Here is a 111,453-nt window from a genome sequence, read left to right as displayed (position 1 = left end):
CCATCTTATTTCTTGGAAAGTAGCCTATGTACTCAACATGCAGCTACATGTGCCTTGCCACATGAAACCTTACTGCAAGTAACTAAACAATAGCAAGATCATTTCTCTGCTGGAGAGATTTCCCCCTCGTCTTCTTTCATGAAAGAATAGGTCAAAAGGTTACTTTCTGCCACACACAAAATAGACCAGCTAAAATACTGTATTTCTGATTCAGTGATCTGTTTTATTGCCTCACTATTTTTTCTTTGCTAAACAAATATTTATTGCTCTTTAAATTAGTCATATTTAAATATACAAGTAAACTTGCCAAAAGGAATTTATGGAATTTAGGTCTCTGAAAAAAAAAAAGACTGTTACCAATTTTCAGGCTTCAGCTCCTACTTGATATTTCAAAACATTAACATCTGGTAACATAGAATATAATTTGTATGATGAATACCTAGTTGTTTTTTTGCAATCCCAAACTTTCCTGTAATTTTTTATTGATGTTTTGAAGGTGACTTTCTGCTCTTAAAATTCTTCTTGAATCCATCAGAAGTGCAGGAAGGCTGGAAATGCCATACTATGGAATAGAAAGAGAAGAACAAGGCATAGTTTAAAAATTTGTAAAATACTAACTCTATGTTAGAAATCCTTAGTGTTAGGGCCTGATTTATTATTCAGTTTCTGAAGAGCACGACTACATTCACCTTGCCTTGCCTTTAGCCCTTCCCACTGCAAGTCAAACTGATATAGCACTACAATCCTCCTTTGCATATGCTCTTTTTACCACTTTAATGCTCTGTCATTTCTGTTAGGTGCTCCTAGGCCTCTGTTCCTCTTCTCCTTGATGGTCATTTCTTCCTTGTTTTCTGCCTTTTGTTCTCTTATTTTCATTCTTTGTAGCTTTACTTACGTCTATTTCCTCTGTTCCTTTGAGGATAATCTGATCTAGATTTAAAGACCTGTAAAGGTTTTTGGAGAGCCAGTTTGGTGTACTAGTTAAGGCACCAAGCTAGAAACCAGGAGACCGTGAGTTCTAGTCCTGATTTAGGCACAAAGCCAGCTGGGTGATTTTGGACCATTCATTTTCTCTTAGTCCAAGGCAGAAGGCAGTACAAACCACTTCCAAAAACATTGCCAAGAAAACTGGATGAACTTGTCCAGGCAGTTGCCGCAAGTCAAGGCTGACTTGAAGGCATGCACACACATACACGTTTCCATTTTCCTTGCCCCTGTAGTTGGCAGACCACAGTCCTGACAGTTAAGATATATGGACTTAAGATTAATGTCCATGTGATTTTTGTGGTGAAGGCTCATATCCTGACCAAATTCTTATTGAGTTTATGGGCCATCTCTGACATGTCATTCTTTCCCATCTCTGCATGTCTGGAAGGATAGGCCTTATCAAAATATGCAAGACTATATTTCATTCAGAGTGTATTATATTCAAGGGAATATAAGTATCATCCTGCACAGAACTTAACATCTTACCATGAGGTTTATTGTTAATAAATATACTTTTAATAAAAATTGTTTGCCTTGTTTATACTTGGATATATCAGCATTCCACATATCTGTATAACTCACCTGATTTACCTAAGCTGGGGTTTTTGGCCAAGTTAAGTGGCTGTTAATAATGTTTAAATTAATTCCTCAGCCACCATTTTTAAGGAACCTAAACTAACTTAAGATTTTGCACTTAATTTGAGATTTATACATCAGAAATAATAAGTTACTGCACCATCTATGAAAACATTATTTTATTCAAATGAAATGACCTGAAGAATTTTCAATTTATTTAGAAGACCAATAAAACTTAAAAGCTAAATGCAAAAATCATCAAAATGCCATTTGCTTTTTCACATCAAATTTGGCTATACCAATTGCCATACATTCCCATAAGGATATTGTCAGCCATGTTATTATATGCAACAAATGATTATATGAAAATAAATGTTGCTCTGAGAATCATTCTGCATGGATCTTATAAAGCAGCATATACATTTCAATACTGAATACTGAAATGTGCACCCATTTACATTCAAAGAGGCCATTTTTCAGATACAGGTAGTCCTTGGGTTGTGACAGCAATTGGGACCTGGATTGCCATTGCTCAGCAATGCAGTTGTAAAGGGTGACGTCACTTGACCATGTGGCTTAGTGACGGCAATTCCAGCAGTCCTGGTTGATGTTGTAACCCCAAGACGCATGGGTCGTTAAGCGGGAAGAGATGGGAGTCCCAGGTAAGGAGCACAGGAGTGTGTGCAGGTGCTGTGGAGGGTTGCTGCTGATGGGTGCTAGGGAGCATGGGTGGGTTGGTGGGGGCTGGTGGACAAGTTGGAGAGGCAACGGGATGTGCTGTGAGTGCGCACACATTATGGATTGCAGGCAAACGGGGCTACAGAGTACAAGATCCCTTCTCTTCAGGAGAAAAAGCATCAGGAGTGACTTATTGGGGCAACTTGCGACATTCCCTGCCCCATTGACTTTGCTTGTGGGAAGCCAGCAGGAAAGGTCACAAATGGCAACCATGTGACACGGCTTGCTGCAACATTGTAAGCACAAGCTGGGCACTTGAGGGGATGCTGTGATGGCCAGAACTTTGAGGACCAGTCATAAGCCCATTTTTTCATTGCCGCTGTAACTTTGAATGGTCTCTGAACGAATGGATGTAAGATGAGGACTACCTGTACTTGAAAAGATACGTGAAGATGGGGCTATGTTATATGCATGATGCCAGGGATGGAGAAACATGGCACTTGCCTATTATCTTTCTTCGCTCAAATAAGTTTCTATGTTGTCGTACATCCAAAATACCTGGAAAAACAATACTGCATCTCCTAGGAACTGAGCAATTATGTGTACTGGTCTATCTCAAATATGCACAGATTAGCATTTGAAGGATAAGAAATGGTAGCTACAGCTGTGATTCTTCCAAGCATTTCTGGAACAAAATCACAATCTAAAATGTAACTTTTTAAAAAATCACAATAACCCAATTAGAGAGCAATTAACAGCTACAGAGTGTAAAGCCATTAAATAGGTACTTACTACTAGTTTTTCTTGTGAGTTTTCCTTCTCATCATTCATTTGCTGAAGACTCTTTAAATCTTTGATAAACTGAACTGCGTTCCTGAGACAGGATATTTTTTCTTTTAGTTTACTGTATTCTTTCTTTAGCTTCTTCAGTTCTGGCTCATTTCTAGCAAAAATAAATGTCTGAGCATCAAATTTTGGTAAGCTTTCCTTTAATTTCATGTGAGATACCACATGCTGGCAGTGCAATTTCAGGGAGTTGGGGGAAATTATTCTTATGTTCATGTTGATTTTTGAAAAGCAGAAAGAAAATAAAATACTGCTTAAGATCCACCATTTTGTTCCCATTTTTATGCACAGACTCAAGTCTGCTGGGGGCTTGCAAGCAGTGTCTGGATCACCTACTTCTGTATGAAACTAGTCTCTTCAGTTTCATCTTTCATCCCGTCAAAAATACCAGGTAGCACAAGTGTTGGCAGCACAAACTTGCTTATTTCTATATGCATTTAGGAAGGTTATTATGATTATCATTCAAGTGATAACCTATGTCAGTGTTTCTCAACCTTGGCAACTTCAGGATGTGTGGAGTTCAACTCCCAGAATTCCCCAACCAGCATGCTGGCTGGGGAATTCTGGGAGTTGAAGTCCACACATCTTGAAGTTGCCAAGGTTGAGAAACACTGATCTAAATGGTCACAAGGGGAGAAGGGATCAATCTGATAGATTCTAAAGTCAATATGCAAAATGCTGCACAGACCTAAAAGGAATGTCTGAGGTCCACAGATGCCAACCAGTTACCTATTTCAAAAAGCAGCTTAATAAAGCAAACACATATTTTCTTACATGAATATTGTCAGTGTTTTCATACTTGCAAAATGGAAATAAATCTAGAAATAATACTGCAATAGAAAGGAATGAATTTTGCCAGAGAGAAGCTGATTATACTGTTGGAAACCTATCTAGAGGAAGCATCCGGAATTTAGTTAATGCTCCTCTTTTCGTTTTGAAGAAATCTTTACCATGTTCATAAATTTGCAGCTACAGCTCTCAGATGCATATCTGGAACGTGATTTAATGCAGCACAGTTGCTACAGGACATCTGAGATAAGTATCAAAGTCAGTTGGAGCTTTATGTCTACATTTTGATCAAAACTGAAATACTTGCTAGGGTAGGGAAAGATAAGCATATCACTGGATTGGCATAAAACAGGATTTTAAGATTCAGTGATAACTGAATCTAAAACTTAATTGCAAGGTTACCAAGAACATACCTAAGTAGTTCGTCTTTAATTTCTATCAAACGTCGTCTTTTCTTATTTGTCTTTCTGACCATCTGTAATGCCAGAAAATAAATGTTAAGTACGAAAATCCTTAAATCCTTAATAGTTATAGCTTTTAATACTGCATATCATCATTGCCATTGCCACTTTAAAATATAGACAGATTATTATAACATTTAAGATTTTAAGTTAAAATCTTATGAAGAAGCAAGACTATTTGGAACTTAATTTCTTCAATACTCTCTCTTGGTCTTAATCAACTGCAGGTTGCCTTAGCACTGAATATTTCACAGAACTATAATTTAACTGCTATGTAATAAGAGATAAAGAGATTATTCAAAATATGTATATCCTGTCTTTCTCATTAAGAACAATGAAATACAACCTACACTTACATAATTCTAAATAAAATAAAAATGCACTATGTTATGCTTAACAGAGAATACAAAGTCGAAGTCAAAAGGAACAACAGTAAAATCCATCAGCTTTGTTCCCTAAAATCACTAACAGTGGAAGTCATTCCTCAAAATGTTCACACTGAACCTGAGAAAGACTACTAGTAAGTACTAAGTGATTTTCCATAGGCAGGGTATTTCAAAACCTAAGTGTGACCACTGGGTGGGAAAAATCCCTTTTTGGAGTCAACATAATTTTAGAACATGTAAATATACACATATAGAGCTGAGGAACGTAGTATGCGTGGAACCTTCAAATTGTGTTTGTCAAGTTCATTGTCCCATATAAAGGAGAGAACATATTCTATTCTAGTAGTAAAGGTAAAGGTTTCCCCTGCACAGTCGTGTCCAACTCTAGGGGGCGGTGCTCATCTGTTTCTTAGCTGAAGAGCCAGCGCTGTCTGAAGATGCTTCTGTGGTCGTGTGGCTGGCACGACAGGCACGGAACGCTGTTACCATCCCACCGAAGCGGTACCTATTTATCTACTTGCATTTGCATGTTTTCCAATTGCTAGGTTGGCAAGAACTGGGGTGAGTGCAGGAGCTCACTCCATCTCGTGGCACTCGGGTCTCGAACTGCCGAACTTGCAACCTTCCGATCGACAAGCCTGGCATCTTAACCACTGAGCCATTGCGCCCTATCCTATCCTATCCTATCCTATCCTATCCTAGTGGAATAGTGCCTAATTTGAAGTGACAGAATTTTATATAGGTATTTCCTATTTCTTTAAATATTGTCCACTAAAAGGTAGTTTTTTAGACAGCCCCTTCAAAGAACAGGACTGCTAACAGATAATTAAACTGATTCTCAAAAATAAAACAAAATGCAAACAAAACACCTGGAGGGTGGCAAAAAGAATTATATTAAGAAATTGGAAAAGTTGTATTATTCCAGATTTCAAGGAATGGTTGTTGTAAATGTATAATTTATATGTTTTAGAAAAGGCAGTATTCTCTCCTAATCAAAGGATGCAGCAATATGCGTTACTATGGAAAAGATTCTGTGATATCTCTTGTATTGCTCATATTATAACAGTGAATTCATTGTTAAACCAGTGACTGTTGATAAATAAAAAAAAATAAAAATACTTATATTTTATACTTAAGATTAAAGATTGTTTTGTTAAAAAAATAAAGAGTATAGTTTTTTTTTAAAAGCAAACAAAAAACCATCAACCTTCCAATTTCAAATACTTTTACCCATAAAATAACAAATATTGCACTTGGATACTTAAATTGCAGGATGAACGTCCTAATCCAATATTTATATGGACTATAGGACTCGGAGAAAATCCATACAGTTTAAAAGAAGATACACAGGCCAGTTTACCTTTATTTGCTTCAATTTTATATTTTTCAGTTTCTCAGCATCTGCAGTCTAATTAAAACATTCACACATTAATGATATGGCATAACTTCTTGATAAATAATACATTACAATAAATGAGATTATGAGATTGAGATTAGTAAAATTCATTTTTTCTAATAATCAGAAGCTTATTTAATTCCAAGAAAACTGCCAGCATTTTAAATGTTTTTGGCTTTCCACATATCTAATTTTATCCTTTTTTAGTTTCTATCTAAATTGGAATAAAAGTGATAGGACCTGGCTGGATGTAATGCAAGGAATAGAAGTCAGTATGGATAATTCAAAGAGAATTGTTACATATAATAAAAAGAAAATGCTGCAACCGAATTTTTTCATTGCCTAGTTTTTCTCCTTCGTGGATGCTTTTTCAAATTTCTGGATTTTTAATCAAGTGTTAGATTAATTTCCAATATATTTATTCTCCAGTGCTTGCTATAGAGCAGGGTTTCTCAGCCAGGGTTCCATGGAACCCTAGGGTTCTGTGAGAGGTCACTAGGGGTTCCCTGGGAGATCACAATTTATTTAAAACATTATTTCAAATTCGGGCGACTTCACATTAAAGAGGTAAGTTTCATTCTTTATTTTTATTTTAAGAACACTGTTAATGCATATATAAGGCCTACACATGAAACAAATATAATAATTTTGTAACTTGTGGCCTCTATTTGAGCCTGAATGTGCAAGGGTTCCCTGAGGCCTGAAAAATATTTCAAGGGTTCCTCCAGGGTCAAAAGATTGAGAAAGGCTGCTATACAGATTTGTCTAAGCCTTGCTTCCAAATTACAACACATTTATTTTCAATTTATTAACTATTCTACCATACACATGAGTTTTGCAACAGTATTACAGCATTGGTTCCAGTCACCAATGCCCTGCTGTATAATATTCCATGGCCACCCAGATATATTTAATTAGCATTCCTTTTCCACTAAGCAGTAAATAGGTTATTTTGGTAGTTCCTCTTTAATTCTCCCCTGCAACATTTCCAAAATGCAGAATTTCCCTCAATCAATACCTGTACGTACAGTGTTGGTGAGTTGATCTTTGAAACCGGTATGAAATTTATCAATAACTTTTCTATATTTCTCCAGCTTCACTTCTTGTCTGAAACAATACATACACTTCATGATAAAACAAATCTATGCTTAAACAAACATATTAAACAAATTTGTACATTAAAAGGTGCAATTTCTAGCCACTGAATTTTATCCTACTAATGGTCAATAGTTAGACAGCAATGCCAAGTACCTAAAATTTTCCTATTAAAAAATGTTACCATAAGTTCCAATGCTGAAGATTTCAATTATCATTCTTAGGTTTGCACTTCTGCTGCTAGTCAGCATGATTCCTACAATAATTCTGATATTACGTAACTCCTGCTGCCTTCTGGGATTTTTTTTTTTTCCCAATTTCCCAACTTGCATGGAGCATTGATATCCTCTGGAGGTCTCCTGTTTAAGTAGTAACGAGGCTCAAACCTACTTAAACCTGAAAAAAGCCACTTGCTGCCTCCTGCTGAGCATCCAGATGATGATGATAAAATAATAATATCTTAAATAGATATTTACAATTTGCTATGGCACATAATTTTTCAGAAAAAAGGCAACTATTCAAAACAATGTAATACTTATGCTTTGCAGTATCTCTAAACAGCACAATTGCATTGATTCCAATTTATAAAAGTGAAAAAGCAGATTGAATTACATGTTACGTTTAATATCACAGCAGAGTTTTCAGAGTTTGCAAGATGATACTGTCAAGGTAATGCATGCTATATGCCAGCAAATTTGGAAAACATAAGAATGGCCATCAGATTGGAAAAAATCAACTTATATCCCCATACCAAAAAAGGGAAACACTAAAGAATGTTCAAACTATCGAACAGTGGCACTCATTTCACATGCCAGTAAGGTAATGCTCAAGATCCTGCAAGGTAGACTTCAGCAATTCATGGAACGAGAATTGCCAGATGTACAAGCTGGCTTTAGAAAAGGCAGAGGAACTAGGGACCAAATTGCCAATATCCGCTGGATAATGGAAAAAGCCAGGGAGTTTCAGAAAAACATCTATTTCTGTTTTATTGACTATTCTAAAGCCTTTGACTGTGTGGACCATAACACATTGTGGCAAGTTCTCAATGGTATGGGGCTACCAAGTCATCTTGTCTGCCTCCTGAAGAATCTGTATAACGACCAAGTAGCAACAGTAAGAACAGACCACGGAACAACGGACTGGTTTAAGATTGGGAAAGGAGTACGGCAGGGTTGTATACTCTCACCCTACCTATTCAACTTGTATGCAAAACACATCATGCAATGTGCTGGGCTTGAGAAATCCAAGGCTGGAGTTAAAATTGCTGGAAGAGACATTAACAATCTCAGATATGCAGATGATACCACTTTGATGGCTGAAAGTGAAGAGGAACTGAGGAGCCTTATGATGAAGGTGAAAGAAGAAAGTGCAAAAGCTGGCTTGCAGCTAAACCTCAAAAAAAACCCCAAGATTATGGCAACCAGCTTGATTGATAACTGGCAAATAGAGGGAGAAAATGTAGAAGCAGTGAAAGACTTTGTATTTCTAGGTGCGAAGATTACTGCAGATGCTGACTGCAGTCAGGAAATCAGAAGACGCTTAATCCTTGGGAGAAGAGCAATGACAAATCTCGATAAAATAGTTAAGAGCAGAGACGTCACACTGACAACAAAGGTCCGCATAGTTAAAGCAATGGTGCTCCCAGTAGTAACATATGGCTGGGCCATAAGGAAGGCTGAGAGAAGGAAGATAGATGCTTTTGAACTGTGGTGTTGGAGGAAAATTCTGAGAGTGCCTTGGACTGCCAGAAGATCAAACCAGTCCATCCTCCAGGAAATAAAGCCAGACTGCTCACTTGAAGGAATGATATTAAAGGCAAAACTGAAATACTTTGGCCACATCATGAGAAGACAGGACACCCTGGAGAAGATGCTGATGCTAGGGAGAGTGGAAGGCAAAAGGAAGGGGGGCCAACCAAGGGCAAGATGGATAGATGATATTCTAGAGGTATCGGACTCGTCCCTGGGGGAGCTGGGGGTGTTGACGACCGACAGGAAGCTCTGGCGTGGGCTGGTCCATGAAGTCACGAAGAGTCAGAAGCGACTGAATGAATAAACAACAACAAGAGTTTTCAGTGAAAATGAAATTCTCAGTCATAAGAAAAGATGCTTACTTGTATTCTGCTGTTATCTTCTCAAGCTCATTCAAAACAACTTTTTGTTTGGTAAGACGTCTGGTACCTTTTTTTGGCCTTTTTGAAACTTTTTTTGAAACTAAATGAAGCAGACAACAGGGTATTAATAGATTTTGTTATTATGGATCCAAATCTATCCATGCTTCCCAAAGATGTACAATTTAAATTGGGGCATATGAAATGCTAAGACCTACTGTTTCACTCAGTTACTATAAAAATCAAGATTAGCAGGACTCCTGATACTACATAGAATTGAAAAATCATAGTCTAGAGCTCTGGAGAGAGATAAAACAACTTACCTGGACAATCTGTCTCCCTTTCTGGTAAAACATTCTTATTTACATGGGACTGAGCCTTTTTCTTGGGTATCTATTATGACAAAGTTGAAGAATATATTGTAGGAAATTATGTTATCTCATTTGGCAGGATCAGCCTGTATCAGACTTAGGCAAACTACACACTTTGTCTAGATATACACTGTTTAAAATTCTAGTTAATTCTCATAACACCTATAGGAAATACAAGGAATACAGAGTCAGAGGACATTTATATGCTTTCTTGCAACAACACCCCATTAACTTTGAATAGATACTCTACAGCAAAAACCACAGCAAAACTAATTTGAAAAAAAAATATTCCTGCAACTAGTGGCCTCTTTTGAATAACAATGCAGTTTTTTAATAATCAGCTTGAGGTATGTGCTGATTGCTTCATTTTCATAATGAAGACTCTTAGAACTGATATATATGGAGCACAGAAAAGATTATTTTTTTTTACAAACTATATTTAAAGATTTAGTGATCAATAAAACATTAGAACAAATCACCTAAGGCCTCCCCCAGAAAGTACAATAGTAAAACAGAAACAGTACCAACAATAATTTATGTGTACATATTCATACATTTGTAATGTTGAGTAATACAAAATTTTAAACATCCATATTGAATATTTCTATCTAAGAAGTTATTTGCATAAAGGTAATTATTAGGAATTATTATGCTGAAATTAATAACATTGATAAACAGATATGCATACAATAATTTTAATTAAAGGATTCTTCAAGAATCTTTGCTGTTTTGTTAATTATTTTTACCCAATGTAATTTCCCACACCAGTTACCTGCTAGCATAGACTTATTATTTTCCCAGGACATATAAAATGATGCACCAGATTTTTGAGCATACAAAAGATTTACAAGTATGGCATTCACTAGTCTGGGATGAGTATGTTTAAGAGAAACAGTGCCAACATAAGAAATTATAAGAATCTCACATGGCATTAAACCACATATCAAGTAGGAACAGTAAGATCATTGGTTGTGAACTCTGCTGGCCTGAAATTTTAACTAGAAAACAGTTAAATTGGTTTTGCTTGCAGTTTTGAGTCATGGAATTTTAACTATTACCAATTATAGTAATAACTGAAATAAGTGTAAACTATTATGTTTTAAACATCTGTCTATAATAGATTGTATTTTACCACCAATAAATTGGAAAAGGTATTATCTAAATCTTTTACATACCTTGTCCTTTACTGAAGATTCCTCTTCTGAATCTTCAATTCTCACTATTGTTTTCAAGGTGTGGTGACTTTTCCTAGAAAATGTAAAAATACTAGAATATATTTTATCATGGAATTTTAAACCCTGAAATGGAAACTTGTTAGTGTCTTCTTTTTTGCAGTATTATATTGTCTAAACAATTTCACTGATGGCCCAAAGAGATCCATATGCTATTGCCAGATAAATATTTACAATAAGAAAAACAAGGAGTAAGCAATATTGTTAGTAGTGCTAAAGAATGGTAATTCAGTGGTATGTATGTCATACTATAAAAAGAATATATGGTCACAAATGTGCATTCGTCAGGGATTTAGTTAGTCCCTTGTCTATTTGTATGACATACCGTAGCTTCAGTGAGTTAAAATGGAGTTGTATTAGTGGCTAATAGCTAGCTTAAGTTAGCATGGCTTGTATATAGTAAGGCACACTAATAAATTCATGTGTACATATAAAATCAGTCTAGAGAAAATATTAAACAGAAAAAAATGTCTTCAAACTTATTTCTGGAATACCGTTTTTTTGTATTTTTCTTTGGGGGCTCTGAGTCAGATAAACTGCTGGTAGACTCATCTAGTGTTGAATAGTGATCGTTCCCATTCCCAGCCCCTTCCACTTCCTCATAAGCAGACACCGCAGTGCTATGTAAAGGGTGATCTAGGGGGGAAAAAAACTAGTTAACAATTAAGAAGACCCAACATTTCCCACAACAGAAGATCTCAAAACAACAGTTCCTGTGTGAAATGGATGAAGCAATGCCACTCAGAAGGAAGATATTAGGATGGATGAAAAAAACACCAACATGCAACAAGCCTTGTATAAAAATGTTTGGTAACTATAGTTCTCTGAAGCAATCACACAGAACAAGTTACCATGCAAGGTTGATATCCCACCTTGATTATTCTGGAGTTCAGACCTAGTTTGGCCAGCTAGACATTGAGCGAGTAGGTATGCTGGTTGGGTGAAAGTGAGAGTAGAATTTTTAGCCCTCGGTGTAAGGGCTAAACTTTTTTAGCCCTGGCATAGTTGGCAGGATTTAAGAATAGGCATTAGGACAAATTAAGGGAAGAAAATGTTTATGATGAGGGATGTGCAAGTCCCTGCAAATGTTGGACACTGTCCCAAAAAGTCTGTGCTTCTGGAATAGAGCAGACTTTATTTATTTATTTATTTTCTGCCCCGCCTTTATTATTTTTATAAGTAACTCAAGGCAGCAAACATACCTAATACTCCTTCCTCCTCCTATTTTCCCCACAACAACAACCCTGTGAGGTGAGTTGGGCTGAGAGAGAGTAACTGGCCCAAGGTCACCCAGTTGGCTTTCATGCCTAAGGCGGGACTAAAACTCACAGTCTCCAGGTTTCTAGCCCAGCACCTTAACCACTAGACCTCAGTAAAAGGTACTGCTAATATGAACATCTTACAGTGGGTGAAGGTGACACATGCTATGCCTGTCTCTAACTGGGAAAACAGGGACTGTGGTGGTGCAGAAGGGAGGCAGTGGCTTCAGGAAACTGCTACTCAGTCTGGCATTTACCCTCAAGGATTCCAGAGACAAGACCAGTGTTTCTCAACCTTGGCAACTTTAAGATGTATGGACTTCAATTCCCAGAATTTCCTAGCCAGCCAAGGTTGAGAAACACTAGACTAGACATTAAGCTGTTTACAGCCAACAATGCTGACCTGTTTGATGAGGGGAGCTCCTCCAGCCTTGTGAAGAGCACTACTTGAACAGCTGGGACCTACTCAAAGGTCTCCAGTGTAAGAGATGCCTTTGTTGCTAGAGCAACTGGAAGATGTACAAAGCAATGACTAACAAATAGCAATCCGTGTGGCCAGTGTTTCCACTTCCAAATAAGCAAAATCTGAAAGGTTTCATTATAGAGTTTGCAATTTGCCAATGTTAATTTTTAATATCACATTCAGGTATATTATTTAAACTTCCTGTTATAAAACAGCAATTTCTTTTATTATTCAGTTGCTGATTAACGCTAAACTAGTTCATATGCTGTAGCTATCTTGGTAGGATTCTATAATATATTTGATCATTCTGTATATATACAATTAAACAAGTACATTTATAAACATGTACTAAACATTGTAATATGTATGTATGTATGTATGTAACTTCCTTATTAGAAATGTAAGACAATCACATTTTCATTCTGTATTCCACCAATCCACACACATCTCAGAACAGTTACTATCTACAAATTGCAGCTTGGAATAATATCTTATTAAATATTTATTTATTACAAGTATTTTTATTTACTAGGTCAGCATGACTCCTGGCCACTTAGAGGAAATACAAAACCCAACATCAGTCAGCAAAAACAATAATTCAGAATGCAGGTGGCTACCCAGTCTGCCAATCAGAAACAGACAATCCTAATAACTATATATGAACATCTTAAAAAAATAAAATACAATAACTAACCAAACAAGTCATCAGTTTCCTCTGTTTGCCCAGTTCCAGGAATTTTCAATATACTTGAGACATCTGGCTCCTCAGGTGAAAGCAATTTACTGTGAGGGTCCAGCTTGGCTTGATGTCCCTGCAAGGAAAGTAGTTATATAAAATTTATTGAGATTTATTACAATTTAAAAAATAGAAATACTGGATTAGCATAGAAATGTTAATAAAGCATAACTACATGTCTAAGCTCTTCAGAAAGCCAGTAAAGAGAAAATTAAATATTTATGGGGGTATTACAAATATGTAATAAGTGCAAATTAAATTAAAAAAAGAAAAAGTTAGCAGGGGCCATATGTAGTACTACCATCTAGAGCTGTGCACATAGCACTTGTTAATATTTTAGAGCAGATAATAGATATATGTTCCTGAAATCATGGAGTTTCTCTCTGCAGCTGCTGCATAATCCCAGGAAAACATGTGATTCCATTAACGTTCACATTCCAAAGCATCTTTTGGAGATTGAGTGCAAAGCACTGAGCAGCCCTACTCCAAACTACATCACAAAAATTGATGGCCTGATGTTCTGCAGTTAGAAAGTCAGTTACCTTTATAGCAAAAGTAAAATGGCTCAAGAATTAAATAAACTTTATAGAATTCCTACACCTGTATCAACCCAAGGTTCTGCATTAAAAATAACTTAACAGAACCTGTGAACGCCTATTCACATTTAAAAAAAACAACACCACTTACTTTCTTTTTGAAATCTGTTTTTGCTTTTCTCTTTGGCATCTTCTCACTAGAGAAACAAACAAAAGAGGAAAATGACCTTAAGTAGATACACCCCTCTATTATTTCTTTACATTCATGAATCCTCCAACCAGATGACTGTAAAATCTTTATTCCAACCTTACACCTTCCCAAATTAACTTGGCTATGTCCCAAGCAAACTCTCATTTAAGCCTGGCCAAGAAAGTCTGGTGATGCTTTGAAGTAGATGTGTTCAGACCATCCCTGGAACAAGTCAATCTAAGAGTCTGAATTCAGCTGTAATTCTACTGATGGGTGCATGCCATTCTTCAGGGGGCCAGATTCTTACCGACACCACCCATCACCTTTAATGGGGAACAGGGGGAGGGGTGTGCACCCCAAGGCACCAGCTTTCTACCTGTGCATAGGTGCATGCTGAAGCTGGTTGCAAATACCCAGGTTATTTCACCCCAGCTTCAAAGGGGGTGTGTGTCAGTTAACAAAGAAGGGATTTTCGTTTGAATTGACCCACTCTCTCCCCTCAGCAGGGGAAGGAAGGTACAGGAAAGCACCACCCCAGAAGCCTGAACCAGATTTCTTCCCTACCACCTGGAAGAGACCCAGGAGAGGCAGCCAAAAAGCAGGCATGGCCCCTCGCCTCCGTCCCTCAAGTACCACTGCCTCCTACTGTCCGGCAGAGAGACTCCCAAAGAGTACTTTTACTGATGATCCTTGAGCAGCTCTGAGCCCCTAACCCCGAAATGCAACGAGCCGCAATCGGGAGGCTCCACAAGCGCCCCTCCCCCAGCGCCACCTGTCGCACGCGCACTCCTTCCAAAAGTTCCGAAGCGCCCCGTCTCGTGAGGGTAGGAGGGGGAGTAAACGTGGGGGATTAAAAAAAGGCGTGGAAGGTCCTCTGATTCCAAGCTGCTTCCTTCCGCGCCAAAATTCAAAGCGCCCTGCAAGCACATCCCATTGAGTACTCGAAAGAGGGGAGACAGGAAGAATGGAGCTCAGCGACACCAAACCCGTTCGCTATGCTACCTGTAGCTTACCTTTCTTCTATTCTACATAAAATTCGACGCTTCGCAGAGAGGAACGAAAGAATGTAAACAGTGGACTCTTTTCCTGAAGGGATACCCCCCTATTCTCTTTAGAAGGTGGTTTAGTCCGCCGTCTGTGAGATAAGAGTTTTCGAAGAGTAACCCTATTACCACGCATAGCCGCAAGGATAAAGGAAGAGCGCCATCTAAAGACAAGAGGATAAACAATGCGGATATCGCGAAGAAATGGTGCTGCAATTCTGCATGTTTTTATCTGCGATCTGATACACTGAAGTTGCTACGTGGCCTTTGCAGACTTGTTTTTCAAGGAGGGGCATGGAGGAGAACAGTCAAAATCTCTGGTTCTTCCGCGTAAGCATTTTTTTCTTTGCATTGCAAACAATTAACAGATAGATCACGGTTTTGCTTAACTATTTAATTAAAAAATGTATCTCCTGATGGTGCCTCATTTCAAATTTTAGACAACCTCTGCAATGAATAAACACTAAAACATCTGAATTCTTCTAATATTCCTTATTTTTGTTGTATTATTAGTTAAGAAAAGCAGAACTTCTGTTGTTATCCAAAGTAAAATCACTTGCAATCCTAATTTCTCTTTTCCATCATGCAATTATCTTTACAAGTGTATAGAACCTCAAGTTTGAAAAATCCAACTGTTCTTTTTTCACTAGATTCATGCATCCTGCTAGATCATAATGTATGATTTGTTTGGTTATGGTTTAGTGTTTTGTGTGAATCTACCCATTTATTTTTATCTATCATCTATCTATCCATTCAATCAATCGTGTCCAATTCTCAGAGGCTACTTGGACAGATCCCTGCAGTTTTCTTGGAAAGGTTTTTCAAAAGTGGTTTGCCATTGCCTGCTTCCTAGGGCTGAGAGAAAGGGACTGGCCCAAGGTCAACCAGCTGCTTTGTGTCTAAGGTGGGACTAGAACTCAGAGTCTCCGGGTTTCTCGACTGATGCCTTAACCACTATACCAAACTGGGTCTCAATTTTTATTTATAAAACGTGGTTTATAGACAAATAATATGTGAACCCAGCCATCTTGGCTTATTCAACAACTCTTAAAGTAAACCATGGCTTGATTGAGATTTGATGGTATACATTCTGGACCTGATCAAACAGAAGTTTTTCAAGTACCTTACCCTGAAGTATGGTACATAAAACACAAAAAGGCCAATTGTAACAATTCAGTATAGGAAGTTTTTTGCAGGACATTGTCACCAACCTCTTCGCACCTGTAGAGGTATTTCCTATCAAGCGTATTGCATTTCTGGTTGCAATCAATTGTTTTGTCTGTAGTAGATACATACTGAACAAGTATTGTAGAGAAGACATACAAAGAATAGGTACACACCATTCCCAAACAACTGTCTACATTTTCAGGCTGCCTTAATTGTAAATGTGCCCAATTTAAAAATTGATCAGAAGGCCATAAGACTTCTCCAGCATTTGTGATCAGTTCAGTACAGATACAAAATTAAGAGATTTAAAATACACAAAATACGTAGCCTGAATGTCAGTGGTCAGTTGAGGGGTGTACTTGATCAGTACAGAAAGCTGTAAGAAGAAAGTCCTGTACTACTTAAGTATTCTCAACCTTGGCACCTTTCAGATGTGTGGACTCTAACTCCCAGAATTCCCTAGCCAGGGTTGGAGTCCACACATCTGAAAGCTGTCAAGACTGAGAAACACTTTAAGAAAAGGACTCTTAGTTCTGTATCCTTATTAATGAAAGACTGTATGATCCAGAAATATTTCCATTAATATTAATGGGAGAGAAGTGGCATCTCTGTTTCCTGCAATCCCCTTGACTGTACTACCTTTTTAGTGAATTCAGTGCTCTGAATCAGTCTGGAGTGTTGTGAATGCATGCATATGTAAAAATGCTTCACAAAGAAGGCAATTTAAAGAACCTCTCTTGGCTCAAACAGCCTTTAATTAATGAAGTGACAGTGCGCATGCACACACACATATTTACAACAGTATCTGCTGTTCTGCAGCCTGCATTTCCTTTCTGTAGAATTTGGCATACTGCATGTTATCTTTGAGTTCATGTCTCTATTAGAGTAACTGTTTAGCTTTTATTAGACAGAAAATATCCCCTGCCCCAGCTGAAAATGCTGTAATCGTAAGATAACAGATTCTTTCAAGAAGTATGAGTTGTTATTACCTCAAAAGAATGAAAGCGTTCATATGGCAGAATGATTAAAACTCTCCTGTTGCAGAATTATTAAAAACCTACAGGCTTACATATACAACTTGGCTGACGTGAGATCTGAATAAGGAACAGTGCAGCTCATGATTCTAGCCACATGAAACTGGATATTTTATCTTGGGATTAAATTAATGTGAGGCATGGAACACTTTCAATATAAAAGAAAACACAAGGGCATGAGCCTGAAGCTACGTGCATCACATGTGCTCTTCTTACACAGTCTTTGTCTTACATACTCACATACAGCTTAGCAACAGAGATAGGGAGCCATCGTCCTAACCACAACTTCCAACAGCTCTAGCCAGTATGACCCAAAAGTTCAATGATGCCTAAAATGATTTCCATTTTACAGGATTTCCAAATCAGAACAGACTTTTGCTAATATGAATAGAATTTATTGTAGATTATGTCACTCAGTGATTTATACTGTTTTGATCATGGTTATTGATATTCACACTTTGCTTAGAGCTTAATAGCAATTAAGGTCTTTTAAAATGATATAATCAGTTATTCATTACTAATTAACAAATGATATATTGGGAAAGTATACTGTCATGACATTTCTAAATCCCTTGTCCGTTCATTCATTTGCATTTAATTCTTCTATTCCTTTTTCTTATTTTATTTTCTTGTTTATGTATCTTCAAAATATTTAACAAAACATTAAATAGAAAACATCTGAAGGTACCAGGTTCCCCACCTTGATTCAGTAAAAGTTATATTTACGTGGAGGCATTAGTTCCTACTTCACACTGAATGGCATTAGGGAGGGGAATGGAACTTGTACTGCAGTAGGTGTGTGTTTATGTGCAATCAATCAGCCTTGTATGAATTTAAAGTATATGACAGAACTGCTTAGAATGATTGGTATAATCAAATAAGAACAGGCCTATATGGTGGCTGTGAGCTGAGATTCACAATATTCACTAAACCATCTAAGATGTAGTTGACAGCATTGTAATGAACTTGGTAAGGGCAACTTGTACTGTAAGGGCAACAGCTCACTAAGTAGGGGGGTAATTCAGCTGCCACACAAGTTTCAACTGCCTTTGAATAAAATTTGGCAAGAGAATATTCTACCATAGGAGAAGGGGGGAATGAGACCATGGGAATATGTAGTCCAGAATGTTCCAGAGGTGTAAAGATGTTATATTCATACCCTAATTAGTATAGCACTGCTTAATGAGCTGTTGGGGTAGAGTGTCTCCTTTTGCTCTGATCTCTTTACTAAATGGAGGAGGGCTGTCTTAACAATTCCTTAAAAAAGACATTCATTCCACCATTTGAACCAAATATGTATGTATGTACATATTCATTAATGTTTAGCTGATCCTCTGCTGAATTGACTTTCCACATTATAAAGGCCTTGTTCTATTAGACTTAAGGGTTTTTGAAATAACTGAATTTTTAACATCATACATCATTTATATCAGCCAGAATTATAGATACTTCTAGAGCAAAATACTATCTAAATACTATTAAGACCTTGGAACATTACAGAACAGTTTAAAATGAGACCTCAAAAGGACTAAAGCAGCATTGCAGTGCTGTCTGTCCCTTTTGTACGTTTGTCTTTGTGATGCCCATACAAAAGAAGTAGGGCTTGTATCGTGTTAGCACAACACTGCATTTGTCATATGTCCACCACCCCCAACCTCCCCACAGATATCTTTGGGTATAACGGTTTACATTTTCTACAAGCAACATGTTTGTTCTGCCCATTGTAGAATTGCTAGCTCTAACAGCTCTTTCACTAAAGCAGTGTTTCTCAACCTTGGCCACTTGAAGATGTGTGGACTTCAACTCACAGAATTTGCCAGCCATGCTGGCTGGGGAATTCTGGGAGTTAAGTCCACACATTTTCAAGTGGCCAAGGTTGAGAAACACTGAACTGAAGAGTTGATTTCCTTCTGTTGTGGTAATAAACTATAGTTCACTGAAATATTTTTCCCCCCATGGAACTGCTTTTTTCCAAGTCCAAGTTTGCCAGTTTCTAAAAACCTATGAATAAAAGCCTTCTTCAATCTTAACCCCTTGAGATGTATTTAGAAAAAAACTCTTTTCATTCCCCCTGTCATGGGAGTGGGGTTACTGACTAGGAATACTAAGAATTGTAACCCAATAGATCTATAGTCCAGTGCCAGGACAGAGAAAGCTGGTTAAGATTAGGAAATTCTATTTTGCTAGTATGTCAGGATTATTTCTGCAAGATAAAGCTGAGTGGGAAACTATGATTTACTCAACTGATGTGCCTTCCTATTGCTTCCTGTACCAACTGGGACATGAAATAGTAATGAAGGTCCACACAAAAAGAATAGGAAACAAAAATAATCAGACAATAATTCCTATTTTTTAGGAATGAACGTACAGTGAGATTTTTAAATTGCAGTATAAAAAGATTTACTCAAATTAAATGCAGAAATATTTATTTTGGCTTCTTTGTGGGGGGGGGGTTGGGTGGAAATTTTTGTTTATAAAATATAGAAATAGCCGACACTAAGCAAATTTTTGAACTCCAATATAACAAGTGACTTAATACTTTAGGAGTACGGGTTTGGATAGTGGTGTGCAATAAGGGCACCCATGTATGAAATTATGCAACTGGGTAGTGCATTACAACCACACACTCTTTAGTGCAAACTTCATTGTGCTTGTTTACATATATTTAACACAAATTAATGACTGTTCTATGGGAAAACTCAAGCATGGGTTACTACAAGGCATTTCAATTCCATCCATACCTCAAAAAATACACAGATGCAGGTACAAGGTAGGTAGGTTCAAGCAGTCTTCCCCATTCCAATAAAATGACATCCTATATATACCACAGCCCATTCCCTGTCTCTTAGAGAAGCATATTGATTTTTGGATCCTATCAAATTCTTCAGTATTCTATGTTCAGTGAGTAAGAAGCAGAAGCTAACTTTATACAAAGACCCAGTAAATTAAGTGATCAAGATTAAGCTGTGCTGCTGAGGCAATTCAATGGTTGGCAATCTATGAGCATGACTTAGTCCCAGGACTGAAATTCCATCCACATCCATGCGTGTTTTATAACATGATGCCACTATGGCCCAACTATCTCTGGAGCTCATGAAACTGACATCTTGGGTTACATGGGAAGTTTCATCTGGAGTCCCCCAAAATTCTAAAGCTAAAATATCTGATCATTTATCTTGTAGTTCATTGCATTAATACCACAGCATTAAATAAAACTTGCAAATAACCTAGGCAGCCACAATTCTGCCCAAATTATAGATCCAACACAAATAAGGTCCAGTCTCCTATCAGTGTTTCTCTGCTGTGATGCAGTAAAAATCTCCACATACCAAATATTTTGGAAAATGATCACCAGCTGTACAATGTACTAAAAACAATAAATGTGCTAGCAACACACATATCCCTTTACATGCCTTGAGAGTCACATTTTTGGCTGAAGTCTTAAATAACTTACAAATCACATAGATAACATTTACAGTTTTAAGGCGCATTGAGGAAGTTGTATGTCACTGTAAAAAATGGTCTGCGACACAAGTGGACAGTAAGGCAGAGTTCAATTTTTCTTCAATTTTCCTATGTTGAGTACCCATTGGTGTACAAGTTAATGATTGCACTGTTTTTCTTCCACATATTCGTTGAAGTCTGTTCATAGATATGATGGTTAATAGCAAATGCCATTCTCTCTAACAGCTTTCCTCAGTTACATCTGGACATTAGCATAGAGTTCTTCTATTTGAGAGCTGAAATATTTGCGTAGCTCAGGTCTCTTTGCCTTTAAGGTTGGTGTTAGCAGGCCATTCTCAATAGAGAACATTTCAGAATGAAGGGCAATGCTTTTGATCTGGAACATTGAAAGTTAAATCAGACTTTGCAAATTTTCCACTGAGGAACAATGCTATTATGTACAGTACAATTACATTGTGAGAGAACAGAAATAGTACCTGAACCAGTTTATTCTAAGCAGTAAGCGATATACCACATTAGTAAGGATTTAATATAGGTGCTGAAAAATATACTGTTTATTGAAACCAATCACCCATTTTTACCAGAAAAAAAACTATTTCTCTCTTTCCTTTTAAAGCAAAATTCTAACCAAAAATGCAGACTGTCTTAATATGAGGTTAGGTTATTTTTTTCCCTAAAAACATAAATTTTGCTAATTTATTTGTAATTAGTCAGTTAACATTTGTAACTCCAGAGTCCAAAATGACCTTGATGTAGCAGTTTAATTGGAAGTTATAGTACATGCAGATTAACAGCAGGCAAATATCTGAGATTCTCACCTGTTCAAATGACTTCAAGCCAAACTCCTTTCCTATCTTCAACATATCTTCCAGAATGTATTTTTTGATATCCTATTGAGATTCAGAGTATAGTGTTACAGAGCAATATGACAACATTTTATTGAATTATTTGTGGACCACCAAGGTTCACTGCACTTATTTAACTTAACAGGGCTACTTAGAAGCAGCCTTTGCAAAAAATCAGGACAGATGATAGGCAATGATTATTCTTCTGTAATACTGCTAGTCAATATCTCCTAGTCCCCACCTATCAAGTCATGTGTGTCTAGATCTTGAAAGCAAGGCCAGAAGGCCCAAGAATGACCCAATTCTAGCCTGTGGGTCACTCAATAAAAGGGTAAAGGTTTCCCTTGACATTAAGTCCAGTCGTGTTTGACTCTAGGGGGCGATGCTCAGCTCCGTTTCAAAGCCAAGAGCAGGCGTTTGTCCGTAGACCCTTCCGTGGTCATGTGGCCGGCATGAGCTGCTGAACTTGCCGATCAGGTCACTCAATACCTTTAGGAATAATTCTTTCCCCAGTATTTTAGGAACACTGTGTGTTGATGAGGGAGACAGTATGCTGAGTTTTTTGTCCTGACTATGCAAATGTCCACCAGCATTGCAATTATAATGATAGCAACTCAAAATGTGTGTTTATCCATTATTTAAGTTGTTTAAGGTTTATCTGCTCTATGTGATTGACCCTTTCTCTGTTTTGTGGGTTTTACTGTTTTCACTTTCACATATTATTAGGATTTAGTTCTATTTTCTTTTCTTTTCCCTTTTAGTCCAAATCCAATTTCTTTTCAGCAGTGTTGAGCTTCAGGGTTTAGTGACTGTGATTTCAACAACAGATTTTCTGACATTTCGCCAGCAACCGTGGGTGGCATTTTCAGAGGCAAGATGGTCTGCCAATTTCTTTGCTTACTATCCTTTTTCTGTGCTTTGCATAATGTTGATTACAAAAACAGAATCACATGATAGATGGGTAGGTATGTATATAATCTTTTAACTGCTTTATATACACTAGAATTTGCATAGATAAGCAACAGTTTTAAAAACAAGCAAGCTTATGCATGCTATTAGGGTTTGTCATTAGAAATCAAATCACCTACTTTGTTTTTGCACAGTTCTTCGTAAGAGCCTCCCAGGCCTTTTTTCTTAGCCCAGATGGACAATGTGTCTGGATCAGGTACCACAATTCCTATTAGGAAAGCCTAAAGCCAAATAAGAACAAACACTTGAACGGTGTTACTGGATCAGCCACTTCACAAGTGTTTTATCGGCAAAAGCTGAAGCCAAGTTGCACTTTTTGCCACAACACAGATGACAATAGTTCTGTGTTGCATCACCCTAGCTATGGAAGACCTGCCCTTGGAGATCAGATCAATTCCTTTCTTTGGTCTGTCTTCATAGCAGACATTTATTCATGAAAAATGTTTTTATTCACTTTAGACCTTCCCAAAAACCAACCAACCTGCAAACTTTCACCATGGACAAACACCTGGGCCACAGGCTCACTCCTCATATATATATTCTCTATTTTTTCTGGTGCTATATACTCTCCTTGTGCAAGTTTGAATATGTGCTTTTTCCTGTCAATTATCTTCAGGGTACCATTCTAGAAAACAAGCAGAAAAAGAAACTTACTTCAATTCATAAAAGACTCGTACTTTGCATTATCCCAGAATCAATAACTGTGAAAGCCCAGTGAAAGATCAGTTCTGAAGAGCACTAATTTACAAGCCACGTTTACCACTAAGGAATAGTTTGTTTGAATAACACAGGTAGACTATCTCCATAAGTTATTTCAATAGCCCCCGGTAGCTGTACTTTGAGGCAAAGGTGGGAAAGCATAAAAGCCACAACAGAATCTCATATGATCTTGTGATAGAAAAAGAAATATTCAATTGTTTTAAAAGTAATTGTGTAGCATTTACCAAGGAAATTTTTACAAATGGTTACAATAAATGTCTACTAAGGTGCCTCCCACCACACCAATTTGTGCTGATCTGGGATTGGAAATGCACTCTTGTGGTCTCACAACATAGGAACTTCCAACGGTTTTTCTGCAACTGTACAGATTCCCTTCCAACTCAGCTACAGCACAAGAAAAATACACAGTGAAAAGAGGCACTCTGGTTATAGCCAGTTCTGTACGGGAGTTCTATATGGCAGCCTTTTTCTACATCCTCCTTGAACTGTAGTCAATACCTACATTACAGTCCTTGATTGTGTAGAAAGGCCCTAACAAAAATTAAGTAATGGGACAACAGCACGAAAGATTGGACGGTTACATGCTGAATTATTGTGCGCCTAGGTGTTTCAGTGAAGCCCACAGTACTAAGAAAGGACTGGACAATGATACTCAGAATTGCTAAGAATCTGTGATACCTAAGCTGCAAAACATCTCACCATTTATACTATGGAAAGAGCTGACAAGGCAGTTGGTGGTACCACGTTTTCTAAGACACTTGTACCATAGATGATCAATAGATGTGAATGTCACAGGAGTATTTAGGTTTGCAACAGAAAAGTTCTGGCACTAAAATAGTGAAGCAATCCATTAATTAAAGGAGTCCTATTCTCTCTGTTCACAAAATACACTTGATTACAGATTTGCTTACCGGTAACCACTTCCCAATATCTCCAGTATGTACCCAGCCATCTTTGTCAAGAACTTCTGCAGTTTTTTCAGGATCTTTCAGATAGCCTTGGAACACATTTGATCCTTTTACACAAATCTGAAATAGAAGTGGACTGTGCTTTAAAAAAGAAAAAAGAAAGGCCTCTACAAAACAGGTTTACCTATTAACTGTTATGTAGGAATGGAAATAATATTTGTTCACTGTATCTACTGATCCTTTCTAAGCTCATGTTATTGTTTTTATGCCATTTGCTAGTGTTTCGGTAAATAACATTGATCAAAATTATGATATCCTTAAAAAATTGTTTGAACTGGTTCCTGTAGTGTACAGAATGTATTTACTTAAAAGTTAAAGTATGCAATATGAAACAGACATTTTTTGACATTTGGGTACATACTAAATTTAAAGTTCTACATGTAAGGGCTGAAGCTGATGAAGCAGGAACCAGCAGTTCCAGGCTAGAAAGGACCATTGCATAAACATATTGCAGCTGCTCAGGGCTGATATCAGGTAAACTACTACGTATATATTAACTCAGAGGCAGGAGGAAAAATCTGAGATCACACACACAACAAAGGTTCTGTATTTGTTGCTCTGCAGCAGGCAATCAACTGTTGCATTACGGCTTAATTTTTGCCTGCAGTAAAGTTTCTAATCAAGCTGAGCTGTGTTTGAAGTCTTCTGTCAACTCAAGTCAAGAGCTGAATGGGAGCTTGAGGGTTGGGAAAGCCAAGCCTTGGAGTTTAGATAACACAACTTACCTCACCCTCTCCTTTGGCAGCAAAATAACTCATTTCTTCAACATCAACCAGCTTTATGATATTGCAAGGCATTGGGGCACCAACGTGACCTATTAGTGGAATAATAATAATAATCTGTTTGGGTTGTTTTTACCGTAATGCTGCCCAGAGTTACTGTCAGTGGGGTGGCTATAAATGTGATTAATAAACAATAAAATTATTTTTAAAAATGTTTTTTTAAAAAATTGTAATTGAGTAATATTTTTTACCATAGTTTAAAAATAGTTTATAAATGTAACTTAATTTTTAAATTTGACCATGGTCTTCCCAAGTTGTATTAATGGTTCCACTGCTGGAACACAGTCCAATTGCTATGCACAAGCAAAGTATTTTATTTTCTTAAACTATTTCTAAAGTCCATTTCTAAGAGTTATATTAGGCCAATGTACATTCTTCATGAGGTACCATGTGAACTGAATAGGACTTTGGGGATAGTTCTGCTAGCACAGCAGCATTTCACCCACAGGAACTGCTGTATTAAAATGTACTTACTGCTAGTTCCTATTAACTTTTCTCTATATGTTCTTGTTTGTATTATTTGTTTTTATTGGTTAGATTTATATCCTGCCTTTTCTCTAGAAGCCAAAGATAGCTTAAACAGAGGTTTTTCCTTCATTTTACTCTTAGGTTAGAGTGACAGTGACCGACTAGACCAAAAAAACAGACAGTAATTTTCCATGACGGAGAATGGACTAGAACGTGGATCTACACGATATTAATCCAACAGCTATTATATCACCAACACTAGTTACCAGGCTAAATAAAGCTTTCCATATACAAATTAGTTTGAAAATTAGTTTACACTGTCAATGTCTTGACTAGAATGTTGGAGTGAGATTTGGGAGACCCCAGTTCAAGTCCACACTCAGCCATGGAGCTCCCTGGAGAACTTTGGAGCAATCATTTTCTCTTAGACCAACTACCTTGGCAGATGGTTATGAGGTTAAAATGAGGGTGATCCATATATGCCAGTTTGAGCTCCTTAGAGGAAAAAGCATCATATCCATGTAAAACAAATAGTCTCCTTCAAATTGAACTTGACTTCTGGTGACTTCAAGGACACAGCCATGGTAACAACATATAGAAGTAGCTTGCTGTTGTCTTCTCCCAGGGAGCTTTTTCACTTTCCCACTTGAGCCTACAATCTTGGGATTTCCTGCTAGCCTCATATCAAAGTACTAACTAGTTCTGACCCTTCTTAGCCTTTTGAGATCAGCCAAGTTGATTAAGTGCAGGCATTAGCCATTCAAAGTAGTCCAGACAAGAAGCACAACCATGAGTACTAACTCTATCTTTCACATCCTGGTTGTCCAGTCTGCTGCTCTTCCTCCTACCTTCCAAGGTCATACCCATATACAATTACAGCAGGCAGCTATCTGGCCTATTCAAATGTAATACATAAATAATGCAGAGTTGTTTATAGTAGAAGCAGGGCTGCAACTACGGTCTGTGTCACCTGGGGCAAACATGGATTCCGTGCCCATTTTGGCACCCTCCCAGCACTCATTTTGGTGCCCCACCAGCGCGACGCCTGGGGCACATGCCCTGGTTGCCCCCCCCACATTTGCAGCCCTGAGTGGAAGACAAAGTTCTTAAAGTGATGGCAGCTACTCCAGCACACATCAACTATCGGAGATCCTAGCTAAGTACTAAGGGAGAATGGTATTTGCTCCATATCTCACCTAGGCAGGCTATAGTTGGCTTATATGATAACTGTAATTCCCTTGAGTGATCGCCTGACAATTAATACATATGGACTCCAGCCCCGTGCATAGCATTCTAAGGCTGGATTTTGGGAGGCAGTTTACTCTTTTTTCTTTCTTCACTGCATGAGAGAAATTGCAAAGCAGGAATTCTTGTCAACCTCAGAAAGTACTACAATTAGATTTAAGCAACCTGGTCTTCTCTATGGTCTCTCTTCATTCACTAAGACTTATTAGAAGTATGGCAAATATATTAGGAGAACAAGAAGAGAAAGCACAGTCCTGGTAAATGTATTCAATGTATACAGAGGGCAATCAAGGCTACTTCTTATCTACTCTGACATCTGGTTTCCAGGATTAGATGAGGATGTTGATGAGGATGAGGATGATGATGATGATTGTGGAAAAATGTGATTTGTACAAAGACCAGGATAAACTCTGCACCTTAGTCAATATGAGAATACCAGCAAGTTTATGAGTTATCACTGTCATCCATGAGAGCAAATGATGGGAGGTAATTGCCATTTTGATTCTTGCAATGGCCAATTTTTTGGGGCCATACAGAACAGAGTACTTCACATTCAGAGATTTAGAAAGACTTTCACTTGATTTTTTTTCTCACCACAAAAAGTACTTTGGACATCTGATGTCAGGCATGTGTGCTGGAGCAGCGAAGTTGTAATAGCTGGATTATGGATACACATAATCCATTTCTACATAAAACAATGGACATTACATTTCTACACAAAATGGTTCAACTGAGCACTGAACAACATGGTAGTGAACAAGTACTGATAAGGTCACTGTAATCATACTATCATGTAATTTACACTGGCTGTGCCTTTTATCAAGTATAGCCTCTGATGAATCAAACAAATAATTTTGGTTAGGATCTGCACTTCAGAAAGAACTTTTGAACATGTTATACTGTTGAACATGTTATACTATCCACAGATACAGATTGGAAAAATATTGACAGGTGTTGAAACCATGCACATAATAGGTTCCACACTCACATTGTAGCATTTTATAGGTTGCAGTCATGTTGTAGAAATTCATAGGTCTTTCTAGAGTCAGATGATCTTCAGAGATCAAGTAGGCAAGATCACAGATGTTCACAGGTAACAAGAGTGTAGGTAAAAAGTTGTGTGTTATCTAATACACAAACCTAAATTCTAGGTGGCATAGTTTAGCCCATATATGTTCTGACAAAGATGACAAGTGGTTTCTTCAAAACCAGATCTGTGACATGGACTGAAATTAGGTGCCTATGCAGACACTAATGGATAATGCAGGCTGAATAGCCATTCCTTTCTCAGACCACAATGTAGCTAAGTTATACCTAGTTTTCAGGTAACATAGATTAGAGTAGAAATAACTAAACCTCCCTGTTCCCTCAAATAAATAATAAACATCCATGCATAGACTAGCCTACTAGCATATGTAGAAAAAGTATTTACAGGAAATAAACTGTCTAATGATTGGAAAATTTTCCTCCCATCCCTTCCATTTCCCTCTAAAATAATGAAATGCCACAATTGTTTTAGGGCAAGTACATGTGGGCAAATAAATTAGTTCAATTTACTCATGAAACTTACATTGTGATCCTCCACCTTGGGATTCTCAATATTACTGGGCTGTATCTCCCATCACCTTCAGCTAATATGCATAGTGGTCAGTGATGATGGACCCAATACTGAGAAGCCTGCACTATCATTATGCCAAGCTGCAAGATTTAATTACTCTAGTCCAGTGTTTCTCAACCTTGTGAACTTGAAGATATGTGGACTTCAACTCCCAGAATTCCCCAGCCAGCCTCGCTAGCTGGGGAATTCTGGGAGTTGAAGTCCACACATCTTAAAGTAGACAAGGTTGAGAAACACTGCTCTAGTCAATTATAAACCTAAATTTCTCTTAACATTTCTTCTGAAATGCTTCTCATTTCTAATTATTTTTACCGCTGAAGTTTCTCCATAAACATTTTGCCTGCCCTGTTTTAAACTGGTATAAGACATAAGAATTGAAGAAGCCCTACCAGCAGTCCAGTCACCAGGTATTGTTAGAGAACATCCAGCTGTGCATTCTGTCTGTCCATAGCCTTCATAAAACTGTGAAGCACAACATAAAGGTCAGTCACTGAAGCTTTTCCCACCCTGTGGTTCTGCTGGAATTTTATTTTGCCAGCACGAAAATGGAACCAAAAGCTATCTCCGATATCAGGACACCTTATGCAAAATTCTTGAACAAATGTATAACTCCTTCTCATCCATGGCTTTTCCAATTTAATTTTTATTCAGTCGACGTTTAGCATATGCAGTCATATTCCATACACTTAATAACATATATAAAATAGTTGAACAAATACTCACTATTTTAAATTTTGAATTTTCCAGGAATACTTGTTTAGTTTATTCATAAAAGTGCCATCTAAGTCTTGACCTAACATTAATCTTGCGTTCTAATACATCAAACAGCACTTGCCTATTGACATACACACATCAAGAATAAATCATTTCTAAAGAGACATACCAAAGGCACACAGCAAAACCTATAATCTCTTGAGTTTCCTGTATATAATTCCAGCCTGAAAAAGACTGCATTCATGTATGGTAACAATTCTTGAGTCTTCATTTATAATCTAATGGACTATAAAATTCTTATTTAGTGCACACATAACTGATTTTGTATTTTAGGCAAATTAAAGGACAGTAGAGGGGCACTTACTTCAAATAAGAGATACTTCACGTGCCACCTGGAGAGTCAATAATACATTTTTTTTAATAATCCAGTTTTCTGTACTATTTTATGTGTGAAGTGGTCTTCAGCCCCTTCGTTTGCTCAGTCAACCATATAAGGCAGTGTTTCTCAGCATTGGCCACTTGAAAACGTGTGGACTTCAACTCCCAGAATTCCCCAGCCAGCCATGCTGCATGGCTGGCTGGGGAATTCTGGGAGTTGAAGTCCACACATCTTCAAGTGGCCAAGGTTTAGAAACACTGATATAAGGAGTGCTTTGTAAAAGTTAATTCAGTTCCCTAATTATAACCTCAAGATAATAAAGAAAATATAACATTTATACTTTTGGGATAAAATGTATTACATTTACCATTCTAGTTACAGTCCAAGCTCACCTGACAACCAAGAGCTGCTCTTAGGAAGGTCAACACATTTGCAGAAACAGGAGCTGCACCCGTAATCATTAGTCTGACTTTTCCTCCCAGATTTGCCTGGTGAAAGGAAAAAAAACAAACACCACAACATTGTCACTTAACAACCACAGGGAAGCCAAGAAGCTATGGTGAGTGGCACTTGGGTCATACTTGGAAGAATATTCAACAGCTCAAGTCCCATTAACTCTTTCCAATATTTGTATCTAAAGGCAGTCTGGAGTCACATGAATGAATGGTCTATTCTTTCAAGGATAGAGCGTTTGCTACAGTGCTGCCTGCCAGGTAAACTTTGCCCTGTTAATTCATCTAAAACTAACCCAGGCCATGGCAAGAAGATTGCTAAACAGCTTTTCTAAAACCAGATAGGTTTATTAGGAAATACAATATTGGGCACCGCCAGGCAATCCTGTACAGCAACCTGTTCCATCTACATGAAAATGAATGTTGCTGCCCTAGCAGGGAGGAAGTCTCACTTGCATCATACTGCTCCCTATCCAAATATACTAATGCATGATTAATTTTTCCTTGTACTGGCTATGCTTTCCTCAGATACTCCAGTGATACTATCTGTATATGATTGCCGCATCATGTAATGCTGATAGCATACAGAAGTTGAGTGCATCATAGCTTCTCACCTCATGGATTATTTCATGCAGTGGCTGATAGTACCACAGCCTGGAAGCATATGCTTTGAGTGGTTCAGATAATTAGAAATAAGTTCAGAATAGTAGTAACTTCTAAGATTTTTTTAAAAAGATATGATACCTAAATTAAAGAGAGAACCATAGATTTGCATAAAGGACCCTAGATCACCTTGCTTCACTAGACTGGATGAAATCAGAATCACTAGTTACGAGCACCAGCAGTTACAAACACCATGTGTTGAGTCACTATGTGAAAGATGCTAAAGTTAAACTGCTACTTCCGACTCTATGAGATGGTACTGCCTGTTGGAAGGATCCCATATACTAAACACAGTGTGCCTCTGGAAATCTAGTTTGACTGTTCTACAGGCAAAGCAATTTTTTTCCTATCAAAAAAATGGTATTCCAATATCCAGGTCCAGGTCCAGGCAACAATCTAAATTCAGACAATTTTGAAGAATTATACTATGTTATGGTAAGTGAATTCTTATGTTATATGAAAGGGATATAATCAAATAGATAAGTGTGCACTTTACATGTAAAGAGTCCTAGATTCAGTTCTGATCACCTCCAGATAAGACTAGGTAAGAGATGCCTTAGCAAGCATGGTCTATTGTAAGAGTTCATGGGAGCTGTCATCCAACCACATCTGGTGGACCATACGTTGCCCTCTAAAAGAAGATGTCCATCTGAAATGTTAGGTGGTTGCTGTCTATCAATATAAAATATGCTAAGCTGGATGGATCAATGGTTTAATAAACAATTGCCCTACATTCCTAACTACAGATTAAATTTTTAAAACAATATTTGGAATCAAGAACTTTCAGATAGCAAGTCCACCCTTAAAATTATCAGCAGTTTAGTTACCTGTACTTTGCGAAAAATCATTTTATCCCACAGGCTGTTATTTCTAATAATGCCACTTCTGAGTTCTGCTTCTTTCCTCTTGGAAGCAAAATCCAATATCCACCTCTTAAATGAAGTGTTTGCTTGGAGAAAGATCTGCAAAAAGGGCAATTTTCTTAAGGATGCAAGATAAACAAATGAATAGATTTTTTACCAGCTTATGCACAACTGTTAATTGAACAAATCCTTGAGGGCTCATACTTGCTATTTTCCTGTTGCTAATCACTAGAGCTATGATGATTCTTTGATGAGGCCCATTCTGCAGCCTATCTACTGTAGGCTGCAGTAGATGTAGTTTTGTGGTTATATGCAAATACATGTAACATCTAGGAAAGATCTTAAAGCTGCTGCTGTGGTTTCACCTGCCAAAATACAGATGGGAGCTTTGCTTTTAAGAGTGAAAACATGCTCCATTTGCTACCAGCAGATTCCAAAGCATAAAATGTGCTGTCCCAAAATGTCATAGAGAGCAAAGGAGTCTATTCTATTCAGCTTCACACAGACTTACTTTATCAAACATTCTGTTCAACAGTCTTGGCACCACAGGGAACACCGTAGGCTGCAAAGTTTTTAAATCATCCATGAGTAGCCTGATGTCTCCCTGGAAAAATCCAATCCGAGCCCCATGGCAAAGAATCACACACTAAGGAACAAGAGAGAAAGGGAGAATCCACAGTAAACCAAGGCAAATAAAATCTAATTGGCCTATTTTTAAAAATGAGCAGAAATTGGAGCAGTTGGTTTATTTTATTGCTGTAGCCCAACTTGTCATCAGCATTCCCTTTTGCACCACACTTTAGCATGATTTTATAGTTCGGGTGCGTCCAGACAAAGCTGTTGTTGTCCAGCCACCTTGCCTTATTCTTGGAATTCTACAGAATTTTGCCTATTAGTATTATTTAAATTTATACTGCCTAACTCCCAGTGACTGTTATTTCTGACCTTATTGCATTTGCCCAGTTCACCAGCTGCCACCCTTGTACCTTCTGGCTTTTTTTCGAACTACAGAAAGTCTAGGAGGCAAAGCTTCTAATGCCTTCTAATTGATTTTGATATAAGCTAATCATCTGGCAGCACACTCCTTTCTTAAAAGGTGTCTCTCTTTAAGTCACTCCTTTTACTTTGCTTAAGATTTACTTATAACTTCAAACACACCCACATTAACTGCCTTCATCCCTCAAGCGGTGAAAAACTACTGTAACACCGCCTGCCTGGTTAGCTAATACTACATCTATAAATATCACAAAGATTTCTTTCTCCTGCTGAATACGGAAGAGTAACTCGCCTTGTGACATCAGAGAGCTAAAGTAAAATGGAGACAATTGAAACTACAATCTAAATCTGACAGACCAAGATTTTTCCCTGATTTGTAATGAAGTTTCTGTTTACATTTGAAATACCTGAGAAGTGGATTAAGTATCCAAGTACCTCTGATATTTCATAAACCTCAGCTATGAAATAATCAGTGATTCTGAATGCTGAAAGACAAACTGTCTGAAGCCATCACTTGCTCACCCCTGGAATCTGGCCCTATAGCTGGTATCCTGGCTCTCCGGGGCAGGCTTCATTTTGTCTGAAGTAGTAATATCTCCACTGTGTTTGTTAGCCAATTTCAAGATAGGAAAGCAATGTATGTTACAGCAATCGCTACTGTATATACTTGTGGATAAGCCAAGAATTTTAGGTGCCAAAATACACCCCCAAATTGGGTTCAGCTTATCTGCATATACTCACACACACACACACACACAGTAATACTTTTTTAAAGTATCTGTATACCCTGTATATACTTGTGGATAAACCCATCTGCAGATAAACCAACTCTTGAATTTTTAACCCAAATACCATGAAAATTGTGTCACCCCTGGATAAGCCAATTCTGAAAATTAAAACATGAAAATTTTGAGGGCTGGCTTATCTGTGGATGGGCTTATGCATGAGGGGGGTTGTCACGAGGTTGTCGTACTATTGGAAACTGATGTGAGGTAAAAGGGAGCAACAGAAAATTATAATCCAGGTATTTCAATACAAAGGCAGGGAGACATATTTTAGCTGGCTAGCCATACATGCTTTTTAATTGCCTTTGGCAGTTAGTTACACACTGCAGCAGAGGAAACAAAATGTTCAGCTAATGCAGACAGGTTTCTCACATCCCCTTATTCTTTTAATGAAGAAGATGCTATTGTTTGCAAGACAGGAAAGTATTACTTTGGCTAGAGGAATGTCCTATTGAGAAATGATGTGCTGAATAAGGTGACAGAGAAACAACTTAGCTGATTACTAGGGCTGTGCAATGCTTCGGTTTGATTTGAAGTAAGTGCATTGGAACATGTGGGAAGGCAAGATGGCACCTGTCTGTGACATGTTAATGCAGCAGCATCTGCTCCACTAGCTACCATGTCACTAAGAAACTTAGGTGAATTGCAACAGCGAAGGGATTATCAGTGTTATAAACTGAGTGCATAAGAGAGCTTCATGTTTGTTTGTCTTCTTACGTTATTCACTGTCCTTCAAATCTAAAGATGTTATGTTTTTAGAAATAATCTTATTGTCAGAGAAGGAAGCAGCAAATTACATTGTTACCATCTTTCTCATAAATTCATTATCTATTTTCTTATCCAGGATGAAAGTATTTTTAAAATTTATATGTCATTAGCACAAGGCTCTTCAAGAGCATTTATATGTTTAGTGAAACCTGTGTGTAAATACCCCTTAGTCATTCTGACTTAAATGTAGTCTTCAGTTGTACTTATCTACATAAGAAAAATGAGGAAACTGAAAAACCATCATTACTCAGAACTTATTTTCCAAATTAAATTGCTAATTCCAACAGGGCTAAGAAGGATTCAAGTAATTATAAACTATTATGACAAAGAATGCAAAAAGTCTATACAGGCAACATATTTACAAATTAAAACATTTTCAGTGCACACAGAACACAGTAGCCAAAACAGAGTACAATATAAAGCTGAAACCATATCGTTCTTCAGCTGCAACAAAACCATAAGCATTAACAATAGACAGAAACATATCCTCCAGGTTTTATATGTTCATTTTTGTCTCCCTATGCTAACGGTGAAAGTTTAAAATGGCCTGGTTGGGTATAGAGAGCAAGAAAGATGACCTTGACAGAGATATGCTGGATATGTTGCCTAAGAAAAAGGGGCTGAAACATTTTGAAAGTCCAGAGCAGCCTTTCTCAACTGTTTGACTCTGTGGGAACCCTTGAAATATTTTTCAGGGCTCGGGGAACCCCTGCACATTCAGGCACAAATATAGGCCAGAAGTTACAAAATTATTATATTGGTTTCGTGTGTAGGCCTTTATATATGCATTAACAGGGTTCTTAAACTAAAAATAAAGAATGAAACTTACCTCTATAATGTGAAGTTGCCCAAATTTGAATTTTTTAAAAAAATAAATCGTGATCTCCCAGGGAACCCCCAGTGACTTCTCGCGGAACCTCAGGGTTGAGAAACCCTGGTCCAGAGCAACAAGCGGTTCAGGCAGATGCCTCCCTAATTAATTGAACTATGAGGAGGAGGAGTCACAGCACAATCTGACTTATTGTTATAGCCAATCTCAATGCCTTCCTGTGGAGTTGTTTTCCTGGTCTGACGCTGGGACAGGGGGATTAGTGGGACGGACGCTGGGTTCATATAATGCATCAGGCTATAGTTTACAGCTACAATGGTTGCAGTAACCATCATAACCCAAACCAAGCACCAGTCATGAAGTGAACCCTATCTATGACTGAATACAATTATGAGCTGAAATTATCACTGCACAGTCATCAGATTTTTCACCCCTGCAAAGAAGCTGGAGTAGAGAAGATGGAGTGTCAAAACACTGCCTTGTCTTCCCGCTTTACCTGCAAGCTGTAACATATCAAGAGGACTCACACTTGTTATAAATTAACAAATACTTTTAAGGGAGGCCTGTTCCATAGTCTTGCAAAATAAACAGACATTCATTAACTGAGCATGATGTTGCAATTTTAGCAATTTTTTTGTATGATGTTATCCACACACTATCTTAAAAACATGTATACTAGACATCTTTATTATATCTATCTCCTCTTCCTCTGGGAACTCAAGGTAGCACAGACTTATATCCCATCTTTCCTGATTTTCAGAAAATTACTATCAGATCAAGAAAGTGAATTTACATCAGTAGATTTGAAAAGTTCCAGCTGTTCTTTTGCTGTTATTTTTTACACTTGCATCCTATCTTTCCTCCAGGAGCTGAAGGCTGCATACATACAACTTTCTTCTCCAAGTTTACCCACAGCCTTATAAGATGGTTGAGCTAAGAAAGAGCAATTACCCCAAGTCACCCATTCAACTTCAATGGCAGAGTGGATTTGATGGGAATTGTATATTCCCAATTATATTTGGGGAACTAATGTTAAGAAAGGCTGGTTAAATCATGTTAGTCTGAGACAGATTTACCTGTTGTAGGTAGGCTGGCATATATTGTTTTCCTAACAAGTGACTTACCTGGACTATTCTTTCAAACATATGTGCAAGAGGCAGATAAGAAATATGTGTGTCACTTGGGCTTGTCACATATCCAGTCTGCAAAAGATGAAAGTACTTAAAAATGACGTTAAAAATACAGATGCCTACCTCCACAATTCTTTCAAACATATGGGCCAGGGGTAAGAAGGAGATTAAGGTGTCTTCAGGACAAGGGAAAACTGCTTTCTGTCAGCAAAAGCACCAGCAAGAAGAAGGAGAAAGAAACCCATTATCCAGAAATATTTTTTAAAACAAAAAGCTGCCACTTCCAAGCTAAGTAAAAACAGAATAAATACACATGATCACCAAAGCCATTAGAAAGAATGGGAAATAAGCCCAGTTTAGTCCATTAAGCCACTCAGATCAATGTTCTGTGCCCATTCCACAATTATACAGCCATGTGCTTTGAAAATCCTACCTAAGCCAACTACTACTGCAAGATTGAAGTGAGGCTGCAGAACCATATTAAGCCAATACGTTATCCTTCTAAACTGGAGCAGCAAACTTCGGCATTAAGGTTCTAATAACTTAGCTATAATTACACTTATATTTATGTCTTGATTGGTTGGTTAAACTGTGATCATAGCAACAGCACACTAATGGTAATTTCGGGAAATACTGAGTACTAATCTCAATTGGACTGCACATCATTCTCTGGTATTTCTGTTAATAAGTATTAAGTAATAAGCAGTAATATGAGAGAATACTGACACACCTAATACTAATTCGAGAGGAGCGCAGCTTATGTGCTTCTCTTTTTGATTGTTGTATGCCGCCAAAGTCACTTTTTGTGAGATGGGCGGCCATATAAATTTGTTAAATAAATAAGGCACTGACTGCTTAAATTACAACTTCTTTTGCTTCAAGACCAAAGGTCTTGCCATACGTATACAAGGCACAAGGCATTTAGTACCTAACGCTTTATGTGGATAGTCCCCCAGATACATTGGGATGTGGCTTGGAATTTTAGCAATTAAATCCTAATAGGTTGGAGGATACTGGGTTGTAAAAGACAGGTTAAGAAACTTCAAGCTGCTCTTTGATTATCAGTTGTTTTATAAAAATCAATTTGGCTTCAGAGTTGCAAGCCAGATAGAATCAGCAAGAACTTAAGCACATGAAGATAGATAATCCACATAATCCATCAAAATGATATATGTGCGGAGAACAAGATGCATCAAAGATGCATCAGAGACACCAGAGGCAATAAAAATTTCTGGCTTATAGAAAGCAGGATTTTCGTATTGAAGTATAAATCAAGCCTCTATTTAGCTCAAGTCCCATTCAGTGGTTACATAAAAATTGGGTATTTTCCTATGAGAAAATCGTAACATGCTTAGGTGTCCTTTTTCCAAGAATTTCCTATTGGTTGTATTAACTCTTTCCCCACCCACCCACCCCAAACTAGCCAAACTCTTAAAAGATGACAATCTGCAAAATCAAGAAGCCACAGTTGATGTGCTACAGAAATAATATTAGATGACTTGGGTGACTGGTTAGATAATTTGAAAAGCTAGGAAGAAGATAGTTAAGCATACAAACCAAGAGAGCCTAAATTTCACTTGCTTTCATCATAGGCTAGCTATTCCAAGTATCTCCTTACTTCACTTTAGTAATACTCAAATTCTAACACCCATAGCTTTTTGTAAATATTACTGGAATACCATATTAAGCACTAAAACACTTAGTATAACAGAAATATCAAGTTTTTAAAAGTATTAACAGGCATATATGTATTATATATTCCATCTTATTTTTAATTTATGTAAATCCCCTGGATAGGAAGTATTACAAAACCCAGCAGTCCCACTAGTACTGATCTAACACATAGAATAGCACAGGTTTCATTTTTTCAAAAAGGCAGCATTGATAAAATGGTAATTACAGATTTTTTCATAAATTTAATTGCAGAATTGGAAGTGAAAGCTGCAGTTCTTTGTCTCCAATCAACTGATCACATCAGGTTGCTAAAACTGAGATAAATTTACTTCTGTAAAAGGTTAATTACTTCTTTTCCAAGTGAGCTACACTCCAAGGTCTTAAAAACTCTGAATCAGCAAACTTTACCTCTGTTGCTTTCATAAATGAGGACATATTGCTCACTAAATTTCGGTGAGTAATCATGGCTCCCTTAGGGTTTCCTGTGAGGAAAAAGGTGTTAAGATTTGAAACAGCAAAGACATCAGATTTCTAAATGGGCTCCTGAGAATTCTTGTATATGTAAGCAAGACCTTAAAAATAGACTATGTAATCAATCCAGGTAAGTAGTTCCATTCACTCACATTTCAACAGCTTATGAAGGAATATTCAAGAGAGTGATACTATAAAACCATGGATAACTTTCCTTCCTCCACATCGTTTATTAACTGTCCTTCCTAGGAGCAACTGGAATCTTTTGAATACTAACGAAGCTAGAATTCATAATAATATGTTTTATAATCTGTTCCAATTATAAAATCAGTATTATAATAATAGCATGCTTCTACTGTATTACAGGGATTTCAAAATATGGATGCATGCTTAGAATGTAGTGGTACCTATAGCAATACCTACAGTCTATCTGAGTATTAAATTTCAGCCATTACAACAAGTAAAAGATAAAAAAGAACATTATCTTTTTGTCTCTAATATCAATTCTAAGAAAGGCATACCTGTAGTTCCACTGGTGAAACAGATTATGGCTAGGTCTTCTGATTGTGGAAGCTAAGAAAAAGAGAGAAATTTCTAGTACCCTTCTTTTTAAGCCAGCACAGTAAAGATTTTAAAAATGCCTATCATGTATATCAAAAGCTACATGATACTTACAACAGGTTTGTGTTTGTGGGCTCTTCCTGATGCCTTTGGGGAAAAAAAGACAGCAAATTAGATAGGAAGCTAAATTCACCTTCATGGTTTCCAAAACTTTCATGTATACTGTTTCAGAAGTTGCACTGAATTTTATTTAGGCAAGTAAAGTAGGCACCTTTTGATGGCAGAGAATACAGCTTAAAAACTTACTAGAAAATTTCATCAGAACCTTAATGCATGTTATAAAGCATCATTTTACATATTATGAGACCATTTCTCATTCTTGCTGCAGTAACATTTAATAAATTTATTTAAATTCTTATCAAGTGTTATTTTTTTCAGAATGGAAGGGAATCAGTATATTGGGCATATACTGTAAGTGTTTAGGGTTATCTAAAACTTGTGAAATACCAAGAAAAATGTCTAAATTTACTTTTATGTAAAGTCCAACCTTTATACGTTACTCAGTTGGTCGAAAGATCAGTGTTTTGTAACAGGCTGAAGCTTCTTGCTTTCTTATTTCAAGTCAGCTATTTCACTCCTAAAATCTGCTTTATTTACCTCAATTTCTTTCATGCTGATTATATCTACACCACATTTTTTTCCACGGGCCACAAGGTCTCTGTCAAAGGGATCCATGATCACAATTGTTTTAAGGATTGATATTCCTCCATTCTCAGTGCTCTCCAGAAGTATCTTAGCTTTCTCTGAGTTATCACAGAAGACCAGTGTTATATCAGCTAAATTGAAAAAAAAGGACATTAATTCAGAACTGAGTGATTAGAAATAGGTTGGATTCTATAATAAGATAGTGGGTTACTTTGTTGTAGAGTCTAATCAACTTGCAGGAAAGAGTCTGTAACCAAAATCTGGACTAGTCTGCATACTGTAAACTTAGTTTGCATTCCCTTAGATGCAAATCTCTCTCTCTCTTTGCAGACTAGTATGAGCTACCTAATGGGATTTTATTAAAGCTGCTTCTTGTGTCAAGTGGTTCTAAACCAAATCAGAGACAGCCAGATTTTCTATAGTGACTTACTGTAGTCAGTCTTAATGGTGCTAGAGACAACTTGATCCTAGTTTTATTGCTATAGCAGCTTTCAAGATAATTAGCATTGTAACCTAAATTGTATTCATTGATGTTCAGACTCATTAGAGTCTGGGGCTTTTTTAGTAAAGGGAACACTATATGCATTTAGTAATTGAAGAGTTCAGTTCCTACCTTTATTTATAATAAAAGTGATAGCATCTGCTCCAAGAGTGTCATAGAGTGGTACAACCACCATTGAGTAAGTGTAGCATCCTTGTTCAATGATAACCCACTGCAAGAGGAGCACAGATAAGGTAGGGCTTATTTGCAAAGCTTAACACTATAAGCAGCTCCACTATGTTGATATGTTCACACTGTCTTGAAAGTATTGGCCTCCCTATTTTTCAAAAAAGGTTTTTCACAAAGGCAGCATGGGAAATTCCATGTGTGGAAAATATTGGCTTTATCTACAAGCATATAAAAACTACAGAGAAAGTACATTTCTTTAAATAACTAGCACAGTACATCTGGGAAACACAGTCCACTTGAGTTTCCTAGACATACGTTTACTTATATAGTTTCTGGTAGCAAATAAATGTACGGAGCTATAAAGGAGATATATAAAAATAAAAAGCTTGATAAGCATTATGCCATTAACTACCTTAAGTATTCACTACTAACCAAATTATGTGAAAATGATGAAACATTCATCATAACACAAACACTGCTCTTTCATATTTCATGTATTTTGTATTCGAAGTCCCATTGTCAGACACAAGTATCTAAATCATAGGGTTTATGTTATTGCATTATGATGTACATTTCATTACTTGCCCCTCCCCTGCGAATGTCTATGTAGACATGCAAGTCTGGTTTTGATTTTATAAGCTATTTTCTTTCCGAGGTAATAGCAGTAAAAGCATTCTCAAGTGACAGCATTCTACTTGGTAAGAGTACAGGATATCCAAACTACGTTTTTATGTTTCTGTTTGGCACCAGAGCATTTAATTTACTAATTTTAGCACTTTAAATGGGCTACACATGTATTGGGTGAACATGTTAACAACAGCAACAAAGACTTCTGTTGACTGGGTAATTACACAGTGACCAAGCTCAAATCTACAATGTCATAATGCGTTAGGACATAAAAGAATTACATTGCAGCCTACACAATGGCTGGAGACGTGGAAGTAGATACCTAACACTAGATTAAATCTAGGCATCTAGATTACTGAACAGGGAGTACAAGGAAACTTGAAAGAAAAGTATGTATAAAAATATAGGTAAATAGCTACTGTATCAAAGTTCCTGTACAGAATAGAGCATAACTAGATTACTTCTTTGTATCTAAGCTTGAGAGCTCTTGTATCATAGGAATCTAAGTTAATGGATTAACAGAGTGAGGTTTTGCAGTGAAAACTGCACATTCTTTTGCCATGTGTACATACTTCCAACATTATAAACTCCTGGGCAAGGATGATCAAAGCAAGGGATAGTGTGACAGGCAACCTAAATGTAGAAGATGCTAGGAACTTACAGGTTTATGAACAAAAAACTGATACCTTTCACACCTAGTTTAACCGATTCTTCTGCATCAGGCCAGTGGAAGACTTCTTGTGAAAATTAACTCTTATGCATTTGTGAGTTTAATTTTCACAAGAAGTCCTGTGAAAATTAAACTCACAAAAGCATAAAAACCCAAATACTGATTCAGTATTTGCATAAACAAAACATTCTATGTCTTAGCTATCACAGTTAAGACTCAATTTTGTGATCTGCCATCTCAAATCTAAGGTTGCCCTGTCTGTAACTCATGTAACATTTAAAAACAAAACAAAAAACTTCTAAAGTCCTATCAGAAGCAAGAGTAATTAATTGCACTAAATAGGATTTACCACTAGTTTTTAAATAAGGTAATAATACTGCACACAGAAGGTCTCTGTAGCTTCTCATACTGCCAGGATTTCTGAGGTTCAGTTAAAAGCAGCATTAATTATGGGCAACTTGACCAGGTAAGCGAAGCCATAGCTTTCAAGGGAAAGCAAAACAATCTCAGGCATCACTAAAGCCAACAGAAGGACAGGGGAAGGTCATGCCCATCAGGACAGGTTCTCCATAACCTACATGTGTCCCTGGGAACATTTTACTGAACATTACAGCTACATTTTTTAAACAGTCCTTTTCAATACGATTTGTTAGACTAATGATCTTTGATTACCTCACTTCTGTTCTGGGAGAAGATTCCTATGTACTGGTTAGGAGATGGCTTGAAGCCTCTGTTGAGAAGGGCTGAACCAACACATTCTGCTTTTTCTGCAACCTGGGCAGAGGGGGAATAGGAGTGAGAGGAAACACAAATGCCTGTGTTAATACAGTTGGATATTCATGGCTTTCAAGGTTCCTTTTTATCTCATTCAATAACATCTAACCACTAAATGCACTTTATATACATGCTAATACATTCAGATAGGATGGGATTCTGCTTAAGGAAGAAGATACCTAAATGAAAGGATGATGAACAGAGGCGTGTAGCATTTGGATCCCAATCATGGTTGAATATAAGTTTTGCTTATATTATCTAATTGATGTTTACATCAAAAATTGTAAAGTTACTTTCTCTTCTATTGATTCTTTTTCCTGGTACTCCAGTATGACTGGTATATTCTATCATTCATTTAGAAGACCAGTTGATTATGAATAATTAAAGCTTAATTTACAACAATACTGGATGGACACATAGTATGGGATGCTTGTTTTTTCCTTTTAAAAAGGTATCTCGTCAAAAGGAGAGCACATTTGGTGTAGTGGTTAAGGCATCAAGCTAGAAACCTGGAAACTGTGAGTTCTAGTCCTGCCTTGGGCACATAGCCAGCTGGGTGACCTTGGGCCAGTCACTCTGTGTCAGCCCTTGGAAGCAGGCAATGGCAAAACACTTCTATGTCTTAGCTATCACAATTAAGATTCAATTTTGTGATCTGCCATCTCAAATCTAAGGTTGCCCTGTCTGTAACTCATGTAACATTTAAAAACAAAACAAAAAACTTCTAAAGGCCTATTAGAAGCAAGAGTAATTAATTGCACTAAATAGGATTTAGGATGGCAAATCTTGCCAAGAAAACAGCAGGGACTTGTCCAGGCAATCGCCGGGAGTCAAAACTGACTTGAAGGCATCAAAACATAAAAAAATAAATAAAAACAACCCCTCCATTTTTATTTATAGGATAATTAATTTTTCACTGCTGCCTCTCTCTTCATTTTTATCTCCATTTCCTTTCTGTTCCTCTTTTCAAGCTATTCAACTCTCAGTTGCATCTCCCCTCTCTTTCTCTCAGGCTCTCTGAGGTCCCTCAGCTTTCAACTATTTCCATATAAGGAAAGGTCTAATTAACTCTTTATTTGCTTTGATAAAATGCATGTAATCTATCACTTCATCACAACCACAGACACATTTGCATACCTACTTACCTCCTTGTAAGACATCCATTCGTATGGCTCATTTGGTTTTCTTACACCCAAACAGGGTCCATCGTCTGTAGTGATTTAAAGTTCAAAATGATAAATAAATTTTAAAAATAAATAAAATGAAACACAAAGCTAGATTCAATAGCCAAGTAGCTCAGTTCTAGATTTTTATTAGATACTAAAATTCAAATTCATGTGCTAGGTTCCATTTCCCAGAGAGTATTCAGGCCTCATAAGTGATCTAACTTCAAATGTTAATTCTCAAGTCCTGAAAGTTTAGGTATCTAGTGGTTGGAACAACTGTATATGGATGTTCACATCTGGCTTACTGATATGGCTCCATGAAAGTCTGTAAGACACTGCTCCTTTCAGAATTATTCTTCCCTTCCCAAATGATCAATACTCACTTGACACACGCATTCCCCTTTGGAAGATTTCATAAACCGTTCTCACATCATCATAGTAGTAAACAAATGGCTCATCATTATCAAGTAGCGCAGATCGTCTGGCATACTCTTCACCCTGCATGAAATTAAGTAAGACACATATATATTTCTGCACAACCTCTGTACAACCTTTTATGTGATCATGCAGTAATCAACAAACTATGTTAACTGCTTATCAAATTAGGAAACATGCCAATGAAAGAAGTGAACACCAGATAAGAACTAGACATACACTTATGACTAGCCCAGTGTCAAGGGACATTATCTACAGCTTGGTTCCTTGGTTCCTAGCCCAGTGTCAAGGGAAACTATCTATAGCTAGTGTTAAATCTCAGGTAAATTCTATTTAATTGAAGTGCAAATCATAAGACTTAGTGTCAAAAATTTAATCTGACTGCACATGAATGGAAATGTAAGCTCAGGAATGACTAGAATTATTTCTATTAACCTGTTTAAATAGGAGAAGCCAAGACAATTTATTACGGTGTGCATTAGTTTTGTGGAAATTGTGTATTTATATAGCTTTTACTCTGTTACATTTTTTACATTTTATGCTACTGTAGCTTTAGGAAGAAATGGCTCTTTTTTTTCCTTGTTCCTTTTGTTGCTGTACTACTTATATGATCATCTTGAGTTTTATAAAAGCTTACATCCATATTTTTCTTCCTTCTTGTTCCTTTATCCTTGAGTTTCCCTCCCTGCTTTCCCTCTGTTATTCAAATACATCCTCAACGTTACTGGATCCTTCCCTTTCCACTTAAAAGATTAAGTCTTTCAGAGCTCAATTAAGACTGAACTGTACCTGACTATAATACTGCATTGTTTGGATTTCTTCTTCTTTGAACGTCTCAAGCAAAGGGCCTAAAATCAGTAAGTGCAGTGAATCATTGTTCCTAGTACTGGCCTTCATTGCTGCTAATTGCTTAATCTCCTAATTGCTGAAGCCTATCACAATGTTCCCTGTGCCATTATTTCTATTATTTCCTTTGCTTGTACTCTCTATTGACCTCAAGACTTACCTATGTACAGAAATGTATTTAAGGCTTGTATTAAAATGCTAAAGGTGGAAGGAAAGAGAGGAGGACAACCAACAGCAAGGTGAATAGATTCAGTTACAGTGGTGATGAATGCACCATTAGAAGACCTGAAAGACCATGCGAGGGACAGATCATCATGGAGAAAACCTATCCATGTGATTGCTAAGAGTATATGCTGACTTGATGGCATATAATCATCAATCAAAATGCTGTAAAGGGGAAAGATGTAACAAGGCAAAAGAGACCCTGCCCCTCTTACACTTCTCCCAATTTCAGAATTTAAAATAAAAATGCCATTGCATTTTGCCCTGCTTGCATGTGCTACTAATTTGCCCACCAAGGTCATCATCACTGATTTCCCACTGCTACTAAATCCAGATTGATTTTCGTAAAAACATAGAAAAATAAGATTATGTTGCAACATTTGTATAAATTTTTATTTTTGCTTTGTTTTAAGTCATATTTTTTTTAAAACTGGTATGATCTGCAAGTTATAAATATCTTCATTAGGGCTATTTTGAAGAGAACAGTAAACGGAAGTGCTGTATTATTAATACTCATTATGTAGTATAAAGCAACCAAAACAAGATACTTAAAATTTTAGAAGCATGGCTTCTCATCCGTATATAATATAGAGGGAGAAATTGAAATCGTAACCCCAGCTTATTCTTTATCTATGAAATACTTTCCAAACAAATATTCCAGCTATAATTTTATATACTGGTTTACAAGTTTAGCTTTTATCCAACCTACATTTATAAAGCAACAACTTTAAAACTGTAGCTCATACACCTACAGCACAGTTACATCCAGTAAGCACATCCTGTCTCTTCTAGCCACTTTGCAAAAAAAAAAATACAAGCTTAGAAGCAATGACAGTTAATGAGCCAAGCATCTTATGAGGCTGAGACTGTAGACAACAAAATGGAAAGACTGGACTCCCTTCTTTATGTAGGAGGAAAACATGTTAGGAAATCTCTGTTTCCATGTACTCTTGGTCCCTTGAAGGCAAGACATATGTGCATGTGTATGCTACGAATACCTGTGTAAAGGAATTGTATTCTTGTGTATCTCAGAAATTTAACAGGATACCTAGTCTGAAATAAAGGACGCGGTGGCGCTGCGGGTTAAACCGCTGAGCTGTCGATCGGAAGGTCGGCGGTTCGAAACCGCGCGGCGGGGTGAGCTCCCGTTGTTAATCCCAGCTCCTGCTCACCTAGCAGTTCGAAAACATGCAAATGTGAGTAGATCAATAGGTACCGCTTCGGCGGGAAGGTAACGGCGTTCCGAGTCGTCATGCTGGCCACATGACCCGGAAGTGTCTATGACAACGCCGGCTCCAAGGCTTAGAAACGGAGATGAGCACCGCCCCCTAGAGTCGGATTCGACTGGACTTTACGTCAAGGGAAACCTTTACCTTTACCTATTGTTCCAGAAACACAATTTGGCGGGGGGGGACTAGTCTCTACAGTCATCTGTGAAGTTCAAATCCTCTGGCTCAGAGGGATGGCCAGTGCAAATTTACCCAAGGCCAGTTATAACCTGTGGGTTCATGCAGGCAGTTGTGAAACTAAGCAATTTCTATTTTGACCTCTGGACATGTGGATCAATATTAAGGAAGGTCAATTATTTGAAAATGGAGTGCCAAGGGACTTCCAGAAAAGGCTGGTAATTACTCCGTCAGAGCAAATACAAATATCTTTTTTGTTGGACTAGTAGGAAGTCAAATATTTAGGCTTGAATGTATTGTTGGAAGAGTACTAATTAATGGTTGATCTCAGTGAGACACAAGATGCGGCATCCTCCTTATGATGGCTGTCCACTAATAAGCTTATATTTCTCAATCATTTATTTTGTTATGCATGTGAAAGAATTAACTTAATGCTATTTGCTTATTTGTGCAAAATAAAATCTTGGGTCAAGTACTGTGTTTTTCATGAGCCTGAATATGCAGTTTGGACACTTTTGTGTACAATCATCCTTGACTGAAAAAGAGACTTTATATACCAAAGGTGTCTTCCATGTGTACAACAGATGCATTACAAAATCTCATGAGGGTCCAATTAAATTGCCAGCTGCATCTTATTATAAATGTGGTTGTAGAATACCATCCAACTGTGCTATTTACTACATGCCATTTGTTCCATGTTAAAACTTATCATGGCCAATGTTTGTCTGAGTTATAGCCAAATGCTCTACAATAGATTACAAGCCACATGGACTCAGTCAATAGAAGATGGTAAATGGGATTGTGTTTTGCCTGGTTGAAAGTATTTAAATCACATGTCCTAGAGTCCTAGAATTCTACTGAAGCATAAAGAAAAACAACAACTGCAAGTTCAATCATAGCACATGACTGCAAGGGAATCAGTTTAGCATGGAGGCAGGGGGAAATATAGCTTAGCCATTCTTTATCAGGTTAGCCTTTTTTCAAATCCAGTTATGCTTTAGAAGAAAAACCTATGTTTGCAACCTCCAAGATTGCACAGGGAGTTCAGGAGTACATGGATTAAGCTTCAAAAGAGAGGGGTGCTTTGAATCACAGTTAGTTCTGTCCTTCCACAACTTCTACTGTCTACAGTATGCAAGACTTTACACTGTAGTCTGTTACAGTCAGGTAAGAAGATTCAGGTTCTGCTGCCCACACTAAGCACAAGATATAAAGCAGTGTTTCTGAACCTCAGAGCCTTTAAGATGTGTGGACTTCAACTCCCAGAATTCTCCAGCCATGCTGGCTGGGGAATTCTAGGAGTTGAAGTCCACACATCTTAAAGGCCCTGAGGTTCAGAAACATTGGTGTAAAGCACCACACAGATCCTGAACTGGTCCTCTTTAATCAGTTTTTAAACAATGTCTTGATCTGTTTATTTATCTTAAAACCTTAACCTAAAGCTTCTTCATGAAGCCTAGACTGTTCCTAAAATTACCATGGCAGGCCTTATAAGGAATAAGTAACCAAAGACACAGAAATGCGTGACTGCTTACCTCTACTTCTATGGACTGCATAGCCAAGTCACATGGTGGTTTCAGAGCTTTAGGTCTTGTGGCATACCAGTAAGTTGTCAGGGCTGCAAAAGCACCAAACCCCATCAACGTGTTTGTTGGAAGAGTGCGCACATACTGCCTTACGTCGCCGAGTTCTGGCATTCGCAGATGCCGAAACAATTCATGGGCTTGCATTGCGAATTTATTCTGTCTGCTGCAATCTGTTGAGGAAAAAGAGAAGAGCCCAATATGGAATGAAAGAATCCTTCTTCCCTGGAGGGAAGGACACATCTTCCAACAGCATGCCAAACTAGAAACATCTATATTCTATCCAACCGTGAAAAGTATCCCTCCATGACAGAACTTTTTACCATCTAGTGTTTGAGCTCGTATTTATTTGCATTTTTTGTATCCTGTTATTGGCTGAAGGGCATATTGCATTCAAATGGTAAAAAAAGTTTCCCTCTGACAAAACCCTCTCAAACTCCTTAAAAGCTGCAATGCATTTACTTTAAATCAGGAGTTTCAAAGAGGTCCATGATGTTCTTGTTTCCCCTGCAATCAAATGTATAAAAACATATTTTTGTATATGACTGGGCACACTGGCAACAGAACACTAAGACAATTCTCTTCTACTTCTCTCTTTAACTCTCTAACTGGGATAAGCAGAAAAAAAGAGCAAAGGTTTTCTTTTTTCTTTCTAAAGTCCTGGTGTGTCTGTTCAGCTTATGTTTCACTCTGCTACCAAGGTCTCACGGAACATCCGTCACATGATTGCCTTACATTTTTTGCCCACTAGGTCAAAGTTTACTAGCAGACAAAATGCATACTTAGCTTTGAGAGAAGGAGGGCGAATGGAAACAGAGCCTGGGGCCATCCCACTGAACACCCTACTAACATGGCATGCAAAGAAAAATGTTCATCTCAGAAACACAACTGGCAGCAACATTCATTACTGCACGTCAACAGCTTATTCCTAGTCCCAAACAAAACTTGGCAAAAAGATTGGTCAGAGAGAAAGAAGGAGAATGTGGAGACGCTGAACCAGACATTCAGATGTAGACAGTTTTGCTCTACCAGGGCAGGAGATGCTCTGAGAACAAGTGCAGAAAACCTAATACCTATCTATTTTCCGTATCTACCTATATGCTCTAGTAACATATGGCTGCGAGAGTTGGACCATAAGGAAGGCTGAGTGAAGGAAGATAGATGCTTTGGAACTGTGGTGTTGGAGGAAAATTCTGAGTGCCTTGGACTGCCAGAAGATCAAACCAGTCCATCCTCCAGGAAATAAAGCCAGACTGCTCACTTGAGGGCATGATATTAAAGGCAAAACTGAAATACTTTGGCCACATCATGAGAAGACAGGACACCCTGGAGAAGATGCTGATGCTAGGGAGAGTGGAAGGCAAAAGGAAGAGGGGCCGACCAAGGGCAAGGTGGATGGATGATATTCTGGAGGTGATGGACCCGTCCCTGGGGGAGCTGGGGGTGTCGACGACCGACAGGAAGCTCTGGCGTGGGCTGGTCCATGAAGTCACGAAGAGTCGGAAGCGACTAAACGAATAAACAACAACAACCTATATGCTCACAGACCCTGAAATCTTGCAGCCTCTCTCTCTGAAGCTGGGTCCTGAGTTTTAGCTGAGCAGCAGACCTTCTCGGCCTCACCACACTCACCTCCGTGGACTGCAGCCAGAATTCACCCAGTTCTCCTGGATGTACCTGGAACAGCATTTCAGAACCTTCTCACTGAGATCCATCCTCAGTTACAATACGGGGATAAAAGTCCACTTTGGGACTGTTGGTAAGGATTACTGAATGCCATGCTTTGATCATCCAAAAGCATGGCATATTTGGCAATGATTGTTGTTGTTGTTTATTCGTTTAGTCGCTTCCGACTCTTCGTGACTTCATGGACCAGCCCACGCCAGAGCTTCCTGTCGGTCGTTGACACCCCCAGCTCTCCCAGGGACAAGTCCGTCACCTCTAGAATATCATCCATCCACCTTGCCTTTGGTCGGCCCCTCTTCCTTTTGCCTTCCACTCTCCCTAGCATCAGCATCTTCTCCAGGGTGTCCTGTCTTCTCATGATGTGGCCAAAGTATTTCAGTTTTGCCTTTAATATCATGCCCTCAAGTGAGCAGTCTGGCTTTATTTCCTGGAGGATGGACTGGTTTGATCTTCTGGCAGTCCAAGGTGCTCTCAGAATTTTCCTCCAACACCACAGTTCAAAAGCATCGATCTTCCTTCTCTCAGCCTTCCTTATGGTCCAGCTCTCGCAGCCATATGTTACTACTGGGAACACCATTGCTTTAACTATGCAGGCCTTTGTTGTCAGTGTGATGTCTCTGCTCTTAACTATTTTATCGAGATTTGTCATTGCTTTTCTCCCAAGGATTAAGCGTCTTCTGATTTCCTGACTGCAGTCAGCATCTGCAGTAATCTTTGCACCTAGGAATACAAAGTCTTTCATTGCTTCTACATTTTCTCCCTCTATTTGCCAGTTATCAATCAAGCTGGTTGCCATAATCTTGGTTTTTTTGAGGTTTAGCTGCAAGCCAGCTTTTGCACTTTCTTCTTTCACCTTCATCATAAGGCTCCTCAGTTCCTCTTCACTTTCAGCCATCAAAGTGGTATCATCTGCATATCTGAGATTGTTAATGTTTCTTCCAGAGATTTTTAACTCCAGCCTTGGATTCCTCAAGCCCAGCTTGTCGCATGATGTGTTCTGCATACAAGTTGAATAGGTAGGGTGAGAGTATACAGCCCCGCTGTACTCCTTTCCCAATCTTAAACCAGTCTGTTGTTCCGTGGTCTGTTCTTACTGTTGCTACTTGGTCGTTATACAGATTCTTCAGGAGGCAGACAAGATGACTTGGTATCCCCATAACACTAAGAACTTGCCACAATTTGTTATGGTCCACACAGTCAAAGGCTTTAGAATAGTCAATAAAACAGAAATAGATGTTTTTCTGAAACTCCCTGGCTTTTTCCATTATCCAGCGGATATTGGCAATTTGGTCTGTAGTTCCTCTGCCTTTTCTAAAGCCAGCTTGTACATCTGGCAATTCTCGCTCCATGAACTGCTGAAGTCTACCTTGCAGGATCTTGCGCATTACCTTACTGGCATGTGAAATGAGTGCCACTGTTCGATAGTTTGAACATTCTTTAGTGTTTCCCTTTTTTGGTATGGGGATATAAGTTTATTTTTTCCAGTCTGATGGCCATTCTTGTGTTTTCCAAATTTGCTGGCATATAGCATGCATTACCTTGACAGCATCATCTTGTAAGATTTTGAACAGTTCAGCTGGGATGCCGTCGTCTCCTGCTGCCTTGTTATTAGCAATGCTTCTTAAGGCCCACTCAACCTCACTCTTCAGGATGTCTGGCTCTAGCTCACTGACCACACCGTCAAAGCTATCCCCGATATTGTTATCCTTCCTATACAGGTCTTCTGCATATTCTTGCCACCTTTTCTTGATCTCTTCTTCTTCTGTTAGGTCCTTGCCATCTTTGTTTTTGATCATACCCATTTTGGCCTGGAATTTACCTCCGATGTTTCTAATTTTCTGGAAGAGGTCTCTTGTCCTTCCTATTCTATTGTCTTCTTCCACTTTCGCGCATTGCTTGTTTAAAAATAATTCCTTATCTCTTCTGGCTAACCTCTGGAATTTTGCATTTAATTGGGCATATCTCCCCCTATCACTGTTGCCTTTTGCTTTCCTTCTTTTGGCAATGATTACCAATCAAATGTTTTATTAAAGGTCAGCGACCCAGACTGAATAAAGACTGATTATTAAATAAAACCTACAAAGCAGAATGACAAGATCCAACATACAGAAGCATACAAGATAAAAGATCCACAACCATATTTGCACTATCTTGCTGTCAGCAATATACAGGTTTTACAAGCTGCAAAAACAAACTTTGCAGCAGCAAGAGTTGCCTTGGGGCCCTTGTCTGCTAGTAGGAATTGCATACAAAATTCTTCAGTCTGTCTCAGAAATGGAATTACAAGAGGTGTTAGGAGCTCTTTGCTTATGTCTCAATAAGAAATTACAGTATATCAGTGAGGTTGTGTTTCAATATTACCATCATTACAAGGGCAAAGCCTTTCTGCGTAAGGAGTTTTATGAAACTTTCCCTTCAGCTCTGCTGATGATATAATATTAAACCACAGTAATGTAAATGCTCCTAGAAATTTATTGTTTGCAACTTGATCTAGGTACAATGCTGCTTTAAAATGTGCACTGCTGTATCCCAGTTGTACCCTAAGTGAGAGTTTACTATATTCTGACTGCAATTCTATATCAAGGATCCTTTGCTTAAGCACTGCCATTGCCTGATCTTGTCCCATGGGCATGAATATCTCCCTTGAAAAACCCGAATTATATATATTGTTTCTCAATTTGGAATTTCCAAAAGGAATCATATTTATCAATTAATGTTAGCTCTGTCAGACTTTGGGGTTGAAAGTGAACCTTTAGCCAATATTTAAACACACATAACCATGCCCTTGTTTCAACTTTTATAAGTCTTGCCTCCAGCTGTCAATGATTACTAGTATGACATGTAAATGTATAATTCGGTCAATTTTGATTCTTTCCATTTCCCTGGGTCTTTAACATTCTGGGTAAAATATCTTTCTCCTTAGCCTTCAAGCTGTATCATATCCAAGTTGCATCATTTTTGCAAGTCCAGTTAGCCTGAACTCCACCACAACTTACTTCCTGAGTGGATTCTATATTCCTTGCTATAACAAAATCCTATGTGCACCAGTGTTGCTGTTTATTCTGTTTCAGGCCATATTTCCATACATTAAAGCTTAAACTTGTCTGTGTACCATTTAAAAAAATGTGACAATGAAAGATAAGATTCTGCTCAGTCAATTTATTCAGCACTTTTACAGCAGCAGTCACGCTGAGCAGTTGTTACCTTATGAGAATTTCTGTTAGCAAGGCCATTAGACTGGTAAGACAAGAATCAAGAACAAAATGTTATCCAATTTGTTGTTGTTGTTAGTTGCTGTCGAGTCATTTACGACTCATGGCAATTCTACGTATAACAGAACAAAATGCTGTTTGGACTTGTGCCATATGCCTGACTCTTTGCATCCACTGTTGCGGTAACTGTATCAATCCATCACATTGAAGGTCTTCCTCTTTTCTGCTGGCCCTCAACTTTACCAAACATGACGTCCTTTTCAAGCGATCGGTCTTTCCTGATGATGTGCCCAAAGTATGAGAGTCTAAGCCTAGTTATCTTCGCCTCTAGGGAAACTTCTGGTTGTATTTCTTCTAAAACTGATTTGTTTGTTCTTCTGGCAGTCCATGGTATTTTCAGTAATCTTTGCCAACACCACAATTCAAATGCATCAATTCTTCTATCTTCCTTTTTTAATGTCCAACTTTCACAGGCATATGTGGCAATTGAGAAGACCATGGCATGTGTCATGAGTAAGGATGGCGAGCAGGGGGCTCCCATCCAGACTGTCAAGCGCATGCGTAGCACTGATGAATTGTTCAGCCATTCAAAGAGACACAGATCGGGACCGCCTTAACCCTGGGGGGTTATATGTCTGGGTTTTTCCCACGCTTCTTCAGTTTGTTAGGATTCCTGTTAAGTACTAGCAATAAATATTAGAGACCAGTTCATTGTCTCAGTGTGTTTCCTGGTTGTTAGGACAGCATGAGTCAGACGCACCTTTGTTATTAAACTGACATATTTACTTCTGAAAATTTTAGATAGATCTTTGATGGCAGACTTTCCCAGCACAATACATTGTTTGATTTCTTGATTACTACTTCCCTTGGCATTTATCGTTGATCCAAGTAGAATGAAATTGTTGATGACTTCAATTTCTTCTCCATTTATTGTGACATAGTTTATTGGTTCATTTGTGTGTATCTTCGTCTTCTTCACATTCAGATGTAGTCCGTATTGCTGACTACAATCTTTGATCTTCATCAGTAAGTACTTCAAGTCTTCTTCACTTCCAGCAAAGTTGTATCATCTGCATATCGCAGGTTGCTAATGGGTCTTCCACCAATTCTGATACCCCGTTCTTCTTTGTACATTCCTGCTTCTCAAATTATTTGTTCAGCGTACACATTCAATAAGTAGGGTGAAAGTATACAACCTTGCCGCACACCGTTTCCAATTTTGAACCACTCGGTATCACCGTTTTCTGTTCTAACAACTGCCTCTTGATCCATGTACAGGTTCCGCATGAGTACAATTAAGTGCTCTGGAATTCCCATTCGTCGTAATATTAACCATAACTTGTTATAGTCCACACAGACAAACGCCTTTGCGTAATCAATGAAACAGAGGTAAACATCTTTCTGGTATTGTTTACATTCAGCCAAGATTCATCTGACATGAGCAATGATATCTGTCATACTGCGTCCTCTTCTAAATCCAGCTTGGACTTCTGGTAGTTCTCTGTCAATATAAGGCTGCAAACATTGCTGAATTATTTTCAGCAAAATTTTGCTAGCATGTGATATTAATGAAATTGTTCGATAACTTCCACATTCTGTTTGATCTCCTTTCTTTGGAATGGGTATGAATACAGATCTCTTCCAGTCAGTTGGCCAGGTCGTTGTCTTCCAAACTTCTTGACATAGAAGAGTAAGTGCTTCCATTGCTGCATCTGATTGTTGAAATATCTCTATTGGTAATCCATCAATTCCTGGAACCTTGTTTTTCACCAATGCAAGAGGAATACTTTAAAGGACATCAGGTTTTGATCTGAACAGACACGGCTCAACTCAGTTTTCCACAATCCAGTGGCCAGCCTTCTTTTTCCAGAGTCTCCAGCCAGCATGGTCCAACATACCCAGAGAGCAACAGGTTATGAAAAGCTGGGCAATCTAATCTAACCTCTTCTTTTCACACAAAGACCAACTAGATAGATAAGAGAAGCTCACAATAGGCACTGAGTCAATAGCTATAATATGGCTGTTCTAAAGGCGTTATGATGCAGCATTTTTATTTTCAAACTCTTAAAATTCTACAACACAGAAGTGGATTCACATGTCTAAGTCAAAACCAAGGGCATATTATGGCTTAGCATTATATGTGAACCAGGCCAATACCTTCAAATACTGTTGTCCAAGCAGCAAATACCTAAATGCTGGGTGAGATATTTTGATTATACGTGCATAGCTTTAACTTCACTTCAATAAATAATTTGATCATTATTCGTTTACCAAAACTTTTAGCTTTAGAAAACCGTCAGTGAAAGAGCTATGCATAGGGCGTTCTGACCATTTCTCATGTATCTTGCTCAGCTAGTCAAATGAATACTATGCTTCTAGCCAGAAAAAGCCTCTTGACATATGCCTAAGTAAAATATTGAATCAGCCAAGATGTGGTCTTTTCAGCTGTGATCAGCTTAGCAACACTCATCCAAGTTGGCTCAGTGTACTCATTCCAAGCTCCTCCTCCTCCTTTTGCCAAGCACAATAATGTATTTACAGAGGGCATAATGCTCTTCTATTGTCTGCCAGTAGGCAGACATCATTCGAGGGCGACTGTCAACTTCTTCAGTATAGTGCTACCACAGAGGAGCCAATAGCTTTTCTCCTCCAGCTCTGCTGATTGATTTGAAGGGGGAAAAAAATCTACAATGGCCTGTTTAATCAGAAGCATTGTTCTAGGAATCAGTTCCATCCCATGCTAAGTATGACGCTTTTAGCAACCGCACTACTCATCCATTAGTTTCAGTTTGGGGTAAAAGATACATCATTAAAATTAATATGTAGTATTGCATTAATTCCTTTGCAGTTCTTTCCCCCATTTTTTAACTAGTGGAGATGTCAATATCTGAGAAATCTCTCTTAAATTAAGCTTTCTGGGGGAGTTGACAGACATCAAACTAGTTTGAGGAAATGTCAGCTGAAAGAGGAGACTATTCCATTACTTTTGAATGGCATGCTGCAAAACAATTACTTAACAGCCCAACCCTGGGTAGAAGTCCATTGTTGCTTAATAGCTCAAGCTGGGATATAGACAAGGAAATCTATCAAATGTTATTTTAACACAACTGACAAGTCAATCAGAGGTGATGTTCAATTCATGCCAACACAGGGCAAGACAACCTACCAGGTTCTTCTGTCCCTCAGCTTGGAGGTCTCACAGACATTGGCCATCTTCTGTTTGATTAGTAGAGGCATTTTATGCAGTTGCCCCAACGTGAGGAGCTTTAGGAACATTTATGTGGCTAAAAAGTTACTTTGGCCAGCAAACTGCTTGGTTGCCTTGATAAAATTAAAGGAGCAAGTCAACTGATCAGTTAAATATTGCTATGAGTTGGTGGCTGCTTAGCTGTTGAAATTCACTGTAGTACTTATCAGTTACCAATAACAAGAGAAAGGCCTTCTTGCCCTTCCCTCTTACAACATCTAGCAGGAGCAAATCTAGATACATTAAAAAAAAACTTCTGATACTGAGTAAAACCTTTAGTGGCTGGGCAGAGCTGACAAGTCAGAGCTGACCATCAACTCCTCTTGTTAAGTATAGGAAATATAAAATACTTTCTTCATGTGATCAACTGTTTCCTATGTAACTTCCTGATGAGGGTAAAGGTTTCCCTCGACGTAAAGTCCAGTCGTGTCCGACTCTAGGGGGCGGTGCTCATCTCCGTTTCTAAGCCTTGGAGCCGGCGTTGTCCGTAAGGACCCGTCTGTGGTCATGTGGCCGGCATGACAACACGGAACGCCGTTACCTTCCCGCCGAAGCGGTACCTATTAATCTACTCACATTTGCATGCTTTCGAACTGCTAGGTGAGCAGGAGCTGGGACTAGCAACGGGAGCTCACCCCGCCGCGCGGATTCGAACCGCCGACCTTCCGATCGGCAAGCTCAGCAGCGCAGCGGTTTAACCCTCAGCGCCACCACGTCCCTCTTCCTGATGAGGGACTGAACTAAATTTTAGAGTTAAAAGACATACTGCTGTGTGAACCAATTGGCATCACATTTTAAACCTCTGAAAGAGCAACATTCAGAAAAACCAAAATCATTTTGATGGGTTATTTTTGGTGAGTTGCTAACATATATTCAAACTTTTATGAAATCCTATTTAGAGCAGACAGCACTTCAAAGACGTTTTAAATATAAACATCTGCATTCCTGCACTTCTTTTAAATATTTTCAACTGAGCACTGACATCTCATTATTACAGTTACACTGCTACTTGAATTAGACAAACATTAATCCACTTACTAATCATATACAACAGACTTAGGGCATTTTTCTGTAGACTCTAAGAAGCCTTAACTATATTTTGATCTGGGGGCATTCTACAACAGCAAAAAATGTAATGGAACACTTTCCATGTTTGTATTCCTTTGTAAGAATTATTAAAATAATATCTTAGGCTATGAAACGAGTATTATAATAGTCACATTTGAGAAATAAAACATTGCTATAGTTGGATTCAGAGAACTGATTGTCTCTGCGGATTTCTTTTCTAGATCCATACAATACAGAAGGCAGATTCTTATTGAACCTTATGGAAAACTTCCTAACAGTAAAAGTAGTTTGATGGTAGGACAACTGAACCCAATACTTAGACAGATGACAATTTCCTATCTTCTGAATGTGTTCAAGCAGAGGCTGGATGGCTATCTGTCAAAAATGCTTTAATTTGGACTTGGATGGACTAATGGCTTATTAAATTCCCTTTCAAATTCTATGATTTTATAAGCATCACATAGCTATAAAGTCCACCTATAACCAAGCTTTTCCCTCTAAGATTTTGTCTTCCTGAAAGCAAGGTTTATTTCTCTGAGGCAGTTGACAGCATTCTAAACTTCAGTTTAAAGACGAAGTATAATTTCTATTGTCTCACCTTCCTACAGATTCATAACCTAGATCCAACCCATTATTTGTTTTTTTCACACTTCCAAATGCAATAGCTATAAATCATGTTGCACCTTAATAAGGAGATTTAAGTATTTGAGCAAACATCAGAATTAGTTGCTGGCTCTGCATTGCTTCAGAACAGCAGATAATTAGGCAACAAATTCTGTTCTCAGAAGCCAGTGTTTAAGCAGCACTTCATTAGAGACAAGCAAACATGAGTTTCAAAGCATCAGTGTCATAACCATGAGAAATTGGCATATTGGAAACTACAAAAAGGCCATTAGTGTGACCAAACAGACTTGCCTGTAAGGACAACCCCAAGCCAGGCACTTGAACTCTGTATGGTGTATTATTACATGATATATCTGAAACTGGAGATAATACATAGCCACCTTAGCTAGTATCCTTTGATAGCATTTTCCTCCATGGATAAAAATAAGTTAAATGTGGGTGACCGTCACCACACTTTGGGGTAGCAAATTCCATAATTCAAATGTAGCTGCATGAAAAATATTTCCTTTTCAGTCTCTCAACATTCAGCTTCATTGGACAACTATGGGTTCCAGTATTACAAGAAAAAAAATGTATTTGAGCTTCTTCCACACCATGCGTAATTATACCCATCATTATCATGTATCTCTTCAGCCTTTTTTAGTTCCTTAGATCAATGTGGTTGCCTTCTGCACTTTTGATGGCTCTACAATATATACTGTATATTTTTTTGGAGTACTGTATGGTGAGCAGAACAATGCACATTGTATGGTCAAATCAGCAATTAAGCAATATGGTCATATCAGCAATTAAGATATTGGCATATTTATTATATTCCTTTCTTAATGATACCCCAGACAGAAGCACAAGCACCAAACCAAGACTGCATCCAAATGACGACACATGTAAAGTGACACAAACTTAGCCTTTACGTACTTGCATCCTTATGTCTAATGCAAACATTTAAATCATGTTTCTGGCATAATGATGTCATGATGCAGGTTTCATCAGTCCTCAGCCCCTGCAGACACTTATGCATAAATATGTTTATATTCACACCAACTACACGTTGGATAGCTCTCAGCCACAAACGTAAAATCCCTTTTCTGGATACCTGTCACCAATTCAGAACCTGTATATGAAAGAATTATTTCTGTCCAAGTGCACATTGTGTATGCTTCATCAAACTGAACTTTATTTGCAGTCTGAATCCCTGTTCTCAGAGTTCAGACAGTTCCTTCTGATTTATCAAGCATTAATACAAGAGAGTGGGTTTAGTGTAGTGGTTAAAGCACCAGGCTAGAAACAGGGAGACTGGGAGTTCTAGTCCCACCTTAGGCACAAAGCCAGCTGGGTGACCCTGGGCCAGTCTATTGGCCCTAGGAAGGAGGCAATGGCAAACCACTTCTGAAAAACCTGCCAAGAAAACTGCAGGGACTTGTCCAGGCAGTCTCCGAGAATCGGACACAATTGAACAGATTAAAAAAAAGAACAAGTACATAGAAATGTTATTGGTTTAACCAGCAGAATTCACCATGTATTTCTACTCCTTGTTTCCTGTTCTTTATCCAGCTACTAATCCAGAAAAGGCACTCTCTCCCTCTCTTTTAACCCCATAACTAGGGTCTGGCCATCAAGCTAAAATGATGTATTAGAACCACAGCCAAGACCAGACATCATTAATAAATGTTAAATGTGATCTGGCTGATCCTGATCAGTAGCTTCAAATGCAGTGATATTTTGAAAGATGGAATGAAACCCCAGCCTTTTCTCCTGAAGAAGAAAATCCCAATGTTGATAGCTGCAGAAGAAGCAACAGACTTAGTTAATTTACAACCACATTAGCAACAACAACAAAAAAAGAGGTTCTGCAATCTGCTCAAGAATGGGATAGTTTCTGGAGCAATTCAACCTTTGGAGACATACAGACAAAAAAAAATCATCCTCATTTCAATTGCAACTCTATTAAAAGGATCAGGTACTTCCAAAAAGAAGACAGGCTTAAAAAGGGGTGGAAGAAACAGTGGGAAACAGAAGGGGGTTACAAGAGATGGCACACAATGGCAGTCTTGCCTAGGAGTTCATGGGCAAAGGGCCGCAACTGCAAATTACCTTGTCATTGCAGAACAGCTCCATCAAACACATGTGATTTTAAGCCAGCCAGAGCACTATAATTCCCTTGACAAATTCAGACAGAACAAATTTATAGCAGAGGTGATGAAATTTGACTCAGTCCTTTCTACAGGCCTAGATATTAAGTTTGGGTGGAAGACCGAGGTACATTCCAAATACGGTGGAGGAAACGAGCAGGGATCGCATCTATAACTCTCCTGTAATCCAATGTCCCCATGCAGCAAACGTGCGTTCAACAGAACAAAAGCCAGAAGAGGGGCACCAAACCACTTCCACCTCCCCATCTGTATACGGATCTTTCCCCGAAACCCAACAGCCCAAGACAACCCCTCCACCCCTAAAAGGGGGGCTTAACTGAACCCCAAGGACAACATCGCCACGAAACAACCCATTTCCTCTCCGCGCTGATAGACTGCATCCAGCCAATACCGACCTAGAACAGAGCCTATTGCAGTCCTTGTTTGATCGGAGGGGCTAGGAAGAGAAAGCGGCCTGGGGGGTGGGACGCCCCACCTTTAAGCCCCCGGCTTCCTTACGTGCGGCGCCTTTCCTGTCCTGTCCTGTCCCAGCTCCCCGCCCCCTTTTCCGGGTGCAGCCAGAGGCAGCGGTGATGCTGCGGCGCCGGCCGGGCAGGTTAGGCGGGTTGCCTTGTCGGAATAAGGGCGCAAAGGCAAGGGTCCGTCGGGGCAGGCAAGACGGCCGCAGCCAGGGAAAAAGCGGGAAAGTCCCCAGTGCCCCCCAGAAGCCTCGGGGGCCCTCCCCGCCTGCGGCACGACAGCCCTGCTGGCTCACCCACCGGCTTTCCTCTTCGCCCCGTCCTGTCTCCTCCCGGGCACGCTTCTCTGGGCAAGAGCCGGCGGGCAGCCACCAATTACGCAGCCCGAGCGTTCTGCCGCGGGAGCGGCCGGCGCTGTCCTATTTAAGTCGCCCGTAAAGGGGGAAAAAAAAAAGGGAGGGAGGGAGAGGGAAAGGGAAAGAAAACACAGCGAAACGGAGGCGGCGCAGCTGGATATCTTGCGTCGCGCAAGGCCCGCCTTTCCAGTGAGCGCAGGGACGCGAGAGACCCCAGGGCCAGTTAGAAGCGAGGAGAGCCGGTTGGCGTGCGCTCCTCGGTGTTCGCACCAATCGGAGCGGGAGGAGGAGGGCGAAAGGAACGCAATGGCAAGGGCAGTCAATCGCGCGACGCGGCGGAGCGGAGCGTCGGAAGTCAGCCCGGGCGGCCCGTCCCGAGAAGTGAAGGGGCCGGGCACGTGATCTCCGGGTGTGGGTCTCGGGAAGAGCGGTTGGCACATGCTCAGAGTCTCCCGGTGGTTTTGACAGCCTTGGGGCTCGCTGGATACAGTTCGGATCTCGCGACCTGCGTTCAATGAACTGGACTCGCAGTTCAGGGAGACGCGCGCTCTGCTGCATCGGCAGCTCGTTACGACGCCAGAAATCCATCCATCCGTTTCCTTCTAGAATCTGTTGCATTGCATCACATGTCTTCGGGAATGAATTCGGTCGAGAAAAACAGGTGGCAATACTGTGGTTTGGCTTGCTCGAAGGGTTCGAGGCAACCCCCCCTTTCTGTCTCAGACCACCATTTTCAAAACACTGCTTCCCCCAATATTGCCTTCCCCTTGAGCAAGGTAAAAGGTTAAAAGTTACAAAATGGAATGGGTTCAATACAAAAGGGGATGCCAGAGAGTAAAATGTAAAAGGAAGCCCAACTGTTTAGACAAAGGATTCCGTTCAGTTTTAATCAGAAACCTTGGAACACAAAAGGCAGCTCATTCACAGGATTTAGCAGAAACCATTCCAGAGAATGGCTAAACATCTCCATAATCAGATAAAAGATTCGTTCCAAGGTGAACAGGCCTGACTAGTAGACAAGGCCACAGCCCCACAGGGAACCTGGACTATCAGAACAGGAAACACAAACGGGGGGGGGGGGCTGTCTAACCACAGAGTGCCGCCTCTGCGAAATCTGGTAAACTGCACTTTTCTGAGAAGTTCTTAGAGGGCAGGAACACCTTTGCATAACAACTTCCTGTATAAACAGCTTGTAGGGAAAATACAAGTGTGACCACTTCTAGCCAGGAGACTCTGTATGCACTCTTGGAAAATAAAATTATCTCTGTTCAAGTGATCATCTAAGAACTTTCATTCCCAGCTCAGAACAGACCTGGTAAGATTTCCTTCCAACAGGCTGAATTCACAGCCTGGAAGTGAGGGTTCCCAGTCTCCCTAGGTTTTTTTTGCACATACACTCTGGAAAGATTGACAAGGTGTTCCTGTACACACCTCTGAGGTCCCCTTCATGGGATTCTGAACTGAATAATACTAACAAGCAAGATTTTTCTCATTTCAAAGCATACTCAAAAGATCCATTCATTCTCAGCCTCCCTTGGGGAGAACAGAACGTTTTCTGCAACCCTGTTTGTGCTTGTTACTAGATTTCCTCAATACAGACATATTTATTTAGAAATGGGTCTCCCTGAATTTAACAGAGTTTGCTTCCCAGCATATACGCCCATGCACACATTCAGATGGCTGATTGATGAGTAGAAAAGTAAGAATACTGTCAATCAGAATGAAAGTAGAACAGTATAAACAAAAATGTGATGGATAGAGATTGGAGAGAAAGGAAAGGTTCAAAGAAGCTTTGTAAGATGGCTTGAACTACTTAGTTCTTAACATTCTCTGAAAATCTTTTAAAAGGTCTAGTATTTACTGTTCTTGAAGATGGTTTTAGTGCTATATGTTTATCAACTAGATTTTAAAATCCAGCAGTTTTGAAATGTTTTGAATTTGGGTGTGAGTTACAGGTTTAGTCAGATATTAGTAGTAAATCCTGGATATTCCGGCCATGACCTCTCACACATATTCAAAGGATGTTTTTGTTATTTCTAACTTCTTGAATTCTTTACGTTTCCTAATTAGAGACTCTTTTTCAGCCAATAACTCAACATCAGATGTGATATTAGGTTGAACAGTCAACTTTTAATAGCACGTTTTCTTCAGTGTGACAAAATGCAAAGAAAATGGCTGTGGCCCCCACCCTTTAGAAAAATTTACCCCCAGTGGTGAGGCAGGCCCCCACTCTCCCGGCCTTCCGAAAGGGAGTTAAGACCTGGCTATACACCTTGCTTGGGGTGAGAGGGAGGATAGTCGATCATGGGGTTGGTTAGTTCCTTGACGTGGCCCCGGAAAATTTTATTAAGACCATCTTGGATTTTATATTTTAAAATATATTTGTATATTTATGTATATTTATATTTTATAATGAACCTTTTATTCTTTTATTCACTTGTAAACCGCCCAGAGTCATTGCAATATGAGATGGGCAGTGAAGAAATATGATTGATAGATAAATAAATAAATAAATAATAAAAAATAGCAGTATTGGTATTTGCTAGAGAAGGAAAGGCTGGGGGCTGCACATGTTTAGGTATGATAGTCCTTGGAGACTTTACTCTCATGTGACATAGAGTCTGGTGTGGCTCAGGAGTTCATGACTACAAGAGCAGCCATGGACCTGACCCAAGTTATTAAGGGCCCAGCACACAGGAGTGGTCACACATTAGATCCGGTTTTTATTTCAGGGCAGAGTGACATGATCTGAAGGTACAGGATATTACCATCAGTCCTTTGCCATGGTTAAATCTTTGTCTGGTTTCCACCTTGCTGGGGCTGCTCCATTCCCCGCCCCCACCCTCCTTAGGGAGGTAGGACCTATACCATTGGTCCACCCCAGGTGATTAATGGACCTGGATGGGTTTCAGAGGGAGCTTGGGGGTTTTCTTTTTTCTTTTAATTTTATTAATTTTATTAGATAAAAAGTTTAAATATAAACTTACATATAAACACAATTTCACATTACAGTACTAATACTTATAGAGAGAAGAAAGAAAAGAGAAAAGTATGTAGAAGAGAAAATGTATGGTAGAAGCTGATGTAACCTGGTGTAGAGAGTAAGGAAGATGACTTTGATGGAGATATGCAGACTTCATTGCCAAGGCAACAAGGGCTAAAGCATTTTTTAAGTCCAGATTGTCCAGATAATGTTCAGAAGCAACTTAGACCAATACCTCCTTAATTCACTGAATAAGAAGGAGGAGGAGGAGGTGCAGCAAAACCAGACTTGCAAGATTCTGTTGTTATAGCCAATCTCAATAAAAGTAGTTGTAGATATCCATGGGGTTGATTTCATGGTCTGGTCTACCTAGTGGGGCTGACATCTGGTGCTACATTGTAAATCTTGAGAAAGAAACAGTGCCTGCAGAAGCTTGTTTCGTCCATCCTGGAAAGACAGAAAAATACTCAATTCCTTCTGACAGTTGGCCTGCTATTGGAAAGCTGAAGGCTAACAATCTCTGGACATTCACAGAAGCTCTGGCCCCATTCATTGACTAAAGGAACAAGAACCACAATTCGTTATTTGAGCAACAGCTTCAGGAAAGGGCAACCAGTCTTCCTTATGCTGCATTTAAATGCCAACATATTGTTTGGCAATTGTTTCTGGCCTCATCCTCTCTCTCTGTCTCCACCCTCCATTCTTCATCTCTTTTGTGTGATGTCTTTTTTAGATTGCAACCCAGAAGGCAACATTGGTCTCTTTTTTCCCCCCCACTGATGTGAGTTGCTCTGGGAAGGCCATAATTATCTAGAAAGGAATGCAGTAATAAAGTAGCATACATGGTTCAGGAATAAAATTTGTTTTCCAAATCAGGGTCCATTCCTATATTAGAAAATCATGCCACCCCACAATACCCATGAGGCTCCAAACTCCATACCTATGAACCAAAAGGAAGTGAATCAAATATCCACAGGGTGCACACTTGGATATTAATTATTATGAACTCCTGCCGGGGCACCTACAGAGGGTGATACTGTGACTACACAATCAAAACGCTGCCCCCCTTTAATGCATTTTTAAACACATGTAAAAAGGGGCAGGGATTTGACTGCAGGACTACAGTGCCACCTTGACATTTTTGACATACACATACTGTATATACACAAATCCCACCGATTTCCCTAATTTCCTGACTGGGCGTTAAAGCTAGATACAGATCCACCACCTGGAATCTTACTGGAAAATACTACTTTTTTTAAAATAGTATAACTATTGCATGATACAGACATTAAAATGAAACATTTCCAGTTGCAGATTTCAGTTAGAACACAAGTTACGAAATAATAGCACTGTATCACCAACTGGATTTCTCACATATGATTTATAATGGGCTGCACTGACACTAAATCCCTATATGACAATGCCTGTTCTTTTCCTTTGTTGTTTATCTATTTATTGGTAATTTTCTTCTTAAAGGCTTACTTTTCTCTAGTTTCAAACTTCTCTATTATTTACATTTCCCAGGGTCTACTCACAGGGGAATTTATGAGAACTAAAACAGCCCGTGCTGCCCTCACTCACTTGATAGTAATGCTGCCATTCCTGTTCTGCCCAAATCCTAAACAGCCTAAAGCTTATCCACACAATCTTGTAAAGTGCAACCAAATGCATGTTTTCCTTTGTACAATTCTCCCCAAATCTAAAGTGTTCTGCCAGTTTGTTAATGGCAGAACACTAGTCACAGAAGATGCGGGAGAGAAGACCAGCAGAAAAGCCTTTGCTTTATGGTCCAGAGAAACAAAGACATCCTGTTTCTCTCACCTCCTTTTTACTGATGGCTGTCTGGAGGAAGGGGTCAGGAGACACAGGAGTGATTAATGTCATTAGGCAACACTGCATGAGCCCAGTCCCCCTCAGGGCTTCCTCATGGGCTCTCCCAACAGCATTTCTTGGGTAAGATCAAGCTGCAGCCACTCTGGTACCTTCCTTAATTCCTTCACTCCTGTGGACACAACCAGTCTTCTGCAAGCAAATTCTTCCTCGGCACTCCTCTCCACATCATCTCACCACCCACCATGCACACAAAGTTATATTTTATTCAACTAATATTTTTTTCCCAAGGTCAGATACTCCCCTCAAATTTAAAAGATCCTCTATGATCCCTTCCAGCACCCCCTGCCCCAAACCTTGATGGCACTGATTTGAAGGTGTGGGAAGCCCTTGTTCTCAAATCTTGCCCTTTTTATTTGTTGTAGTAACTAAGTTGTGAACTGCAAGGCTGACTTATATTTCTGTTATCCATTGGATGTTAGTAATGTGATCTCAGGTCAGTGGTGCCCCTTGAGAATGGGGTGTGTGTGTGTGTAAAAAAAATCAAGATGGTGTTTGTGGCAGTACAGTGGAAGACTGCCCTTTGGACATGTCAATGCAATGTCGGTGCACATATAAAAGAAATGGGACTTACTGCCATAGCCGCCATCTTTACTTCTTGTTTTGCATCTGGTCCTTTTTGCCACAGTACCTGTAGTTCCACTAGAAGGTAAACTTTCTGTTTCAAAACACAAATAACAAGATTCTGTCTTTCCTCCTCAGGAGCTAAATTGCCCACTTCACTTAAACAACTACACCATAACCAGTCAAACCTTATTTCTGCCTGCCAAACCAAACAAGGCAGTAGTTAGTAAAGTACCAATCACAAAGAATTCAGAAAAAGAGGATCAAATGCCAAAAACAAAGGTAAACATTCTCAGCATAACCTCATGTTCATAAAATGCACTTTCCAAGAAAAAAAAATCAACATTTATTGTTAATAATCAGCACTCAAAAGGTTCCCTTGTTCTAGAAGTTCACTTAATATATTAGAATTCTTACATTCAATGGCACTTGTTCCTATATGTATGCATGACTATCACAATTTGAGGATGGGTGTGTGTGTGTGTATTTTTTTTCCAGTGCTTCCTTTTCTCTAAGGCAGCTGTACTGCCCTTTTTATTCTCAGAAGAACCTCGTCTGGTAAATTAAGCAGAAAACATAACGACCAGTCTAAAGTCACCTTCAGCAAAAAATAGCTAGGCAAATTATTTTTCCCCCCAAATTCTTCTTTGGCACCATTAGTCCTTTCCTGTCTTTCAGTTTCCCATCCTATTTATTAGAGCTATGCAAAGCTTTCAAAAGAACTGCTTCAGAACATGCAAAGCTGCTGTGTCTGGATCATTACAGCAGAATCTTAGGGAGGCATCTGGTGGGACCAGCTTACAAAGCAACCAGGATAGCAATAACAATAACATTAACAATAGACTTAACAATTGTCTATAAGAAAGACAAAAAAGTCTGGATAGTGAACATTGCAATACCTGGAGACAGTAGAAGAGAAGAGAAAGAACTGGAGAAAATCATGAAATAGAAATATCTGCAAATAGAACAACTGTGGCAAAAGGAAACAAAGGTAGTACCAATAGTAATAGGTGCCTTTGATACAATTCCAAAACATCTGGAGCACCACTTGAACACCAGTGGCATTGACAAAATCACCATCAGTCAATTGCAAAAGGCAGCTTTACTTGGAACAGCTTACATCCTGCGATGATACCTTTAATATTATTAAACAACATCTGCCTATCCCAGGTCCTTGGGAAGGACTCGATAGGTGGAAAAAAAATGCCAAATCCAGTCTAAACATCTGGCTGACTGTGTGACCAACCATAATAATAACAATACAGCTCCTTTAATAATTCAAAAAGAAGTGCTGCAGATTTGCACAGCTCTATCTATCCTACTCTAGCATTCTAACTGGTAGTAATTATAGTATACTACAGTAAATAGCAAATAAATGTTCTCTTTTTACACCCTTTCCTCGATCAGGGGGCCTCATACATTAGTCATCTTGTGGCTTGACTACTGCAGTGCTCTCTACATGGGGCTGCTCTTGAAGACCACCTGGAAGCTTCAACAAGTCCTGAATGCAGCGGCATGGGAGAGAGAGAGACCCCTCACTTCTTTAAAACTTCTTTAAAACTTATTACTGATATACACAAATACATAAGAACAGTGGTTCACCATTATCCCTGATAATCCCTGATAAATGTGAGCCTTTCCCCATGGGATCTTTGTCACTCCTGTTCTTGTCGTTTTTTCAGCTGATTTCTTGGGCCAGATACATGCCAGTCTAAAATGTTACCATCTAGTTTGTAGCTCAATGCATTGTGTGAACCAAGCCAGGATGCTTTCTTTATAGTTCAGTGTGTTGGACTGTAATACATTACCTAGGTAACTGAGTTAATTCAATGCATCATGGATTGAGTTAACCATTAACCAGCATATTTGTGATTACAACCTTGATTTCTCTACTGTGTTAAATGCTGGTTAATTTAAACTGTTGTGGACATACATTTTAAATTCATGACTACCTGAAGAGATGGTAGTATTAGGAAAGGACACATTCCAGGCCAGTTACAGGCCTAAGCAACCTAGGCAGTCGCCCAGGGCACCAAATTTTAGGGGGTGCCAAAATTGAAAAGACTTCTGAAATATACAATATCTGTTAATCTGTTAATCTTTCCTTGTGGCTTTAGAACTTCTTCTTTGTATGCTTTTCAAATGAGCTTACTCACAAAGTCAGTCGAGTGGTAGTGAACAGCACACTAAGCAGATGTTGCAAGTTACAAAACAGAAATTATTATTACAGCAACGGACCTCAGGAAGCTGATAATATTACCGAAACAGGACAAGTCTGGAAACGCGGAGTCTAGCACAGGGAGACACTGGAAGTCCATTGTTGTAGTAACTGTGGGTGTTATTCTGTGACGCCATTCACAGTTTTCTGTCAGTTTTTGGTGGTGCCTGTCTTCAAAGCCAGTGGAGGCTTCATAGCACAGGGCTCGCCAGCGGGTTCTGACAGCAGACATGCTTCTAGCTCCCTTGGCTGGATGTCATAGTGGTGTAGGGTTTCCTTCACAGCATGTTTGTAGCACTTGTGTGGTCAACCTTGAGGTCTTTTCCCAGACTCCAGTACACTATATAGAGCAACTGGCGAGGCATACAATGGCCATCCATTCTGATGATGTGTCCCACCCACCGCACCTGGACTCTGATACTCAAGGATTCAATGCTGCTTGACTCTGTGCAATCCAAGACCTCCAGGCTAGAGATACAGTGTTGCCAGTGAATTCCAAGGATGGGGCGGAGAGTACACATGTGAAATTTCTCCAGTTGTTTGATGTGCCTTCAGTACAGAGTCCAGAACTCACATCCATATAGGAGTGAAGGGATAACCACAGCTCTGTAGACTTTCAGCTTTGTGAAGATATGAATGTTGGGTTGGTTGAGCACTCTAGGACGCAGCCACCCTAGAGCCTGGCTGGCCTTGCTGATCCTGGAGTCAATTGCTCTATAATACCGGAGCAACCAACAGAAAAAGTATCAGGAAGATGTTTGAGGACAAACAGCCTGTGCATCTTCAAGCTCTAAGGATGTCACTGCACTTCAAGTTAAAGACGGGTGAACCCCTTGTTTATCATTTGATCAACCAGATGGCTAGATAGCTGATTTGCCAGGCATCAAATTGTTTACAGCATTAGGCTGCTTAAATTCCACTGACTTCCATGCCTTGGAACTGCTCCAGGATGGGCTTATAAACATGCAGCTTCTAATTGTTGGTTTTTCCTTAGGATTCAGGGAAAGCCCTGGGTTTGTTTCTGTATTAACTTTTGGCTACATTTTATATACTTATGGAATTAGGACAGAGACTGAACGCACAGCCAAGGAGATGGGTTTGCTTTGGGGAAGAGAAATGACTCTTTGGGTTGAAGACCAGGGACTGGTGTTATGTGCTCATTTTCAGACATTCAGCTGATTGTTGAATGACCCAATGGAAAGACTGATTAATATGATTCGGTATGGGAAAGGTCTCATTTGTTGCTGAAAACAGAGTTGCCCTTACATATTTATTTTAATATGACATGACTGTGAAAAGTTGAAAAGTGCATATACACTGTCAGTGTGTAAAGATAGTTAATATGTATTTGAAATCTACAGCAAAACAGAGACAGGTGTAATTGTTAGTTTTGGCTGTATCTAGTCGATTGATTGATTGATCAATCTTTTCTTAGCCCAAAAAGGCTTTGATGCAGGCAGCCTGTTGAGTGTGACATAGAAAACTTTAGTTCTGCTAAGGCCCCACTACCAAACTTCTTTCATTTGCAAGAATGAAAGGATGGCAATGCACATTAGAAGATTGCTTTTCTTTACCACAGAAAAAGCACAGCCCCTTTCTTTAGATGTTATAATTGCAAATTCCAGTCCCAAGTATATTTTCAAGCAAATAAATCCATTGTTCACAAGAGGGGAACTTCTTCATAATTGTTCTTTGAATTATGCCTTATGACATAAAACCAGAAGATATAGTGTGTGGCCAGAAAGTGAAACAAATGAAATAGAAGCAGTTTTGATGACTTCCTCAAGACCTACAAATCTATCTTGGTGTTCCAGTTGCATGTCTTCTTGGATCAGAATCCCTACAGAAGGTCAGTCATGCCCTAGTCACATCAAGGCTTGACTACTGCAGCGTGCTGTACATGGGGCTGCTCTTGAAAACCACTTGAAGCTTTAACTGGTCCAGAATGCAGTGAGGTGAGCAGTGATGGGGATGACCATGTGAGCTGCACTGGTTGCCAGTATGCTTCTGGGTGCAATTCAAGGTGCTGGCTATTACTTATAAAGTATATGTGGCATAGGGCCAGTTTACTTGACAGACTACCTATTCCCCATGGTCTCTGCCTGGCTGGTATGTACCAAGAGAGTTGGCATTTGATTAAAAAAGGCCACCTATTGGGACTTAAAGGTGTGACTTCTTTGTCACATGACTGCCCTTTGGAATGAGATTCGCCCTGAAATCCATGTGGCCCCTACCCTGCTGGCATTCCAAAAAGTCTTGAAGACATGATTGTTCTTCCAGGCCTTGGGTTGAGATAAATGTGCCCCCCTGTTGGATTTATCTTTGTTATGTTTATGTCTAGATATAGTGACCAGATCCCAATTTGTTTTGGTTTCTATTGGATTTTTATGGTAATATATTGTGAGCTGTCCAGAGTCAGTTGGAGCCAGATGGAGCCTTTTCTTTTTTAATTTCTTCAATCATGTCCAATTCTCGGTGACTGCCTGGACAAGTCCCTGCAGTTTTCTTGGCAAGGTTTTTCAGAAGTGGTTTGCCATTGCCTTCTTCCTAGGGCTGAGAGGGACTGGCCCAAAGTCACCCAGCCAGCTTTGTACCTAAGGCAGGACTAGAACTCAGTGTCTACCAGTTTCTAGCCCCGTGCCTTAACCACTACACCAGACTGGCTCTCAGATGGTGCCTAAACTGAATTAAATAAGTAAGTAAATAAATAAATGACCTTCATGACATATGAAAATACTTGCTACTGAAAATGAGATTGGAAGAAGAAAATGTAATATTTTATGTCTTTTGTTACAAAACAATTTTCCCAAGAGTTCCTAACAAATTCAATTTTATTAGTTTTATCCAGAGCCATCTCTGTTCCTTATTTTGTAAACGGAGGTAAAGAACATTAAGTGTATTCCAAAAATTGTTTAATGTGAAGACTACATTTTAACAATGAAATGAAATATATGAAATGATAAAAATGAAAAATAATAATAAAAGCTCAGTTTAGTAGACCATTGGAGGAAGGAGTGACCATTATTGCTGGATGTTCATTAAATTTGAATTTTTGATTGTTTATTTGTTTAGTCACTTCCGACTCTTCATGACTTCATGGACCAGCCCACGCCAGAGCTTCCTGTTGGTTGTCAACACCCCCAGCTCCCCCAGGAATGAGTCCGTCACCTCTAGAATATCATCCATCCACCTTGCCCTTGGTCGGCCCCTCTTCCTTTTGCCCTCCACTCTCCCTAGCATCAGCATCTTTTCCAGGCTGTCCTGTCTTCTCATTATGGGGCCAAAGTATTTCAGTTTTGCCTTTAATATCATTCCCTCAAGTGAGCAGTCTGGCTTTATTTCCTGGAGGATGGACTGGTTTGATCTTCTGGCAGTCCAAGGCACTCTCAGAATATCCCTCCAACACCACAGTTCCAAAGCATCTATCTTCCTTCTCTCAGCCTTCCTTATGGTCCAGCTCTCACAGCCATATGTTACTACTGGGAACACCATTGCTTTAACTATGCGGACCTTTGTTGTCAGTGTGATGTCTCTGCTCTTAACTATTTTATCGAGATTTGTCATTGCTCTTCTCCCAAGGATTAAGCGTCTTCTGGTTTCCTGACTGCAGTCAGCATCTGCAGTAATCTTCGCATCTAGAAATACAAAGTCTTTCACTGCTTCTTCATTTTCTCCCTCTATTTGCCAGTTATCAATCAAGCTGGTTGCCATAATTTTTGATACTTAAGTCAATTTAGGTATTTACAGAAATGACATAAATTGATGCAAATGATATATACACAAAGCATTCAGGCTACTTCAGATTTGGTGGACTTTGTCTATTACTTCGGGGTGGCATCCAGATTCAAATTTTGTCCATTGTGCCTGAGGTCAATTAAGCCAAGGAGAATTAAACTGCAGGTTTACTGTAATATAAAAAAAGGTACAGATAAAGCTAAAATCTCCTTGAAGTCAAACTTCACTTCTACAAGTTTTCTTGGCAACAGCATGGAAATTATTTCCCTTGGCCTTCTTCTGGCAATCGTTTTTGACTTCCCTCCCTACCTAATAACACTAATTTTCTCTGGAAGTCTCCCATCCAAGTACTAACCAGGTCCAAGCCTGCTTGGCTGCTAAGCCCAGGTAAGGTCAACCACCAACGAAGACAAAATAATATAACTCTGGAAGCCAATGACAGAGGTCAAAAGCTTTTTCAGGTTGTACTCCTTGCTCTACATTCTATTCCAAGATTATGTTCTATATTTAATTGGTAAGATGGGTGTGCAATCCTAAATAACTCTCAAGTTGGCAAAGCCCCATAGAAATGTCCTTGCTAAAAGAAGCTTGATAGGGAGAGAAACAGAGAAGTCAAATGCTTTGTAAACAGGTTGCCCCAAAAGCACAGGGCAGCAAGATTAAGCTGGGTAAGATTTGCATCACTCTGGAGAAGAAGGAGTGTGCTAGTTCCAACTTTAGCTTGCTAAGGGTTACTAAAGCAACGGGTGCGCTGCTAGTCCTAAGGTTGTGGAACAACTGGTTATATTTATCCTGCCATTCAGATGGCTGTGTAACCAGCACTGTAGCCAGACTACCATCTCTATGGCATGATAAAATAATACATTTCAAACCAGGGCAGTTGCCATATAATCAGTCAAAGACGGGCTTTTATTGTAAAGCATACAGAAAGCAACATTTACTTTAAAAAGGAGACAAACAGGGAAGGCCTGTAAGAGGTCATTAAGAACTTTGCTAATGCAAGTAATGTAACTCAAAGGTACTCTGGGGCTTGGTTCTAGTTGGTGATATGATTTTCATATTGGAGATAATTACAGCAAGAAGAGTATAATTACACGTGCAAATATGGTCCACCCAGATCCCATGAATAGATTAAAGACACAGCAAGAACTGTGAAGTGAAGGCCAAAACATTCCACAGCTGATGTATCTACAAATTGCTGGAAGAATAAAATCTGACCTCAAAACAAGGGACCGACTTTATGAAAAATGACAGAATTTGAAATGCTTATACAGAATCAAAATCATCTGTTAGGCCATATATATAGTAAATGTTTACTTAAATATGATACAGAGACAGAAAAAAACCCCCATGAATGATAAATTGGACACAAAACCTCAAAGACTCCCAACACAACAATGGGAAGAATTGTGGAACAAGTCTATAAAAATCACCCCAAGCTATGGTTTCAGAAAGAACTAGTATAAAATGTTTACGGATATAGAACTCCATCAATAATTGCCAAAATAGACAAATAAATGCTGGAAATGCCACAAGACAGACAGAACATGCGAATGTATGTAGTTAGGGATCAAATTCAAAATGAAAACGCAGGGTTTTTTAACTAGGTGGAATTCCAGAACATATCAATAAAAAAAATCCATAACTTATTAAGATACATGCTTATGGATGCAAGGACAACATACTCACAACACTGGAAAAAAGATATAGTACCAATGGTATCTGATTGGGAACTTAAACTTGGAGGGTATGCAGCAATGGCAAAACTAACAGAATACATACATAACAGAAGTTCAACTAAATTTAGGCAAGTATGGCTTCCATATATATTATAGATTACACAGCAAGGTAAATATCAACATTTAGAGTATGTTTTCTAAAATTTGTACCAATAGATACTACAAATTGGTTGGAGAACAAAGATGGGGGAAGTCAGAAATCAAATATTTGATTTCTATATTATTCTTAGGGGTATTTTTCTCTCCCTTTCTCTTTCTCTCTCTCTTTTTTTAATCCATGGTATTTCCATACACGGCTGGGAAAGAATTCAGCATCAAATGCTGGCAGTAATTGCAGAAAATACTCAACTGGGTGAACCAGTGGAATCTGGCAGCTTCATCTACTTTTTAAATATTAGAACAGAAGTGCCCAGCATTTTTCAGCCAAGGCCATGCTTGCTTTCGGAGTAGGTGGCATCAGAACTTGAACTTTGTGAGCTAGGGCAAGAACTAAATTGGATTTCATTATGATTATTTTATAATAAATACTATTAGTCTTATTACTGTTCATGTATTTATGCAGTCTTTCCATTAAATTCTGCAGCAATATTTTAAATTTAAAAACTTAATAAATTTTATTAAGTTTCAAAGAAAGAATAAAAACTACAATAAAAACAAAAAAATCTACAAAGAAGGTAAAAATGTGCAGAAACACAAGAGAAGAAAAACATTTTTTTTAATTTACAGAAAGATGTGGCTCCTGACTTTTAACAGCAAGGATATACAAAAATTTCCATAATCAATCTCTTACTCTATATTAATCCAAAACACCATGTTATTTCTATAAATCATTCCCCTTTAACACATAATAAAAATAACTAAGTACAGTTACTCCTCCCCCTTCTATTAAAATGAAGAAAAAAATTCATATAAAACGCCTAAACATCTTTTTCCCCTCCAAAAGATAAGACATATTTAATTATTCCCTTCCTACCACTATTCTATACATTTCTGTCTACTGTAATAAAAAGCAAATTGAAAGGCATGTAAGTTGTCAACTATTATACTTAATGGTATGACAATTTTAATAATCCCAATCTTAATAAATCCAAAATCTTAATAAACTCAAAACAAAACCAATTCAAAACAATAAATCCAAATCTTTAAAGGCAAATAACATCAGTCAAATCCTTGAAGCAAACCAAATAAACATTCTTCAACCCTTATCACACTTCAAAATAAACCAAAGCAGTTACATGTTCCTAAGATATGCACAGAGCTTTCTTCTTAAGAAAATCAAACAGCCCAGCTGCCCCACTCAAAAATTCTAGGTTCTTTTTATGGCATTCCACCAGAAGATCGACCCTACCTATGGCTTGCAGATCACTCTCTCCCCTATATTTCTCCACTCCATTATCCAACATCTTGACAAAAATTCCAATCTCAGTCTTAAAAGAAAGCTTTCTATTGCTCTTAGATTCCTCAATTTCATCCACCACATCCCCAACCTGATGGCACATTTTAGCTTTCATATTTTCCACTATGTCCTGGATATCTTGCATAAATGCTTGATACAAGTCCTGGTGAAGGTCAGAAAGGATCTGTTTGAAATCCTCCATGTCTCACACAGTAGATTATGGTGACCCCTAGGAGCTTAACCAGCAAAAGTCAAAGATATGAGAGAGTTCAAAAGTTGTGTACAAAAAGTGAAAGTAAATAGCAGGCTGTTCTCAAGGGAAAGTGAAGACAGAAAGCTGAAGGTTCAAATCAGCCAATTCAATATGTAGGAAAATGCTAATATCTTCAAATTGAATACAAAAATAATAACTGGAAGACAATTGTTTACTCAATCTTTGAAATTTCCTTTGGAAGGAAAACAAAATCCAAAACTTAAAAAAAGTTTAAAAAGTAATCTCAAAAATAACATTAAGCATCAAGGGAACCAGCTTCTCCTCACTGTAGAAAGCCTCTTTTGGGGTACATAAACTTACAAAAAACCAAATTGGTGATTTAGAAATGGGGTGGCTAGACTTAGTGTCCCCTTAAGGTTACAGCGTGGCTTGGAAAGGGTGACGTCCCCGCCTCCCAGCTGTTCTTACCGATCAAGCACAAAACACAGTTTGTGATCTCCTGGCTGCAAGCCTCCATTCCGGAGTACAGATGGGATGATTCCAAGTATTCTCCTTGATCCAGAGAACATTGTTGGGCTTCAGGAAAGCCTGCCTGAGCTGAAAAAAAGCCACTGTGCTGTCTGCTCCGCCTGCTGAAACAGCGGGCACAGCCGCTCAGTCCGCCATTCCCACCGGAAGCTAAAATTCTGCAGCAAATTTTTGATGACTCTTGAAGCCACGCACAAGAGATAGGATTGTATATAAACTTGGTGCCTCAGAACTTAGAAATATTGATGTATCAGAGGCATAGGTGTGCTCCTTCCAGGACCCCTCTCTTCTCTAGGAAACACTCACATGCCCCAAATTTAGCTCAATTTTCCTCTCTTTGCCCCAAATTCAGCTCAATCTTTCAATTCCATTTTCATGTTCAGCAAAACTCTGAACTTTGGATGACCCACACATTGCTTGTCCAATTGAGGCTTTCTGTATATAAATAAAAAGACAACAGTGACATTATTAATGTGGTGCCTATTGCTTTTGTTTAAAATGAAATGAGGTTACTACAAATTTCATCAATGATATCAAGGTCAGACTGGCTACTTTGCTAACTTAACTCTAAGTACTAACTGAACCTAAATCCTTATTCATTGCTGAGTAACTATTGAATAAATGCACGAACTATGAATATTTGGTGGTAGAAATAGGACTTCCAGCAAAAGACTGTAATACAGTCTGCTACTAGAACAGTGCTTTTCAAACTTGGCATCTTTATGATGTGTGGACTTCAACTCCCAGAACTTCCCAGCCAGCATCCCCAGCATGGGGAATTCTGGGAATTGAAGTCCATACATTTTAAAGTTGCCAAGTTTGAAAAACACTGGTCTAGGCAGACAACTTCCTTTACCTATTTCATTCCATTCCCTTTTTCTGGCTTTTTGTTCTACACTCACAGTAGTTACCACTGCATGTCCATAAGCTAGCTCAAACATTACTTTATTTTGCAGACTTCCTATGTGATAAATCCTATACCCTGATGTTTGACTCAACAACATACCTCAAATTTTAACCCCTGTAATAACTTTGAATAAGCAAATGTCCTGAGATTTTTTTCCCTGAATAAATTTCCTGGAATCACCCACTCTACTCCTAGGTAAGATCACTGATCCAAACTGGATAGTCCTTTTATAATGTAAATGCAGTTATTAAAGGTAATTAAATGACTCACCTGTGTTTTTCCAAAAGAGGAAAAGTTCAGGGTAGTTTAAGAACCAAGCAAAGTGCATGAAGGGAAGGGCAGTGTATTCTCAAACTGATTTTTGGCTTTGCCTATCTTGCACCTTCCCGAAGTGGGAAGAGTGGCTGGTTGGCTAAATATGAAGCGACTGACCCCTGAAGGCATTTCCTGCCAGAAGCAGCTTCAGATGCCCCTCTTGGCTTTTCCTATCCTTCATCTTTTCCTGTTGGCACAGAGGGAGCAGCTACCTCCTGAGGGCTGTTCTAGCAGGGAGCACGTTCACCACCGGCCAGTATGTCTTAGTTAAAGAGAAAGACATTTGGGGGAAGCTCTAGAGAAACAGCTTTCCAAGGGTGAGACTTTAGGGGAGTAAGTAGGTCTTCGGTTGAAACCCCTCCAACTGAATGGGATGGATGGACAAACTAGACGTCCTCTCTACCTCCTAGACATAAACATTAAAACAAATAAAAGACAGTATAAAAATAAGTAGAATCAACTAAGTAAACTGCAAGGAAGATGGAGAATTTTTTCCAATAAGCCTGAGCAATTATTCTGCAAGATGATTAGAAATGACCTTGACTCTTTTGCACAATATTGTTATACAAATATTCCAGGATTTATTTGCAAACATAACATAGGTCTTTTGAACTATCTTCCCTTGCATTAACCAAAACCAGAGACCAAATCTGTAGACAATCTGAAAGTGGATCAGACTTAGCAACTTTTAGAGATCTTCTTAGAGCTCTTTCTCATTTCCTAAATTCCTTTCTCCTTAACGTGTCTTTGGAAGCCAAACACGCATGCAGGTCTATTTTTGAATCCTCAAACATGCAGGGACATTCCATGCTTCTTACGCAGGATGTTACTGGAAGGTTAGCAAACTTGGCTTGGATAGCAAGACCATCTGCTAAACTAACTAGATTGTTTGGGTACTGTCAATTTCCTCTCACAATGATAAAATAAACAAAGCAATATGTTTTGTGCATGCAATGCAGGAGGAACTGCTGACATTCACCACGGGATATGTTTTAAATTTGAAATAGCCTTTTATGCCTCTTCAACAAGTAATGCTGTGTTCTGCACCAAGGGTGAAAAACAGTTGCTTTTTTTTAAATTTAAGATTGTAAAGGTAATCAATGTATGACAGGTAGTATGAGTTCGTTGCCTGGGTATACAAGCCAGAACACTGGAAACCAATACACATTAAAAGTGCCACAGAAATAATCGAAGGCTGTAGCAATAACAACACTCTGAGGTGGGAGGATAAATGGTACAATAAATATGATTAAGTGGTAACATTCTCTGTTCTCTTCCCTTTGCTCTTTCTCCCTCTGTCTGTATTGCTCTATTTTTCCCTTCTGTTTTTCTCTTTTTGTAGAGAGAACTATGGTCATTTAACAGTGGACACCAAGCTTCTGATGCTATGGGGAAAAGAGGAACTCAAAACTTCTGCTGCTGAGGGGAAAGACACTTACCCTAAAATGTTGCAAGAGAGGAGCACTGAAGTAACTTAATTTAAAAACATAGCCCAGTTAAGCAACAGCATGTAGCCAACTTTAGCTGATCCTGAACAAAGCTAAGAAAGGTAAAATATTGGAAAGGGACTAGAAGAAAATTCCAGGGCTACAGGTTAGACTAAGAAATTGGAAAAAAAAAAACCCTGAAAGAAGTCAGTGGAATACCTCTTCTTTATCGTTGCAAACAGCCCCCTGCCATGGGTGAGTTCACAAAGTCAAGTTTTTATTTCTTTAATTTCAAAGATTCTTCCTTGCTTCTTCCTCATTTTGTACTTTTTGAACCACATCACCTGACAAACAATTGTAAAAATTACGTAACGTTAACCTTAAGACGCACAACTTGGGCTCAGTGGTCAAAAGGTGAATCTCAGTGGCACTCTAAGTAGACAATTTGTGGCCAGCCTTAATTAAAGTACTAGCCTCTGATTTCAGAACAAGAGTTCATGTAAGTGGGCAACAATATCAAGAAATGTTTAGGGACAACCACCAATATGCCCACTGTAAATAAGTTTTTAAAGCAAAGTGCACAATTTGATGATAAATTCTATTACATCAATATTAGTGATTAAATATAGCACTGCCTTTTAATATTTCTGTCTCTATGTCCACTATTCAAGAATTAACATTTGCCAATACCTCTTTTTCTATGACTCCCAGTATCTACCTCATAAAAAAGTAATTTTGCTTATATGCTCAAGATGTCCATGCACCAAAAAAAGTGGGGATTAACTACCAATTCAGTTTAATGCCTCTCTACTAGGCTCTTGTAAATTGCCTTGAGTTGATCTGATTGTACAATATATAGCTTGATGTAAATAAATACTAAATATACAGTATGTGGAAGTCCACATGCAGGTAAAAGCAAGTACTTTTCAAATATATTGCAGCCCATCCCATGAGATCAGCCCATTAATTGTTCTAGCTATTGAAGAACTGAAAACTTGAGGTCTTCAGAATATTTAAGAGAGAAGAAACACATTAATGTCTGCTGCCTGCTACTTGAGCTCAATATTGTGTCCAGGCTCAAAAACACGGCCAGTGGAATGTTACTCTGAAGCAAAGAGGGGACAGGTCCATACAGCTACCAATTTCTCTTGAGCCCTCAGAAACTTAGACATATTAAGCCATCCTCACTGTCAACTCACTCCAAACTCTGAGATCTTCAGCTGAGTTGATCAGGGCTCCTTCCCAGCTACTCAATAGGCAAGTACATAAAACAGCATCCAGTGAATCTCCCAGCCCCACCCTTGACTTGCCCTATATTTGTTTTTCTGGGAGTTGAAAGAGCTGTGGGGAAGAACAACAAACCATCTCTTTGCTCCATTTTAAAAAGAGGTAAAAAGGTTGAGCAAAATTAAGGTACACTAGCCTCAATGGGAGCAGTGTAGACCATGGGAGCCCAAAGGCAGAACCAAATGAGAATTCCCCCCAATAGGAAGCTGTCCACCAGCCTTGTTACCATTGCAAAACCATGTTTGCTGCAGCACCTCCACTACACTAGGCAGAAGATTAACTGACAGGCTATCGAAGAACAATCATGAGAAGGAGACATGGGAAGGGGAGGTGTGTGCTGATCCTGGAGCAGCACAAAGTGACTATCTGGAAGTGCCCCGAATATGTTCATATACCCCTCTTCCTCTCTCTGAAACTATTCCATCCTGATTTTGAGTGTCTATCTGAACACAATCAAATGGACAACCCTTCAGAAATAGATGGCTGTCAGTAGGAAGAATGATTACACTGGGACTCTATCTTCACATACAGAAGTCACATCTTCATAAAGCTGCAGGTGGGGAATTAACTGGGAGATGATTGGTACAAAACAGTGACACAGTTCACACTTATATGTATCTTTCACTGATGTCAACAGAGCTGATTTGCATGAGAGGTTTTTAAGAACAAACTTACAGAGTCTCACGGATGAAAGAGGACATGGGAAAATGGGGAATGAATTAATGGCTTTATCAGGACCATTTTTAATTAGTTGGTAATCACAATGGCATGATTTTTTTATTCTATGATAACTTTTAGCTTTTCTTTGTAAATGGGATGACTTAAAAGTAGTCTAAACGATTCTCTCTTTTTATTGTAATTTTTAAATTTAAACACAGAGATATGTTTCCAAAAAGATAATATTTATAGATGGACAGATAATTACTGAGATTAAAGAATTAATGCTCAGTATAAAATATATAAGAGATAGCAAGCACATTGGTATTAAAGGCAAAAATGAAATACTTTGGCCACATAATGAGAAGGCAGGACACCCTGGAGAAGATGCTGATGCTAGGGAGAGTGGAGGGCAAAAGGAAGAGGGGCCGACCAAGGGCAAGGTGGATGGATGATATTCTAGAGGTGACGGACTCGTCCCTGGGGGAGCTGGGGGTGTCGACGACCGACAGGAAGCTCTGGCATGGGCTGGTCCATGAAGTCACGAAGAGTCGGAAGCGACTAAATGAATAAACAACAACAAAAAGCAAGCACATTGAGTTTTTTCATGATATTAAAGAAAAAAAGAAATACAAAATTTTGAGCTTAATAGCAACATCTTCACTATATTATTTATAATTGTTAAAAATAGAAGGGAAAAAAGAGGAAAGAGAAAAAAGCACCCCTAAAAACAATACAAATATTTAATTTCTGACTTCCCCCTTCTTTGTTCACCAACCACTTTATAGTATCTATTGGTATAAGCTTTAGAAACCATACTGTGTTTGTATTTATCTTACTGCATAATGTATAAAATATATGGAAGCCATTCTTGTTTAGATTTAATTAAACTTCTATTATGTATGCATGCTGTTAATTTCACCATTACTGCATATTCTCCAAGTTTAAATTCCCAGATATTGTTGGTACTATGTCTTTTTTTCTAGCATTGTGCATAATTTGTCCTTGCAGCCATAAGCGAGTATCTAAATAAAGTATAGAAATTTTTATTGATGTGTTCTGGAATTATCCTCCACAGGTCCTGCTGTGCTGCCTTATTGTGGCGGGGTGTGTGTGTGTGTTCCCGGGAGGGATGAGCAAAGAATGTTGGGAGTCTATGCCAAGAGTATATATTCCCATCAGGGTCACCCAAGGTGTGAAGGTCATCCCAGCTGCCCAGCTGAAGCAAGCAGGCACCTATATTGGGCAGCAGCGATATACAGTAGGCAGATGCTAGAAGCAGATGATCACTTTAGTGACAATGGCAAAGGCATCAATTCATACTGTGTGGGAGAAGGCAATGGTAAACCACTCCTGTATATAGTAAATGTATAATGATTTATGATAAAATGCCAGATGATGGGCCCTTCAAGTCAGATGGCACTCACCATGCTACTGAGGAAGAGTGGAGTACTAATGGTGTTTATGACGTGGCTAGATTAAAGCCTAGTTGCTGATGTTGCCATACAGGAAAAGGAAATCTGAAGCTACGAAGATAGAATTATAGTAGTAACATGGAATGTAAGAAGCATGAACACAGGGAAGCTCAACACAGTGAAAGATGAAATGAGACAACTACAAATTGACATCTTAGGCATCAGTGAATTGAGGTGGACTGGAATGGGACACTTTCAGTCAGAAGATCACACCGTCTTTTACTCAGGACATGAAAAACAAAGAAGCAGCGGTGTTGCTTTTATAGTTAGGAAGAGTGTAGCAAGAACAGTACTTGGCTACAATGCAATCAATGACCAAATAATATCAATTAGACTTTGTGGACAACCACTTAATATGATGATCATTCAAGTTTATGTTCCAACCACCAATGCAGAAGAAGAGGAGATTGATGAGTGTTACGATCAAGTCCAATTGAAATTGACAGAACATATAAGCAAGATGTGCTGCTTGTGATTGGAGAGTGGAATGCCAGAGTTGGAAACACGAAAGAAAAAAATATAGTTGGATTGTATGGGTTAGGAAACTGAAATGAAGTAGGAGACTAACATATCAATTTCTCCCAATCCAATTATTTTTTTATAGCTAACACTATCTTCAAACAACCAAAACCACACCTGTATACATGGACATCACCAGATGGAGTATATAGAAATCAAATTGATTATATTATTGCTGAAAGGAGGTGGAGAAGCTCAATTATAGCATCAAAGACATGGCCAGGTGCGGACTGTGGAACAGATCACAAACTGCTCATGTGCAAGCTCCAAGTTAAGCTAAAGAAGAAGAAAAAAGCCAGTCAGCTTCCATGATGTGGTCTTGAACATATACCCACCATTTTCAAGGAGAACATCAGGAATCGCTTTGAAGTCCTGAACTTCTTTGAGAGAGAACCAGAGGAATTATGGAATGAGCTTAAATAAGTCATTAAGAATGAATGTAAAAAGAGACTGCCAGAAATGAAGAAAGAGAAGAAAGTAAACTAGATGCCAGAACAAACCATGGAAACTGCCAAGAAGAGAAGAGAAGAGAAGTCAAAGCCAAGAAAGCAAAAATCACAGAAAGGAACTTAAGAGTTTCAAAGAGCTATTAAAAGAGACAAGAAGCAGTATTACAACACCTGTAAAGATACTGAAGATGGAAACAGGCATGGAAAAACAAAGAAAGTCTTTCAAAAGATCTCTGAACTCAGAGGTTCCAACTTCGAATTGATGTGCTAAAGGATGCCAAAGGACAGATAATAACATTTTATACCAGTTCTCTGTCAGATGATAGCTTGAGGTAAATTTTATAGACTTGTTCCACAATTCTTCCCATTGTTGTATTGGGACTGTTTTTATGAAGCTTTGCATTCGATTTATCATACATGTTTTTATTTGTTCAGTCTCTGTGTCATATCTAAGTAGGAGTTTATATATGCAGACTAATAAGTTGTTTTGATTTTATAGCAGCATTTCAAATTCTGTTGTTTTCCTAAATGTCCCTTCCCTCGTTTCTGAGGTCAGATTTTATTCTTGCAGCAATCTGTGGATACATCAACCATGGAATGTTTCAGCCTTTGTTAAGTAATTCTTACTGTGTCTTTAATCTATTCATGGGATCTGGGGGGACAATGTTTGCATATATAATTACACTTATCTTACTGTAGGTATCTCCAACATGAAAACGATTTCATGTTGGAGGAGAGGCTAATGGTGAAATTGTTGGACTTACTTTCCTTGTGGACATCCATACTTTTATCAAGCTTTGTCTTAAAATGTGTCCTTTTAGGTTTTTATCCTCTTTTGTGTCCCTCTACCATAAGTGTCTTTGGAGCTGATTAGCTCTGCCAGCTCCTTCCAGTACTGATGTTCTGCTCTTTGGAGATTTAATTCAGTCTGTGAACAATGACAAACAGATTGCCTGACTGTTATACTGTAGGTCCAAATGATTCTCTATGTCTGTAAGCCTCCTGTCTTTCCCTACTACCTTGTCTGTCATTTTATTTTCCAAAAAATAAAAATCCAGTAAGAAGGAAAGAGAGAAGGGCTGTAATCACTTTAATTTATAGGAATCCTCTATCTGGAAGATTCCCCTTTTCTCCCTTCAGCTTAGTAATATTGTAGGTTCCCCTGTCTTGCAGCCCTAGTTCCCCTTTTCTCCTTCATTCTTATTTTTTGTAATATCAAATGCTGTAATTTGCTTTTCCAGACAAGTTACAACATTTCTGTCTTTTGGGTAAAAGTTCTGCTGCAATCTCAGTGTTTGCAACTCTTCTATTCACTTATTCCCTTCTTACGCTTTGTGGTCTTTATTTTTACTTTTGTTTCAGCTAATGCCCTTTTTTTCCTTAATCTTACCACCCAGACAAGAACATTTCTAAAATTTCCTTGGGGAAATAATTCACCTGAAGGGGAGGGGAGGAAAGGTCAGGGTTAGTATTAATTAAATGTTTCCCTGAAATAACTGTCATTAAGTCAAACATATAATTTGTTGGCCAAATTAAATCAGAGTAAGAGATTTTTTCAGATCAATTGCTTAATGTAGGATTGGTAACCTGGTATGTGGGCACCAATGAGCCCATGGACCAATGAACCAATTAATACTTAGCGCTCACCAGGTTCTGCCGTTTGACTTTCTTTAAAAGTGTCTTTTAATTTAAAAAGATCAACTAGGAGTTAAGATGTTCCAAAGTAAAGGGCCAGCCCCAGCACAATTTTTTTTAAAGAATGCTTTGCACTCTACATAGGAAACAACAGACAGTTACTAAAAAGAGTAAGTGGTTACAGTTCAGTACTTTATTTGGATATGCACCCACTTATTTAAACTATAATAATACATGTGAGTTGGAGTGGATAAAAAGTAGAACAGAGTATAACTTTAACAGCCTGTCCGCTGGTGAACAGGTGTTTTGTAACTGATCACACCCATCATAGCAGCTGCTTTGTGAGAATATTCCAGCCCTGGTTAAGATAGAGAAGCAAGAAAGAAGTCAAGCCAGAAGTAAAGTAGTAAGCAAGGCAATGCTGAGATGAGATCTAGAGTAACTGGGTCTAGGAAGCAGGTGATTCCTTGAGCAATTAATAAACCCTCTGCAAAGAAGTACACAACTTGAGTCCTCAAGGCTACATTTACCCCTCAAATGTAGCTCTTCCTAGATTCTCAGTTCTAGTTCAGACAGAAGAGGAAAACATTTAGATGGGGATAAATCATATTAACATGCTTACTTTGATTTGGATTTAATTAGCTCACATTTGGTCTAACTTATCCTTCATCTACTGTATATTCTGGCCACACTCACTTTTTGGAGTGCACACCTTTTGGGGTGCTACTCAGAGACCAAGTGTGGCTTTCAGCCTGAAAAGTCCCTCTGGTGGGAGGAGATGGGCGGTGACAAATTAGATAGGTAGGTAGGTAGGTAGGTAGGTAGGTAGGTAGATAGATAGATAGATAGATAGATAGATAGATAGATAGAGTCAGCGCATCTCTGGGTTATGGTAGGCCGCCAGATCATTCAAACATTTCATAGTAAAGTTGTGTTCCTGAGTATGTACTTATGTTTATCTACAAAGATAAAAGAAAATGCAGAGTTTAAAATACTCTCCAACTGTCTCTGTTTCAAGGATTAGTTTTTATTTCCTTTATATTTCCATGTAAGTCAGTGTGCATTTTTATCTCTCCTTTACTTTGTGGAATGTTTGAGAAAATTTGCTTCTAGATGGAAGCTACTAGTAATAGTAAGAAAAAGGTATTATGTGGTGTTTTCATCTTTCCTTCTTTAATGGGTGTGTGTGTGTGTGCGTGAACAGTATGAAAAACAAGGAAGAATATGCACAAGCTGCAGTTAGAAGAAGACATTATTTAACCCTACATAGAATTCCATGTATGAGAAGGTGATTATACTTGGCTGGAAGTATGTTTTTTCCCCGTTCTGCACCTCTTTCTGATCTCCTCCTCCTCTGTTCAGTTTTTGATGTCCAACCTGGTGGTATTATTATTATTATCGTTATTAGCTAATGAAATGTGTGCAGTATCTATTTCTATTGCCCTCTTGTTAATTTTCCAAATAATGCATGTATCTATTTCAAAAGAAGATAAACATCTACAAAAATGAATTTTACATAATTAAATAAAAGTGAAGTAACTTTTGACCAAAAAAGAGTTGTTGGAGCAGAAAACTGTATCACATGAAGTAATGTTTCACCATGAGCACTACATCTCCAAAAATAACAATCAGTTAGTGAGCCCATCAATTTCTGCCTTAAAAAAATCCATGTAGATGTTCCCTAGACATTGATTAGTAATTGTTGAATCAATTATAATTGAAACATTCTTGAGATATGGAAATATAGATGCCAAAATGGCTTCCATTTAGGTTTATTTACTGGATGTTCTAATTCATTATTCCATAACTCCTGAAGAGATACCGTAGGAGGGAGATACCATATTTTCCTTTATCACTGGATTCTAAACCCCACAACATATGAATGGTGTCAAACATGGTTAATAAGGTTAAGTTCCAGTAAGCAGAGCTTTCCATTAATTAACATGACAAAAATCATATACTTTAACCTGGGTAAGTACTGACAAATAAAGAAATGCTGCTTCCTCTTCTTCTCATTTTCCTGCAGGTGCAGGGTCTGTTTTTCGGATCAACGAATGCCATTTCACAAGACTGAATGCAGCAACCAGGTGCAACTGGATGATTCTCATGTCCACGTTAATTTTTTTTTTTTTTTTTAATCGTATGGCATAGCAGTTTGGTGTTCATGCTACTTTTTCTTGCTGGAAAATCCTTGTGAGATCCAGCAGTCAGATGTGTAGACTATTTAGCCGTGACAAGTCACGTTGCCCAGGGTTGACCACGAGGAGGCTAGTCTACATTGCACCGAGTTGGGCTGAGAGAAAGTGACTGGCCCAAGGTCACCCAGCCAGCTTTCATGCCTAAGGCGGGACTAGAACTCTCAGTCTCCTGGTTTCTAGCCCAGAACCTTAACCACTAGACCAAACTGGCTCACCACGTTAATTGTGTCCTGCCACCTTTGCTTTGGTCTTCCATGTGGGTGTTTGCCATCGGTGTTAAAGTGCTAGGCAGTACAGGTGACAGTGTGAGGTGCTGCTTGTAGAATGTGGCCATACCATTGTAGGCATTTTCCCCACATTTTCTCTGTTGTTGATGCAACACCCATCTGCTGCCAGACAGTATCATTGCTGATGTGGTTGAGAAGGGAAACATCTAATGACCAATGGAGCATGCGCATTGTCATGGCATGTAAAAGGCACTCAGCACTTTTGGTGATTGGCCAGCACTCGGTGCCATACAGTGCTACTGGGCAGACCTTTAGTCTATGCACTTTCAATTTTAGGTGAATAGGCATGTGCCTATTGCAGAGCACTCCAGTGAACTCCTCCCACGGCAACATGTTGCATTCACCCTTGGGTGTGGTTCCTCATTAATGCCACTGTTAATTTGCAGATGGGAAGGAATATGTCTTCACTAGATCTTTGCCACTGACCTGGATGGTGGAGATGTTCAGGCTAGTCTTTAGATACTCAGTCTTCTTAATATTGAGGCACAAACCGAATTGGCCTGACAGTCATCCCATGTCTGGACACAAAGTTGCCATTCTTCCCTGGTGGTCTCTATGAGCAGGACATCACCTGTGTAGAGCAAGGCCCACTGTGATGCAGTTCTTACAAGATGGTATCCATGATGAGAATGAACAACAATGGTGATAATGCCAAGCCTTGGTGCATACCAACATTCACAGGAAAGCTGTCGGAAAGGCTGGCGGTGCATCTCACTCGATTGCTGGTATTAACCTAAAGCATCTAGATCCATTTTATGAATAGCTCAGGCCCACCATGATCATGTAGCACATACCATATCAGCTGCGGAATATGGTCAAAAGCTTTTTCTAGATTGAAGAAAGCCAGATGTAACGACTTCTTCTTTTCTCTATGCTTCTCCATGAGCATATAAGCTGTGAAAATAGCGTCGGTGGTACTCAAGCCTTTGACAAAACCACACTGGTTGATACTGATTTCAACAATGTTATGAAGGCACTGGCTGAAGATCCACTCAAAAATTTTCATTGTGTGCGACAGCAGGTGGACTGGTCAGTAGTTGGAGCAATCTGCTGGGTTGCCTTTGTTCTTGAAGAGAACTGTGATACTTGTGGCCCAGTCAGCAGCACATGGCCAGAGTCCACAGCAGCACCAAAGAAGTTTGTCAGCCAATCAGCTGCCATGCCACGAGGTTCTCTCAGCTTCCAGACGTCTGTTGGCAGATTGTCCAGGCCAGGTGCTTTTGAATTCTTCATGCTGCTGATAGCTTTGGTAACCCCTTCAGGTACAATACACAGGACTGGGCCAGCGTTAGCCGAGCATCAGGAATTGGTGGATGTGGAAATTCAACGTTAGAGATTTTGTCAAACTGCTGCTGCCCGTGTTTCAGGATTTTGAGTTTATCCTGCAGTTGCCGCCCATTTTTATCCTTAACACACATTTAGTGTTCCATGTTTCCTGTAGAATTTGCTGGTTCAATTCAGAATTCATAGTTCCATCAATGATAGCAAGCTGTCCTGGTCCAGAGGCAGCAAAGCAGGCACAAACCATGCAAACACCGTGTTTCACAGATGGGATAAAGTTCTTATGCTGGAATGCAGTACTTGCCTTTTGCCAAACAGAATGCTTTTCATTAAAGCCAAAAAGTTCTATTTTGCTCTTATCTATCCACAGAACATTCTTCCAATAGTCTTCCAGTAGCCTTATCCACATGGTCTTTTGCAAAGTATAGATGGGCAGCAATGTTCTTTTTGGAGAGTAGTGGCTTTCTATTTGCAACACTGCCATGCACAGCATTGTTGTTCAGGGTTCTCCTGATGGCAGTGTCATGAACACTGACATTCGCCAACGCAAGACAGGCCTTTAGTTCCTTAGGCATTACCCTGGCCTTCTTTGATACCTCCTGTAGTATTGTACACTTTGCTCAGGTGTGATCTTGGTTGGTCAACCACTCCTGGGAAGGGTAACAATGGTGTTGAATTACCTCCATTTGTACATGATCTGCCTGACAGTGTACTGGTGGAGTCCAAACTCTTTGGAAATAGTGTTGTAATCTTTTCCAGCCTGCTGAGCGTCAACAATTGTTGTTCAAGCCATAACACAATTCCACATACCTGTGTGGTGAAGATCAGGCTTTGACAGTGAATACTTAGAATTCTGTTCTTTAAATAAGGCAGGACCTCCCACACTCACACCAGATTATCATCCTATTGATGAAACACCTGACTCTTAATTTCCCCTTCAAATGAATTTATAATCCTAGAGGTTCACATACTTTTGCCACACACAGATAAGTAGTTTTGGATCATTTTCCTTAATCAGTGAACAAGTATTGTGACTCATTTGTTTAACTGGGTTCTCTTTATCTAGTTTTAGGACTTGTGTGAAGAACAGATCATGTTTTATGCAAAGAATGAATAACTTTATTATGGTCTTTGATCAGCCTTCACAATAAAAGAAAGTAGTTTAATTCAACGATTCATTGTCAGGAAAAAGGAAAACAAAATAGTAAAACAATATATCTAATTTAAAAATTTGCATAATTGTATAGCTTGATAAAAATATTTGGCCACCAGGTATGTGAGTGTAGAATCAGCATCCCTTAAAAAGAAATAAACATAAGATCTATCAGTATGACCCACAAATTTAGAAATAATTGGGGAGCTCAGAGCACATCTTGGGGCATCATAAAAAGGACACCTACAGTATGAGGATATGGGCAAGAGTTTCTACCTCCCTGGATCCACAAGGGCAAAGTCTCTGTGAATAAGGAGCCCCATGAAATCATCCTGCCAGCAGTGCTGAAGGAAGGGCATCAAAGCAAGCTCTGGAAAAGGCCCATATATTATATATTTGCTTAGGGAGAGATGGTATAGATACCCTGCAGTAGAGGATCTGCAGCTATCTAGAATTGGGCGATAGAATCCGGGAGCACCGGTAATATCATTTTGGTGATCAGTGTCCGTAATTCTTTCATTTACTATGGATTTGGCCTTCTCCAGAGTTAGTTGGCCTAAATATTCAGGAGAGAGGCCAAGACTGCAAAGCACTTTTGTATAAGTCTGGTGCCAATGAGATTGGTAGCTGTCTGACAAGAACAAAGGCATCAGGCCTGTAGGATCGAACATAATTTTGAGTCCTGAAGTTAAAATCCTGATCCAGGCCTGAGCCTTAATACTTGGCATATTAGCTTCAAGCCTCAAAACTGCATTGGGGGTGCATTTTGGGGTACCAAACAAAGACCTAAGGAAATTTGGATAGTTTAATAAGCCTTTAGGTTTGTGTATGCTTGCTTGCTTGCTTGCTTTAACCAGTCATGTCCGACTCTTGGTGACTTTATGGACGAGAGCTCTCCATGCAGCCCTATCAGGCATGGCTTCTTTCAATTGCTGGATGTTCATCTTGGTGTCTGTTTTGATGGTATCGAGCCAGCGTATTCTTGGCCTGCCCCTTCTTGTTCCGCTAACAATTCCTAGCATCACCGACTTCTCTAGTGAGCTTGCACATATGACATGGCCAAAGGAAGTCAGCCGTGGTCTTACCATCTTGGCTTCTAATGATGCATCTGGTTTTATATGGTCCAGCACTTCTCTGTTGGTTACTCTGGCTGTCCATGGTAAATGTAACCATCGATGCCAGCACCAGAATTCAAATGCGTCAATTCTTCGGTTGTCCATTCTTATTGTCCAACTCTCACACCCAAACATCATTATGGGAAAGACTATTGCTCTAACTAGTCTGCCTTTTGTATTTAGGGTGATGTCTTTGCTCTTCCAGACCTTGTTCATGCTGGCCATTGCAGTGCAGCCTAAAGTTATCCTGCATTTGATTTCAGGTGTGGATTTACCATCGTGGACAATTTTTGATCCAAGAAAGATCATCCTGGACTGATTCAATTACCTCATTATTAATTTTAAATGTCACTTGTCCATCTGCTGCTGTTGTCATTATCTTTGTTTTCCTGATGTTAAGGTTCAATCCCATTTTTTCACTTTCTTCCTTGATTTTCAGAATCATTTTTTCCAGGTCTTCCTTATTTTCAGCCAATAATTTGTGTTATCTGCATACCTCAAATTGTTTATGGTTCTTGTTGGAATTTTTGTTTTTGCCCAGACAAGCCATTAGTTACCATGGTAATTGAGTACTTCTTTAAGTATCGGCAGGGTGAAGAGGTCAAATTTAATTGTCCTCAGTTTGGGTGTTAATAGCTGCATTGCCTGGGGGAGGGCAGCTTGCTTGCTACTTGTTTAGGATTCGCTTTTGCAGCCGAGTAAGCAGCTCAGTTCTTTCTGAGCACGTGTGTGTTTTTGCGCTTTCTGTAAATACATTTATTTTTATAGAAATGCCTGTGTGTGATTTTTCTGATCTCTCTGGGCCAAATGCTTCCAGCACTCTGCAAGAGTTCTTCCACCAATCTTCACTTCAGTATCAAGCAACTCAAGTCTAATCTCCACATGATCACTTCAGTGTAGAAGTTGAAAAGGAGTGGAAATAAAATGCATCCCTCTAACAACCTTGCTGATCCTGAACCAATCTGTGTCACCACAGAGTGTTCTCACGGTTGCTTCCTGGTCAGTGTACAGTGATCTAACAAGTCTGATCAGGTGGGGTGGGACACCAAGATCATGCAGAGCCGCCCATAGCTTGTGTTCTACACAGTCAAAAGCTTTGCTATAATCGATAAAACACATATATAGATCCTTTTGGTATTCATGTGCTTTTTTCATAATCCATCTGATGTTGGCAATGTGATCTCAAGTGCCATGCCCTTTTCTAAAGCCAGCTTGAACTTAAGGTAGCTCCCGATTGGTGACATTCTGTAGCCACTGTTGTATAATCTTCAGTAGAATCTTGCTTGCATGAGAAATCAAGGCAATTATACGATAATTGGAGCAGTCTCTGGCATCACCTTTCTTTGCTAATGGAATAAAAAGTGATCTTTTCCAGTCATGAGGCCATTTGCAAGTAGACCATATCTCTTGACACAAGGCAGTGATGATGTTGGCTGGCACCAGTCTTAGTAGTTCTGCAGGTATCTGGGTTCGTATATGCGCCAAGTTGTATCCCATATAGTAGTATTTAAAACATTTAACTTGTTCTAGTTCATGGGAGTCGATTGTCCACTTTTGCTTTTGTCTTTTATTAGAGAAAACTAGGACTTTAGATTTGTCATAATTGATTATTAATTGCTCCTCATAACAGTAGGATGCCAGGGTTCTTAGTGCCCACTTCATGCCTGTGGAATACAAGGAGAGAAGAACTGCATCATCTGCATAGAGGAGAATTGGGAGATGTCTATCGGCCAATTTAGGTGCATGAATATCAACTCTCTGAAGAGTTTTAATCAGAGAGTTAATATAAATGTTCAAAAGCAATGGGGCTAAAATGCCTCCTTGTTTCACCTCCTTAATAGTCTGTATAAAATCCGAAAGGTCCCCTCTCCAGTTACATCTTAGTTGAAGGCTGGTTTTGAATTTGGAACAAGAGTCTTTTGTCTATAGAGGAGCTGCTCAGAATGTCCCAGAGTCTGACCCTTGAGATATTATCAAAAGCTGCCTTGAAATCGATAAAGGCTGCATATAGATTCAGACCAGAGCAGTTCGAATATTTGTCTGCCAGATGTTGAAACACCAAATAATGGTCTGTAGTAGATCGTCCTGATTGGAACCCTGCTTGCTCAGGGTCAATTATTCCCTTGTCTATTAACCAGGTTTGGAGTTTGGTGAATAAGTACCTGGCATATAATTTGCTAATGTTCAATAAACTAATTGGCCATAGTTAGCTGGGTCATTTCTATCTCACTTCTTATATAAGGGAATGATTATGGCTTCCTCCCAGTCCTCTGGAATTTTAGCTGTGTGGTTAAAGTATGAAAAGAGTGAGGCCAATACAGAGGCCCAGCAGTCTGAATTGGATTTAATTAGCTCAGGGGCGATATGGTCACTCCCGGGGGCTTTGCCACACGTAAGCTGGTTAATAAGATTTTCAACTTCCTTGCATGTGACTGGGGGCCACTGCGGTAGTGAGGATAAGGGTAAATCCACCACATAGGTGTTAGCATGCGGATCGCAGTAGAGGGTTTGGAAATGATGTACCCAGGTACTTGAGGGAGTACTACAGTGAAATTGTATGGCATTGTTATCGGAACAATTTGTTATAATATGCCAGAATAGGGAAGGATTTTTTGACTTTGTAGCTTCGATTAGCTGCAACAATTTTTTCTTCTGGTGTTGCTTTTTTTTTTTCTTTCTGAGCAGGGCATTATATTGTCTTTTCTGCTCCTTTAAGATTTGGATAGACTCTGGTGAATTGGCCTGCAGTGAGGTGGCACAGGATTCCAATAGTGCTGCTTTAGCAGCAATGTAAGGTTTGTCAAACCAGCTCTTAGAATGCCATCCCATCCTGGTCGGGTTGGTATTTGCCTTCATTATAAAAGGTTGGAGCTTAGCTATGAGGTCGTGATATGCATCAAGTGTGCTGCTATCTTGTGGTGTGGTTGGGTCTGAGCGTGCCCCAAAGATACAGAGGGATGAAAAGTATGCTGTTCCTTCCTCTGAGTGAAACCATTGGGAGTTATTCCATCTGACCCTGTAAGAGCTACCTCCCTTCAGGCATTTTGAATTGGCCTTAGCTTGATGCCTAATTGGGCCTTGCCCAAATTTACAAGTAAAAGTAAGTGGAAGGTGGTCACTTTCAGATCTAGGAACCATGCCAAAGTGATTAAGGCAAGAGGCCAGGTCTCTAGAAATTATTAAATAATCTACAGTGGATAACTTGTGGGCTGACCAAAATGTATATTGCCCAGGGAAATCAGTTTGGTTTGTTGTTTATTCGTTCAGTCGCTTCTGACTCTTCGTGACTTCATGGACCAGCCCACGCCAGAGCTTCCTGTCGGTCGTCAACACCCCCAGCTCCCCCAGGGACGAGTCCGTCACCTCTAGAATATCATCCATCCACCTTGCCCTTGGTCGGCCCCTCTTCCTTTTGCCTTCCACTCTCCCTAGCATCAGCATCTTCTCCAGGCTGTCCTGTCTTCTCATTATGTGGCCAAAGTATTTCAGTTTTGCCTTTAATATCATGCCCTCAAGTGAGCAGTCTGGCTTTATTTTCTGGAGTATGGACTGGTTTGATCTTCTTGCAGTCCAAGGCACTCTCAGAATTTTCCTCCAACACCACAGTTCAAAAGCATCTATCTTCCTTCTCTCAGCCTTCCTTACGGTCCAGCTCTCACAGCCATATGTTACTACGGGGAACACCATTGCTTTAACTATGCGGACCTTTGTGGTCAGTGTTACTTTTTCATCAGCATTGTAACTGTAAATAGTTGCTGTACAAGGCAGTTGCTAAATGAGGACCACCTGTAATTCATGCATTATGTTAGGGGGCACAGATAATATGGATGGCCCTTGTTTATATGAAATTGCAATATATCAAGTATTTGAACTATAATTGTTTGCTGTTTCGTATGGATTTACAAGGTTCTCTCCATTAGACATCTTAGTTCATCCTCTCTCACACAGAAAGTTCTAGTTCAAACCTATCAATCCCGTTCTGATTTGAACTCATTTGATTTCAAATGGATTCCTTGTCGAAATGACTGATGACACTGAGGGCAGCCCTGGTGCTGTGGAATGACATGCAACAAAACAGAAATAAATACATAACTCCTAAAAAAAGGCGTTAACTTCTGCATCGTTTCCTATATTCTGCTTTAGAGAAAGAACATTTGTTCCAGGACAAAAAAGGAGAGCTCCATATAATTTGCACAATGGGATTGACCTCAGGTTGTGTAAGAAATGGCTCAAGAGTGCGCAGTGTTGATAATCTCCTGAAATATATGAAATTGCCCAATGGAAAATGTTATCGTGATTACAAAATATCATTTTCAAGAGTCCTTCAGCAAATTTGGTAATTTGAACAAAGTTTGAGCTTATCATGATGCAAGCAAAGTAGACTATCCTAGCTTTCCCAAATCTGGTGTCCTGCCAACGTATAAGGATCAGAACCCCCCAAAATGCCAGCCTAATGGCCAATGGTTTGAAAATTGTCATTGCTTTATGCCACACTCTCTGGAGGGCTCTAGATTGGGTGAAGCTGGTCTGTAGCTTGTATGTAAGATGGAAAATGGTCAGTTGGGACGTAAAATACAGTACCAACTGCCGTGATGCTTGAAAAAAGTTGTTGGATAACTGAAGAAGGCCACAGAGAGAAAAAAGAAAATGAGGGCTAGAAGTCATTCTCTCCTTATTGTTTCAGTACTGAGGAGATAAGGAATCTTTTTCCTTTCTTCTCATATTCCTCTACAGCATGGCTGGGAAGGGATATGTCCAGGCAAAGTCTGAAGTGATGCACCCACTCCAATAATCTTATTTTATAGTTATGCCCCAATTATTTTGTGTCTTGTGCACGTGTATAAGGCAAAATTCCACCTTTAATATAATTCTGCAGGCAGAAATTCATACAGCCCACAATCTACTCACAGTCACTTTCTAGATATATACCTGATGGATTTCTGCCTGATTTATATTCTCATCATCCTTTTGAAAAGTTATTAGATATTTAAAAACAGTCTCAAGAAGAAAACCTGTCAGTTTGAAACTTCAGAACATTTTAACGTTGTTGTTTATTCATTTAGTTGTTTCCGACTCTTCGTGACTTCATGGACCAGCCCATGCCAGAGCTTCCTGTCGGTCGTCAACACCCCCAGCTCCCCCAGGGACAAGTCCGTCACCTCTAGAATATCATCTATCCACCTTGCCCTTGGTCGGCCCCTCTTCCTTTTGCCTTCCACTCTCCCTAGCATCAGCATCTTCTCCAGGGTGTCCTGTCTTCTCATTATGTGGCCAATATATTTCAGTTTTGCCTTTAATATCATTCCCTCAAGTGAGCAGTCTGGCTTTATTTCCTGGAGGATGGACGGGTTTGATCTTCTTGCAGTCCAAGGCACTCTCAGAATTTTCCTCCAACACCACAGTTCCAAAGCATCTATCTTCCTTCTCTCAGCCTTCCTTATGGTCCAGCTCTTGCAGTCATATGTTACTATGGGGAACACCATTGCTTTAACTATGTGGACCTTTGTGGTCAGTGTGATGTCTCTGCTCTTAACTATTTTATTGACATTTGTCATTGGTCTTCTCCCAAGGATTAAGCGTCTTCTGAGTTCCTGACTGCAGTCAGCATCTACAGTAATCTTCGCACCTAGAAATACAAAGTCTTTCACTGCTTCTACCTTTTCTCCCTCTATTTGCCAGTTATCAATCAAGCCGGTTGCCATAATCTTGGTTTTTTTGAGGTTTAGCTGCAAGCCAGCTTTTGCACTTTCTTCTTTCACCTTCATCATAAGGCTCCTCAGTTCCTCTTCGCTTTCAGCCATCAAAGTGGTATCATCTGCATATCTGAGATTGTTAATGTTTCTTCCAGCAATTTTAACCCCAGCCTTGGATTCCTCAAGCCCAGCATGTCGCATGATGTGTTCTGCATACAAGTTGAATAGGTAGGGTGAGAGTATACAGCCCTGCCGTACTCCTTTCCCAATCTTAAACCAGTCCGTTGTTCCGTGGTCTGTTTTTACTGTTGCTACTTGGTCGTTATACAGATTCTTCAGGAGGCAGACAAGATGACTTGGTATCCCCATACTGCTAAGAACTTGCCACAATTTGTTATGGTCCACACAGTCAAAGGCTTTAGAATAGTCAATAAAACAGAAATAGATGTTTTTCTGAAACTCCCTGGCTTTTTCCATTATCCAGCGGATATTGGCAATTTGGTCTCTAGTTCCTCTGCCTTGTACATCTGGCAATTCTCGCTCCATGAACTGCTGAAGTCTACCTTGCAGGATCTTGCGCATTACCTTACTGGCATGTGAAATGAGTGCCACTGTTCGATAGTTTGAACATTCTTTAGCGTTTCCCTTTTTTGGTATGGGGATATAAGTTGATTTTTTCCAATCTGATGGCCATTCTTGTGTTTTCCAAATTTGCTGGCATATAGCATGCATTACCTTGACAGCATCATCTTGTAAGATTTTGAACAGTTCAGCTGGGATGCCATCATCTCCTGCTGCCTTCTTATTAGCAATGCTTCTTAAGGCCCATTCAACCTCACTCTTCAGGATGTCTGGCTCTAGCTCACTGACCACACCATCAAAGCTATCCCGATATTGTTATCCTTCCTATACAGGGCTTCTGCATATTCTTGCCACCTTTTCTTGATCTCTTCTTCTTCTGTTAGGTCCTTGCCATCTTTGTTTTTGATCATACCCATTTTGGCCTGGAATTTACCGCCAATGTTTCTAATTTTCTGGAAGAGGTCTCTTGTCCTTCCTATTCTATTGTCTTCTTCCACTTCCGCGCATTGCTTGTTTAAAAATAATTCCTTATCTCTTCTGGCTAACCTCTGGAATTTTGCATTTAATTGGGCATATCTCCCCCTATCACTGTTGCCTTTTGCTTTCCTTCTTTCTTGGGCTACTTCTAGTATCTCAGCAGACAGCCATTTTGCCTTCTTGGTTTTCTCTTTCTTTGGGATGTTTTTTTTGCTGCCTCCTGAACAATGTTGCGAACTTCTGTCCATAGTTCTTCTGGGACCCTATCTACTAAGTCCAGTCCCTTAAATCTATTCTTCACCTCCACTGCATATTCCTTAGGGATATTAGTAAAAGATAAAGGTTTCCCTTGACATTAAGTCCAGTCGTGCCCGACTCTAGGGGGTGGTGCTCATCTCCGTTTCAAAGCTGAAGAGCTGGCGTTTGTCTGTAGACACTTCCATGGTCATGTGGCCAGCATGACAGTCACAGAACGCCATTACCTGCCTGCCGAAGCGGTACCTATTAATCTACTCACATTTGCATGTTTTCGAACTGCTAGGTTGGCAAGAGCTGGGACTAGCAACGGGAGCTCACCCCGTCATGCGGATTCGAACCGCCGACCTTCCGATCGGCAAGCTCAGCAGCTCAGCGGTTTAACCTGCAGCGCCACCGCATCCCTAACTTAGGAATATTAGTGAGCTCATATCTAGCTGATCTGTGGGTCTTCCCTAATCTCTTTAGTCTGATCCTAAATTGTGCAAGAAGAAGTTCGTGATCTGAACTACAGTGAGCTCCAGGTCCTGTTTTTACCGACTGTATAGATGTCCGCCACCTTTGGCTGCAAAGGATGTAGTCAATCTGATTTCGGTGTTGTCCATCTGGTGAAGTCCATGTATAAAGCCGTCTCTTAGGTTGTTGGAAGAGAGTGTTTGTTATGCAGAGTGAGTTGTCTTGGCAAAATTCTATCAGCCTATGTCCTGCTTCATTTTGTTCTCCCAGGCCATACTTACCTGTAATTCCAGGTGTCGTTTGACTGCCCACCTTAGCATTCCAGTCTCCTGTGATGAAAATAACATCTCTTTTAGGCGTGTTGTCCAGTAGGTGCTGCAGATCCTCATAGAACTGCTCTACTTCAGCTTCTTCTGCATCTGTGGTTGGGGCGTATATTTGGATCACTGTGATGTTAGATGGCTTGCCCTGAATTCGAATTGAGGTCATTCTATTATTTTTTGGATTGTATCCAAGCACTGCTTTAGCCACTTGACTATTAATTATGAAGGCTACTCCATTTCTTCTGTGGTCCTCTTGTCCACAGTAGTAGATCTGGTGGTCATTTGACATGAAGTGGCCCATTCCAGTCCATTTCAGTTCACTGATGCCCAAAATGTCTATCTTTAATCTTGACATCTCACCAATAACCACATCCAATTTGCCCTGGCTCATAGATCTTACATTCTAGGTTCCAATGGCGTGTTGATCCTTAGAACATCGGATTCGCCGTTCACCACCAGCACCATCGGCCACTAGCCGTCCTTTCGGCTTTGAGCTAGCTGCGTCATCACGTCTGGGGCTAGTTGAACTCATCCTCTGTTCCTCCCCAGTAGCATTTTGGACTGAATCAGTTTGGACTGAACCATTTAACACTTGAAGGTTAAGTCTATCTAAAGCCAGCTAGGTTGTATTTTGTATCTTTAAAGGATCTGGACAGAATTGGTGGTTCAATTACTTCTTCAGGGGGACAGGCACTGAAACTTTCATAGAGAGCTTCATCATTACAACCAACTCTTGCATTGAGATCCCCACCTATTAGAAAATATGTACCGGGAAACTTATTCAGACAAAGTGTAAGGAAGGTATCAACCTTATTCCACATTTGGGTCACCTGTGACTGAAGCTGCTGAGGAGGAAGATAAAAATTAATACATAATAAAGAAAATTGGTCAAAGACTAACAAGACTGATACAGCATTCTCAGACTGGGGTAGTTGTTTTATGATATAACATGCAAGTTAGAGGCTATAAATAGACCAAGTCCCTCCTTGTGTCTGCCACCTCTGAGGCTAGGCTGTGCAGGGGCTAGTAGAGGAATGTAGTTAAGGATTAAAAATTCCCTCAGCATCCATGTCTCCTTATGTTTTATGCAGAAATATTGACAATTCAAAAGGATTCACAAACTTTTAAGCATCACTGTATCTAGTTGGGGGAAGTGGGATGAAACAAGACCATAGAGCCTAAAGACCATAGAGCTTCTTGAGAGCTCTGGGAGAAAATTAGAAATATGGGCAAATTTTAGACAGACTATTATTGTTTGATGGAAGCTACAAAAATCACTTTGGCTGGATTGTTCCCAGCTGAGACACTTATTTTACATTTTTCTTTACCTATAGTTGCTCTTTGTTTGCTTTTCTGCAAAGTGTGCCCATTAAAAATCATGACCAAGACTTACTTAGGATAATTTGTTTCTATTTGCCATAGAAGTAGGTTATAACCGAATTAGAATTTACCTTCAACATTTTCAACAATTAAAAAAACTGGTTCTGGAGGATTGCACTTAATTACAGATGTGGCACTGGCAAAGGAGTTTTAATTCTTTTCCTTAGGGCACTTTCTCTTTTAAATTTTCCCAATCCCAAGCTGCTAAAAGTATCATTGGAGTAAAAAAAAGTTATACTGGGGAAAACATACAATATGGCACCTCTATTTTTCACTCAGTAAGAATATTAGCAGCTTCAGGATGACTAGAAGGAGAAAAGGATAGAAATAAAAGTTAAAAGCTTGGACTTTCCAAGATGATGGCCTGAAATCCTCTGATAAAGAAACAGTTTGAAATTAGTACTTCTTTCATACCAAATAATATACTAGTGTCATACAAAAATAATTGCAGGGTGCTTAGGGGAGCAAGACATTCCTAAAGGTCCTCATAAAGCCCAACCTGTTTTTTTAGCCCCAGGATAACTGGCAGCCACCTCAAACCAAAAGTGATTCTTTTCCAAATAGGATTCCCACAGAGAGCTTCTTTAGCAAGAGTTGCTGAGAAAAATGGGATGGAGTTACAGGGATTCCAGCAGAATGGAATGGTAATTAGCTAGGGCTCACTGCCCGGTGAGCAGGGGCATTTGGTTTGTCACATGCTGTGCCCCATCCCTGCCTTAAGCACTGGCAACACCCTCATCTGGGGTCCGATAACACAGACCCCTGCCATCCTCCCTCTTCCTGGCAACCACACTGATAATGCAGGCATCCTGAGTCCATTCTCAGTACTTTTCCTTCCTTCCCGGTTTCACGCATCTCACCCCTAATATCAGAACAAGAGGCTGAAAACATTGTCCTTTCTCACTCTGATGACATCACCACATCTTCAAAGGCTAATAATAGTAATAATACCAGTAATCATAATCTCGCCTTTGATTGAAACAAAAACATGTATTTGGACCTACATATCTTGCAGAGATTAAAATTGTAGCACCATGATGCAGCACAGTTACAGAAAGATTAGAGCTGCTCTTGGTACTTCAAAATACAACACAAACTCTGCTGGGTCATTGTAGAATAAAAGGCAGAGTTACCCGATTTTAATATTCCCCTTTAGGTGGTCTGCGATTATGTGTATGTTCTCTGTGAGTAGGAATTGCCACCATGGGTCAGGCAAGGACATGTAAGGACAGGGCTAAATTTCAGAGATTATTATAGCAAAAATTGAACTCATATGCAGTACTGATGCAATATTGGGTGCTCTGTCCAAGGGTTAATTCTTCAGAGCTGACATAGCTTGAATTTTGTGGCCTTCCACTAGCAACCCATGGTCGTGTGTGTGTGTGTGTGTGTGTGTGTGTGTGTGTTTTAATTAAACAGACATCATATATTATAATTTTTTTACTGGCTTCTTAATGATAACTGTAGATTACTTCCACTTCTTCAGTTTGGATTCCCAACACCTGTCAGTAACTAGGCTGTTGCTGTTCCTCATCCTTCCTAGAAATCTTGAAAATTGTACTTATTTGGAGGAGAGCGTTTGTAACTACTATTGGAAGAGTCTCAGTGCCCTCAAAAATGCTGTTCCTTGTTTGATTCAGATCAAACCACCTGGGATTATAGAACACAGTCCTGGGTTGATAAGGAATACATCCTTGATAATAACTGTTAGACGCAAAACAGTGTCATGGTCACTGGACTGTTGGAATCTCTATCTCAGGATATGGCTGAAAATCAAATCTTGGGTGCAGAAAGTAATAATCTGCAAATAGGCAGAAGGCAAAGTCCTTGATAACTACACAAGGTGAAACTAGAAGCTTCCCCTTACCAATTATAGGCTGGGATTGCAGCCTTCAATTGGCTTTATATGCTCACTTTGTTCTGAAAGCTGAGAACATGCAGTAAGGAACAGCCTATTAAACTGGGTGTCACCCAAAACCCTCAGGCTCCAGCTTTGAATCTCTGACATTTCTGAACCTACTGTCAATGGAGGAAGCCCAAACATGATGGTGTTCTCTTCAATAAATACAGGAGTTGTATCCTGTAAGTAAGTTGTGGAAGAGTATAATTTATCTTCTTTACTGTGCTGTCATAATAGCCAGTGGTTTTTTTAGGACTTCAACCCACTACATTATGTTCTTCCTAAATTAATTAAAAGAGTTTTAGTTGATTGCTCAATTAATATGTCAGATGCACATATAACTAAAAATAATTATGATAAACTCAGTTGCTCAGAGCTAATTTCTACTGTGCAAGCATTAACCTTCACTTTGAGATAACTCAGTATATCCATCATCACAAAGCACAGTTTTCAATGTAAAAAGCTTCTCAGCCTAAACTCTGTCTTTTCACCTTCAGGATTCTATGGGAAATCCTGCCTAGCCTACACTTGCCTTCCCTCCTTAGGGGTTTATAAGTCTTCCTATGTGATTTGTGTTAATCAGGTGTCCCTAATCTATGGATTCCTGACCTTTATTTTTTTAGCAGATATAGTTCTGATGGCAGAACCTTTTACAGCAATATTATCTAATGAGAGAAGCATATTTGCTTTGCTGTTTGATGATGCAAATATATTTCATAGGAAGCATTGTCTTAAAAAAAGCACTTCTCAGAGGCAGACGAGAGGATGCCTTTTTAAAGCTGACATTTGCCATTTGTAGTACATATAAGCACTTTTATTAAAAATGACATCATGGCATCTCTGGATGTCAGGTTCCTTCACAGAGAAGCAAAAACCCAACTTTCGTAACACAAGTGCTGGAGAGGAGGCCCCTTCAACCTGCACAATTATTTTTAAATCTGCCTTTGCAAATTATATAATGCTCTGGAAAAGCAAGGCACTATGTTCAGCTTGATCTGTGGCATCCTAGCTTTGAGAAACAAACATTATGACCAATCCACTCTTTTAACTGGCATGTATTTCAACAACAGCAGAAGAGTTTGCATAACCGTTGCCACTCTTCTAAATTAATCTTATGTTATGTAGTAAGAAGCACAAAGTTGCACATCAATGCAACTTTCCTGGGGATTATAGATGGATGCAGTGTGATCACTCAGTAGAAACAAACAGATAAGGAAGCCTTCTAATGTGAATTCCCTTTCCTATTTTATCAGCAAACTTGCTATCTTGGTTTTGTTTACCAATAATAATCCAGCTGCATTAACATACTTAATTATGCAATCAAATAATTAAATAATAACCCTTAACAGGTATGGGTATGAGAGAAATTGCTCAAAATATCTAAAAGGCATCAGTATGCAGTTTCTTCCAATGCTTGTAGTTTTTACATTAAATTCTATTGATTTGAATGTGATTTTGTGTGTGTGCGTTAAGTGGTCTTGATTTCTTATACGTAAAGAATCCCATATAATATCTATCATACTCTTTCTCTGAGTACCAGCAAAACCAGATCAGTTCTCCTTATTCTCTTTGTGGTTATGAGCCAAAAGCTCTAAGTTCTTTTTATTGCCCATTGATTAGAAACCAATATTTAAACCAGAACATCGTAGTTCCTAATGACATAAGTAGGGGATTCTGTCTGAACTATGAACAACACTCTCATTTCATGAAAAGTAATAAATAGGTTAAATTATTTGTTGGCAAGCATTATATTACTTATTTGCTTTTTTATGTGTTTATTAGATTACCTGCCTTAAGAAGTTAAATTCTCAGCGCTTTACAGTAATAAAACATAAACAATAAAAGATTCATGGTAAAAGATTAAAATCACATAACTATAGAACCATAAAACTCCCAAATTATAGCACACTCATCATTATAAGCCCTCTGGAAAAAGTCTGTTTTCATTAGTTTCTGTAGCAGCCAATCTCAGTTTGAGCAGGAGGCTATTCCGAAGTATAGCCATTGCCACAGTAAATTAGCACCTTCGAGTTTCCATAGTGTGCATGTCACAGACCTGGGAGATGATCAGAAGTTTCTCCTGGGATAAATGAATTGGGTGATTCTGGCTGGAGAAAGTGATCCTAAAGATATACAAGATTCAGGCAACTTCTTGAAAAGGCTTTTTTCTAGGTCTATTTGTGGAATGAACTCTTAGAAAAGAACAGTGCCAATTGAAGCAATATAATTCACTTTAAAGTCCATAATTTCGGGATCTGCTATTTGGGGTCATCATTAATATGCCACTACTGAAGTGGCAATATGAATGATCGACACTCTTCTGGTCATTTTTTGCTGCTGTCTTTGCAACGCTGCTAAATCCACACTGCTATAATGGCATGAGAAGAAGTTCAGAAAGGATCTCCAAATGTACGTGCAGGTAAAAGTCTGGCTGTGCAGATCTCTTTAGGGATTTGGCTGAACTCACAGTTCCACTGCCTGTTTACTTGACCTCCATGCAATTCAACTGGGAGTTTTAATGCAAGGACAAACTTCAGTGCAGTCCTGTTTGCTCATAAAAAGGGCCAGCAGGCATGTTCTTGTTCTACCCTGTTGAAGTCCTCATGCATTCAACTGAATCCCTAAAAAGAGGCACAGAATTTTATTTATTTATTTATTTATTTATTTATTTAACATCACTTGTATGTGCCCACTTTATCAGACGCTGCCTGGGTCATATTTCAACTTTAGTATAAAAGCACCCCGTAATTGGGTTCTAATTGAAACCATGGCTTCAACTATGATTTTTTGAATAAATCACAATTAGCTAGGCTGCCACAAATGCTAAAGTGAATCCAACCCAACCATATTATGGGTTAACGTGACTTGTATCTGCTAGTATTATTCAACTGACACATATTTCATGTTATTCTGGAAGACAGCAAAGGGTTCAGTGCAGTTGTGACCCAAAATGGGAGCTGATAGGAACAGAGGACACTGCCACATGGAAGTGTGTGTGTGTGTGTGTGTGGTGTATGTGTGTGTGTGTGTATATATATATATTAAGAAAATGAACTGTACAGAAAGATTAGTTCTTGCCTATTTAGTATATGCCTTTCTGAGTTGGGCATGAAGGAATTTCAGAACATTCTGAGACCATGAATCAACAGAGATCGTTGCTAGCTGATGGTGATTTCTTCCTTGTTATAATTCAGTGTGTGCAATAGTAGGAGACATGTCCGCTGAGGCCTTCTTTTCTTCTAAGTTACTTTAAGGGGCCACATCTAATACAGAAAAGAGAGTGCAGACAGTATTTCCACCTTCATACTTTTTTACAACATAGCCATATATCATGTTTCCACATAATGTTTCCAGTTACAAAATTATTATGTTTGTTTCATGTGTAGGCCTGTATATATGCATTAACAGTGTTCTTAAACTAAAAATAAAGAATGAAACTTATCTCTTTAATGTGAAGTTGCCCGAATTTGAAATAATTTTTTAAATAAATCATGATCTCCCAGGGAACCCCTAGTGACTTATTGTGGAACCCTAGGGTGCCACAGAACCCTTGTTGAGAAACCCTGCTCTAGGGTGCAACAAAAAACTTTTTACATCTATAGTTATGAAGCACTTGTTAAGTGCTTTCATTTCCATCTACAAACAATGAAGACATTCTGAAAGACTAAATAGCCTTTTCATAAACTCTGTTGCTTAAAACAAGAGAAGGAAGAAGCAAAGTTTTAATAAATGGAATCGGGGCAAAAGGTTACAACAGTAACTTTGGTTTAAGTTTTCTTAAAAGAATATTAATTAGTTATCAAGGATTGGAGTTAACCATTCACAAAGGCTGGGGTGCCTAGCAGTTAAAAATTCTACTTGATCTTTTTGATTTGTGGCAATAATTCATGCTAAGTCTTGCATCAACTAGTAAGAGAAAATTTTAGAAAACAAGGTGGTTTTTCCAGGTTTTTTAATCTGATCTACCTCAGAAAATTAAGAAATAGATGTTGCTTTGATTGAAAGAATAACCAGCTATTGTTTATAGTAGAAGTTGTCTGAGATCACTTCACCCCTTCAGGCATGTGTTGGGGAAAGATGGCACTGCCATCTCAGGTGAAGTATGTGGGTACCCCAGAGTGGGACTATTTGTGATGGTACCCTACTGTGACCCTGAATAAAATTTGGAGCATGCCATCATTTGCCACATCTGCATCTTCTCTGGTTCTGTTAGAACAGTATTCAACTGTATGTCACCCGTGCTTTGCTGCTTATCAGCAAATTTCCAGCATTCAGATAACATCCAAAGGCTTCTTTTATAGAACTGTGATCTCAGTTCATCTCATTCAAGTTCATTAACAAAAGCTGGGATACTAGTGTAAAGGCTGTACTCACTGTAGTGTCATAATTATACATGAAAATTCAGAAATTTTTATTTTTTTATTCAGTAAGGTTAGATACTCCTTTTCAGTAGAAAAGTAATGAATTAGGCATGTGGCCTAAAAATAAGATCAAGTTGTGCATACCTCTAACTATGAGAAAAAGAAAATCTCTAATTGAAAAGTTAAGCATATGGACATTTGGGAATCACTTTCAGAATAGTTAATGATGGTAAAATCATCAGTGCACCACATGGTGTGGAAACTGAAAGTTAAGATGATTGCCAGATCATATTAATATGCAACAAATCTTATCTCACATGAATTTACCTGATCTGTTTTTAAAAACAACAAGCAGGGCCATGCTACTTTCCCAGATCCAAGTTGCTGAAAAAGGGGGTCTTTTTTTAGTAGAAATGCTTTTTCAGGATTCCATCAGTGGTCATGGCCATGAAAACTGTGCAGATGGAAAATTATACCTGTCTGTATTCCTGATAGGAGTGGTAAGAATGAGGCACAAACTGAGTGGAGACAGCTAGCGTTGGGATTCTCTAAGTCTAAAGTATTCTCCTCCCCCAGCAGAAGCCTGGTCCAGACATCTATTCATGGGACTGGTGTAATTCCCCCCTTGCTTCCAATGGGGGATTCAAAATGTAAAGAGTCATTAAATTAAAAGCCTGGCAAACCTGAATCCCTCCTGTATTTTCTGCACGGCAAGCATAAGCCCATCAGAATAAGGGTGAGCTGATGTATTATGCTGTAAATGTGCCCTGTGGCAGAAAATTCCATGCAAGGCATAGGTTAACATGGTGCCCTTATAGAAAGGAATATATCAAACAGTATTTTAGCATGTTAAAGGATGTCCTCTTATTTGCAAAACTCCAACTGCATCCCCTAGTTTCCTTCTTCTGATGGATTTTAATGTTTTATTTCAGAAATTTGTATCAATTTGATCTCCTGTACATAAAGATTAAAGGTAGACAAATAATTATCAACTTGTTTACTTTTTCAGTATCTGTGTTTTGGTCTTACTAGGCACAGAACAAAGATACTGACTTTCAATAGATTTCTTCTTTTGATAGCATCCACTGGACATAATATAACTATCCTATCTATGGCACATATGATATTTGAGTTTCTGTGTTTGTGCTGAGAGGCACCCTAAAAAAACTTGAATCCTAATTCTGTTTGATGTTATTCCTAAATGCTGACTTTTGTTTTAGAAAATCCCTTGACTGAAGTTAAATGTACTCTGTTCCAGTCAGTTAAGCAGCCTTTTGCAACAAGTCATGGATGCCACCTAAACAACCTCGTGTTAGGATGTTAGTTGAACACACCACTGTTACTACATTTTCTCCTCTAGGTTCCTACCAGCACCAGGGATGGGGAGCGGGTAGGGAAACTTTGCAGTGATTTCAGTTTTGGATATGCAAAATTTACCATTCTAAAATGGAATATTCTGGGGAATACTCAACAATTATTTTTTCTTCTGGATATACCAATCTGGGTAACCTGGCTGGGAGGATGCGGGGGAAAGCTGTTAGTTTTCCAGAAGTAATTGACTAGAACACAACTGAAACATTTAGTTTCAGAAAACTATTGAACAAACCAGGAGTGGTCAGACACACATGCACTAGATGAAAAATGGAATTTTCCAGTGTTTTCTATAATGTTCTGCTCTCAGAATGGTAACTTTTGCACGCAACTAGTCTTTCAAGCAGCCTCCCCCAATTCTGACACCCTTCAAATGTGTTGGGACTAGAACTTCAGAATGCCTAACCACGTAGCCAGGTTAGCATTGTAATCTCAATATTGAGATTGAGATGTATACAATGTTTTACCAATTGAAGCAAATATTTGTAGCTCAGGATTGAACTGTGGAGTCCTTGGTGCTCTCTGAGCCTTGTTGTTTTCTTGCAGACCTTTCATTGCCAGACTAGGCAACATCTTCAGTGCAAAGAGGGAGTGGGCCTTGCTCTCAGTTTATATACCATGGCTTGCCCTGCTTGTGTTGGTAGGGGTGTTCTCTCCTTGGGAGTTCTTTGATTGGGCTGTTGTTTGCTGCTTGGCTGGGCAGGGCAAGCCACGGTATATAAACTGAGAGCAAGGCCCACTCCCTCTTTGCACTGAAGATGTTGCCTAGTCTGGCAATGAAAGGTCTGCAAGAAAACAACAAGGCTCAGAGAGCACCAAGGGCTCCATACAATTGTTTATTGTAAACCGCCTAGAGTCCCTTTTGGGAGATGGGCGGTGATAAATTTTATTTGTTTATTATTCACATTTCTATCACCGCCCATCTCTCCCTAAAAGGGGGACTCTGGGCAGTTTACAATAAAATTCACCTTAAAACCTGACATCATAAAATCACCAATACTAAAATAATAAAAATATAAATATAAAATCCAAGTGGGAGATTTCCATTCCATTGGGAAAACTCTACATCACCAGCCACCCCCAAGAAGAGCTATTGCCCTTCCCATCCCAGGCGAGGCAGCAGAACCAGGTCAAGCCCCTCCGGAAGGTTGGGAGCAAAGGGGCCTGCCTCATCTCGGGGGGTAGAATGTTCCACAGGGTGGGCACCACTGCAGAGAAGGCCTACCTCCTGGACCCTGCCAGATGAAATTCTCTTACAGATGGGGTCCACAACATGCCCTCTCTGCATGATCGGGTGGGGCAGGTCAATGTTATAGGGATGAGATGGTCCCTCAGGTAGCCTGGCCCCATGCCATGTAGGGCTTTAAAGGTGATAACCAACACCTTGAATTGGATCCAGAAGCAAACTGGAACCCAATGCAGCTCATGCAGTAGAGGTGTTACGTGTGCTGATCTTGGAACACTCATCACTGTTCGTGCAGCTGCATTTTGGACCAACTGAAGCTTCTGGATACTCTTCAAGGGTAGCCCCATGTAGAGCGCATTGCAGTAGTCTATATGGGAGATGACCAGGGCATGAGTGACTGTCCGGAGGGCATCTCGATCCAGGAAAGGGTGTAACTGGTGCACAACTTGAAGTTGTGCAAAGGCCCTCCTAGCCACGACTGCCACCTGCTCTTTGAGCAGGAGTCGTGAGTCCAGGAGGACCCCCAAGTTATGCACAGGTTCTGAATGGGGCAGTGCAACTCCATCAAGAACTAAAGATGACAACTTCCCAGATACCGAGGAGCCATCAATCCACAGCCACTCTGTCTTACCAGAGTTCAGCTGAAGCCTGTTGCTCCCCATCCAGGTCCCCACAGCCCGCAGGCACTGAGAAAAGGCACTGACCGCATCACTTACTTCACCCGGGATGGAGATATATATCTGAGTATCATCGGCATACTGATGGTACCTCATCCCGTGGTGATGGATGATCTCACCCAGCAGTTTCATGTAGATGTTAAATAGGAGAGGGGAGAGAACCAAACCTTGCGGCACCCTGCAAAGCAGGGGTCGAGGGTCAGATCTCTCATCTCCTATCAGCACTGACTGGGACTTGCCCTGGAGGAAGGAGGTGAACCAGCACAGAACCACACCACCCACCCCCAACTCCCTGAGTCGTCTCAGAAGAATACCATAGTCAATGGTATTGAAAGCCGCTGAGAGATCAAAGATAGTGAGGATAGATGCACTGCCTTCATCCCACTCCTGCTAGAGATCATCCATAAGCGCGACCAATGCAGTCTCTGTCCCATATCCCAGCCTGAAACCTGACTGAAAGAGGTCTAGATAATCTGTTTCATCCAGAATCCTCTGAAGTTGTAATGCCACCACTTTCTCAACCACCTTCCCCAAAAAGGGGAGGTGGGAGACTGGATGAAAATTGTCCAGGATAGTAGGGTCCAGCGATGGCTTTTTGAGGAGTGAGTGAACCAGTGCCTCTTTAAAGGCAACCAGAACCACTCCCTCCCTCAAAGATGCATTAACCATCGCCTGGACCCAACCACGTGTCACCTCCCGGGCTGCTTTCACAAGCCAGGAAGGGCATGGGTCTAGATGACATGTGGTGGCGTTTACAATCTGGAGGATCCTGTCCACTTCCTCAGGCCCAACAGGATCAAACTGTTCCCAGATAACCTGGTAAGTACATTCCCTCAGCATCTCCCCAGACTCTGCCCCATGCTTAGAGTCCAACTTGGACCAAATCTGAGTGATTTTACCCTGCAGATTGTCATGAGTACTGACGGCGAGCAGGAGGGGGCCTCTATCCAGGGGGGAAAACGCATGCGTAGTACTGAGGAATTAAGCAGCCATTCAAAGAAACACAGATCAGACCCGCCTTAACTTTTGGGGTTTATCTGTCTGGGTTTTCCCATGCTTCTTCAGTTTGTTAGGATTTTTGGTCTTATGTAGCAGTAATAAACACTAGAGACCTACTCCTCGTCTCAGCGTGATTCCTGACTGTTAGGACACAGATGCTCAGCAAATTCCTCCGTACGGACCTGTAGGTGGGAGACAGAGCCCCCCCTACCTAATAACGTCCACGTAATTTTAAACAGGATGTGACGATTGCCTTAATCTAAATAAAACTTGCAGACTCAGAATCTTGATTTAGGTTCTTGATTTATTTAGAAAAGAGTGCAAACATGTAAAAAGCTGAGAATGAGGAAAGCGCGCCCAAACTCAAACTAAATAGCGTCTTTGCCAACATCACTCCACCTCCTCCCTCACAAGCAGCCCTCCCCACATTCCCAGGCGCTCCTAACGAGCACCGCTGATCAATGGGCTAAACGACCTTGACATTTAAGAGATAGCCGAAACGCATTCCTCCCTGGCACCATCCAGCCTGTTTATTGTACAAGGTTCCCAGCAGCACCCTCCCAGCCAATACACGTGTCAGCACCATGGCAAGCAAACCATTACGATGTAATCCCATCTGAACGGTGAACATGACATACCGCCCCCCCAAAACAACTTTCAAGCAGCGGGCTTAGAAGGATAAGCATCATGAAAAGCTCTAAGCAAATCGGGAGCAAGAACATTGCATGCAGCAACCCATTCTGGATGAGGAAAGTGCTTCCACCGGACGAGGTATTGAAGAGACCCCCGCAGCCACTGGGAGTCGAGCACTTCTTTAACCTCGAAATGCTGTTGCCCATCAATCATGACAGGTGGCGGGGGCGGTGCGCGAGGATGCCAATGGGAAGAATCTTGAGCAGGTTTCAGCAAGCTGCAGTGAAAAACAGGGTGTAAACGCTTTAAATTATGAGGCAAATCCAAGCGAACAGTCACAGGATTAATTATAGCAGTGACAGGAAAGGGTCCAATAAACTTAGGAGCCAACTTTTTTGAAGGTTGAGGTGACTTCAGAAACTTCGTGGAGAGGTAGACTAGATCCCCAACTCGAAAAGCTGGCTGCTGACGCCGGTGGCGGTCAGCATGTTTTTTATAGGCAGTTTGAGCATCACGAAGAGCGGTTCGAATAACCGGCCATGAAACAGAAAGCCTAGAGC

The 111,453-nt window shown here is 39.4% G+C and overlaps 2 protein-coding genes across 3 annotated transcripts; both read right to left on the bottom strand.

Moving 5' to 3' along the window:
• Positions 1-202: 202 nt before the first annotated feature.
• On the bottom strand, positions 203-14,795 carry CENPU (centromere protein U). The gene is made up of 12 exons (XM_063310821.1): positions 14,758-14,795; positions 14,073-14,118; positions 13,344-13,461; positions 11,422-11,563; positions 10,871-10,943; positions 9,648-9,717; positions 9,328-9,427; positions 7,148-7,226; positions 6,084-6,131; positions 4,290-4,351; positions 3,034-3,184; positions 203-562 (listed from the first exon to the last, which is right to left on the bottom strand). The coding sequence occupies exons 2-12, from the start codon at positions 14,109-14,111 to the stop codon at positions 440-442; spliced, it is 1,005 nt and encodes a 334-aa protein (XP_063166891.1). The 5' UTR covers positions 14,112-14,118; positions 14,758-14,795; the 3' UTR covers positions 203-439.
• Positions 14,796-19,764: 4,969 nt separating this feature from the next.
• ACSL1 (acyl-CoA synthetase long chain family member 1) lies at positions 19,765-60,722 on the bottom strand. Of its 2 annotated transcripts, none has more exons than XM_063309681.1 (21): positions 60,570-60,722; positions 47,777-47,997; positions 43,716-43,830; positions 43,312-43,376; positions 42,065-42,166; positions 40,039-40,138; positions 39,378-39,556; positions 38,835-38,867; positions 38,681-38,732; positions 38,097-38,170; positions 36,138-36,215; positions 32,018-32,152; positions 31,471-31,605; positions 29,921-30,016; positions 28,825-28,897; positions 25,048-25,136; positions 24,266-24,382; positions 23,116-23,259; positions 22,754-22,855; positions 21,639-21,710; positions 19,765-21,196 (listed from the first exon to the last, which is right to left on the bottom strand). In XM_063309681.1, the coding sequence occupies exons 2-21, from the start codon at positions 47,969-47,971 to the stop codon at positions 21,056-21,058; spliced, it is 2,097 nt and encodes a 698-aa protein (XP_063165751.1). In that variant the 5' UTR covers positions 47,972-47,997; positions 60,570-60,722; the 3' UTR covers positions 19,765-21,055. The 2 variants fall into 2 exon arrangements, with proteins under 2 accessions (XP_063165751.1, XP_063165750.1); XM_063309680.1 differs by lacking the exon at positions 36,138-36,215 and adding an exon at positions 36,009-36,086.
• Positions 60,723-111,453: the final 50,731 nt, after the last annotated feature.

The sequence above is a fragment of the Candoia aspera genome, chromosome 8, assembly GCF_035149785.1.
Source record: "Candoia aspera isolate rCanAsp1 chromosome 8, rCanAsp1.hap2, whole genome shotgun sequence".
NCBI lineage: Eukaryota > Metazoa > Chordata > Lepidosauria > Squamata > Boidae > Candoia > Candoia aspera.
This window is presented reverse-complemented; position numbering and strand designations above follow the sequence as displayed.

Excerpts from the sequence above, each read along its gene's own strand:
- CENPU (XM_063310821.1), bottom strand. The coding sequence starts at position 14,111 with ATGCCAAAGAGAAAAGCAAAAACAGATTTCAAAAAGAAA. Across the intron at positions 9,718-10,870 it reads AATCTTCAGTAAAGGACAAG|ATACCCAAGAAAAAGGCTCA; the intron begins GTATGTAAAAGA and ends TTGTCATAATAG. Across the intron at positions 4,352-6,083 it reads TAAAATTGAAGCAAATAAAG|ATGGTCAGAAAGACAAATAA; the intron begins GTAAACTGGCCT and ends CTGGCATTACAG.
- ACSL1 (XM_063309681.1), bottom strand. The coding sequence starts at position 47,971 with ATGCAAGCCCATGAATTGTTTCGGCATCTGCGAATGCCAGAACTCGGC. Across the intron at positions 32,153-36,137 it reads TGTTTGAAAGAATTGTGGAG|TGTGTGATTCTTTGCCATGG; the intron begins GTAGGCATCTGT and ends CTTGTTCCTTAG. Across the intron at positions 25,137-28,824 it reads ACCTGGTGACTGGACTGCTG|GTCACGTTGGTGCCCCAATG; the intron begins GTAGGGCTTCTT and ends TTCCACTAATAG.